The following is a 144179-nucleotide window of genomic DNA, read 5'->3' as shown; positions in this document are numbered from 1 at the left end:
TCCTTGCCAGAGGTATTAGTCTATTCCTGTTCCCTTTGCTGATCAGACTCTTCCCATCTTGGAGCTTTTGCCCTGGCTGCCCCACTGTCGGCAGTGCTCTGCTCCCTAGCCTGGTTGGCTTTTCCTTGCCATTCAGATTGAGCTTAAACGTCATGTTCCTATTCAATGTTGCCTGTCCTCTTCCCATCTCTTTCTAGATCCTCACCCCATTTCTTGTTCCTCATCACACTATATATTTGGAATTCTTTTATTTGGGTCTTTGCTTCTTATCTGTTTCCTCATTAGAATCAAAGCTCCTGGAAGGCAGGGATCTCCCCTCTTATGCTCACTGTTATATTGGAAGACCTGGAACAGGCCCTGTGATACAGGAGGTGCTCAAGGAACTACTTATGGAATGTTACTGAATGATTCTTGATTGCTGAGCTCATATCATGTCTATACCAGTGGGAGAAGATGTGATGGATTTTGTGTAGGCCAAATTGGAGGACTCCACTTGGAGCTGTCTAATGCTCTCTGCCGGGAACTGTCCACCTGGTCTATCAGGCAGACTCCTGGATTCAGCTTGGAATTGCCCTCTCAGAAACTTTCCCTTGCCCTGACTCCCAAAGCAGTACTAAGGTACCTCTTCTTCCTTGCTCTGGGAGCACCTCTTTCCAACCTTTAATTATCCACCTGTCACACAGCATTGTATATTTGTTTGCTTACCTGTATTCCTCCACAGTTAGACTGTGACCTTTTTGCCAGCAGGAATTCTGTGGGGTTTGTCTTTGGACCTGGTGTCTCATATAGAGTTACAATTCAATTCCACAGTTATTTGTGTGGGAATATATAAGTTGGTGAGCGTGTTAATAAACTGGATGTATGAATCTGATATTCAAGAGATAAGTCAGGGTTAGTGATGCAATAATAAAATCAAGTAATTAACAGCCATTTATCCAAAAACAATGTCACTGAAAAACCTTTGAAACTTTGGCCAGTCGTGTGCAGAAGAGCTCAAGTCATCATTATTGTGTCAAGTTAAGTCCATCTGAGCCATTCTCCAATCACATGCTCCTATTCATAAGCCTAGAACAGAAATTCAGAATTGTGTCCTGACCCACTGGAGGTAACTCCAGAGTCATGGTTGCGACATTCTCAGCTCTTGAACAACTCTATTTTCATCTACCCTGAGTTATAGTCACTAGCTCTTGAGAGTCTCAGCCTCATTAATCATAAAAGCGTCTGTGCAGGGGAGGCACCTACCTCATCCTGCCCACGTGTAGATTAATGACGCAGAACATGAGGGTTAGCTCAGACTCGTTCTTTTCACTTTTGATTCATTGATGGGCTTATTCTGTACTTGACTCACTGTGTTATCACAGATTTAAGACCTAAAGACATAATTCATTTGGTAATTTTATGTAATGTCACCCCTGAGATGAAATTTTCATTGTGAAAGAAAATTCGTTGTTTATTCACCAACCATTTTTAAATTGTGTATTGTATCGCAGGCATTGTGCTAGGGTTTGCGGACAAGGATGAGTATGATGCGTCCTTGTCTTTGAGGAGCAGATATTCTGAAGGGCGATGCAAGACAAGAGGGCAGATGCTTTCGGTCTCATTTGGTGAGGGCCACGGTAGGGTAAAGTCTTGGGGGATGAATACAAGCAGGTCAGATAAAGGATAGAGGGCAGGGGGGAATAGCAAGAACAAAAAACAGAAAAGCATGGACTGGGAGTGGCATGAGACCAAACCAGAACCGTCTGGACCCCGTAAGGCACTTGAATTTTAACTGTAGACCAGTGTTTTTCAAAACATATTTGAAGGAATACTTGTTCTGTGTGATGATAATTGCTCTTGCATGGTAAAAGGGTTTCCTGGTTAACCAAGTTTGGGGAACACTGATTTAAAGGACAGTATTAATACTGTTCAGTTGGTTCCTGTTTTTCTCGAGTGCTGTGCACCATCCTGTGACAGGCGAGGGGGACAGAGGGAAACAATACATACGGTCCCCTGCTCGTGGGGCTTGTAGGCCAACGAGGAAGACAGGAATTAAGCAAATGGCTACAAATGATTTCTTAAGTCTATACAAGTAGGAACATCCCAGAAGGGAGTTTGTGTTATAGGATATAAGCTAAGAGGTTAATAAGAAAAAGAATTAACATTCTTTTAGCCCATGCTATCAGCCAGACATTGGGCTTTTTTAAAAAATTAATTTATTTATATTTTGGCTGCATTGGGTCTTAGTTGCTGTGCGCAGGCTTTCTCCAGTTGCATCAAGCGGGGGCTACTCTTTGTTGCGGTGTGCAGACTTCTCCTCGCGGTGGCTTTTCTTGTTGCAGAGCACGGGCTCTAGGTGCATGGGCTCAGTAGTTGTGGATCGTGGGCTCTAGAGCACAGGCTCAGTAGTTGTGGCGCACAGGCTTAGTTGCTCCATGGCATCTGGGATCTTCCCGGACCAGAGCTTGAACCCGTGTCCCCTGCATTGGCAGGCGGATTCTTAACCACTGCGCCGCCAGAGAAGTCCCTCCACTTTCTTAACAAGGAGGACAGTAGTGTTCAATCCTTTCAGACCCAATGTCCCCTTCATAGCAAATATCAATACTTTACTATTCTGAAATGAGATCTATAGATGATATAACCTACCTACATATGTTTAAAAAATATAATGCCCGAACTATATTATATAGAAGAAATTAAAGTTGAGTAAATTCCCATTAAGTATGTAATTCTCCATGCAAATTCTTAGGCATGGCCACATCAGTGGTACAGTGAAGTACACATGCTGACATTTATATGGATAGTCACATTGGATGTGACAGCTGAAAACATAGGCTGATTTGGGTTTTATTATATTGATAACTCAGATACCTCGTGCAGCTTTGCTGATGGTGATATACGTTTCCAAAATGGTGAAGAACTTTTGATAAAGTTCTGAACAAAGCAAATACACATTTCTCTCAATTTTCACAGTAGGTGCATTTTGGAAAATTCAACAAATATTGAAAAATGCAAAAGCCAGTCAAACACAAGATCTTTTGTGTTCGTATGTAAAACAGTGTTTGATTTTAGCTCAGATCATTATTAACAGACTTTTCATCTACATGAATGTCCAGCGGGAAGGTGGAAAGTTCCATGGCACTCAGGGCAACTGTTTGTTGTGTGGGACTTGCCTGCAAACTACAGGACATCTGCCACATCTGGCTGTCCACTCCAGTCATGGTGACAGCCAAGAAACACCTGACAGGTTTCCAAAATGTCCACCAGGGGGTGGCTCCGTCCCCTTTGAGAATCACTGCTGTGACTATAATTGAACTCTACACTAAGAGAAGCTCACTAAATGCTTGTTGGATAGAATGACTAAGAATCTTGCAGATCCTCACAACCATCATTTTGAACTTTAAGTCCCACCATGGAGAGGCTGTAGATATAAATGGAAGATGTAGACAGGAATAGCCAAATGCTTCAATCTTGCAAGCCTATCCCAACTGGTTGGAAGTGGTTGCCTTTAACGCCATCCACAGAATAATTTCTGAGGTGATGTCCAGCTTGTTCAGTCATTCAGGAACTATTTCTCGGGCATCTGTGCTAGGCACTGTTCTAGGAGCTGGTGGTACAGTAATGAATAAAACAGACAGACTCAGACCCTCATGGAGCTAAATTTTTCAGCTCACAGGGAATGGACATTAAAGGTGTCTGCAGTGGGATCAGAAGTCCACTAGCCAAAAATTACCTGAACAAGGAGAGTGATCTGTATCTCTACAAACCTAGGAACTCTCCTGGAATTTTAAAAAATTAAGTGTCTCATATAAGTTCATTTTCATATGCTTCGTTGTCTTCTCCTCGGAAAGAGAAACAGGAAACAAAACAAAACAAACAACTTTTAGTTAATTGAGAATTCTGATTGAGTTTTTGTTAACAGAGTTATTCTATCATTTTACAGGATGCATTAGAATTAATGACCACATATCACTTGACAAGAAATGAGGGCTTGGTCAAATCAGAAACAAGAATTTATCTAAAAGTAACTAAGACACCCGGACCTATCAAAACTTATGAACATCCTGTCTCTATGAAGACCTGGTCACTAACATTCCTGGGCAAACCTTGAGAATAAGGCACATGTCCCAAGCCACTGAGTGAGAAGGCAGACTGTTAGTAAAAGCTGGGCTTTGAATCTGATCTCTTCTGGAGTCCTGGACCTGCCCCTTCTTGCTGTGGCTTTGTGATTTGGGTCTCTGTGTCCTCATCTGCAAAATGAGTGAATACTTACCTCCTTGGGTTATGTGACTAAGGGAAATAACGTTCTCAAGGCACTGAGCATGACACCCGGCGCAGCATTACTCAGGGTGCCTAAATTGTTATTACTTTTCTAGGAGAAGTAGGTTGAGGGCGGTTGGTTGGGTTCCCTCTTTTCTAGGTGAGCACTGTCACTCAGCAGCTGAGGTGGCCTGTTCTTGCATTATTGTCACTCCAGGAGAGAACTTTTCCTTGCAAACTAACTTATGGTTTCACATACTTTATTGGATCTTAAAGATGGAAAGTACATTAAACATCTGTTCCAATCCCCTCATTGCATAGAGGAATAAGCTGAGTTCCAGAGAGGTCTAGTGATCTGGGACTAGAAACAGGGTTTAGGATCCCAAGGACCAGGCCTCCAAGACCTATTAAACCCATAACATGACCCAGGGTTTTCCAATGTATGAATGTAGGACCACCTGTATTAGGATCACATGAGGAGCTTTTCAAAATGCATGTTCCTGCATGCTACACCCCAACTATTTGATCAGAATCTCTAAAGATGGGGCCTGGGAATCTGTATTGAATAGGTCACACTTGGAATCAAGTACCATTCAAGCAGTGATCAGTTACCTTGACTTACATTATTATAAAATATGTCTGTGCCCAGTGCCACCTGGTGAAGACTTGGTCACAGTGGATTTCAAACAGGACCATAAATCAAGGACTCTTGAACTATCTAACAATTTCAGCTATTGTTTCTATTAGTTTCTGCTTCAATTATCCAGTGAGCTTTTTCTATGCCAGGTTGGACCAGTTCTGTGGCTCTTGTGAGGTTTTGTAACTCAGTGTAGCTCTCTGCTCTTAAAAATGCCCAAGAAGTGAATTAATGCATGTAAAGCCTTAGAACCATGCCTGGCTCATAGTAAGTACTCAGTAAACGTTAGTCATTAGTATTATCACTCATCAGAGCAGGGATACCATCTGCAGAGAGGTGACACTGGTTTCTCTGACATGAGCCTAGGTCATATAGGGTCAATGGCCATTTGATTAGCACAGATGTCTGGAGTTAGTCATTATGATAAAGGAAAAGGAAGATACCATCTAAGACTCTGTAAATGTGTAGCACAAATTATACTCCCTTATTGTTTGTTTTTCCTGCAAAGAGAATGTAAGATCACATATTATTCTACTTTTGACAGTTTAAATTGCTGCTTGCACCAGCAAAAACTATTCATACCAGGATGATTGTTCAGTTAGAGGTTTATTTATTCTCCTACAAATAACAGAGACAGACAAAGAACATAAGCTGTTGTATACTTTTTAGGTTGTTGTATATGATTTGTACATCTCCATATTTGAAGTTCTCATACAGTTCTCATGAACGTGGAGAATTTCAGCTACCAAAGAATTCGTAGAATTCATATTACCAAAGAATAAGTAGTATGTAATTGAGAGAATATGAAAATGAGTGAGGAAGTGGTTTCTCTAGCCTGGTGAAAGGGAGATGGTTCTTTTTTCCCTTGAGTTAAGCACCTGTTCAGTGCAAAAGAAAAAGTGGAGCCAAGGATCCATGATGCCAGCATTTGGCAGTAACATCCCCTTTCCTCTTCAGATCTCACAGCAGTTTATGGGCACTAGTTAAGTTACGTCACACTCACACAACTCACACTGAATTTTTATTTACTTTCTTTTTACTAAGGAAAACCAGGGCAGAGAATGTATAAAGTGTTACCTGAAGTTACAAAACTGGGATTTGAACGCAGTACCCAAATCCTCTGGCCCAGAGAGGGAGGGGGCCCAAATGGTGGGCTTGATGGTTGACTCATGGCTTTTGTGGAGTAGGAAGTGATCTCCAGCAACTCTGAGAGGAAAGAGTAAGCTGGGGACTCAGGGACGGTCTGAGGGACCAAGGGTGGGGATCAGAGATCCTGATGTACAGTGAAGGTCTGTGTACCTGGCGTCTCTTACCACCACACTCCTTCTGGCTTAGCTTGTGTGTTCCTGAATGGATGCATTGGGATTGCAATTCATAGCAATCACTCTAGGTTCTTCTTGAGAGGTAGGCTGTGAGCCTTGAGTGGAGTGTGTGTGTGTCGGGCACTTGTCGTAAGGGTGAGAAGGGAGTGGTCTGCTATTGGTGGACAGAGAGGCCAGTCAGTTACCAAGTGAAGGGGCACCAGGAAGAAAATCAAAGGGTAACAGGTTAAGTTACTCCTTCCCATTTACCATCATGACCCTATGTAAAAAGGAAGAAAAAACCAAGCATAGGCTGGGTCTGAGGTCAATCTCAGATGGCCAACTATGCCAGCTACTTCTAAGACATACCAGACCCAGACTTGTCCAGGACCCAAAATAAATCTGTCTGGACCTATCAGAACTTTTGAATTGGGACTAAAGGTAATTTAAAATAATGCACTTTTTTTGTTCATACCCTCTTAAAATGAATTTTTAAAGATTCTGCATGAGTATTTTCACTTAGGTGGAACTAGAATTATAAAATGGGAAGTCCCAGTAAAGATGAGTGCAAATTCAAGTAGGGGGTCTTAGGGGCTCAGAAAGTACCCTATTTCTGAGGTTGAATCAAATACATAAAAATAGCAGAAAACCAATCATTTCTTCAAAGAGCGTTACATACCAAATTGCAGGGGACTTTATTAGCACATCTAAATCTGAAAAAGAAGATTTATTGTATATTTAAAGGCTGTTTCAAGTAGGAAGCAGAAGGAAAAAATTCTAGTTGGTATCAGTTTTTATTCCAAATTGCATCAGTTCATTAAAAACAAATAATTTACAAAGGAACTAGTCTATAACTCTAATAGAAAATTAATACAAATCATAAGTATATAAATATGTTTTTTTCATTAAGTGATATTAATACAGCTGTAAGTAACAGTTAATAAATATGGCTCTATATATATGATGTTTATAGATGAGATTATGCTTACCTTCTTGCTAACACCAATGTTTTGGAAAATGTTAAGATAATACTACCTTTACTAAAAAACATGCAGCAAAAGTAGTCTACCTAACATTCTATCATCATTTCGGTAAGCTACAATGTAATAGTAATTTATGTTCATGATTTCGTGGTATCGAAAGATCCCCCCAATGTCTTTTAGTTATCAAAGAAAGATAAAGTATCATTTGATACAGTTTTTTTAAACTTTGTTATAGTTTTAATGGTGAGTTATTTTATGACCCTTTGAGTCTTGAAAATTTGGGAAATCACATATGGTATAGAAATGAATTCTCTTAATCAGAACATACAATTAACCAGAAAAAATCCATCCTCTGAGCTTGCACTCTAACAGAAAATTTATGAAAAATGAAACGTGGCCAGGGCAAAACATTTCCTCTTTTTATAAACCTTGAACTGCGTATGTCCTTCGCAAATTATACAGGGTCCCTTGGGCCTCAGAACTTTCCACAAGCGTTTAGGTCTCTATGGCGATGCACCGGCTGCTGAAGCAGAACCCAGGTGATAAGGCAGCGGCAGGCATCGGGCGACCACGGGGAGAAGGTCTGGCTGCAGAAAACCACTTAGGGCCTTGAGCCTTTTGGACGGGCCGCCCTGCCTTGCCGGGAATCTGCAGAACCCCCAGACAGGCCAGCCCTAACCCCCCACCTCCCCAGCAGAGCGGGCACCCCACACCACCAGCTGGCAGCTCTGGAGGTGCAGGTGCTTCCGATGGCTGCCTGCGCTGGGGACTGGTGGCTCCCTGGGACCCCACTTCTGTTGATGTTTAAACTTTACCCTTCTGGTGCCCTCAGAGGCCATGGCTCAGGTGGAAGGAGTCCATTTTGCCCAGCCCCCTGGTCTCATGCAGCTGTTCAGCATCCCCATGCAAATTAAACTCCAGGGCAGCTGGAGACGCCAGGGCGGGTAAGTCACCACCAGAATCTCTCAGCTTTCATGGGCGTCTCGCTGAACAAGTGGCTAGAAGAAGAGCGGCCATAAGGAGTTTGGAGGTTGAGTTTGGTCTTCATCCTCTGAGGGTGTCCACTTGTCATGCCTCCCAGGGGACCTTGGAGGCTTCCCCAGCAGCACTGCTATCCAGGGGTTGCATCCTTTCTTGTTGGCTTCCTCATCTAGGCTGCAAGTTTTTGGAGGCTAGGGATATTTTTAAACTCCTCTCTGGCTCCCCAGCAGTAGAACATGGCCCAGCACATAGTTGGTGCTCAACAAATGTCTGTTGGTTAAATGAAATTACTGCCAGCATTTGTCACATTGGTGAAATCTGCTTGGGTCTTGGAGTCACAGCCTAGGTTCAAATCCAACTCCATCACTTAAATAGCTGTATGACTGTGGGCAAGTCACTTAGCCTCTCTCTGCCCCATCCTCTTGTCTGCTGATGGAGATAGTAATGGTCTCTGCATGCCTTAGCATACTCTCTATGTACTACTTTCTATACTATTCCATTTTACATTTTAGCTGTGGTTATTAACCACCAGCCTCTACTATTTAAGGGGGAAGTGAGACAGGTTATCTTGAGGAGCAGGGGAATGCAAAGCAGAGGGGCTGTACTTCTGCCTGCCCCCAGGCGTGGGGCAGTGGGGCATTGAGAAGTGGGCACCAACATGGAGAGAAGAGCAATGACTGAGGGTGTTTGAGGAATGAGATATTAAAACTTGCCAGCTTACTCCTGGGAGGGTACATTTCACAGCTAAGTTCACTCTATCTGGAAACCTGGATGGTTTGTTAGTGGTTCAAGTGGAGCTGGGAGCTGAGAAAGTGGAAACAGTAAAGATCATAATGGTCATCACATTGCCCACTCCCATTGTTCTTTAACTACACTCATGAGTCTTTATGTATTTGGGAGAAAGAATGCAGGAGAGTGAGAGGTAGGGGTTTGGACGGAGGTTGGGGCTGGAGGAGGAAGGAACAAACAGCAGAAAGAGATAGAGGCAAAAACATTTCTCTCCTACAACTGAACTAATGCTTTTGTGAGAAGACAATCAAAGTGAGTCATTGTATGGCAGAAGATCAAATGACAAACATGCAAGGGAACAATTTTTAATGCCCCATTCATAACATAATTAACTAGCTAGCAGAGCAGTTGTGTTCTCCCCAAAGCAATACAGCATCCCATTTTCACTTCTGAAATGCACAGTTGGATCACCCATCTTGCCTCTTGCTGAACTACATGAACCATGTTGACTTTTCTCAACCTCCTTTGCTGTTTCAAAAGAATTTGTTAAATAATTTTGTAATTAAAAAATAGAAGGGTAAAAATAATTACCCAAATCTCTGCAACACAAACAAATTACAGGGAAATATTTATTTAACATACCCAGCGCTTAGAAATTACATACACATGTGAAATGAATGTCAGCTGAATTATCAAGCTTTCATCAACCGCAAAATCCTTCTAAGGAACACTCTGCCCAAGTTACAGTGTTGGAGGTAGAGGCTGCGGGCTTCCACAGGGATCACAGATGAACATGTTCAAGCTCTTTGAAATTGAGTTTGCCTCACGCTAAGCCAGAAGGCACCTGTAGCAACTGCGGTAGTCAGGGCTGGTGGGAAAGTCAGTTCTGTCTGCAGGGGAGCAACAGGAAGGGGTGGGTAATGCCTTGACTATAATAAAATACCTCCAGGTAACACATTGGTTAGAAGTGAAGATTATTGCTGGCAAAGAGGAATGAAAATGCTATTCACTCATCTCACTGGCTGGAGAATAAAATTAGATCACTCTTAAGCACTTTCAGGTCCTTTGATGAAAGGTGCTTGTAAATACCACAATCTTAATTACAGGACTGTTTATGAACTCAGAAAACTGGAAACAACCTAATATTCAACTGTAAGGAAATGGTTAAGGAAATTATGGTATATCCAATTCATAGAATATTATGTAGCCAACAGAAGGGTTACAAAGAATTGCTACCAACTTGGGAAAGTGGTTATTATGTTAACTGAAAAATACAAGCTTAAAAAAATATATATCCAATGTGATCTCATTCTATTTAAAACAATAAGACGAGGGGAATAACCCAGTAAGTGAATAATAATTCTCTCTGAGAGGTAGAACTGTAGGTGATTTTTATTCTCTTCTCTAGACTTACCCATATTTTCAAAGTTTCATAAAATGAGCATACAAAATAAGTTCATTACTGTTACAAATCCTTTGACATTTATTGATGCTTTCTTTATGGCTTAGTTTGTGGTTAGGTCTCAAATATTTCATGTATGTTTGAGAAGAATATGTATTCTGTAGGGGACAATATTCTACCTTTATCATTTAGAAAAACCTTGTTAATTGCTTTGCTCAATTCTATTTCCTTACTGATTTGTCTGGTTGAGCTATCAATTACTGGGGGAGCATGTAAAAATATGTCAGTCTGATAGCGGATTTTGTCTATTTCTTCCTATCGTTCTGTCAGTGAGGCAATGCTATCAGATACATATAAATTAGTATCATTATATCTTCCAGGTGAATTGAACCTTAAATCAATGTCATTACCTTCTTTACTTCTAATAATGCTTTTTAACCTTAACGTTCATATCACCTTTTCATAGACTTTGCCTAACAAATTTCAACCTTTCTGTATATCTGTGTGTTTTATTTATTTTTTAACATCTTTATTGGACTATAATTGCTTTACATTGTTGTGTTAGTTGTTGCTGTATAACAAACAGAATCAGCTATACATATACATATATCCCCATATCTCCTCCCTCTTTAATCTCCTTCTCACTCTCCGTATCCCACCCCTCTAGGTGGTCACAAAGCACCGAGCTGATCTCCCTGTGCTATGCGGCTGCTTCCCACTAGCTATCTATTTTACATTTGGTAGTTATATATGTCAGTGCTACTCTCTCACTTCATCTCAGCTTACCCTTCCCCCTCCCCGTGTCCTCAAGTCCATTCTCTATGTCTGCGTCTTTATTCCTGTCCTGCCCTTAGGTTCTTCAGAACCATTTTTTTTTCCAGATTCCATATATATATATGTTAGCATATGGTATTTGTTTTTCTCTTTCTGACTTCACTCTGTATGACAAACTCTAGGTCCATCCACCTCACTATAAATAACTCAGTTTCGCTTCTTTTTATGGCTGAGTAATATTCCACTGTATATATGTGCCACATCTTCTTTATCCATTCATCTGTCGATGGACACTTAGGTTGCTTCCATGTCCTGGCTATTGGAAATAGTGCTGCAATGAACATTGTGGTACATGACTCTTTTTGAATTATGGTTTTCTCAGGGTATATGCCCAGTAGTGGGATTGCTGAGTCATATGGTAGTTCTATTCTTAGTTTTTTAAGGAACCTCCATACTGTTCTCCATAGTGGCTGCACCAATTCACATTCCCACCAACAGTGTAGGAGGCTTCCCTTTTCTCCACACCCTCTCCAGGATTTATTTTTTGTAGACTTTTTGATGATGGCCTTTCTGACCAGTGTGAGGTGATACCTCATTGTAGTTTTGATTTGCATTTCTCTAATAATTAGTGATGTTGAGCATCCTTTCATGTGTTTGTTGGCAATCTGTATATCTTCTTTGGAGAAATGTTTGTTTAGGTATTCTGCCCATTTTTGGATTGGGTTGTTGTTTTTTTTTGATATTGAGCTGCATGAGCTGCTTGTATATTTTGGAGATCAATCCTTTGTCAGTTGCTTCATTTGCAGATATTTTCTCCCATTCTGAGGGTTGTTTTTTCATCTTGTGTATGATTTCCTTAGCTGTGCAAAAGCTTTGAAGTTTCATTAGGTCCCATTTGTTTATTTTTGTTTTTATTTCCCTTTCTCTAGGAGGTGGGTCAAAAAGGATCTTGTTGTGATTTATGTCATATTCTGCCTATGTTTTCCGCTAATAGTTTGATAGTGTCTGGCCTTACATTTAGGTCTTTAATCCATTTTGAGCTTATTTTTGTGTAGGGTGTTAAGGAGTTTTCTGATTTCATTCTTTTACATGTAGCTGTCCAGTTTTCCCAGCACCACTTATTGAAGAGGCTGTCTTTTCTCCATTGTATATTTTTGCCTCCTTTATCAAAGATAAGGTGACCATATGTGCGTGGGTTTATCTCTGAGATTTCTATCCTGTTCCATTGATCTATATTTCTGTTTTTGTGCCAGTACCATACTGTCTTGATTACTGTAGCTTTGAATTATAGTCTGAAGTCCGGGAGCCTGATTCTTCCAGCTCCGTTTCTCTTTTTCAAGATTTCTTTGGCTATTTGGGGGTCTTTTGTGTCTCACATACAAATTGTGAAATTTTCTGTTCTAGTTCTCTGAAAAATGCCATTGGTAGTTGATAGGGATTGCATTGAATCTGTAGATTGCTTTGGGTAGTATAGCCCTTATCATAAAGTTGATTCTTCCAATCCAAGAGTATGGTATATCTCTTCATCTGTTTGTGTCATCTTTCATTTCTTTCAACAGTGTCTTACAATTTTCTGCATATAGATCTTTTGTCTCCTTAGGTCGGTTTATTCCTAGGTATTTTATTATTTTTGTTGCAGTGGTAAATGAGAGTGTTTCCTTAATTTCTCTTTCAGATTTTTCATCATTAGTGTATAGGAATGCAAGACATTTCTATGCATTAATTTTTTATCCTGCTACTTTACTAAATTCATTGATTAGTCCTAGTAGTTTTCTGGTGGCATCTTTAGGATTCTCTATGTATAGTACCATGTCATCTGCAAACAGTGACAGTTTTACTTCTTCTTTTCCAATTTGGATTCCTTTTATTTCTTTTTCTTCTCTGATTGCTGTGGCTAGAACTTCCAAAACTGTGTTGAATAAGAGTGGTGAGAGTGAGCAACCTTGTCTTGTTCCTGATCTTAGTAGAAATGGTTTCAGTTTTTCACCAGTGAGAATGATGTTGGCTGTGGGTTTGTCATATACGGCCTTTATTATGTTGAGGTAAGTTCCCTCTGTGCCTACTTTCTGGAGGGTTTTTATCACAAATGGTTGTTAAATTTTATTGGAAGCTTTTTCTGCATCTATTGAGATGATCATATGGCTTTTCTCCTTCAGATTGTTAATATGGTTTATCTCATTAATTGATTTGCATATATTGAAGAATCCTTGCATTCCTGGGATAAACCCCACTTGATCATGGTGTATGATCCTTTTAATGTGTTGTTGGATTCTGTTTGCTAGTGATTTTTTGAGGATTTTTGCATCTGTGTTCATCAGTGATATGGGCCTGTAGTTTTCTTTCTTTGTGACATCTTTGTCTGGTTTTGGTATCAGGGTGTTGGTGGCCTCGTAGAATGAGTTTGGGAGTGTTCCTCCCTCTGCTATATTTTGGAAGAGTTTGAGAAGGATAGGTGTTAGCTCTTCTCTAAATGATTGATAGTATTCCCCTGTAAAGCCATCTGGTCCTGGGCTTTTGTTTGTTGGAAGATTTTTTTTTAATTAATTAATTTATTTAATTTTTGGCTGCATTGGGTCTTCGTTTCTGTGTGAGGGCTTTCTCTAGTTGCGGCCAGTGGGGGCCACTCTTCATCGCGGTGCGCGGGCCTCTCACTGTCGCGGCCTCTTTTGTTGCGGAGCACAGGCTCCAGACGCGCAGGCTCAGTAGCTGTGGCTCACGGGCTTAGTTGCTCCGCGGCACGTGGGATCTTCCCAGACCAGGGCTCGAACCCGTGTGCCCTGCATTAGCAGGCAGATTCTCAACCACTGCGCCATCAGGGAAGCCCCTGTTGGAAGATTTTTTAATCACAGTTTCAATTTCAGTTCTTGTGATTGGTCTGTTTTTATTTTCTATTTCTTCCTGGTTCAGTCTCAGAAGATTGTGCTTTTCTAAGAATCTGTCCATTTCTTCCAAGTTGTCCATTTTATTGGCATATAATTGCCTGTAGTAATCTCTTATGATTCTTTGCATTTCTGCAGTGTCAGTTGTTACTTCTCCTTTTTCATTTCTAATTCTGTTGATTTGATTCTTCCCCCCTTTTTTCTTAATGAGTCTGGCTAATGGTTTATCAATTTTGTTTATCTTCTCAAAGACCCAGCTTTTAGTTTTATTGATCTTTGCTATTGTTTCCTTTATTTATTTTTCATTTATTTCTGATCTGATCTTTATGATTTCTTTCCTTCTGCTAACTTTGGGGTTTTTTTGGTTCTTCTGCAGTAGTTATTTACACTATTTTATTCTCCAGGTCACTTCTCCGTTCTTCTGCATCAGTTATTCTGCTATTGATTCCTTTTAGAGAATTTTTAATGTCATTTATTGTGTTGTTCATCATTGTTTGTTTGCTCTTTAGTTCTTCTAGGCCCTTGTTAAACATTTCTTGTATTTTCTCCATTGTATTTCCAAGTTTTTGGATCATCTTTACTATCATTACTCTGAATTCTTCTGCCTATTTCCTCTTCATTTGTTTGGCCTGGTGGGTTTTTACCTTGCTCCTTCATCTGCTATATTTTTCTGTCTTCTCATTTTTTTTAACTTACTGTGTTTGGGGTCTCCTTTTCGCAGGCTGCAGGTTAGTAGTTCCCTTTGTTTTTGGTGTCTGCCCGCAGTGGCTACGGTTGGTTTAGTGGGTTGTGTAGGCTTTCTGGTGGAGGGGACTGGTGCATGTGTTCTGGTGGATAAGGCTGGATATTGTCTTTCTGGTGGGCAGGACCGTGTCTGGTGGTGTGTTTATTATGATTTTAGGCAGGCTCTCTGCTAATGGGTGGAGTTGTGTTCCTGTCTTGCTAGTTGTTTGGCATGCGGTGTCCAGCACTGGAGCCTGCTGGTCATTGAGTGGAGCTGGGTCTTAGCATTGAGACAGAGATCTCTGGGAGAGCTTTCACTGTTTGATATTACGTGGGGCCAGGAGGTCTCTGGTGTTCCAGTGTCCTGAACTCGGCTCTCGCACCTCAGAGGCTCAGGCCTGACACCTGGCAAGAGCACCAAAACCCTGTCAGCCACACGTCCAGGTACGTGGGGAGTTTCTTGCCTTTTGGGAAGTCTGAAGTCTTCTGCCAGCATTCAGTAGGTGTTCTGTAGGCGTTGTTCCACATGTAGATGTATTTTTGATGTATTTATGGAGAGGAAGGTGATCTCCACGTCTTACTCCTCCACCATCTTGAAGATCCTCCCCATCTGTGTGTTTTAGATGTAAAAACATATATTTAAATCCAGTCAGACAGTCTTTGTCTTTTAACTGGATCATTTGATCCATTTAGATTTATTGTAATTACAGGTGTACTTAGATTTATTTTATCATGTTTTTGTGCTTTCTATCTGTCCTGTCTTTTCCATGAGTTTTTCTTTTTCCCCTTCTCCCTTGCTTTCTTTTGGATTGATTTTTTCCCCCTTTCATTCTTTCTCTCTCTACTGGTTTGGAAGTTATATCACCTATTTGTACTCTTTTAGTGGATACTCCAACAATTTTAGCATGCAGACTTGAACTTATCAAAGTGAAATCAATATCTTTATCATCTCCTCAAAAAATATTAGTAATTTAGAACACAGTAACACTGTCACCTCCTATAAGGTACGTGCTCTTATAATGTATTTGTCTTTTCTTTTAATCCCACAAGATGACATCATCACCATCACCATTTTAATTAAAAAAATTTAAATATTTAACTATTGAAGTTTTATTATTGTTATTTTGTAAGGTTTGTATCTTTACTTACCTATTTACTCCTGTAATTGCTCTTCATTTTTGACTAAATCTCAGCTCTTCTACCTGGATTGCTTTCCCTCTGCCTGCAGTAAATATTTGACCTTTTTCTTTAGTGAAGGTCTGTTGATGGCAAACTCAGCCTTGTGTGTGTCTGAAATGCCTTTATTTCATACTTATTCTTGAGAGACTTTTGCAGAGTATAGAGTTCTGTTTTCTCTCAGCATATTGACAATATTCCTGTCTTCTGGCTTCTTTTCTTGTTATAGAGAAGTAAGGTTTCAGCCTAATTGTCATTCCTTTGAAGTTAATCTGTCTTTTTCTCTGGCTGCTTTTAAGAATTTCTCTTGTCTTGGTGTCTGTGCAATATCTCTGTGATGTATATAGGTGTGGGTTTCATTTTATTTTATCCCACTTGGCTTCTGGAATCTGTGGACTGGGTCTTCAGCAATTCTGTAATTTTATTGTTTTTTTAAAAATATTGCTTGGCTTTCTTCTCTTCTTTTTCTGGAATTCTGAACAGACTTTATGTTAGAACCTTTCTATCTATCTTCCACACTTCTTAACCTTTCTTCAATATTTTCCATTAAAGAAATCTCTGTATTATACTTTAGCTAAAGTATATTTAGCAATATACTTTATTTATTTTGCAGGTCCATCTATTTACTAATTATCTTTTCAGATGTATCTAATCCAACTGTTAAATCCATCCATTGATTTTTTTATTGAAGTATAATTGATTTACAATGTTTTAGGTATACAGCAAAGTGATTCACATATATATATATAATATATATTATATGTATATATTCTTTTTCAAATTCTTTTCCATTATAAGTTATTACAAGATATTGAATATAGTTCCCTGTGCTCTACAGTAGGTCCTTGTTGTCCACTGAGCTTTTTATGTCAATTGTTTCATTTTTCATATCTAGAAATTCTATTTGGTTCTTTTTAATATTGGCTTGGTCATGTTTTAGAGTCTTTTGCTCTTTCTGATATCCAATCCCTCCTTTATTTCTTCAAGCATATTGTAGATATATTTTTATATGTTGTCCAATATCTGAAGTATTTTTTTGGATCTGATTCTGTTGCTTTTTCTCACTCCAAGGTCCTTATTGTGTGCTTTATGACTTTAGAATGAGAGTACATACTCCTTGAAACTTTATAGGATTCCTTCGAGACCTAGGTTGAAGGTGATCTCCTCCAGAGAATTTATATCTTTGCTTCTGCCAGCTGCCAGAAGGCACTAACTACTTGAGATAAGATTAAGTGAAATTCTTAGCTTGAGGGTTTCAGATTTCCCAGGTAGTGTGAATTCTGGCTATAAACTCTCTTAAGGAACACCTTAAGGTTATGAAATCTCAGGGGAGATTATAGTTTTCCTCCTGTACTCAGTGTCAGGTTAGAGTAAGGTATTTTCCTTGCAGTCTCCTAGGGAGTTGTGTGTGGGAGGTGGCTACTTCCAATTCAGCCTTACACTGAGTACAAGGTCTTATGGGTCCCAGCTCTCGTGGAGAGCATTACCTCCCACACCTTGGATAGGCCCTGGGCATTGTCTCCTGTCCCTGTGTCTCCCGCCACCCCCAAACTGTGAGACTGAAGCTCAAGGTCACCAAGTTCTTCAAATGTCCTCAAGGTTAAAATTTACTCCAGTCTGCTTTCCCTTCTGGGTTCCTACTTTCACATAGTTTTTGTCCTTTGAGTATTTCAAACTCTTTTTTTAAGTTTTGACCAGAATTTTTATGTTTACAGTTAAAGTGGGTATCTAGTCCATTTTGCTGGAGAAATAGAAGACTATTATTATTACAATAATAAAAATATAGCTGTTTGGGCTTCCCTGGTGGTGCAGTGGTTAAGAATCCGCCTGCCAATGCAGGGGACATGCGTTCGATCCCTGGTCTGGGAAGATCCCACATGCTGCGGAGCAGCTAAGCCCGTGCGCCACAACTACTGAGCCTGCGCTCTAGAGCCCGCCAGCCACAACTACTGAGCCTGCGCACTACAACTACTGAAGTCTGTGCGCCTAGAGCCTGTGCTCTGCAGCAATGAGAAGCCTGCACACCGCAACGAAGAGTAGCCCCCCCTCCCTGCAATTAGAGGAAGCCCACACGCAGCAATGAAGACCCAACACAGCCAAAAATAAAATAAAAATAAATTTTAAAAATATATAGCTGTGTATTCATTTTTAGCAATTCTTTTGTATTATCTTTCCCTCCAAACATGAAATAACTTCTTCACAAGAGGTCTCTGAGGTTGTCAACTTTTCATGAAGCCTTGAAACAAACTGGACAGAAATATTAGAAAGATAAAACATAATCTATTATACTACCAGGTCTGTCTTATTCCTAAATGAGATCAGAATTAAGTTATGTCAGTTATAACTGGGTATGTTAAATCATACAGTTATAACTGGGTATGTTAAATCAATATGTCAGAAATGGCAAAGAGGCCTCATAATAACCCTCTTTGTGGATTTGATGGATATCTGATGATAAACCTCTGGATACTTTACAGTGCAAAACAACTAAAAGCCCAGTTTCAGAACACGAGGGAAATGCTGGGTGTTGGGTATTGGGAACCTACAAAATATCCAAACCTTCCTTTAGGGCTAAAACTCTTAATCAAGCTATCATATTTGTTGAGAAACTATAAAATATACTGGCTTAACTTTCGTTACATTTTTTTTTTTGCCTTCCCATTCTCTGAGGGTGGGATGATAGAAGGTAAAATATCAAAGGAGACTAAAAATCCCCAAACCAGGTCCTTGATTCCCAGAGTAGTATAACGACACTGTTACCATCTCCTGAGAGCAGTGCCTCCCAGACCAGGCTCCTGGAATACCCTGGATTGCCCGACATTCCCTTCGCTCTCTTTGGACTCGAAGATACTGCTAGGGAGAAAGGGAATTGGGGAGAGAAAGGGGGAAGGATGGAAGATAAACTATAAAATATGCTTTTGGAGGAAAACGATTCCCTTGACAGGGTTTTTGCTCACCTTCAGAATTTGGTAAGCTTTTTACACAGCTTGATGGACCCTGAATTTTTACCCTGCATTTGTTTGGCTTAAGATTTCGTTAAGCTTCTTAAAATAGAAGTACCCCCAGGACACAAATGTCTGCTGAACAGGGAATAGCAAATCAGTGACAGTGACCACAGGAAGTTGTGGGACTGTTGCAGTTGGAGAAGACACCCCTGTCCACAGGGGCAGCCTCTACTCGACTTGGCCAGCTGTTCATAGGCAGGAATGTGGACCTTGTGATGTTTTTCAAAAGTAGAAATCAGGGCTTCCCTGGTGGCGCAGTGGTTAAGAATCCACCTGCCAATGCAGGGGACACGGGTTCAAGCCCTGGTCTGGGAAGATCCCACATACTGCAGAGCAACTAAGCCTGTGCGCCACAACTACGGAGCCTGCGCTCTAGAGCCCGTGAGCCACAACTACTGAGCCCGCGTGCTTAGAGCCCGTGCTCTGCATCAAGAGAAGCCACCGCAATGAGAAGCCCGCTCACCGCAACGAACAGTAGCCCCCACTCGCCGCAACTAGACTGCGTGCAGCAATGAAGATCCAGTGCAGCCAAAAATAAATAAATTATTTTTAAAAAAGTAGAAATCAGCATCTTTGTGAGAAATTTCATGATTTTTAAAGTGTTAGCAATGAATCCCACATTAAAAAAAAAAAAAAACCACACACACAGAAAAAGCCAAACAGAACACATCTGTGGGCTGGATACTGTCCATGGGTCACCAGTTGGCAACCTTTGTTTTGGACTTTGATCCCTGGATGCCCCCTTGTGAAAGAATTTATCACCTCCTTTGCTAGAGCAGAACAGAGAGAGGGAGAGAAGAGGCGTAGGGCCACTTGTGTGGAGCTGTATGAGGACAGAGGAGAGGTGGGCGAGGGAGACGCCTGCAGCGAGGCCCTCACTGTTCTGAACGGACTGGGCCCTGTGGTGGATGTGCTGCCTTCTCAACAGCTGGATATGAAAGAACAAGTCAGATCCTACTTCAGGATGCTATTAATTCCAAATGTGAGCTTGCGGAGTCATTCTTTCCATATGGAATTCATAAAAGAATGTAAAAAACATTTTCAGGGGAAATATGCAATTTCCCTGGAAGATAAGTAAGTTTATAACACTATTTACATAAAATGAATGAAAGCTACTTATAGGTAATTCTTTCCTAGTCATTGATTAAACAGATCTCTAAAGACTTAACCCAGGCAACATTCCTTAGTTTTGTTACATGAAAAAAAATTTTTATAACACATCATTTTAGCTTGTTTAGATGGACTTCTAACCATGCTCTGAATATAAGATCTCATTGTGTTGCATCAAGCCTGCTTACAACCCTCAGGTGGGCGGCAAATGGTATAATCCCTCCATCCCCCATGGGTTGGTAAATGTTCGCACTTTTTTTTTTTTTTTTTTGCGGTACCCGGGCCTCTCACTGTTGTGGCCTCTCCCGTTGCGGAGCACAGGCTCTGGATGAGCAGGCTCAGCGGCCATGGCTCACGGGCCCAGCCGCTCCGCGGCATGTGGGATCTTCCCGGACCGGGGCACGAACCCGTGTCCCCTGCATCGGCAGGCGGACTCTCAACCACTGCGCCACCAGGGAAGCCCCCCCACTTTTTTTTTTTTTTAACATTTGTCAAAAAACGCTTTATGACTGAAATATGACAAATGGCACATATTTAAAGTGTGCCATTTGGTAAGTTTTGACATGTGTGTGTACCAGTGAAACCATCACACAATCAAGATAAAAAACATATCCATCACCTACTACCATGAAAGTTTCCTTGTGTCCTTCTGCATCTTCCTCCAACCCCCAGGTAACCGCTAATCTGCTTTCTGTCACTAAAGATAAGTTTGCATTTTCTAGAATTTTGTAGGAATGGAATCATACAGCGTGGCCTCTTTTGTTTGGCTTTTTTCACTCAGCGTAATTATTTTGAGGTTCATCATGAGTACTGTGTTTATCAGTTCTCTTGCTGAGTATTATTCCATTGTGTGAATGTAAGAGTTTATACTTGTTGATAAAAATTTGGGTTGTTTTCAGTTTTGGGCTCCTTACAAATGGGGTACCATGAACGTCAGTGTACAAGTCTTTGTATGATCATACGCTTTCAGTTTGCTTGGTAAATAAATACGTAGGAATGGAACACCTGGGTCATATGGTCCCATATATGTTTAACTTTTTTAGGAAATACCAACTGTTTTCCAAGGTGGTTATACTGTTTCATATGCCCATCAGTAGTGTAGGAGAGTTCCAGTTCCTTCACATCATCTCTAACACTTGGTATTGTCTGTCTTTTTGGTTAAACCCATTCTAGTGGGGGTGAGATGGTATCTCCGTGTGGTTTTAATGTACAAGTTACTAATGAGCATCTTTTTATGTGCTTATTTGCTCTTTATATAACTTCTTTGAAGTGGCTGTTGAAATCGTTAACTGGATTGTGTGGCATTACTGAGTTTGAGAGTTCTTTATGTGTTCTGGATTCAAGTCCTTTATCAGATAAATGATTTCCCAGTATTTTCTTCCAGTCTGGGCTTGATTTTCATTCTTTTAACAGTGTCTTTTGAAGAGCAGAAATTTAAAATTTTGATGAAGTCCAATTTACCAGTTTGTTTTCTTTCAGATTGTGCTTGTGTGTTGTATCTAAGAAATATTTGCCTACACCAAGATCATAAAGGATTTGTTTTACGTTTTCTTCTAGAAATGTTAGAATTTAAACTTAGGCTTTTAAAAACAAATAGTTTATTTGTTTAATTTTTAAATTGAAGTATAATTGACCTACAACACTATGCTAGTTCCAGGTAGGTGTACAACATAGTGATTCAATATTTCTATATTCCACAGAATAATCACCACTGTTCCCAGTTCTTTATGAGCTTACTGAAATATCTCCTTCCCTCTTCCCACAAAGGACAGCCTTTTCTACCTTGGGGAGGAAGAGAAACATAGACTACAATGACAGAGAACCGCCAGATGTGCACAGGAAGCTGCCATCCAGTGCTGCAGAGGACTGAGCCATGCTGCTAGGGTTTGCAATGATAGGCTTCTCTGTCCTAATGTTCTTCTTGCTTGGAATAACCATCCTAAAGCCCTTCATGCTCAGGTAAGAAACAGAGAGAGGAGACCTAGAATTTCCAGTTCAAATCAGGTGCAAGCACAGTGGTAGAGGAGGGGAGGGGAGGCTGGCTTTGGTTTCTCCAGAATCCCTGTTCCTCTCTCAGTGCTGGGAGGCAACTGGGTGTGGAGGAAGAGGTGGTAAGAAAGTGGAAGATACTCCTTTGCCGCTCCCCTCCTCCAATCTCAAAATTCTTTCAACAATGGTCCACATATTAGATATTTCTGTAGGTAGTAAAGTCTTTCTTTAACATGTAGATATCCCAGGGAAGGGGATGAGCATGAGCTTTTGCATGAGCATAACAAAAGTTTTTTGAGTCTGAGTTTTTTGAGTTTGCTAATAGCTACCTGGCACATAGTAGTTGCTCAATAAATATTAGTTTTCTTCCTTTTAAGTAGTTTCCTTAGTAAATACATGTAATAAGTTACAATTTATTAAATATATATGTCAAATATATATTATATTTTATCCTATTTAAACCTATAGCAAGTCCATGATGGAAGTATTATTTTATTACTTAACTTTCATTTTATGAATGGGAAAGCTGAGGCTCAGAAAGGCCAAGTAGAATACCCAAGGTCATATAGCCAGTAAAGAATCTGCCTATTCATTCTGATATAAGACTCTTTGCCTCCTGATACTTAACTGAAGTTTGCTGCAGTGAGGAGGATGGGAGTGTTGATTAGGGTTGTAGAGGAGCTGTTTAATTTTGGAGACAGGCTCACACGACATGGGGTACTTTGGAGGAGGGTGGCACTGGGTAGGGGGTAAGCAAGGTATACCTCCCCTTTGGCTAGCCGAAGAGCAACAGAAGGCCCAGGGGGTAGGGGAAGAGGGAGGCCTAGGAGTTCAGTGAAGAAAAAGGTCATAGAAAAGGAACTGTATGGCCTGCTTTTGTTATTCTGATATCAGATTCATCTCCCACCACTCCTGAGTTACCATTGTTAGGGCAATAATATGGAGGTTATCCTCCACTATAGCACACAGTGCCACCATTGGAAGGATTCCAGGGGAATTGTCTCTCTGATATTAGCAGCAGGAGAATCTGTTCTGCTCCTGATCAACCAGTTTGCTTTTATTCAGTGGACACCAGGAATCTTTTATCTAGTTGTGTTTCCTTCATTGCTTTGGCTGCTAGGAAGCTCAGAGACAAATTTGTGGCCCAGCTTTTATAACTATAGGGGATCTTATGGTCTGGAGGCTACATGTTTGTACCTTACTCTTGCCTTCATTCTAGCTTTCTACCTTCCTTTTCCTGTTACTCCGTTTTCCATCTATATATCTATATCTGCATTACAACATCTACATAAGTTCAATAAATGTGTGAGTGTGTGCATGTGTGTGCAGGTCAGATTTTTTTTTTTAATGTGATATATTTGGGAGATGGTTTAAAGTTACCTTCTGTAAGCTAGTACCAAACTGTTACTCATATTTAAAACTTACTTTTCTAAGCATTTCTGGAAATAGTTTGCTGGAAGTAATTAAGGGAATGTTTAAGAGTGGTGAGTTCTCATCTCTCTTGCCTTGTGATCTTGTGCCACCAGAGAATAGTTTTGCTTCATAAAAGATGAAGGTTTTGCTTCATAACAGTTGAGAGGCTTGGGTAGCTCATACCTATCCCCACTCCCTTATACCCTCATTTCTCAATCAAACGATGGAATTTGTCTATTTGTAGACAAATAGACACACAATACTATTGAAAGAACATGCTGAATGTTTCAGCCTTAAATACATTCCTGGTTCTACCTGAAAGCCTCTGGCCTGGCCCTTGTACATAGGAAAGAATATCCCACTCTCTATATTTGAGCTTCCTGAAATCCTCAAGGAAGGTTCAAATCAAACTCTGTTTGGCACTTGGTTAGGATTTAGAGAGTTTTAAGTTCTAACAGAGAAAGGCAGACAACTCTAAATACTTAAAGATGCCTGGTCTAAATAAGTAGAGAAATTAATTTTGTGAAAATCAGGCCAGTGCTAAACCTGTGAAGGAACCTTATTTTCCATTTTTGCATTTTCACTTGCCCAGTATTTTATTCCTCTAAGGCCATATCTAGTGATTTTTTTTTTATGCCCTGGGCCTTGAGATCATATTAAAATGCAGTGTGTCTCAGTTTGTTATGTTAATAAAGAAAAATGATTACATACAGTCCAAGATCTTAATGAGAGTGCAGTCTGAACCTAGCTAAACAAGGCTTTTCAAACATTCTGGCTTTAGAATTTGCTAATCTAACTTCTTGTGTTTAAGGCGCAGGGAAGTAAACACAAAGACTCACCTAGATGTGAGTGTGAGGATACATGAGGAGGTGGACCTGTGCATTCAATCGGAGCCTTTCCTCTCACTCTCGTTTACTTTATCTTGGACCTGTTCTCTAATTATTTTATACACAAGTGTCCTTTCTCTTCAACACCACCGCAAAGTCTTCATGGGCAGGAATTTTGTCTGCCCCGTCTCACTGCACCTGTGACATTCTGTATATGCAGTGCATGTGTAAATTCTCAAGGAATGTTTAAAATTTAATTCAGTACAACACGTATTGAGCTTCTACTGTGTGAGAGGCATTGTGCTTTATGCTTTGAGGAACATAAAGACGAATAGGATATAGTTCTTGACCTTAAGGAAATTACTAATAGTAAAAACATGGCAAGTTTTCTAATGAGAGATTCCTCATATGATTTGCATTTGCCTCTTTGGAAGTAGAGTGGAACTGTACCTTGTTACCACAACTTTCGGAGGCTATGTTGTCTAAGAGCCCTGTGGTTGGACTTCTTCCAAAGGCACATTTTCACCAGGACAAGCCAGTGGGTGCATCTTGAGATGATGAGGCAGGAGAGAGATTTCTGAGTGTGAATCTTTGTGGTTACGGTATTTAGGATAATATTGCACAAAGTGTGGTTCTCCAAATACCTGCAACTTAAATACTATTAAATATACAGATTCATGGGCCTCAACTTGGATCAACTGAACCCGAATCCCTAGGAGTGAAGTCATAGAACCCACGTTTTAACAAATTCTTCATTCTAAGAAACCCACTCAGGTGATTCTGAAGTTTGAAAACCATTGATCTATAGTGAGAAATATGCAAGGAGGGTCATAATTGAGATGGAACTTGGCACTTTGCTGCTGTTTGTCCCATTGCAAGCTTCTCCATGCTCCCAAATCATTAGATGCCTTCTGTAATCATCCTACATTGCTCTGAAATAGATGCCTTGGGTTACCACATTAGAAATATAGGACTAAATTTTCTAGGGGTGAAAATCATTTATTTTTTTCCAAATTGAAGCACTCAAGAGAGAAGAATCTAACTGCACTATCATCCACACGCACATCTTGGACGACTGGATGGACTGTCTTTCACCTGTGGTGTGGACTGCCAATGTCAGGGCAAGTACCTGTGTCTGCAGGTGTTTGTGAAGCTCACCCATTCAGGTCAGAAAGTGCTCCTACATTATAATGAAGAGGCTGTCCAGATAAATTCCAAGGTAGTGTAAAGTTCATGTAATGAAACAGTTCTAATTACAGCAACTTTTCCATGGCAGACTGTCCCTAGCAAGGTGCAGTAGCCATCTCTAGATAAATCTGTTTTCTTCCAGTGAACATTGTGACAATGACCCAATCAGGATAAATGAACCTAAAAGCATTCTTGGAGGAAAAATGGGGTATATAGAAAAGAGAGGTCATATTGGTGTCTGGAATTTAAAGACTGGGCCAATGAACAGAATTATTCATCATTCTTATTTTGGGCAGTCTTATTTTTGGAGGTCCCATTTCCCATCATATCGAAAACGTTAAAATGTACTTACAGTCCACCTTAAATCAAACAAGTAATTTTTCTTATCAAAGAAATTTAAAGATTATCCTTTAAAGGATACTGAACAGGTTCATATGATTTAAAGGGTACATTTTCACATAACTATAAAAGTTGAGCTGTATGAGATTAGTTGACATTTTACACTTTGTTGTGTTTACTTAAGCACTAATTTCAATCTGATGAGTTTGGTTTTCTGTTTTGGATGCAGTAATCTTTAAGGTCTCAAACAGTTTTGTGGCCCTTGGCACAGTGTCGTGAGTGCTTGGTGGATATGGCGATAAACCTCAATGTCTTTATTCCCACATCCTGTTTAGCGCTCAGAAATGGCCATTTCACTGTTTGCCCTCCTGGCAACCCTTCCCCATGAGCTATGTAATAGGTTTCATCACCTTCTGAGATTAAAACTCCTCATAGCTTCAGTCTGAAGCGATTTCAGAATTAAAGCTTTTGTTTAAGTGCTTGTTTTCAGAGACAGTGCCCTCACCTTTCTTCCTCCTCCATATTCCTAGTGCTTCTATACACCTAAGTGCTACTGCGATAGAAATGATTTGCTCGACAGTGCTCTGAACATAAAGGAATTCTTTGATCACAAAATGGGACCCCCTTTTCATGCTTCCACACTCCAGACAGCCGATCCGAAGATGTCATTCTCATAAAAAATATGACCAAATGGTTATCTTCCACTGTTTATTTTGGCCTTCATGACTGATAGATGGCGCCCTGATAAGTTGGCATGGTGAGATTAACACAATACCTGTCCCTCTTATGTGAAAAATATAGCACTGCACTCAGAGACGAGGTAAGTGCAAAGTTCCTTACATGGCACAGCATCAATTTAAACTGTGGAGTGTTGGGAGGAGCAAAGGAAGGAGCAGAGAAATCTTAAGATGGTGGCCAAAGTCCGGGCCTTCAGATACGTGCAATTTCTGCACTTGAGGACCTAATTATGCCTGCTTGCAAACTGCGTAGAAGCAAGGTATGACATTTCATGTGGGAAAGAAAAATCTCATTAAAAAGTCTCATTAGGGGCTTCCCTGGTGGCGCAGTGGTTGGGAGTCCGCCTGCCGATGCAGGGGACGCGGGTTCGTGCCCCAGTCCGGGAGGATCCTACGTGCCGCGAAGCGGCTGGGTCCGTGAGCCATGGCCGCTGGGCCTGCGCGTCCGGAGCCTGTGCTCCGTGGCGGGAGAGGCCACAGCAGTGAGAGGCCCGCGTACCACAAAAAAAAAAAAAAAAAAAAAAAAGTCTCATTAGGTATTTATTTATTCTATAAATACATATAAATTCACCATCTTTTTTTTACTCCAAATCTCTCCACATCAGCCGGGAAGCATTTTTTGTTTCCACAGGGCAAAATGAGCTCACAGTCATTGTGCTTCATCTAATATCAGCTCTAGCTAGAACTTGTCATTGTGGAAATAAATGAGGAGGGTTTCTAAGCTATTGAGCACTGAACAGCCAGTCTAGTTCTATGCAACATAGTTCACATTAAAACATTTCTCAAGTCTTAGTGAAGAGCAGTTCATTCACTATAGAAGATAATAATCTGATAATTTCAGAAAATGTGGACCTACTGTTTTACCTCACCATCCATGAGAAAGGAGGAAAGCCGCTGCCTAGGAAGTTCACTAAGCTTAGCCTTATTTGTACTTAACCTTGCCGTGTACCATGTGACTTTTCTTTGAGCGACAAGTTTTTCTAATTATGCTTTCCGTAAGCGCATTTTGTTCTTTGTGCACATTCTGGAGGGAGTGAGAGATAGCTAGAAATGTGTTATGAAGTAGGGAGAAGCTGTACTGGATGGAATTTAACATTCATCTCAGGGAATCCGCATCATAGAAAAGTCCCACATGGATAGTCAACAGTTGTCCGTACTTTAATGAATCAACCATGGTTATTAAATACTGTCACAAGACTCTCCGAACAAGTGCTTTCCAGGTTAAGGTGAATATGAGTTGAAAACAGAGTTCGTTTTGAAACCAGTGTTCCTCAAAGTATCTTTACAATTTTACTAAAAAGTTGTACATCATGGACAATAGAAAGAATGACTTTTGAAACAACTTTTATACGTAGATGTAATCAAAACAGAAACTTTGACTCTAAGCCAATTTAATTCTTCTTAGCAAATAAGTGCAAGTCACACATCATTAAATAAAATGAATAATAGAGCACTATTGACTTCACCAGCAGTGAACAATTTTGGTGTTTTCTCCTCTTTCTAGTGTGGAATAGTGGCGAGAACATGTATCTCAGAGTACAATTTTTTTGAATTTGTAGGCCATAATTACAACTTTTCAGATATGTATCCTTGGGCAATTCAGCTGAACTGTTTGAGCCACTCTTATCTATAAAATGGGGATGATCTCTTCTTTCATGAGCTTATTTTTAGAGAAGAAACAAGGAAGAGTATGTAGAACACCTAGCTTAGTTTCTGGTACGTAGCAGAGGTGCTCAAAAATGTTTGTTAGTAGATAACAAAACTTTTGCTAAGTTTCAGTTTTCAGTCAGCCTTATCCCTCTTCTGGGTATATACCCAAAGGAAATGAAATCAGGATCTCCAAGAAATATCTGCATTCCCATGTTCACTGCAGCTCTATTCACAAGAGCCAAGATATGGAAACAACCTAAGTGTCCATCAACAGATGAATAAATTGTGATATATATATATATGTATATATGTGTGTGTGTGTGTATAAATACATGCAATGGAATATTTTTCAGCCTTAAAAAAAGGAGATCCTGCCATTTGCAACAACATGGATGAACCTGGAGGGCATTGTGCTAAGTAAAATAATTCAGACACAGAAAAGAAAAAACTGCATTTCACTTATATGTAGAATCTAAAAAAGTCAAATACATAGAAAGCAGAGAGCAGAATGCTGGTTACCAGGGGTGAGGAGGTGGGGGAAATTGGGGAGATGTTGGTTAAAGGGTACAAACTTTGTTATAAGATGAATAAATCTCGAGATCTAATGTACAGCATGATGACTATAGTTAATAATACTATATTGAATACTGGAAATTTGCTAAGAGAATAGTTTAGGTGCTCTCATCACGCACACACACAAAAGGTAACTATGTGAGGAGATGATACGTTAATTGGCTTGACTGTAGCAATCATTTCACTATGTATATCAAATCATCATATTGTAAACCTTAAGTATACACAATTCTTATTAAAAATAAATTCAAGCGGTCTTGATACCTTTTGTTGGACAGCTGGGTATAGGGGCTGGGGTAGGGAGCTGCAGGAAAGGATTCCTCCCCACCTTCTCTTGGCTAAATATTATATGCATTTAAGGTCCAGAACATGATGTTTAAAAGGTCGTAATAAGTTATTTTGTATGCCAAAGACTTCCCCATAATAAAATATATGTATGCATACACACTTTAAATCATTCTGCAAATTGAGATTCTCTAGATTTCTTAAATTAAGGGCACATATCTATTCCATTTCTTAGTAAGTTTGACACCCATCTAACAATATGCAGTTCTTTGGATTTTTCTTCTAACAAATTCAAAACAGTCTGAAACCTGAAGTGCATGAAAGTGTGAAACCTAAAGTGTTTCAAATACTACAATTTTCCATTTATTTAGTGGCTACTTGGTCCATCTCAGGAAAGAGAGACATTATGCTTGAAGAACAAAGTCAGTTTACAACAATGTTAACTCAAAGTCACTCTAACCATTTGGAAAATAAACAAAATTTTAGCAATTATTTGCTGTGAATTGCTTAGAAGTACTAAATATCAATGCCCATGTGAATTACTGGTCCAAGAAAAGCCCAGACTTACCTTTTGCAAGGTTTATGATAGCTGAATGCAAAACCAGTTTGCTTCTAGCTGAACTTCACTTTTAGGTTCTAGTCATCAACTGACTTGGGAAAAAGTCTGTCCACACATACAAACACATTCATACATGTATGTGTACACATATATTTCTGCTTAAAATACAAGCACATAATTCTTCATGCTTAAAGGAAGTTAATATTTAAACAGGTATTTCTCTAATATTCATCACTTTACTGGGACAGAAAAATTGGCTTTTAAGGCATAATAGTTTCAGGTTTTTAGTCAACTATACTTAGTCATTATTGACAAGAACTCAAATTCAGCTAAATTTTGATTATTAGCAACACTGGTGTGCTGTTAAGTATTAAAAAGAAATGGCAAAATATAATTATCACAGTTTTTTGTTTAACATATAGTACACTAAGGATTGTTTGGACACAAGTCAAAGTAATAGTTTTTTTTAATAAACAGCGTGACGTTACAGACTGCAAAGTTAAAGTAAAGCAGACATTGACAGTTTCTGATGAGCATAAACAGTAAGTGCAGTCACAGGCCAAACTTCTTGCCAGGAACAGCAAGACTGGGGAGAGGTCTTAAATTTAGTGACACTGTATTATTCTATATTCTCAGTACAATAACACATGCACTTGCTGTGTCAAATACTTTTTGGGCCATCATTAAAAGAACATTTAAAAACATTTTCCTCCTAACTAATGCAGTATACCACAGGACTCCAACTCATTGAATGACAAAATATAGTGAAATAGATTTGCTACAATAAATCGGGCTAAAGAGGGTGACGGGAACTCCTTTTTGAAGCTTCCAAAGTCAACAGTTGATGTATCAGTACTCTAATTTTGGTAGTGCCACATTCCCAAGATGTTACGTTCTAAAAGCATACATTCCTTTAGATTTTATTCAATCCAATAAAGTCTGAGGACTGAGTCACACTGAAACCATTAACTGCATTAGAAACTGGTTCCATAGCCAAAAACATTTCTACAAATCAGATGAAGGCCAAGCTGTCCAGTACTCTTAGGAACATAAATCTGATAAGAGGATTTTTCTTATGAAATCAGTGGATAGTGACCACATTTGGAAATTTATACTAGAATTAAGGAGTTTAGCCTTATTAAAGACATTCTGAGAAAATAATAAAACAGTGAAGGTTTTCTGCCTCCTTGCTATCCTAGGATTAACAAAAGAATCACCTAAAAGTATACATGGCTCTTAGCATAACCACAAAATTATTGTAGTGAGAGATTAAATAATGTTTTAGATAGATTCATAAACTTAATTTAATGCTTACAAAATGCATTACCCTCCCCATACTTACCAACATGAGGACTGGAGTCTACTGTTGGTAGTGAAAATCAGCTACCAAACTACACTAATATGTACAGTGGACTGATTTTACTTTTTTCTTCCCTGCTAAAACTCTTAAATGTAGTTGTGTAAAAATTAAGTCGTTAAGATTTTCTTATGGCTCGTAACTATCACTTTATGCTACCTAGCATGGCTGAAATATGAACATATCTAAAACCAAGCAAAAGGAATGGCGCTGCATTGATAAAAAGTGCAAAACCTTACTCAATGGAGTACTTGAAGGAAATAAGCTTGTTTAAAAACTAACATCCCAACTTGGGAAACTCCTAATCAATTTTAAACTCTTCTGAATTTTAGAACCTTGATGTTTACACCTTTTATAAAGGAGGCCTCTTGACTAGGGCTAGCAAGCACTGTGTATACAAATAGAAATGTCTGCAAATATACACACACCAATTTCACTAATAATAAAGAAAACAAAACTAATTTCAAATGCCGAATTCAAGAAGCCAGTACCATGAACCTCCTGGCACTACTGCCTTTTCCTAATGATTGGAGCAAAGATTAAATTTTAACACAAATTTTTTCTTAATGTCTCCAATGCCATTAAAAACAAGGCATGCCAACTCTGACTTTATAAATTTAAAATACAGTGCCCTGCAAATTTCTGTCATATCAGAGCCGGAAGTACTGAATTATTGACTCATCTATTTTTTTTCCTTATTAACCTTCTGAGGTAGAGTTACCCATCCAATTTTATCAGGACCATAGTTATCGTAAGCTAAACACTATATTCTTTTCAGAAAGTGAAAATAACTTTGAAGAGAAAAGAAAAAAGGCTTCCCAGGCCATGGCACATAAGATACATTTACAATTTTTAATGTAATAATTAAAAAATAAAAATGGTTTGTCTTTATATTTTAAAAAACAGCCCAGCTGTATTATTCTCTGTCACCAAGAATTATTGATATTGTCTGAGGATTCTATCAGTGCTAAATTATATAGTTCAGCCTTCACAATCCCATCCTTGATGAAGAGTTAATTCCCTCATGTACGCACAATATACTCTCACAACTTGCAGCCATCTCTTAGTGCCCGATCTGAGCAGGATGGATATGAAGGATGTAATTCATTCAAGCAACTCCTCCCTCCACATTCCCCTCTTCTCAAAAACATCTGAAGTATGAAAGTTGTTTTTGAATGGTAGAAGCACCACAATCCATAACACCACATATGGTCTTTAAACTGAAGTATTTTAGTGATGTCTTGGACATCAAAATCAATTTTTAAGGTGGATTTTGAATGTGTGGGTCCAGCCCAGGTCTGCAGTTTGTGCAGATACAGAAACAAAAGGAACTTATAACATTCAGAAAAAGTTAACTTGCTGATTTTAAAATAATGCTGGAAATTAAATTTCTTCAAAAATTGGCAAGCATGAGCTACTGGTCATGATATGAATTAAATGGATTTACAAATCATTAAGAAACCCAAGTTTATGTACTGTGAAATTTCCATGGTGCCTTTAAAATAGGCTGCTCATAATTTTTTTAATAAATGCCAAATCACTAGATTTTTGATGGAAAAAAAATACAGATGGACTGTGTTTTACCTATTTGAAAATCACCAATCCATTTAAAATAAAATCCAAGAGGGTATATACATTCTAATCAAGTAATTGATTATTTTCCTGATTAATAAGAACTACACTTTACACAAAATACTTTATCAGCAGCTGTTTTCTTCAAAAAACCAATAGTCATAGTTTCACAGTTGAAAAAGTTACACATTAAAATATTTTACAATTCATTGTATATTCACCAGGTTCCCATTTCCTAAAGGGCTTGTAATATAAAGCAGATTAGAAGGGAAAAACCTCAAAGTTGATTACTTTGACACTAAGTTTTACAGAGGACACTAAGAACCACAAAAAGCTTAGGTTCTATCGTAAAATAGTGACCAAATTCCATTCTTCTTTAAAAAACCCAATTAGAAACATCTTTTTAAAAAACCAAATTCCACAACATGAGTAACATTTTAAATTAACAGCATTCTAAAAATCTTCAAAATAAATGATTTTATATAGCTGAGAATGATAAAGTTAAAGCATGATTTTCAAATAGTTGATTATTTCTTGCTAGAATGTGTTTAAATTAGTTTTATTTTCTTTAAACCTGATTTTCTTCTTTTCTCCAAAATAGTCATTGAAGGAAATATTGCTCAAGTGACCAAATGAAATTGTTGAGCCAATACTCAGTTATACCACATTCAATGACAAGGATGGTCAGCCATAGAAACTGACCAACTGGAATTGATCTCTGATACTCAAGTACCTGGAAGTAGCTATATTATCACTGACTTGAAACATATCCTAGTCACCCCATGTAGCATTTAATTCAATTTCTGGTTCCTTGCCTTCTGAGTACTACCTATCCATTTTCCCTTATTTTTAAGGTTGTTTACATAAACTCTGCTTGGATTTGTTTGAAATGTACTTTGCATTTAGCTAGTTCATTTAATGTATATTCTTTATAGAATTTGTCTACATTTCTTCAAACGGAATTAATTTGGTTGTAATAACTTAAAAATAAACGTAAATGATAAAAGTTATGTGGCTTGTATTTTAATGGTGGAGAGGTCCTCGGGGAAGGGGAACTATCTGGACTGATGTGAAAAATGCAAAAATTGTATAAACTTTGTGCAAGGAAGCTCAAAGCTTTTTTGGCACTCAGTAAAACACAGTTCTCTGTTAAAAACTTCAGATTCCACCATCAAAGCTTCAGATTTGTACCATTTCACTGAGTTTTCCTGTAATTAATCCCTGATATAGAAAATACTGGGATGTTAGTATGTATTAACTGAATAAATCTAAAAGACACTAATTGTTAATCATGAAATTTTAATGTTATGAAATCTGTATCTGCAAAAGAATCTATCTGGTCTCCTGCTTAAGACAAAGTTTAAATTCTTCTTAACTATTCTAAGACAGTTTAGGGAAGTAAGTTCCCTAAATAAGTTCCCAAATTTATTTTTCTTGCTGGCAATATTATGTACATGCTTTAGTGAGGTACCTAAATCTCCAGTAATTATGCCCTTTAAGGGTTCTAAAATAGTCAAATATTAAGAGTATTTGTATTAGAGTCCCGTTCACTATTCAAGACTTCTACTATAGGTAACTGATTTCATAAATGAATATTTTTTAAGTGATGCTGTATAAAATGTGCAGTCTTCATAAAGTTGTACTCCAATAATATGCCTAGTCTAGAAAACTGTCAGTAAATTATTGCACTTTTTCTGGTGTGGCACCTGGACATTTGCTAAAGCTATGTCCTAGGGCATTAATCATTCATTTGAAATACTGAGTAAAATATCAGATTGTAGAGTGATAACTAGCCTTAGCCCCTACATCTTGGGTTAATGTTTTTCAAAATGTTTAAGAATGTATCCTGTGCTCAAATGCAATTTAATAAAGTTGGAGAGTGAGTCCTGACAACTCGGAAATGGGACATGATCTTAAAATGGTTTAAGGCCCTAATTTTATTATGGAGATACTGAATAAATAGGCTAAAAAGGTAAAAAGTTCATGGTTTCTATTCCCCCTATTATAAAGTATTATTCATGAACATACCTTGGTAGAGGGGTTAAGCAATCAGGAAGATAGTCTAAATTGTGTTAATTTTGGTAACTAATTTCATATGGTTGAGGCATTCTCAACTATAAAAGAGGATGGAAGATGGGGGATTCAAGTGAAAACAAGAAAATAAAAGGAAAGAGGAGGAACTTTCATCTGTTTTCCTTAAGTAGTTATACACCAGTCATTGGTATAAATGGGATAGTGCCTGAGCCTCACCCACAGATCAAGAGAAACGCTGACCATGCTGCTACAAACAATAAAAAAATTTGGGGTGCAAAACAATGCATGACTATGGGACAGATCATGTAAATAAAGAATATATATTAATGATAGTTTCTATAATATAAATAGCCTTTAATAAAAAAAATAATCTTTTTAATAACATTAATACTCACTTCTATTTTCTGGAAAACATGCATGAAAAATGTATTCAATTCATTGCAAAAGGAGAAAAAAAAATCTAAGGTGAATACTGTACAATTCTGGAGCAAGAATTATTCCTGCTCGTTCTTTCTCTATGATGATTATTTACTTTGTGGGAGCCCAGAATTTCCCTGGGAAATAAGAATCAGATTCTTGTAAATACTGTCCAGAAAAAAAACCCCAAAACACCACCTTATAACAGGTCTCATTTGTGACTGCTTCCCAAACTTTGCAGATAAGACCCCAAATCATCAAAAGGTTTGATTTATTAAAAAGGAAAAGTCTCTGATGAAATCTCAAGAGTCCCTTACACCCCAAGCATTTTTCTTCATCAAACAAGGAGTCAAAAACCCACTTCAAACTATAAATTGAACAGCAATGGAAAAATAAAAATTTTCATTATTTTCCAATCTTAGTGTAATTTAACATCAAACTCCAGTTTACTTGGACCTAATGCAATAATAGATTTTGTTGTGTCCACATTTCAAAACATAAAACATTTGCAAGACAAAAAAAGAACATCATTCTTTTTCCTTCTCCATCATTTCTATATATTTTGGGTTTTTTTTTGTTTTGTTTTGTTTTTTAAAAAAAGATACAAACAATCTTTAAAGTTTACCTTTTTTGGACTTAAGGCATAACATGAAATTGCGCATTATTCTAAAGCTTAATTTTGAAATGAACTATTTTAGTGCTATCGAACCCTGTTTGCGTTTACATTATTTAAATTATATAGTATTTTATTTCTGTTCCTGTTGTAAATTCTAATGCTGTTCATGGATTGTGCAATTCCTATGCAATCAGTCTTTGCCTGTTGACAGTTATTAACAGTGCAGTATAGAATCCAGATACTGAGCTTTCAGTTTCTTAATCATTTCAGTTCAAAGCATGCTGCTTAATTGTGTGGAAGATCCAATCCATTTTTGTTGTCCAGCCACCATGATGTGCATCATTCATTTGTTTCATGAAATATTCCAAAGCCTCCTGCTCAGTTTTATCTAAAGCTAGGGTCTTTCGAATGTATGCAATATCATCAAAAGACTGTAGTTCTGGCATTCCAGAGCCAAGCATCATTGAGAAAAGATTTATGAAGAGATTGGCATGCTGCCGAATAGCTAGATAAGCCTTGTAACACATCTCCTGAAACCTACAAGTAATAAGAACAGTTTGGTTAGTATGGAGTAAAACGTGTTAATACCTTCGGGTCTCTGCTCAAATGTCACAAAGTTAGAGAGGCCTTCTTGGACAAAACTATAAAATACAGCATTCTTCTCCCTACTCCTCTTACCAACACTTTCTGTTCCCTTTACCTGACACCAGAATGTGAACTCTGTGAGTCCATAAGCACTTTGTTTACTGCTCTATCATCAGCCCCTAAAAGAATGCCTGGCACATTAGCAATTTAATAAGGATTTATTAAGTGTATGAACTAAAGTATGTCCATACTAAAGCCTCTAGGGATTAGGTTAGGTTAGGGCCAGGACTGAGTTATAGATAAAAGAGAATTTTATAAAAGGTTTTTAAAAGTACTTTAAGGTTTAAGATAGACTAATGATACCCCATATGGTGGTCAAGAAAAATTATGAATAAACATGGTATTGATGGTTGACTGAATTCCTCAGATTGTATGACTAAAAAGTGTTGTTTGAAGCACTATACATGATTTGTTAATAAAGAGAAGGTGGAATCCAATTTTTAAACGGCAGTGAACAAAAACTTTTAATGTACTATGAAGTTTAAGGATCACTTTCTTTTTAGGCCTTAACTAAATCAATAAATTAAACTGGTTTTTCTTTCCATTTCCTTCACAGCATTACACAATAAATAAATAAAAATAAACACAATAAAATATCCAGTTTATGCTACAATGTTAATAAAACATTTATTTTTAAATTGCTTGAAAAATATCGATTGTTTTGGTAGAGCAGCAAGAATTCTTTATTTTGTGCTTTTGATGTCTTGAACTTACCTCTCAAATTCTCTTGTCTTTGTGCATTCTTGGGCTCCTTTACTAATCACTATTAAGAAATCTTGTGTCAAAACAAATGGCACACGCTCCCGTTTATAACCAAATTTTTTCTTCTTGTGATCCAAAAAGTGTCCAAAATCTATATGAAACAGCTTTCAAAAATAAGAAATTATGTTATAGTTTGACAAATGCAGAAATACAATGTCCTGAATTAGTAAATTTAAGAATGTCGAGGGACTTCCCTGGTGGTCCAGTGGCTAAGACTCCGTGCTCCTAATGCAGGGGACTCGGGTTCGATCCCTGGTCAAGGAACTAGATCCCACATGCCACAACTAAAAGATCCCTCATGCTGCAACTAAAGATCCTGCATGCCACAACTAAAAGATCCCACATGCCGCAACGAAGATCCCGCATGCCACAACTAAGACCCAGTGCAGCCAAATAAATAAGTAAAAAAAAAATATTAAAAAAAAAGAATGTTGACACATTTAAAAGAGGAAGCTATTACTTGTCCATCATCTTTAACCATGATGTTACTATTGTGACGATCTCCAATTCCCAAAATGAAGGTAGCAACACAATATCCAGCACATGAACGTGTAAATAGATCGATGGCTGCATCATATCTACAAAGAAGAAATAAACACCTTTGAGTTAGTATGGAAATACAGAATGATCCAGTCCAAACTGGGAAAAGATGGTCAAAGTTTTTAGTAAAGTCTGTATTAAAACAATGAAAACAATCACTGACATTAGGGGGAGGAAGTAATTATGTTTGAAGATCTGAGGAACTCTGGGATTCTCAAGTGTTCAAAGGTTTCTAAGAAAATTTCTAGATATTCTCTGACCAAAGCGTAATTCTTATTATAGTGAAAAAATACTTATGTCATTAAAATAAATTTTTTCTAATCATTTTAACAATGAATTAGGAGTAAAATTTTTAATTTTAATTAATTTAACCTTAGCTTTTAAAAAAAGAATAAGCACTAAGAAAAACACATTTTAGATTCTTAAGGTGAATGTACAGGATTTCACCAAATTATAAGCAATTCTGATCATTTAAACTCAATAACCTCAAATATTTCAAAGGTTGAACATATCTTTTTCCAATGTAAATACAGTTTTTTTTTTTTCTTTTCTGGTCTAACTCAAAGAAATATACACAACCATTAAAAATCTTGTCTATCAGATACAAACTTCTACTAGCATAGAAAGAAAAGAATAATAAACTCACATTTCTCCCTTGTTCTTGTCTTTGAGCCACTGATGTAGTGTGTGGCTGTTGAACTGCAGGGCACCTTTCAGGCCTCCTTTACACTGAATTTGCATAATAGTGTGAGAATTTCTCACCACCTCAATAAGTCCCACACAGTCACCAATGGACAGACAACCATAAGGTAACATTCTGAAAAAGGAACAAGACTGCAGTTAAATGATGGGATTTTAAAACAGCAAATATTTTATCTTTTTTTTAATGTGAAGATCTAATTGGTTTTATTAGGAGATTGATGAATCGAGCATCATTCCATCTAGCAACTCGAAGGGCGCTCCCTAAAATAGCAAGGCTAATACAGGAATATTCTATTTGCAAATTTTTCATGCATGACCTTTACTCCTTTAACCTAGTTTTACTTTTCTTTTATTACAACATGACAAATATTCCTAGAAAAATCAAATTATCTGCCATCATTTATTATAACCTCCAACTGTGAAAGCATTTAATTGTATATGAGAAAAGCATGAAGAAAATTATTGTGGCTATTCAAAGTTTATAAACATTTATGACTTTAAAAATAATGGGTGAATTTAAAGATGTTTAACTGACATCTAAACAATACCTTAGGGTAGCAGTTCTCAAGTTTTTGGTTTCAGGACTCCTTTAAACTCTTAAAAATTATCAAGGATACCAAAAAGCTTTTATTTATTTGGGTTCTATCTATTGACATTAGACATTAAAATGGAGAAAATTTTAAAATTAAAATATTCATTAATTCATTTAAAGTAATATTTATTACTCATTTATATAAAAAATACTATCTTTTACAAAACAAAAACCCTAAAAACAAAAAAAACTTAGAAGAGTGACATTGTTTCCCATTTTTTCAAATTTCTTTAATGTCTGGCTTAATAGTATGCAGCTGGCTTCTCATGAATGCTTTTGTATCCAATCTAATGCAATGTTTTGACTGAAGCATATGAAGAAAATCTGGCCTCGCACAGATATGTATTTGGAAAAGGGAGTAATAGCCTTTTTCAGATAATTGTACATATTTTTCTTTCCTACTGTTCCAAAACTTGACAAGAGATAGTTTCTTAAGTTGCAATGTGGAATGTGAAACCATAACAGTAAACTTTTCATACTCTGTTACATGAAGACCCATTTGTTTATCTTGCCTCTGAATGGAATTTCTACCCATATATGACTTTATAATATCCTATATTGGTCATTTGGAAGATATTAGTTCACTGAGTTATGGAGATCTTCCAAATGTTGATCTCCTTTTCATTATACCAACTAAAAAAAATCACAATTGTTAACATTATCACTGATCTCATCAGAAAAGTCTTTAATTTTGGGGAAGCTCATAGCAGTAGATACAAGGTTTTCAAAATTCTAATTTTTACTTGAAAGCTTAAATTTGATTTTTGACAACAAATACTGTCAGTTGTTCTCCCTGAAGAGTCTCATATTGTTCATTTTCAAGAAAATGTTTACCAAATATCCATGTCTGAATAATCATAGCTTGTCTGTTAGTTATTCTTTAAGTAAAAATGATGTTCCATGATAAAAGCAGTTAGTTTAGCCCACAACTCAAATAACCCACCAATGATTTTTCCTTGATACAACCATACTTTGGTGTGCAGTCGAAGTGCTTTATGGGTATTTCCCATTCATCACATGTAATATTAAAAAGACATGTAATCAAGGGTAGAGATGTGAGGATTTAAAGAGACAATGGAAAAAAAGCACCTAATACGCCCATTGGCACATAAGTACTGAAGTATGGTTTTTCTTGCTCTCCTGTTCTCATATGCTACTGTCCATTCTTTCCACCTTTCCTGTACTTCCTAAATTCCTAAAAGAGTAACAGTCTAAACTTATTTTTCTTTTCTCACTTAATTCCTTGTAGCTTAATTTCTATCACTCTACTGACTCAACTCTTCTTAAAGCTAACCATGAATCATCAAATCCAAGGCCTTTTTCATAGTTCTTATAACTCCTGAAGCACCTGATACTGTAAACTGTTTGTGAATCTCTCCCCTTTTCTGGGTTCTGTGAATCACTTACTCTGGTCTTCCTACCCTTTTGACCATTTTCCTTGTGGAATCTTTTCTTCTATCTGCTCTGGTAAATAAAGGAATTTCTTAAGGTGGTACTCCTGAGCATTTTCTCTTAATTTTATTACTGTTGAACATGCTCATAGTTTAAAGCGTTACATAGTCCTACAAGCTTATTATTAAAGATATTAAACTTTATAAAAATTTTAAATTTACTTAAGTTAAATTTACTTAATTTTAATTTTACTTAAGTTAAAATTTAAATTTAATTTTTAAATTTATATTTAATATTTATATTAAATATAAATTTAAATTTACTTAAGTTAAAAAACGTAACAACTTTCCAAAGATACAACTTACTTTCCAACGATCTAGCTCATTTAACTTTAGATACTTTTTTGTATAGCTCATTTAACTTTAGATACTTTTTTGTATAGCTACTAATTTACAATTAAATATTGTAATTACCAGAGTTACAGACAAAAGTACTTTTGAAGAGGGTGGACTTTGCCTGAATTTGCAAAGGGACAAGTAAAAGAAGGATAAAATATTAGACACAAAAATGACTAGGAGAAGATGTGGCAGGATAGAAAACTTGGAGATGATGCTGATAACTGGGAAGGTTGGGCAGAAACCAACAAAATGGCAAAAACTTTAAGATTAGTTGCTTTCATAAATTTTGCTGAAAAACTGACTCAAGATTAGAGAATTTATAAAGTTTTAGAATTAGAAAACTTATATAATGAAAGAAACCTTCTTTTAAACTCTTTAACTTCTGAATAAAAAATGGGGCCTTTTGTGTCTCTTGTCTCCTATGTCCTGTTCCTAAATACAGTTGGCCCTCTATAACTGAGGATTCTGGATACTCAGATTCAACCAACTGCAGATGGAAAATATTTGGGGAAAAAAATCCAGAAAGTTCCAAAAAGAAAAACTTGAATTTGCTGTGCCCTGGCAACTATTTACATAGCCTTTACATTGCACTAGGCATTATAAGTAACCTAGAGATGACAAAGTATACAGGAGGATGTGCACAGCTTATATGCAAATACTACGCCATTTTATATAAGGGACTTGAGCATCCGTGGACTCTGGCATTGGTGGTGGTCCTGGAACCAATCTCCTGCAGATACCAAGGAAAGATTGTTAGTGACCAGTTGCAGAGTCTTTATCAGCTTATTGGAAATAGCTCTTCTTACCTAGCTGAATCTCATTAGCTATTCTAAGCCAAGGAAGAAGAGGACAAATAGAAAGTACCACAGTGTAATCAACTAGTGTTAATTATCACTCCATACATTTATTTATAGATATATGCCTCTATATTGTTTATAATTAATATATTTTACAATTAAAATTTACTAATGGTTTACTTTTTCAGGATAACTTTCAGCATACATGTTGTCTTATTGGTTACCTACCGAAGATCAAGACCTTGATTTTGCCATATATTTTCCATAATGCGAATAATCTGAAGTGTTAGCATATCTTGCCGTAAATCTGAAATTCAAAGAATATGTATACCAACACTTAATGCCACAAGCACAAGTTTGAGTATCACTTCATCACAATGTTTTCAAACAGAAAATATACAGAACTATGTTTGCTCTTCAAAATAATCTGTAAGGAAGCAATAATCTTAGTCTTTAACCCATTTCTAAAGTATCTGCATAAACACATCTGTATAACAATGTAGGATAACGTGGCATGTATTTCACAAAAAAATTAAATTAAAATATTTAAATTACTTATTTTTCTGAATCCTTAAACTTGAACATGTTTATATTAAAATATTTGGATTAACAGAATTCAGTGCTGAAAGGTCATTTCCTAATGAAAACCCATCAATGATACATTTGTTTAGTATATAAAAATGTATTCCCCCACAGCCTGTTCTCCAAATAAATTAGGGCCTTCTTTTATGATTCCTCAGCAGACTACACTTTTCCTTTGTACCAGGGTTGTAATTTTGTTTTTGTAGTTATTTGTTTAATGTCTCTTTTCCCTGCTAGACTGTAAACTCTGTAAGAGGGCAGGGATTCTGTGTTGTGTATTCTTACAACTTCAGGGCCTAGCATGTCAAATATTTATGGAGTGAATGGATACACAGCTGAACAAAATGATTTTCAGGCCTTCTGATTCTAAACCTAGTACTTCTTTCCTTTTCAATAATTATAAATACATATTCTAAAGGTTAAGACATTTGCTTAATATTATATATTTTACCACATGCATATTCCTTAAATGGCTTTCAATAATCTTCAGGGTTCATAAATATCCTGTGTATAAAAATATAACTAAATTCATGCATCATAAGTCCATTAATATTCTTCCTTACCATCCCCATTTTTAAAGATGATCTCATTGTTCTGAAAGAGTAATTCTGACATGATGTCTGGGTTCTCCCAATTCAACCACAGTGGCCTTTTTGCAGAGGACATAATTCGACACTCTTCAAGCCTTTAAAATAGTTGAAAAATTTACTAGGCACCTTAGCTTTGTTATTCTTTGTAGCCTCAATTTATTTTAAAATATATATACTATACAGCTTTTTGAAGTGTTATAACAATTTTAAACTTTCTCCTCAGTTTTATTTATGAATTAATTTCTGAGGTAGTATAAAGAAAAAATACATATTAAGCTTAAAAATTTCTTATAAATGGAATATGAATTTTCCACAAATATAGGGACATCTCATTTGTTTTACAGCTATTACATTCCATTTCTTATCCAATGATACCAGAAATTCTGGCCATAAAAAGTTTTAAATTCTATTATTAAAGTAGTAAAAACTCATTCTGAATAAATGCAGGTCTGAACTTAAGAAAATTTTACTACTCTTATTTTGCAGGGTAGGAAAAGGAGAGAGACAAGCATATATTATTGAACACAATGACATTCTGACTTTTTCAAGACGTTCTCCAGAGAAAGTACTTGTTTAAATGTATCAATAAAACTTCCAATAAAGTACCTTACCTGAGATTTCCCAGCTGATGAGCAGGGTTTAGAGGCGACAGAAAGCCCTGTAGAGCATCCATGAAATCTGGTCGCCGCATTTGCTCAACTAAAAATTTCATCTGTACCTGATAAATGAGCATAATCATGGTTAGAAGTTGATTTGATAAAGGTAAAACTAATTGCTAATCTCTTTTATACACTGGAACCTCATTATTGTGTAGTCTTTGAATCCATATCCTGGATTGGCTGCATTCTAATTAGGAGGGTTTCTATAACACAGAGCTGCACAACTCAGACAGAGAGGTGAGAGTGACAGTACTGTGCACTTTCCTGTGACAAAAGCTCTGCATGCTGACCGAGGCAGTGTTCTGGCTCTAGAGCAGGGCTTGGTCAACTATGGCTTGTAAGTCAGTTGCCAGTTTTTGTAAGTCAAATTGCCTTAGAATATAGTCATGCCCATTCACTTAGATATTGGTGCTTTCACACTAGAATAGCAGAGCTGAGTAGTTACAACAAACTGCATGGCCTACCAAGTCTAAAATATTTACTATCTAGCTTTTTAAGAAAAAGTTTGCTGACCTTTGTTCTAGAGGAAAAACTGTGGAGATATCACATTAGCTTAATAACCTTACTTTTAAGCTTTGCAGAAAACACCACACTCTCTGTTCAATAAAAAAGGTCTAGTGAGTCTAAAAGAAATTGTTGGGAAAAGTCTCATTCTATACTCAAGGTTCTAGTACATAAGTGGAAAGAAACATCCTTTTTTAATCCACTGTATCACAGCCAATCTGTGATATGAAAACTTCACTTTAGAAGAAATGCTTATATTTACAAATTTAACTAATATCTAATTTCTTTTTTCTTACCTTAGTTACAATATAATAAATTTTATTATTTCAAAGCAGTCTAATTTCTTCTTGCTCACAATTCCAGCAGCAGAAACAATACAATTATTTTCTAATAACCTGTATTTGAACTTACATACCACAATTTCAATAAAATCAACTCAGTCACATACTGTATGACATTTAGATTAATACAGTAACTTTCTTTTAAAGTTGTTTTTTTCTTCAAGCAACATTAATGAAAATGTTGAAAAAATGTATTCAGTACTACTAATTTACATTGTCTGTCCTTTGGGGACTCACTAATAAACTGGGATTTTCTTTTTTCATTTCACTAGAGGTGAGGAATGATCTCACTTTTTACTGTAGGGTGTGTTGGACTGAATAAAGGATAAGGAGTAGGAAAAGGTCATGAAAACCTTTACATTTCATGTTCCTCAGGTACACTAAGCAAGACTGCAGGTGACTCAAGTGTGTGATATATTTACTGTGTGACTAAGAGTCCATTTTAAACTTAGAAATATAGAAACTAATTTCTTTCCACTCATTTTCAGGGTCATTATTAAAAGAAAAGAAATGACACAGAGTAAGGAAAAATCATTTTTAAGACTTAGGGCTGGGACTTCCCTGGTAGCGCAGTGGTTAAGAATCTGCCTGCCAATGCAAGGGTCACAGGTTCGAGCCCTGGTCCAGAAAGATCCCACATGCCACGGTAAAACTAAGCCCATGTGCCACGACTACTGAGCCTGCGTGCCTAGAACCCATGCTTCGCAACAAGAGAAGCCACAGCAATGAGAAGCCCACACACCACAACGAAGAGTAGCCCCTGCTCGCCACAACTAGAGAAAGCCCGTGCGCAGCAACGAAGACCCAACACAGCCAAAAAAAAGACTTAGGGCTAAACAACAAGGTCCTAATGTATAGCACGGGAACTATATTCAATATCCTGTGATAAACCATAATGGAAAAGAATATAAAAAAAGAATATATATATGTATATAACTGAGTCACTTTGCTATACAGCAGAGATTAGCACAATATTGTAAATCAACTATACTTCAATAAAAAAAATTAAAAAAAAGACTTAGGGCTATATAAAAGGGAAATGAAGGGAAAGAGGAGGGAACTAACATTTACTGGGCACCTCCCATGTTCTAGGGACTATGAGAGGTGCTTTGCATATCTTGTATGATTTAATTCTCACATCAACCCTATGAGGAAAGTATTATTCCCATTTTACAGATGAGGAAAATGAATCTCAAGAGACTAAATAATGTGTCTAACATTACATTGCTTGGATCCAAATCTTAATCTGCCTAATTCTAAGGCCCTGCATATATACTGGGCATATATACTGGGCTCTCATATACTGGGCTCATATATACTGGGCTCTCAAATAACCCTGCCCCACTGCAATGAAGGAGTCTGAAAAACAAACTGAAGAGTCACATACCTTTTGTGTTTCATCCTTCTTCTCTTGTTTGAGAATGTCAGTTAAGTTAATGAGCTTTTCCATAGCCTCAACCTGCCTATTCAGGTGCTTCAAATACATCCCACATGCACGGCAATAGGACTCCAAAAGCAGGCCAAACCTCTGACTAACTGTTTTATTGTGCATCTCAGATCTAAAAGGTCAGTGGGAGAGAGAGAGAGAGAGAGAGAGATTTTAATGAGTATACACATAACCTTTTTTAAGAAACCCATTTTCTAAATTCAAAAAATGTTATAATCATGTAACTAATACTAACTAATACAATCATACTAACGAATGACAGGTTTTAAATCATTTAAAACCTATCATTTAGAAGCAAAACAATTAAGAGTTTCAGGTAGTTCCTGGAAATATAAATTTTAAAAAAACTAGATTTTAGGTTTATTTCAACTACTTTTCATTTACTAATCTTAGCACAAAATACATAAACATGAAAAAAGGAAATTAGGCACAAAAATAATACAATGAATAGAGAGGGAGTGAAGAGCTCAGTGAACACTATTTGACTCTTCTGGCATACATGTCCCTTTTCTGTACTGTGTCTGAATTTAAGTTATTCTTAAATTTATTTTATTTATTTATTTTTGGCTGCATTGGGTCTTTGTTGCTGTGCACAGGCTTTCTCTAGTTGTGGAGAGCGGGGGCTACTCTTCATTGCAGTAGGCATGCTTCTAGTTGAGGTGGCTTCTCTTGTTGCAGAGCACAGGCTCTAGACGCATGGGTTTCAGTAGTTGTGGCACGAGAGCTCAGTAGTTGTGGCACAAGGACTCAGCAGTTGTGGCACGAGGGCTCTCGGGCTCTAGAGCGCAGGCTCAGTAGTTGTGGCACACGGGCTTAGTTGCTGCATGGCATGTGGGATCTTCCCGGAGCAGGGATCGAACTGGTGTCCCCTGCATTGGCAGGTGGATTCTTAATCACTGTGCCACCAGGGAAGTCCCTGAATTTAAGTTATTTTAAACCTAGTTTCTAGATTCCATTTTAAATTTATTTTAACATTTAAAAAATCATGTTAATTACAAATCTGTTTCTAAATTTATAAAAAAGTGCATGGTTTATGACCTCTCACTTTGTGTATTAGATATAGCATATTCTGCAAAATATTTTTTATTCTTAATTAGCTTATTTTCTAGTAAGAAACTTGGGATATTTGTCATTATTGTTCTGAATTCCAAGGCAAGATTTTTTGGGGGTGGGGGGATATCTTAATCCACACATATGGTGAAATCAATTGCAACATTAATCTGGACCTAGCAAATTTTACTTTGCTTAAAATAGAATCAAAATCTTTAAAAATATTTCAGCTCTCATTCTTGTATAAAATTTAGTTTTAATTTTACTGCTTACTTAATGTTAAAGAGAAAAGGCTGAGGGAAGTTCATCACTGGTACAATATACTTTCAGTATGGAAAACTCTTCTAGACAAACAAAAACAACAGTATATAAGTAATACATATTTATACATCAACTGAGAATACAAGTATATATATATATATATATATATATATATATATATATAAAGAATTAAATGGGAAAATAATTTGACTTACTTTAAATGCCAAAAGAAAAAGTGCCCAATCCTTTGATTAGTCAATGCTTTTTTGAGTAAAAACCTCACAAGTAGGTTATCCAAATACTGTTCATATTTTAGGACCTATGTGATTAAAAACAAACAAACAAACAAAAATAAAAACAACTCTACATCAATCAAGGTCAGTTTCTGCATGGTTGGATTTAAAGAAAAATTTTTTAGGAAGAAAACAGATACTACTGGTAATAAAACTGACTTTTAAAAATGCATAAACCCAGCTAATACAGTAGGTGTTGGAAGGTGCATGGATTTAGAATAAAACATTATTTTTCTATTTTACCTGTACTAGCTGAATTAGGTACTGAGAAAGTTTGTCATCTGTTAAATATTTTTCTAAGCATCGAACAGCAAAACCTCGAACCATAGGATCTGGGTAATTGCAGTCCAGAAGCTCCATAGCCTGTTCAGGTTTGATTGGAGGCCAATCTTTTACCAAGCAGTACATCTGTGTATGAGTGAGATAATAGATCATATTTAAAAACCAAAGATAGTTGTGAATGAACCCTCTTAAGACATTGTCTTAATTTCTTATTTTAAAATTAGATAAAAGCCCCCCTTATGAATTCAGTGCTTAAAATGTTTAGTTCTAATTAATTTTATCAGTGGAAGTTATGTAAACAGTATTTTTCTCTACTATACAGATCTTCCTCGACTTACAATGGGCTTATGTCTTGATAAGCCTATCATAAGTTGAAAATATTTCAAGTCAAAAATGCACTTAATACACATAATCTACTGAACATCATAGCTTAGCCTAGACTACTTTAAACATGCTCAGAACACTTACTTTAGTCCACAGCTGGGCAAAATCATTTAACACAAAGCCTATTTTATAATAAAGTGTTGAATATCCCATGCAATTTGTTGAACACTGTACTGAAAGTGAAAAGGAGAATGGCTGTATGGGTACAGAATAGTTGTAAGGATACTGGTTGTTTACCCTCATGATCATCCGGCTGACTGGGAGCTCTGGCTCGCTACTGCTGCCCAGTATCAGGAGAGACTATTTTACCACATATTGCTAGCCTGAGAAAAGATCAAAATTCGAAATTTGAAGTATAGTTTCTACTGAATGCATCTCACTTTCTCACCATTGTAAAGTAATAATATCTTAAGGTGAACCATGGTAAGTCGAGGACCATCTGTATTATCATTATTAATTAATTTAAAACATAGTCTATTTCATTTCTTATACTTATGCAGACTTTCTGAGAAAAAACAATTTGAATGACATACCAAATTTGTGCAACAGTTATTCAGTAATCTCAAACATGCATTTACCTGAGCTACTTCATCTCTAGAATTCCATTTAACAGACAGAAGCAATTTGGGTAGAATTTCAGGGATAGTTACACAATAGTGTCTGTGTGGAAAAGACAAAACAAAACAAAACAAACATTCTTACATGTTATTCAAAAGGCCTAGATGTCTAAATTTGTGACTATGCAATCTTTAAGAAGTTCCAAACACTTTTAAAACTTCTTACCATTACTAGCCTTCTTTAAAATCAAAACAAACCTGTGTTTAACACTATAGCTGCACATATATGTACATAGATACAGTTATAATGGCATGGAAGACTAAAGGAAAACCCAAATGGAGGACAGGTATTTAGGGAAAATTATGAATTTATGTTATAACACTATATAGCCCCTATTATTCATCTACTTATTCGGCATGAACCATGAGAAGAGTTACCACTTCTACTGTGGTCACTGGACAAAATTTATGTTTAAATGAACTTTCTGCAGAAATGCACTGCAACTGCCTTATTTAAATAAACGAGGGTACACTTACCAAGTTGCAGGATAATTTCTTCAGAAGTGAAAATAAGTATTACTTTAAGGAAGTGTAAGAAAAATGGAAGGAACTCCTAAAAATGAAAATATCTAGACCAATTAAATCACAACTAAATTGATCTAAAACTAAGGATTCAGAATTTTAAAAAAGCCTTCAATCTGCAAGGTTATTACCAATGCAGCATGATTTTCTAGAAATACTGATCGATACCCACAGTTCAAAAAAGGATAATGTTTGTAATTAAAAATCATGTAAATTATGCTTTATTTACTCTAATAGGTAATGGCAGAAGCATGGCAAGATCAGCCAAAGTCAGTTCTTTCTTCTGAAATAGAAGGAACAGAGACTCTATCTTAACACTTACCTGTGGCTCCACAGAAAATCTTTCTCTTGCTCAGTGATTTCAGATAGAGGATCTCGTGTACAAATTGCTCGGAGCTGTTCTTTATCATTTTCTCTTAATTCATTGTCTCTAGCTAGTCTGTTACTCTGTAAAATAAAGTAATATCTTATATAATTTTCTTTGCCATACCCCCCCTCGATTCATGAGTGATCTGCAAAAAAAGAAAATTAATTTTCAATAAACTTTACATTGCTTATTAACTGTTAAAAAACAGTTTATTCTCATTGCAAGACTTTATTTTCAGGGATGGGGAGAACAAACTTAAGACAGTTATTTGTGGAACAAATCCAATAATTTACTTGGTTAACATTACCACCAACCAAAGAACAGTTAAGTGCCAAAATCAATCAGGGATAAGGCTAGATTTGGATACTAGGGGGTGGTAGTGAACAATTTACTTCTCTTCCTGATGAGGACCCTTCCTAGTATCCTATTAACTAATCTGCTAATGTTTCTGGAATAAGAGAGAAAATTAAAAAGTAAAATAATAAAATAAAAATATAAATTCTTTCATAATCCTTCCCTGAAAATATCCTTATAATCACTTGCAAGGCTTTCTAATTTTAAAAGTAAAAATAAGGGAAAAAAGGAGAAAAAAAAACCATCCACATTAAAACACTGCACATTGAATGTTTGGAAACGAAAAAGAAAATACCATAACTTTTGGTGTAATTCCAATATTCCAGGTAATGTATTTATTCCCTTTAAATACAAATTTATTAACCACATAATGAATAATTATGAATGCATATTAATGTATCATGCAAAACACACACCCCTTAGGATGAGTTACACATATTCCGATTGGCTAAAAATGAAAGCAGACATCCATGCTACTTGGTTTTTATACATTTAAATATTGTTAATTTATCCAACAGCATAAAGAAATATTACTGGCACATATTCACTCAACAAATCTTTATTAATACATGTACTGTGAACCTTGTCCTGTTCTGTTGGGCTCAGAAAATAGTAAAACACCCTGTATTAACAGAGCCTCTATTACAGTGGGAAATTAAATGAACAAATAAAAATACTGGAGTAGATAGAGATAAGATACTCTGGGTGTTGTGACAGAGAAGGACTGAGTGGCTACTTTAGACTGGGTGTTCAGGAATGGCCTTTGAGAAGGTAATATTAATTTGTGATCCAAATGACAAGAAAGAACCATCCACACTAAGACCAGGGAAAGACTACTGCAGATGAAGGAAACAGTGAAAGTGCCCCAAGGAAAGAATGAGTTTGGTGTGAAGGAGGAATAGGAAGAAGACCAGGGCGTCTGAAGTCCAGTAGATGTGGGAGAGGAGTGACAGGAGGTCATGTTCAGAGAATGTAAAATTTGCAGGTCAGGGTAAAAGGTCTGGATTTTACTTTTAGCAAAGCTATTTCAAGGATGAATACTATTACTTGATTTACCTTTTATAAATATTATTCTGGTTGCTTTGGGGAAAGCAGGAGACCAGTTAGGAGGCTACTGCAATAGTCCAGGTAAGAGAATACTTAACCCTCAACTCATCAGAAAAAGTAGTCATTAAAACTTATCATCTGGGTTCCAATGGACTCTTAGTTCTTTTACTTACTGATTTTTGTTTATATTTTTAATACAAAATAATTTAAAGAAGAATAAAGTGATGGTGAAAAACAATTTTATTAGACATCCTAATAAGAATATAAACACAGTAAAACCAAATTTATAATCCAAAATGGGCAACATACGTTGAATGCAACAAACTTGCTCATCAACTGTCATGTGTGAGCCTGAATATATCCATCTTGTGAATACTGATTCCAGATTTCAAATACATATCTAATAACTTCTAGTTTATCATTACTTCTGGTATTTCTTCTCACATTTGCATTGTCAAAATACTTTTGAAAACTTTGATGACTCATAATTTTATTGAAGAAAGGACAACCATCTTCTTTGCTTCATAACTGCAAAACATTTCTATTTTTTGTACTTACAGATATCAGAATAATCAATCCAAGGATTTAAAAAATTTCTACATCACCTTTTTCCTTCCAGTCATTTTTATACATAACTGCCTGCAGCATTTATCTACTTACTAAGTAAATTCTGATGCACAACATCATAAAAGATGGAAAGAATACTGCAAAAGATGAGGTGTGGGCTGGGTTCTTGCTAAGAAATACTGTGTGATAAAGTCATTCCTGCAGAATGACTAACTGATGTTAGTCATTTTTTGTCCTTGGAGATATACTGTTCACTCATCGTTTCCTGAGTTTGAGAAAAATTCATCTAGGATATTGTCATCTGATATTTCACTTACATGATCAATTTTAACATCATCATTCAAGCCTGGAATAGTGTGGTTCTCAACTGGGGTGATTCTGTCTCCTCTAAGAGGAACCTTTGATACTGTTTGGACACATTTTTGATCATCACAGCTTGTGGCGGTGGTGGTGCTGGCATCTAGAGGGTGGAGGCCAGGGACGCTGCTAAACATCCTGTAATGCACACAACAGGCCCTACAACAAAGGAGTTTTTGGCCCCAAATGTCAGCAATGTCAAGGCTGAGAAACTTTGCTTTAAAGTGCTATTATCTGTCTCTTTGTATTCATACTCTGATTTGCTAATAATTATGAAATATTTTCCTCTGTCAATTTTCTTCTCTTTGGCATTATCAGTGGAAAGGGAAAAATTCTGAATTATTAACAGTATTCAATTAAAGCCTAAAAAACAACAGCAACAAAACACTACAAAGATGGTGTTTGTAGACTTCTTTATACATCTGGAAAGATGATGCAAAACGCTGGGCTATGCAATTAGAAGACTGAAGGATGATGTACTAGTGATGATTTATCTCACTACTGTATCATCCTTCTAGACTATTTTATCCTTTTATATTTTTATATTATTTTAGTCTTTTTTTTAGCATAGTTGGAATTAATGAATAATGATGAAATAGTAAAATGTTTTAAGATATTGGAAAACTAAGATCCTATTATTGTTTCTAAGAGTTATAAAAGTTTTCAATAGATCCAAAGGTAACTGAAAGATAGAGTCAGTTTTATTCTATTATAAAAATAAACAGGGACTTCCCTGGTGGTGCAGTGGTTATGAATCTGCCTGCCAATGCAGGGGACACGGGTTCGAGCCCTGGTCCGGGAGGATCCCACATGCCGTGGAGCAACTAAGCCTGTGTGCCACAACTACTGAGCCCGCATGCCACATCTACTGAAACCCACGTGCCTAGAGCCCGTGCTCCACAAGAGAAGCCACTGCAATGAGAAGCCCACGCACCGCAATGAAGAGTAGCCCCCGCTCACCGCAACTAGAGAAAGCCAGCACGCAGCAACAAAGACCCAACGCAGCCTAAATATAAATAAAATTAAAAAAAACAAAAACAATGGATAAGGGTTCCAATTTCTCCACATCCTCACCAACACTTGTTATTAAAAAAAAAAAAGTTTTTCATTTTTCTTTTTGAAATAAAAAAAATTCTTCTAAGGAAGAAAAAGTCATAAAGTATCAATCCTTACAGAGTTAGAACTGCTCAAAAAGGAAACTCAAAAGCTAAAATTGGCTCCAACAAGCCCTGATGGCAAACTGAGTTCAATGGCTGAATGTATGAATAAAATAGGAAATAAATGAGTTTCCAAGTATGTGACTTGACTCTTGTAATTCAGTTAGTTTAAAGGTATAACTAATTGGATAGGGTTATGGACATTTTATGGAAATGCTCATCAGTATTTTACCCCCAATTTCAAAAGTAAGGAATTCCTGTCTAGTTAGAATGGTTAAGAGTAAAAGACTTAATACTAATTAAACAGTGACACTGGATAACTTATTTAAACTCCTTAAGCCTTTTCCTTACTGGTAAAATACGAATTGTAATAGCACCTACCCTCATAGAGACTGCTTTTAAGATTAAATGAGGTAATACGTGAAAAGTAATTGGTATGGCATTTGGTATATGGTAAGCACTTAATAAATGTTAGGTATATTCAAAGAATTAAACTTACAGAGTAGGGTTTTTCAAGAAAGAGAATCCCTTTTTAACGTCAAAAAAGCTAATTGTTCCTTCCGTAAATGACAGAATTCAGTAATGATTTTAAATTAATTTCTACTTAACAAAATATCTTCTACATAGTTCTGAAAGTACACAAGCAGGAAGATTATTATTACTATTATTATTATTCTGTTTACAAAAGGGATGGGTAAACTCCTTACTGAGAATACAACTAATAAAGTTAAACTAATAAAGTTCCTAAGCATAGGATTCCAGGCTACCCCAGGGTGCTACTATTACTGTTACTGGGGGTGGGCCTATCTCAAGACCCACATTCATTGAATGGTCTATCTATAACCTTTAATTAGGCCAAAGAAAATGGTGATAAATTAGAAAACTGGGGAAAGAGACAGCAAAGAACAAAAATACCTCTTCTCTCAGTACTGACACTTTTGCCCTTGAGAAATAAGGGAGAGTTTATGATCTTATTTATTTTTTTAACATCTTTATTGGAGTAGCATTGCTTTACAATGGTGTGTTAGTTTCTGCTGTATAACAAAGTGAATCAGCTATCCATAAACATATAACCCCATATCTCCTCCCTCTTGTGTCTCCCTCCCACCCTCCCTATCCCAGCCCTCTAGGTGGACACAAAGCACCGAGGAGAGTTTATGATCTTTGAACGCAGTTATACTGCGGTTCAAAAGTTACAGCCAAGATCAGACAAATAGATCAATATTTAAACTCCATTTTATATATATTCTTTTCTAGCATGTCTGGACTATACTGGTATGCTATTTCCTCTGCTCCCTTGCTCAACTAACAACATACTTATACCTTGATTTCAAGTTCAAGGTTATTATCCCAGAGAGGTCTTTCCTGAACCCAAAATACATTAGCCTTTCTCCCCAAAGCCCTATGTTAGTCATTCTTGACACACTATTGTTTCCTTCATGGCACTCACCATGATTTATGATCTTATATTTCTGCTTTTACCAGTTTCAGGCCTATTTTCACCATTAGACTGTATAATCAGTGGAGGTCTCTTTAGGTCACAACTTTATTACCTGGTACCTATCGTATAATAAATATATACATATAGTCAGTATTCAATAAATATTTGTCAAATGAGGCAGGCTAAACTAAGAAATGGCAGAGCTGTAGTAAAAATATTAGCATACAGTATTTTATTTTATTGCAATACTGTTCTAGAGCCTGAAGTATCTATTCGAGTGTGACTAAAACACATGAAACCTTCTCTATACAAAGAGTAACAGTATGTAGCCAAAAGCACTGATTATGACTGATACTTAAGGAAGACTCAGTGATTTGCCTTACCAGTCCTGCATGGGAATAACTAAATCCTGCTTCTCGGGATACAGACCAATTGGCATGCTCTTCAATCACTGACATATCTGGAAACTTTACCACACTGCTGAACCAGTCAAACTCCAACTCTAAACATGGAGTTTCCTAAGAGATGGAATAAAAGTTATTATACATATTACATTTGACTGTCACACACACAAAAAAGAAAAAAAATCTTATTTATGATAATAAAAAGCTTACTTTATTTGGATTTGATCCAGTAACACCAATAGGGTTCAGCAAATCTTCTAGTCCATGAGGTACTGGCCAAAGATTCAAAGCCATTTTTCCAGATACTAGAGTATCTGTGTAATCAAACAAGTTTATATTTCCCCAGGCCAATGGACAATGTTCCTTAACAAAACAGAAAAATGTTCACTACTCTGTAGATTAAATTATAAAATGCATTTCAAAATATTGATACTCTTCTTTCCCAGAAAGGAGAAATCAACAACTGTCTTTTTCCTGGTATCTATAACAAGTCACATTAATTTTTTCAAAGTATAAATAGTTTCTTTCCTTTTTCCCATTTGAAATTACATATATTTTTTAATTATAAATAGGAAATATGAACCAAAGCAAGCAAGACAGATATTTGTATGTAGTCACTCTGCAAGTTTAAAAATTTTATCAGTATGAACTCAGGACATATTCATCATAAAATAAATTCTGGAAGCTCTATCAAGCTATTCTTCTTTAAATAAATATATTATTTTAAAATGTTTATTAATTTTTTAAACAAAGAAAAAATAATATCCATTTCTTGAAAAAGTTCAATCAGCAGTATAATTAGGAGTTTTTAGAGGTGAATGATTGTTCCTTTTGAAATACTTTACCTCTTTAGCACCCTTTCGGCCTTTAACAGAACAAATAGAAAGGCAAAGTCGAGCAGCACGAGGAAGATCAGGAATGTATATATCGTAATTCAGCCATTCATTCCACCTATGAAAAATTAAGAAAAAAATAATTTACCAAAAAAGACTTTATCTAGAGTATATAAATGACCCCTACAAATCATCAAGAAAAAGATAAATCAAATGAAAACCAAGCCAGAGATTGACTGGAACAAAGACTTCACAAGGTCATATTTAAATGGCTAATACACATGAAAAAGTAGCCAATATCAGGACTTCCCTGGTGGTCCAGTGGTAAAGAATCTGCCTTACAATGCAGGGGACGTGGGTTTGAACCCTGGTCAGGGAACTAAGATCCCACATGCCGCAGGGCAACTAAGCCCGCAGCCACAACTACTGAGCTCACGTGCCCTGAAGCCTGCGCGCCACAACTAGAGAAGAGAAAACCCTCACAACACAACTAGAGAGAAGCCTGTGCGCTACAACTAAGACCTGCAGCCAAAAATAAGTAAGTAAATAAATAAATGTTTTAAAAAAAGAAAGTAGTCAATATGTCATTCAAAAATGCAAAATAAAAGATATCACTATAAAAAAGAATGGCTAAAACTATAAAGACTGATGATACTAAGGGGTGGTAAGGAGGTGCAGTAACAGGAAATCTCATACATGCTAGGGGAGGTGTAATTTGTACAACCAATTTGGAAAGCATAATCTATTAAAACTGAACCATGACTCAGTTCCACCTCTAGGTATAAAACCACAGAAATGTATGCATTTTTGCACAGAATGTTAATAGAATTCTTTACAGTATCCCCAAACTTCAAAAAAATTCAAATGACCAACAGTAGAATAAATGGTAGTATATTCATATAATATATATGCCATATATAATGGCACACTATATTTCAACAGAAATGAACACCAGTTATTTACAATATGGATGAAATCTTACAAACATAATATTGAGTGAAAGAAGCTAGACACAAAAGAATATCTACTCCTTCAGTCCATTTATATAAAATTCAGGAACAACCAAAACTAACCAATAGTGTTAGAAATCAAGATAGTAGTTATCTTTGGGGAGGAGAGAAGATTAATGGATTGGGAAGTAGTGTGAGGAGGGGTTTTTGGAATGCTGGTAAATGTTCTAATTCTTGACCAGCACAGTGGCTATATAGGTATTCTCACCTTGTGATAATTCACTGAACTGTGCAATTATGATTTATGCATTTGTGCTATATTTCAGTAAAAATAAAAAACAAATTAGCTTATAGAAGAGGCAAAGAGAAAAGGGAAACTAAGTAAGATAAAATTAGATTTCCTATTATGATTAAAATTATATTTAATTACTTTTATATATGATGTAGTTTCATCCAGAAGAGCCCATTAATTTAAATAAGTCAGTATGTAAATAAAATAAAGGATACGTAAGGAGAAAGTATGTAAATTTTAGAGTAACTAACTACTTCACAAGAGGTAATAAAACTTGACATTCATAATAAGGAAAGCATAAGAAGCTACTACAACAAGTGATGATAAAAATTATTCAAATTTTTATGATAAATTCCCTTCAATTTATTGGATGTTACATGCGAAATTATGTCTATATTTGGTAAACATACTGGTAAAGAGCGAAGTATAATAAGTAGTAGTTTGTTTTTTTTTTTAATTAAAATCATTATAGTAATGGCTAAAAGCTTGGACTCAGAAGTCAGACTACCTGGAGTAAAGTCTTGTTTCTACTATTTTACTATATGTGTAACCCTCACTTTGTGTAACCCTCGCTTTGTCTGTTTTTTCATGTGTGAAATGGGACTAATAATATTACCTACTCTCAGAGAGTTGTTTTGAAGATTAAATGAGATAACATAAGTAAAGCACTTCGAACAGTAACTGGTCCATGTTAAAAGCTCAAGTGCTAGATATTAACTTTGAAAACTTTTCAAATGGCTTCTTTATAATTCTGTTCTGTTTTCTGATTATAAATAAAACAAGACTTAATTAACAAAACAGTATAAGAATTCTACTTTTAATTAGTCAGACTAAGTTATAAAACCATCAGTAAAATAAGTTCTATTTATTCTAGTATCTTTGCTTGAGTGTGGTCAAAGATAAAAAGAAATATGTTGTCCTTTTATACAGAGAAGACATTTAAAATGCGGGAACTTAGCTAGAAGGAAATCGAAAGGGAAAGGAGACAACAAATGCAGGGAAAAGAAATACTGTGAGATTTGATAAGTCCACAGTAATTCAAGAAAAATTAGAAGATGTATCTCAAATGTACCTAGTACTTTTTACTACTCTGAAATTTTTAGAATTGTTCATAATTAGTGAGAAATTTTCTACACACTTTCTAAGAGAACCGTGTCTTATTAATGTAGTTCAGTATTATGTTAACCGAATAAAGCATGCTCCTTTCACACACACACCCCACCCATACCCAATTAGGTTCTTTATTTTGGCAATGGTTTTATATATATATTTCAAATTGATTTTGACATTGGGAGATAACTGGTGACATTTATAAGAAATTTATTTAGTATATAGAAAGAACAGATTTAGAACAATCACTTAATCTCAGTAAGAATTTTAAAGATTCTAATAACTTAATACACTTTTACCTCTGATCTTTTCTGTAAATGCAGAAAAGTTTTAAAATTTTTTGATTTTTGATTTTTTGATTTTTTTTTCATTTTAACATCTTTATTGGAGTATAATTGCTTTACAATGGTATGTTAGTTTCAGCTTCACAACAAAATGAATCAGTTATATATATACATATGTTCCCATATCTCTTCCTGCTTGCGTCTCCCTCCCTCCCACCCTCCCTATCCCACCCTCCCTATCCCACCCCTCCAGGCTGTCACAAAGCACCGAGCTGATCTCCCTGTGCTATGCGGCTGCTTCCCACTAGCTATCTACCTTACGTTTGGTAGTGTATATATGTCCATGCCTCTCTCTCGCTTTGTCACAGTTTACCCTTCCCCATCCCCATATCCTCAAGTCCATTCTCTAGTAAGTCTGTCTTTATTCCTGTTTCACCCCTAGGTTCTTCATGACATTTTTTTTTCTTAAATTCCATATATATGTGTTAGCATACGGTATTTGTCTCTCTCTTTCTGACTTACTTCACTCTGTATGACAGACTCTAGGTCTATCCACCTCATTACAAATAGCTCAATTTCGTTTCTTTTTATGGCTGAGTAATATTCCATTGTATATATGTGCCACATCTTCTTTATCCATTCATCCGATGATGGACACTTAGGTTGTTTCCATCTCCAGGCTATTGTAAATAGAGCTGCAATGAACATTTTGGTACATGACTCTTTTTGAATTATGGTTTTCTCAGGGTATATGCCCAGTAGTGGGATTGCTGGGTCATATGGTAGTTCTATTTGTAGTTTTTTAAGGAACCTCCATACTGTTCTATATAGCGGCTGTACCAACTCACATTCCCACCAGCAGTGCAAGAGTGTTCCCTTTTCTCCACACCCTCTCCAGCATTTATTGTTTCTAGATTTTTTGATGATGGCCATTCTGACTGGTAAAATTTACTTAAATCTTTATACTACTACCACAGGGATTTTACCTTACAGATATTCTTAAAGGAAAGACAATAAAATATAAGTCCTTTATGAATAGCTATTTTAAGATATTAAAATTTTAACAGTTTAATCTTACATTATTAAATAAATTTACCTTTTACTTTTGTAAAGCCTGTTTATTCTTGGTACTTGAAAGAACTAGGATAACTCTCCCCAACTGTATTTTGTGGTCTTTGCTTGGGGCTTGTTGAATTCCTTAGATTGTTGGTTTTATAGTTTTCACCAAATTTGGAACATTTTGGCTATAATTTCCTCAAATATTGTTTTTCTGCTCCTTGCACAACCACCCACCTAACCTGTGACAGATATGCTGTGTGAGTGGGAAATAAACATTTGTTGTTCTAACAAAAAATTCAGAAGATTCTGGTATGGTCTGTTGCCACAGCATAACTTCTAACCCGAATGATGTATTGATACTTTCTGACCTATGATGGTTCAGGCAGGGCAGGGAACTATTTCCCTTCCTCCTGGTAGAGAAGGCTACCATCTCTTTGAACTTTACGTAGGCTCTCTCACCTCTATCAATTTAATTACAACACCATAACTTTTTCTTGACTCTCCTAGAACTCAGTCTGAATTGATTATGAAATTTACTTCTGGAAGATCCACTAGTTAGCTCTATTGCTAGTCTAAAAAATCCATCTTTAACATTTAATTCCAATTTGAGTTCTCTTAAAATATTACTATTAATTTCAAGAATAAACTTTTATCCCCAAATGATTCTATACAGAGAAGCAAAGAAATGGCAGGATGTCAAGCTGTTGAATTATACTACCTTTTATTTCTTCATTTTATCTAGGCAGTAATCATTTAAAAATGTTCCCAATAACATCCCCTCCCACTAAGAAACTGGTTTGTGCCCCAAGATTCTTTATTTGAATGTTATAAATATGTATTCTTGGGAGTACTGTAAAGAAAACTGCCTCAGAGTAGTCCAGCTCTAAAGTTGTTTGCCAACTCTCACTTCTTAATGGAAATGCAAATGGAGATAAAAAAGGAATAAAATGCTAGGTTTATGGATCTAATGTAAGGAATAATCAGCACAAAACTATAACCACATTCTGTTCTCTCCTTGACACAATGAGAAGAGAGGATCAGAAAAACCCTTCCGATAACGTTTTAGGGAGAATCAATAAAGTGATCCTGTGATTGATACTCATTAGACGGAATGTCCTCATGTTCTATATGTAAATGTCTGGTAATTATATATGACTTGTATAAAACTAATGATGTAAACTATACTACTTTTATTTATTATACTGCTAAACACTAATATGACTTTTGGAAATATAAACTCATATATACTTCCTTACCTGGGATTGGAACAAGGTACTCTTTGAGTGTTCACATTATCACATAAGGGTTCTCCTCCATGGTAGATACCTGTTCGAACATAGATCTAAGGAAAATAAAAAGTTATGTGTAGACACATACATATATATATATATATATGTATATATACACACGCACACATACATACTAGACCAGACCAATATTAAACATTATCAAAACAATGTAACTGATATGAATGAGAGAATCAACTAAAGTTTCTGTTCAGATGTAGCTTTTCTTTTCTCTTTTTCTTCACATGTATAGTAAATTAATACTGATGCAGATTCTTCACCAAAATGTACTGCTGCCTTCAGGTGGACTTACACTATTAAAAATCAAGATAGGCCCACAATCCCTTTAGGCCAGGTATGTAATTCAGAGTTTTTCATATTTTAGAAAGATAAATTGGTACATATACTAAATATTACTTAGTACTCTTAGCAGTTAAAGCAGCACTCCATAAGGAAATTAATATTTCTGCAATAAAACATTTGGATATTTACACTAAGTGGGATAAATAAAGACTGTAAAAAACCTCGCTTCAGGTTAGGTCAGGTTTTCCTGCCAAATGAATTCTGTAAAAGTTTGGTTTTAAGAGCTTAGAATTATGGGTATTAGAATTATTAGAATTAGGGATATTAGAATTACAGAAAATGATTATAAGCTGAGGTAGATGTTTTCTAGCCAGCTGAAAACATACTGCAGGTCAACAGATTATTATATACTTCAATAAAAAAGATTTATATAAAATAATTTATATACAATAATAAACATCAACACTTGACCTTACCTTGTCAATGTCTCGAATATTTACATTCACATAGGTTGCACAAAGAATTTTTATCCTAAGTGCACTATTTATAACCCAAAGGGATTTTGTAGATGTTTCTCCATTCATATATGGTGTAGCTGTGGAGATGCGTCTGGAATAAGATGGCATTGTAAAACAGTCCATTGGCAGTTGAGAGTAGAGGCTTTCTTTAGCCATCAGCATCAAATTGGGCATCCTCCCAAGCATTATACAGCTTCTTATATACTGTAAGAGATTAAGGTGGGAGGAGAGAAGGCATTTCTTGTAAGGTTTTTCATTTTAAAGGCAACATGTAAGAGTACTATGAGAATTTACATACTAATCTGCAAAGGTAATTAAAAAAATCAAACATTATAGACACATTTCTTAGCAGTTGCTATATTTATAACATTTTAAAAACTAACATTTGGGAGTTAGGTTTTAGCACAGATAAACCAAACACATCTTGGAATATAAATTGTATAAAAGAAAAGAAAAACAAAGGTCAGCTTTTTAGACTGTAGTTCTACCTTTAACTGGAAGGAAAAAGAAAGAAAAGAAAAAAGGAATTAAAAATAAGGATAAGAAGATACTCATTATGAAAACACTAGATATTAGAATTACAGAAAAGGACTATAAGCTGAGGTAGATGTTTTCTAGCCAACTGAAAACATACTGCAGGTGCTTGTTAAAGGAAAAGCAACATCATTTAGGAAGCCTCTGCCATTCAATCTATTAAGTCATACTGATGTCAAATCCAAGAGCTGCTGCCCACTTGTTCTTCTGTCCCAACATTTCTTGAGAAATATTTGTTTTGTTAAAAAAAAAACAGAACAAAAAAACCCAAAAACCACAAAGAGAGGAGACTAATAAAATTATGGAATATGTTTTAAAAAATATTAAAATGCATTGGTTTGAACTCTGAAATGGTAGTTAGGATAGATTTTCAAGCAACTGTACACATATTACAAAAACCTATTTTCTTACCCATAAGCCCTACTATACTGTAAGCAACCTAAAAGCCAGAACCATGTCTTGCTTGGTATTGTAAATCAGCACTTGACATATGCTTGGTACAAATACAGTTGCTTCTTATAGGTATTTATTTAATGAATAGAAATAGAGAGTAGGGAAGTATTTATAGTACACCTTAATTAACTATAGATCATGGATTTTTTGAAATGTTTATTTTAATTCCTTCTAGTGCCACTGCTTGGGAGGGGATAAAAATCATTAAATACCCCATATTTGGGGATTACTATAACTGCCAACTTTTTTTTTTTTTTTGACAAAGAACACATTTACCTTATTGCTTACACTGCCTATTCAAATGAACACAACAAACCCTTTTTAAAAAAAGTAAGGCACATGAAAAGCCTTTTGGGCAAGTTCCATGTTATTTAAAATTCCTATTGGCTATAAAAGTATTTCCACTATAGAACTGGACCTATCCAGAAAAGCACACGATGCATTTTTTGCATGTAGAATACCTGAAGCATTATTATATCTTACCTCATGGCACAATTAAACAGTCACCAAATCAAATGTTTGTATCTGAATAATGATATATCTATTGTTACAATTGTAAAACATTAATCAGCTTACCCATATATGTAGTCAGGTCCCCAAATATTAATTATATAAAATCTAAAAGAATAGCATCTGTCGTCTCAAATTCATCAGTCTCTCAAATTAAATATAGTGTAAAAAATAAACTTATTAATCTATTTACTAATATTAATTATTTAATTTTGGGAATTCCCTGGCAGTCCAGCGGTTAGGACTTGGCACTTTCACTGCTGGAGCGTGGGTTCAGTCCCTGATGGGGGAACTAAGATCCCGTAAGCTGTGCAGCACAGCCAAAAAAAATTTGTTTTTAATTTTCAAAAACTATGTCCTAAATACAGATACCAGTTCCCAATGTGATTACCTTTTAAATTTAAAAGTAAGATCTTTGAAACTTGTTACTCACCTTATACTGACTCAGAGGATATTTTTCTAGGAAGTATTCGTCACATCCACACACTTTTAAAATATACTTGCCCTGATATTCTAAAACACAGAGTTTTAGTTGTTCAGATGATAGCAACATACTTCGAGTTTTTTTCCTGATTGCTTCAGCAATTACTTGTTCTGGCACACAGTCATGGTTGATTTTCAGAGTATACTTCTGCTTGTCATTATTTGGAGAAACTATTACCCAAATCACCACTATTATTTGCCCTATAATAGGAAAATAATATTAGATGCAGTCACCACATATATTTCATTTTTCAAGAGACAAATTTCCAAAAGTATGCACTAACCATAATGACTTATAATCAACCTTAATTAAATACAGGTAAATATCAGGTAGAATGACCAAATCTTCAAATCTGATAGGGCTGCCAAACCATGCCCAAACCTCATGTTTTAAGGCAAGCACACAAAACTGTGACTACTGTGTGTCTCAATTACCTGAGACCAAGCTAATTTCCATTCTAAACTACATGACATACTTCACAGATACAACCCCTGTGAAGAGTGACTCATGATGGCATCAAAGGTTCAATAGTACCTTAAGTAGAAGAGTTTCTGGGAACTGTGGGAAAGAATCATGGAGACTTAAAGAAAGATGCTGAATCAGAATGAGAGAAAAGATGGGGGAGGAAGGGGAAAAAAATAAATTTTCTATTTTTTTTCCTTTTAAGAAGAATAATTAAGCTTTAAGCTGGGGGACCAAAAAAAAAAATAATGAAAATGAAAAGATTAAAACTATGTTAGAGTCGTGTAGGTATCCAGAGTAAAATTCTTTCAAACTTTCTATATGTTGGAAATATTTCATAAATAGTGGGGAAAAATAAAAAGAGCATTCCATTTTAAAAAGTATACTAAAGTAGAAATGAATTTTTTAAAAATTTCTTTATTTTCTTTATTTATTTTTGGCTGTGTTGGGTCTTTGCTCTGTGCGCAGGCTTTCTCTAGTTGCGGCGAGTGGGGGCCACTCTTCGTTGTGGTGCGTGGGCCTCTCACTGCAGTGGCCCCTCTCATGGAGCACAGACTCCAGGCACACAGGCTTCAGCACTTGCAGCCTGTGGGGCTCAGCAGTTGTGGCCTGTGGGCTCCAGAGCGCAGACTCAGCAGTTGTGGCACGTGGGCCCAGCCACTCTGCAGCATGTGGGATCTTCCCGGACCAGGGCTTGAACCCGTGTCCCCTGCATTGGCAGGCGGATTCTCAACCACTGCACCACCAAGGAAGCCCAGAAATGAACTTTTAATGAAGACCTTATGTTATATAAGCATTAAACTACTTTGAAAAATATGTCTAAAATAGTGATAAGACGTCTTAATTCATTCTACTGAGAGAATATTATATTTAATAGTGTATTAAGTTAACCTATTCTATAACTTTCAATTAAAAACTTCACTTTGTTATTCTGAAGAATACAAATATTTATCTGACACAATGATATTTTTATTTCTAAAACAATTAGTTTATATATTCTCATGTACACTTAATTCTAGAAATTGATATATTGTCAAAAGTCGACTTACATATTAGCATTCACTATGATCAGAGTTAAATACTGCATCTAACATTAAGATTAGGAAATTTACTTTTTCTTTGCATATAGTAAGAATGTGTGACGTTTCCCCAAAATTTCATAAAATATTTCTATTTATACTTATTTTTATTTGTAAAAAGATAATCAGCTATAATTCTGTAACAGTGAATTTCAAACTCAATGCTTTTTTTTTTTTCAGTTTTATTCTGAGATAAACAATTCACCAAGGGATCAGCACCATATGCACACATTCATTCAATCAATCACTACTTACTGCACACAAGTTGTGTACCTGAAAAAAAAGACAACCCTCAGAATGGGAGAAAATATTTGCAAATGAATCAACGGACAAAGGATTAATCTCCAAAATATACAAACAGCTCATGTAGCTCAATATCAAAAAAGCAAACAACCCAATCTAAAAATGGGTGGAAGACCTAAATAGACCTTTCACCAAAGAAGACATACAGATGGCCAAGAGGCACATGAAAAGATGCTCAACATCACTAATTATTAGAGAAATGCAAATCAAAACTACAATGAGGTATCACCTCACACTGGTTAGAATGGGCATCATCAGAAAATCAACAAACAATAAATGCTGGAGAGGGTGCAGAGAAAAGGGAATCCTCTTGCACTGTTGATACAGCTACTATGGAGAACAGTAGGAAGGTTCCTCAAAAAACTAAAGAAAGAATTACCATATGACCCAGCAATCCCACTACTGGACATATACCCAGAGAAAACAATAATTCAAAAAGACACACGTGCCCCAATGTTCACAGCAGCACTATTTACAATAGCCAGGTCATGGAAGCAACCTAAATGTCCATCGACAGACGAATGGATAAAGAAGATGTGGTATATATATACAATGGAATATTACTCAGCCATAAAAAGGAATGAAATTGGGTCATTTGTAGAGACCTGGATGGACCTAGAGACTGTCATACAGGGTGAAGTAAGTCAGAAAGAGAAAAACAAATATTGTATATTAATGCATATATGCAGAATCTAGAAAAATGGTACCGAAGAACCAGTTTCCAAGGCAGAAATAGAGACACAGATGTAGAGAACAAATGTATGGATGCCAAGGGGGGAAAGTGGGGGATGAGGGTGGGATGAACTGGGAGATTGGGATTGACATATATACACTAATATGTATAAAATAGATAACTAATAAGAACCTGCTGTATAGCACAGGGAACTCCACTTCGCTGTACAGCAGGAACTAACACAACATTGTAAAACAACTATACCCCAATAAAAAATAAGTAAATAAATTCAATTATAAAGAAAATACAGCACACAAAGTATTACACATTTCATGAGGACACACACAAATAAAATAATTCAAGATTTAAAAAAAAAAAGTTGTGTACTTGGCACTCAGCTATATGTTGTCAGTAAAGCATTCCCTGCCTTCAAGAAGCTTATCATCTAGCTAGGATAAAAAGACTGTACAGGGATTCCCTGGTGGCGCAGTGGTTGAGAGTCTGCCTGCCCAAGCATGGGACATGGGTTCGTGCCCTGGTCCGGGAGGATCCCACATGCTGCGGAGCAGCTGGCCCCCCCCAAAAAAAAGACTGTACAAAGATATACGCACAGATAAAAGTTTTCACTACAGTGACCAATTATGGTAGATTTACAATTTTCTTACCTTTATCCAATTTATTATATATGTGCTTTGGCAGTTCTGGTGAAGATTCTACATTTGGAGGATAGACATACATTGCTCTACTATGCGGTGAATTGAGATCCCTAAGATCCACAGCTTCTTTACAAACATTGAGAATATTTCTTCGGAAGTCCTGTACTTCTGGATCTTTAACCATATCGAATTCACACACTGGCATGCCAATAGCAAAACCTTAAAAAAATTATATAGAGAATATAACATTCTGTTAAACACACAGTAAGACCATGTTTATTGTAAACAGGGAACTTGGTAGGTATGGAAGATCACAATAAAGAAGTTTCTCTTTGTTAATAAAATTTTTGATGAATACATATAGTAAGAATTGACAAGATCGCAAATACTTTTAATATATAAAATATGATCTGTTTGGCAATTTGGAGCAAAGGTAGCAAACATTATTCATATCAATTATTTTTTAAAAGACAAAACAAAACTGGGATATAACAAATATAAATCATCCCTACAAATGATACTTCTTAAAGAAAACTTTACAGAATAATACCAAGGTGTTAAAAACAGTTCCTCAGCCTAACAGTCAAAAAAACTTTAGATTTGTAATGATTTTTATTTTGAAATCTATTTATTTAAGATTACAAAGGTTATTAACCAGTTCAGACAAAATATTTTACTAATGAGGAAATAGTTAAGCTTCATAGTTATTTGCATATAGAATAGAATGACAAGGCCATTTCAAAATTTTATCATACCAATTTCTCGATTGAGGATCTTTTCTTCACGGTTGCCTACTGGTTCAATTACTTTTAAAAAGGGTTGAAAAAGCCGAAGGTCACAAAGTCGTCTTGTTTCATCAAAAAATTCTTCCCTTTCTGCTTCTTGGGTAACACTTACGAAAATGTAAGAAGATTCATCTTGAAGAAGTTGATGGAGAGGGTATTTTCTCGCTTCTTTAAATAGTTCATGCTTTATAGTTATTAATGTAGCCTCACGGAGGCATTCTAAAGTCACTATCATCCCATTTGGTAGTAAACATTCTACTAGGATTCTTGGGGGCATCAAGTGGATGCCCCACAGTTCACCTGATGATGGTCTTGGAGGCATTGTTCTGATCCTTTACAAGTTTTACATATAAAAGTACTTTAAGGAATTAGATGCGTGGCTGTCCCAAAGCAGAAATCTAAACCAAAGAAAGAAAACATACGTTAAAAGAGAAACAACCATCAAAGAATACATTTATGGTATTACTAAATGCAAAAATTCATTTTCTGTAGTTTGAAATGATTAGGGTAAGTAATTACAATTCATCTTAGATTGTTGCTCCTAATTAGGCTAGAAGAACTGATTCCAAAGCAGAAATTAGAAAAAAAAATCACTTGTATTTAATAAATTCATTCAATAAAAAAAAGTTTTATTTGAATGGACTTTTAAAGTCAGTTCTTAACAAGACAGAGCTGGGGCTATGGAGAGAATAAATAGTAAGTTGCAACTGAAACCAAAATTCCCGTAATATATCATTCTTTTCTATTTTATGGAGCAACAGAATTTGGGCTGGAAAGGCTCTTTTAGATCATGGGTCCATTGTTTTTATTTTACAGATGAGTAAAGTAAAGGCTAGAGACGTCAAATCCTTTTGCTTTTACACCCCTACTTCCACCCTATGGTAACTAGAATTTACATAGCTTAGTCTTTTTTTCTTTCTTAAGAAAGAAAAATCATTGTAATTTCCTTTTTTGTATTGATTATTGTCTAAGTGATATCTTAGACCATATCTAAATTTTTTTTTTGTTTTGGTTTTCTTCGGTACGCGGGCCTCTCACTGTTGTGGCCTCTCCCGTTGCAGAGCATAGGTTCTGGACGCACAGGTTCAGCGGCCATGGCTCAGGGGCCCAGCCGCTCCGTGGCATGTGGGATCCTTCCGGACCGGGGCACGAACTGGTGTCCCCTGCATCGGCAGGCGGACTCCCAACCACTGCGCCACCAGGGAAGCCCTAAGTATTTTAAGTATAATTAAATTTACTTAAGTATAAAGCTTAAGTATAATAAGCTTTTAAGTATAATTTAGTTATATATTCACTATAATGTAAAGTGTCATCAATGCATTTTCCTTGAGATATAATGATGAATTTGCAATGATCCATCCCTTTTATCAAATAACCCAGTCCTAATACTTCTGATTGAAATGAACTGATCTACATATCCAATGACTCTTTTTGTCAGTATAATGTTCCAACACACTGTGTTAAGCACTTATATTATTTGGAAAAATATTAAGTATTATTACAATCTGAAGCCCTCATTTATTTTAGATGTCAACAACCTTAGGGGTTCCTTTGGAAGATACTGTCAAAACCCACAAAACAAAATTTTATTTCTTGCTGTTTATATTTTCTTTTATTCAGTAAGCTAAACTGTAAAGATATAAGAAAAAATAAGGTCTGAGATATTAAGAAAATAAAGAAGAAATAAAAGTTAAGCAAGAGGAATGAATCAAAAAAGAGCCCAGATAACTTACATATTCAATTACTCTATCAGGCACTGTAGACAATAGCTATAAATGACACTTTGTTTATTCACCAAAAATGTATTGATGTTGTCCCCAGGACCATGTTAGGTGCTGGGAATATGATGATAAGTAAGACAGGCATGGCCCTTGCTCTCACAAGACAAAGTCAAGAGTGTGAAGGTTATGTGTATATGGGTGTGGGGTAATAAATTCACAGGTACAAAACAGAAAAAAAATGTTCTCATGAAGTGCCAGGTGCTATAAAAGCACATAGAGTGGTCACCTAACTTAATGGAAGTTGGAGTGGGAAAGTTTTCCATAGGAGGTAACATATAAACTAAATTCTTTAGGGATAAGCTGGAGCTGAACAAACACAGTGAGAAAGAGGTGAGGAGCACGATATATCTAATCCAGAAACCTATCTCTGACTCCTTTATGTCATGCTCGCCAACAGCTAATCCATCAACCAATTCTATTAATTCTATATCCTGAATCTCTTAGTACCTTGGGTCAGGCCACTACTATTTCTTGTCTGGACCACTGCAAAGGCCTAAATGTAAGTCTTACTACATCTACATTTGCCCCCTACAATCCATCTTTCTCCTCATAGCCAGTGCAACCTAGAGACAACAATAGAACCTATTTTGATCAGACATTTCTGCTGTACCCATTCTCAGTTGCAAACAAGTGTTTATGCTTCAGAGTTATAACATATGAAGGAGGTGAGGAGTGGAAATAGGAGAAATTTCAAGCCCTCTCCCTACCTCTGGAAATACAGAAATCAATTGAAAGACAATAAGGAATAAAAAGTTATTTTTTAATACCTGAAAATATTTTCTTCAAATTTATAAAAGGGACTCACTGAAGTTATAGGATTTAAAATATAATTATCCTATTTTCTATACTTTTAAAAGAAAATTCATTGGCTAGCAAAAAGACCAGATGGATCAATCTGAGTGCATAATTATAAACTGACTTAAGCTAAGCTTTTTAAAAACATACAAAAAAATCTGAAGAATGCAAGGGAAAATGCCAAATGACTACTTTTAAATGATGATCTGCCTGCACAAAAAAGTTCAAACAAAAATAAAACCAAACCACAAACCACACTAAAACAGCAGCTGTGTTTATAGTTTTCTTTGTTGAATGGCACTAACTGATCTATGTTACGGAATCATGCGGGCAACTATTTTATATATAATAAATAACAACCCCCAGAGTCCCATATGTTTCCTAAGAATTAGCAAAAGAGAAGTCTAGTACAACAGGAGATCACTGATTCTAATCCTTATTCTACTATAGTATATTTATGGGCAATTAACAACTAGTAAATACTCAAGACATGCCCTTCTCATTAAGAGAATAAATGCAATCACAGCTATAAAACACTTGGCGATCCTGGAAGGCAGGCACTGGTCGACACTCTGGTAGTACTATACAGAAGAGAGAGGAAGCTAACTTTGTCTTCTTCTGCCAGGCCTTATTCTGTTCAAACCACTACCTCAGAGCTCACAAGAACAGAAGTGTAGAAGAGGCAAATGGAGCTAACACTTAGTATTTAGTATGCATCTTGACTTATGCAGGCAATAACCCTTTTGGTGTAGGTAATAACCATTTTACATATGAGAAAACCGAAGATCAGAGAAGTAAAGTTATTCGCCACCAGTAAATGTTAGATACGGATTTTGAATCCAGGTCTAGATGATTTCAAAGTGTACATTATAACCATGCTGCTATTTGGGCTTCAGTTATGGCAGGAATATTCACTGGTGGTAAATAAGAGAATGGGCTCTGAAGTTACACTGGATTCACATTCTGTCTGCCTTAGTTAATAGTTGTATGGCCTTGAGCAGTTTAATTCATCTCATGGCACCTTATATCACTCCCCACCCCTGCCACCCACTGCCCCAATTTGTTATGTTGGGATAATGGCATATACTTCATCAGACTGTGGTATTAGATGAGGTAATATATGAAAAACATGTAAGCAAAGAGACTGGCACACTGTAAGCACTCAAAAATGTTAAATATTATTAATAAACCTGTTAAGTATACCCATATTATCTTTTCAAGCTATTATGAATTATTCAGGACGAGCATCAGTTAGGGATGGGAAAAAGGAGCTTGGGTTCTTTTACAGAGGGAAGCAAGTAAATAAGGAGCTTCAGCTTCATAAAGCAGCGCCAGTGTCAAGTGCTGAAACTTGAAGGTAGCACTGGTATTGCAAGGCTCACAGATGAGTTTAGAATGTGGCTCAGATGCTGGTACTTTTGCAGCTGCTTCTAGTTCCCCAAACCCCTAGTATCCCCATTTAATTGGTACAGCTATTTATGGCTTAGGTGTGAGGAATCCTCCTTTTTGGAGAAATACTTGCTTGTGCCAGGTTCTAGGTTAAATAGTATGAAAACAATGGTAAATAGATGCTTTCTCTTTGGTTGTTTAGTTTACTGGGGAAAGACAAGACACAGGAACAACTTTAACAATGGAAAATTGTTATAAGACAGAATATGAACTTTGGAAAAGTCACAGGAAATCTCCAACTGCCTGAGGAGGCTAGGGAAGGCATCACAGAGGTAAAGTCTGAGTATCACAGATTAGTAGGGATTTTGCAGAGAAGAGGTGGCTTGGACATGGGAGAGCTAGACGAGGAGGGTGTTTTAGATTGCCACAAGAGTATGTGTGCAAAGTCACAGACCATGAAAGAATGCACCTTTTACCAGCAATACAAGCTGTTTTTATTACTTGAGTATGAAGTGCATGAGAATAGGTAGGATATGTGATAAAGAAGGAGGGGTGAGAGGTAGGCAGGGGCCAGAAAGGTGAGCAGACTCCATTTTAAGGAGTTTGAATTTTATGTAGTACACTCTAAGTAAAACGGAGTCTCTGAAGTATTTTGAACACAAGAATGACATGACATTTTTTTCATGATTTTTAAATTCAGATTTCTTTAAAAAATTGTTTTTAAATATAGGATATAACCAAATAAACATTAAACCAAGGTGTAAAAACTTTATCTTCTCAATTTCCCAAATTTGGAGGAAAATCCCTAAAGTTAAGAAATCAGAGTACGTAACGTTTTAAATAAATGGCCTTTACACTACAGAAAAAATTAAATGTTGATAAAGAAGGTGGAATTATCCAAACTTAAGGGCATAACCTATTTACAAAGAAAAACTTATTTGAAAAGCAGTAGAGGGGGATAAATCACTCTAAGATTAATATTTAAAATATGAATCTATGCAATTTGGAGGTCTGAGGTGACAAAAATGTATTTGTTAAAAAGAAAACACTTTAAGAGTCAAGGAACTACTCTATTGGGCTTTGGAGTTCAGAATGCTAGGACTAAATAGTCACATATTGACAAATCACAATTATTCAGAACTGTTAGGAAATAAATTGGTTTTGCTTATCCTAATTTTTTTTAAATTTTATTTATTTATTTATTTTTGGCTGTGTTGGGTCTTCGTTTCTGTGCGTGGACTTTCTGTAGTTGCGGCGAGCGGGGGCCACCCTTCATCGCGGTGCACAGGCCTCTCACTGTCGCGGCCTCTCTTGTTGCAGAGCACAAGCTCCAGACGCGCAGGCTCAGCAGTTGTGGCTCAGGGGCCTAGTTGCTCCGCGGCACGTGGGATCCTCCCAGACCAGGGCTCGAACCCGTGTCCCCTGCATTGGCAGGCAGATTCTCAACCACTGCGCCACCAGAGAAGCCCTATCCTAATTTTTAAATATATCTAATAATGAGTTATTTCAACTGGGGCAGTTTTGTTTTCCTAAAAGAGTATATATAAATATATTTCACAACTTACCCTTTTCTTGATGAATTACAGTCCTCATTATAAAATGAACTACTGTGCTATACGAAAATACAAGATAGCAAAGCTTTTCAGTATTACTGAGGAGTCTGAGGGTATTTCTGACCCTAAAACCAATGATCCCAGGGTGGAGACTGATTTAAAAACGCTCTCATCCCCTGGTTTTCTAGCAGTCAATGGTCACTTCTCAGCTGTGGCCAGACTGCCTTATGAGAGTAGCCTCCTGTTCTTCTGTTATTCATTTCTACTCAGCATCCACATTTGACCATCGTTCTCTAACGGTCTATTAGCTAAAGGCCAACAGACCAAATGATGATATGAGAACCTCTGCTTTATGAGGTTAGAACAAAACATGTAACAGATACCTTGCTGATCAGGGACTTCTGTTTACTTCCTTGTTCTGGTATTAAAATTACTGTTAAAAATTACTGTGCTTGGGCAGGAGGCACTGAAAGTCTTTTTTGTTCTTAGAAGGACTGAACCTGCATTTATGTCTTGGTAGGGGTTGGGTCTGTCTGCATTAGCAGTCCATGCGGGATGGATGATATTGCTCAGCAGGAGTAAACACACCTTTAAGGACAAAATATGCAGCAGAAATGAACAGTAGAAAATAGTCTCAGACTCTCCACTGTCACTTGACTTTTATAGTGAAAGGCTTCTTACTTCAATGGGCAATTCAGTATTTTGAACACTTAGTGTGCACTTTCAGCCCAAAAAGACAATGACATTTTGACAATTTGTTTTTAACTCCTAAATTGAAAGCCTTTCTCCATTTATATTAAAATGTTATTTCCAGATTTCATCATTTAAGGCAAGGGTTGTCAAACTATGGCCCACAGGCCAAATCCAACTCACCACCTGCTTTTGTAAATAAAGTTTAATTGGAACACAGCCAATAAACCATGTTTACGTATTGTCAACGATGCTTTTGCACTACAACAGTAGAGTTGAGCAGGTGCTACAGAGACCATGTGGCCTGCAAAACCTAAGATATTTACTATCTGGCTTTTTACAGAAAAAGTTTGCTACCTCTGAAAAGGTATCAGAATTACTTGATAGCAACTGGAGTATTTTCTAAATGCACAATGGCTAATAAGTCATCCCAACCCTACCTTTACAACCACAACCCTATACTTTCAATCTAAGTACTTTGAAAACAAAAACAAAGACATTAATTTTAAGCCAGTGAAGTTAAAATCTTGAAATGCTGAAGTATCTCATAAGTCACTTAAATATTTTCAGTGTTAGGAGCTCACTAACTGATGTAGAAGTTTTTGTGAAGCACTTCTAAAGTTATTCCTAAAGGTTGTTATTCCTAAACTTCTTTATTCCAACAGTTCTGCCTTCTCTATCTCTGAACATATTGACAGAGATTAGAATTTTCCCTAGGTCTTTTAATCCCAATTCCTTTAACCATAATTCAGGTGAGACAGTTTGTTGTCATCTTCTTTGCCATCACTGGATGTGTTCTTTTGCTAATAATATTCATCTCAAAATGCAGCAACCAAAATCTAGTACAATACTCTAGAGTCAATATCACCAAGGCAGAGTACAGAAAACTATTAGTTGACTGTGGATTATGAGTCTCTATAAACACTGGCTAAGACAGCAGAGACCTTTTCTAACTTGATTACTTTAAAATATACATAAAGCATATCTTATATATTTTTAATTCAGATTTTAATTTCAGAAGTATATTATGTTTAAAATAGTTGTTTCTAAAATATCAATATTACATCTGCATCAGAAAGTCATTAAAAATAAGAAAGCTATTTTTAAGCGTACACTTGCAAACTTAGGGGATATCTATATGGACTCGATTGCAGCTTAATCACCCCAAACAGCCACAATTTGCTAAAATAAGCACCTTGTATTTTCTAGATATATATGTCCCACAAATATAGAAGCTGCATAAATGTTGAATGACCAAAGGTTTTACAAACACCATTTTTTTATTTAACTGATACATTTAGCAAATGTTATCTGATTTCACTGACACATTTACAAATGTGTATCTGTTTAGACATATGTTGACAAGATATTTTCTACCCTCATTCTCAGATAGGTCAACAGGAAAACATTAAAGTAGTTTTGTGGCTAACTCAGTTGCCACCGCTGCATCCCAGCTACATCTATTTGCTCATTAAAACTTTTCTGTTTTTTTAAAAAATTACAAATGAACCTTTAGTTTATTTAGAACAAGAGAACAAAAACTTGCCTCTACACTTACTACAGAAATAACATGATTTAAATCTCAATAATTCCATGGTTTGATTAATCTCTTTAATATTTATTTCCAGAGTTAATTACTTCCTTTCTTAATGTTACCCAGCCTCTTATGTATTTCTATAACTGTACCTTAATACATTATTATTATATTATCTACATCCATGTTTGACTTCCTGATAGACTGTGAACTTTTCCAGGATAGGGTCTTTATTTGGGTCACTATAATCCTACAGCATAAATGAGTAAGTAGGAAAGCTAATTTGTTGAAATTATCCCAGGGAAAATGTAACAAGGCCCTGAACAAAAGAGTGGTAGCAACAGTAATAAGCAAGAAAAGAGATAGACGAAGATACCTTGCAAAGGAAAATCAAAAGCACCGAGAGATCAATTGGATTTAAGGGATAAGAAACCATTTTAAACAAATTTCACTGCAGTGGTTATGCATGGGAAGCAAGTGTCTTTCAGTACAATTATTCTGAGCCCCAGTTAGGGCCTCTAAAATTCTCTTCCTCTAAGAGTCACTGAGCTGTTGTTGGAGTGAGTCCAAACAGACAGCTGTAATATACACGAGCTCTGGAAGGATGCGTATTATCCATTTCTTTCAAAGTGCTGTCCTTCACTAACCTTTACAAGCAGATCATGAGAAAACAGATTTAACTCATTATTTTAGTGATTCAGACAGACCTTAACAACTTCGGGTTGGAAAATCAAGTTCTCATGACCAGGATATAGAAAATTTAAATTCCTTTAGAAGGTGATGCAATTCATTTTCACTATTAAATTTGTAGTGCTATAAAAAAGGTGTTATGAAAATACATTTCAGAGATTTAATGCATTATATAACATAAGCGTTCCCTAACATGAGGTCCATAGATGGGCTTAGGAAGGGTCTTGCTAATGGATTTTTAAAATAATGACAATTAAGGTCTAGGTCAGCAATGTTTATACTGATGGTTTTTTTTAAAAAATAAATTTATTTTTGGCTGTGTTGGGTTTTCGTTGCTGCACGCGGGCTTTCTCTAGTTGCAGAGAGCGGGGGTACTCTTTGTTGCGGTGCATGGGCTTCTCATTGCAGTGGCTTCTCTTGTTGCAGAGCATGGGCTTTAGGCATGTGGGCTTCAGTAGTTGTGGGACGCAGCCTCAGTAATTGTGGCTCTTGGGCTCAGCAGTTGTGGCTCGCAGGCTTTAGAGTTCAGACTCAGTAGTTGTGGTGCACGGACTTAGGTGCTCCGCGGCATGTGGGATCTTCCCGGACCAGGGCTCAAACCCGTGTCCCCTGCATTGGCAGGTGGATTCTTAACCACTGCACCACCAGGGAAGTCCCTCTACTGACAGATTTTTGATTATCAATAAATGTGAACAAATGTGTAGCAGAATCAACTGTGGTAAACAGGGACACTTCCTTAGTGGTCCAACAGTTAAGAATCCACCTTCCAATGCAGGGGACATGGGTTCAATTCCTGGTCGGGGAACTAAGATCCCACATGCCATGGGGCAACTAAGTCTGCACTGCAACTACTGAGCCCGTGCACGCTAGAGCCTGCGCGCCACAACTAGAAGAGAAGCCTGAGCGCTGCAACGAAGAGCCCACGTGCCGCAACTAAGACCCGCCGCAGCCAAGTAAATAAATAAAAAAACGCTTAACTAAAAAAGAGTGGTAAACAAACATAAGTCATTAATAAGGTGAAATACAGATTAATAAATATTTGATCTTAGATTAAATTATAATTTTCATATTTTATATAGCTACATAAAGAAAACATACCAAATCTCAAAATATAGTCACTAATTTTCCCAATTTGAGCTTATAAAAATTCAAATTTTACTGTGTGATAGGATAAATTAAAATTTCTTAAAATTTAAGCTCAAAGGGGCCTAAATATTAATAGAGGTGAAAATTGGAAGGACAGGATTATGAAGTAAATATAGTTAAACAATGTGGAAAATACAGTAAGAGATATTTCATAGTAGCACACAATTTAATAGGACAAATGATTCCACACTGACAAAGTTTTCCAGAAAATATTTTTCTCATCTTTGTGAGGGAGTCAAGACAGATTATCACAGCTTCATGTAAAACAGGCAGCAGGCAGTCAGAAGTAAACTGTAAATCAGGTAACTCTAGAATTCCCATTCACTTAATGAATAATACTTCAAATAAAAAATACATTAATAGTTTGCCTTGTTTTTCTATTTGTAGAAAAGAGTAGTAAATTCCAATTCTTTGATTCCTCTTTATTAATCAGGCCACCTTGTGACTAATAGCAAGCATTGGTAACACAGGTGGACACGGTTAAGGGTGCCTCCTTCTGCCTAAAGAAACGAACAAAGCTAACCATTCCATAAAGAGAATCTAACCAGGTGACTTAAGCTTTAACATCTTAACACCTGTAACAAATGAATAACCAAGGAACCTGAAAATGTTTTAGAAACCTCTACGTTTTTTCAATTATGGTATTATTCAGTATTTAGTAGCATATATGAAAACAGTCTTATTTTAATGGCAGAGCAGAAATGGTCTAACCTGAGGGTTTTGCTTTGGTTCAGATCACTGCTCGCTCCATCACCCTCAGCTCTGCTGACCCTATGAAGAACTCTGCAATTATTAAGACTTCCCCAGGAGAGGAAATTTCAGTCAGTTTCTTTATTTGCACAAAGTGAAAAAAAAAGTTACTACCTCATAGTGATGTTATAAGAATTAAATGAGATAATACATGTAAAAAAATCCTTAGTATAGTGCTTGGAGCATAAAAATTCAATAAAGGTTCCCTCTTCTTATCTATTGGATCAATGCTATCTAGATCCACGTGTCCAGAAAGGGACACAACTTTATTGTTTCAGGCCTATTGTAAGGAGATGAAAGATATTTTTTTAAATGATTAAAAAAATATTTTTGATGCAGAATATTTTATTGATATATTTGATATCTGTACAGATGTCTCTGTCCCCATCTTTGTATTTGTCTCTGTATTCTTACTGAAATATGAAATTCCTAAAGGATGAGGCGGTTTAACTCAGTCCGTACATTCTCAGCAGAGCATAAGCATCAAATGGTCATCTAACATATTTCAATAATGATAAAACACAAGAGACGTAAGACAAAAGCAGCTGGAAATACAGAAATTCTTATTTTAGAATTATGCTATACATAATTTGTAAAATCTACTTCTTTAAGTTTACACATGAGATTCTACTGGTTTTTCTCATTTAAAGAAAAAGGAGGAAAATTGCAATGAATAATAGAAATAAAAATTCAAAGTCATGGTAACAAGTATTTTTGGTTCTTTGGACTGAAAAAAAATAATGACCAGTGAGGGAAAGCAAGAAGTAAAGGGGAATAAAATAGACCATACTACCGACTTTCTCTTCATGTTAAAATAAATGCCTTTTAATTATATCTGGATTGACTGGAAATAAGCAGTGATGATCGATGATCTTTTGGGGCTAAAAACCAACAACATAGCTCATGTACATTTAGTAAGATACTATTTAGTTCACAGAAGCAATACTTAAAGGAAATTTGGTATAATGTAAAGGGTAATTTTTTAATGAGAAAAAAGATACTTTCCTTGAAAAATGGTTACAAAGTAGTATCTTTTATATACAGAGAGAAACAACTCTATATTTAAGTTTAGCAGCTGTATTTACATTTAAGAATCAAGAGTATACTTCAACACAACTGTGAAAACAGAAGCCTAATTATGCACCTGATTGCCTCCATGAAAATTTAACCAATGTGAGATCAATGAAGAGAACAGCCCAGTAAGGAAGCATGGCCTACTACAAAGAAATGCAAAATATGGAGCAGTTCTTGAAATGTTACTCCAATTTCCTGGTAAGCAAAAATTTTAGCTCCCATGGAAGATGAAAAGCAAAGGTCCTGAAAGCTTAATCTCTTAGAAGTCAAAGTTTATAACCAAACTTATTACTGATGATAACCAAAAAATAGGCCTCACAGTCCTTTCTAATTCCCCTTTACAAATGAGACTCATGTCCCATATATTTCAGAAAGAAAGTCTATTTATTACTATTTATTACTTGGAGTTATATAGATGATGCTAACTACACACTGTTCCTTTCTTGATTGATGGGTTCATTTAAAAAAGTATAAAAGGGATCTACTTTCCAACTTAAAGTCAGTATCAAAATTAATTCTCCCCTCTTTTTCTTTCCAAAGTCTGGGGCTTCACAAAACATAACTTCACTCTTTTTTACACTAATGAAGCTAACACCTATCCGGGACTTGGATGTACTCCTTTGAAGAGACAAAAGAGTACATCATCCAGGGCCCATCTAGATAAATTCATTAGAGTTTAAGAATATCTTCAGTAAACATCTTAATTAAATTAAAACATCTAGAAAAAGGTAACACTAGCAATGTGTCTTCTAGCTCACTTGACTTGATTCTTTTAAAGACCTGTAATAAGCTGAAGGCAAGATGTTTCCGTATCAGGAATGAGAACTTCTCTTCCTGAAGTTTACAAATAGCTTTTCCTCTTTTATTTTTGTTTCTTTCTGGTTTAGCATAATGCCCTCATAAGCCTTTCCATGGCTTTGAATATCTCAACAGTCATCTTTCAAGTTCTCCTGCTACTATGGGTGAGGGCAGATGAACTTTTGGAAAACATTTGCTTCACACTGTTCTTTGTCTTTTCTTCTCTTTATCAAGAATGAACAGCTACCTTATTTCCTTATGTCAGAGGATGAAGACATAATTTGGTCACTATTGGGACTTCTAGTCAATTACTATTCCTTCTGGTGGCACCTCTCTAGTGTCTAGATGTATTGAAACTTGTCTGCACCCCACTGATTAACCTTATGGTCTTTCCTGACAATGATGAAAAGATGAGTCCTGCATAACAAGTCTTAAGCTATCATTATAAACAAAGTGAAACTTGTGTCAGCTACAGATTTCTCAGTAAAATGAGTTGCTCTATCCTCCTTGTACAGAACAAGTAGTTAGTATCCATAGAGGAAGGAAAAAAACACCCTAAATACCAACACAGTAAATTTTCAGTCTAGTTTGATCCAATAAAGTTGGAGCTAGCAACTCTGACTAGGGGTACTAGCAGACATAATATATGCACCTAATTGCATCCAGATATATTTCATAGAAAGTCTCTTTACTTTGGTAGTATTATTTTCATTTTTTACCAACTTAACATTCCAAATTTTATAGATTGTACTATCTGTCACAAGGCCAAACTTATCTAGGAGAGAGAATGAGGGGCCAATCATAAAGCTTCATTATGGTCTACAGTTTCCAATGGATTTCTCTACTTCCTGAGTTTTATGCAGTGTCATTAAACTTAAGCTATAGTGTCTGTAATTATTATTACATACTACCACACACAAATAATGAACAAAGCATATATTTATATATCATTGCTGTAACTGGCTGCTGCAAGGACAATATTTTCAAAATTGAATGACAAGGTCTGGAATGTGCTGCAATGATCATGGTGGTGATTCTGGGAATACTCACAGGCTAAGAAGAAAGTACAACTGGACTCCACCAATTTCCTTTATGGCAGGAAAACAGCCTGCTGGTGAGTCAAATAAAAACATTAACTTAAAAATATGGAGTACTTCTTGAATGTGTGTATCAGCCTTACACAGGGACCATGCTAGTCTTCTGCTGTCATTCTAATTTTAGTATATTTTCTGTGGAAACAGGTACTATCCAATGAACTTTTACTAAAAATACTAGAAGGGCCTTACCTTTAGCTTCATTCATCCTAAGGCATAGTCCCCAATGGCTGTATTACAAAATTAAGCATCAGTATAATACAGTGTCATGAAAATATATTTTAGTTTTTAATTTAGATTAGACTGGGGAAATCTGGCCGAAGATGTACTGCATAACCTTGGTTATCATATCAATACATAGGTCCCTGACATTTTTGTCTAGTTATTTATCTGCCCTTGCTATTAACCTTTAGTCCCAATATCACAATCTCACCCTTTTCCTTGAACTGGTTACCTTTCTTAGAGGCCATTATAGTAATCTCTTCAAGTATTCTTTCTTTTATGTCATATCTATTGATATATTACTGGCATTCTATGAATAGATACAAAGCATAGAATGCATAGGGCACTCACATTTTACTTCATTAAATTTCACTTAAGATGATCATATAATGTCTATTTTTAATATGCTTATTTCACATGCCAAATTTATTGGCCAAAACAAGCAGTCCCTAGTTTTACTGAACTTAATCAAATAAACCTATAGACAGCTACTTGAAAATATGTTCCATTTTCTTCAAACTATACTCTAATAAATGTAAGATATTGTATTATTTGTTCAATGAGTGCCACCCAAGTCTATCTACAGGTAACAATACAGTTCAAGAGGGATGCTACAACACTGGATGAAAGACATGAAATACAGTAGAAACTTGATTTAAAAATTTTGCTTTTTCAACGATAAAGACCAAACAGTAATATTATATTCTGATGTAACTCCTTGCCATCTGCTCCATTTTCTGGCAATAACAGAATACTTTAGTATTATACTAGTAATAGTGAAAAACTCCCCTGCAAGCAATTATTGACCATATTTAATAGTGATTTATCATACTTCAGTATTTGATATCTGGTAAAAAGGGCTACTTCACTAAAGCAAAATTTGGAGTAATACAGGATAGCTGTCTGGCAAGCAAAGGAATGCAGATCTCCCAGAAGCGCAATCAGAGAGAGGGTAGCTTAACCGCAGCACAAACATCACCTAGTCAAGATGTGAAGAGAAGCAGTCCTACGACTGATAACAACAACAATGTGTAGTCATGTAAGCATAGGTATTTTTTTAAAAACTCAATTTTTTAGCCAACACAATATGGGTAAGATACTTTAGAATCCATTTAATGATGGAAGAGAAATATTAGTAGATGGGTTTCACTTTGCCTTTTCAAACACTATTCATGTATACTTGATATAGTACAATGTACCAAGTATCTGGGAAATCATGGTTACTATACCTTAACATGAGAGCAATGAGAATGACAAACTGAAATGGGTGTAACTGTGTATAAACAGCAAAATAAGTGATCAGTAAGTAGAATATTTCCATTTTATCCACTGCTGCTTAATATGTCATCAGTTGATCACCTAAGGCATAAAGTTAAACAATAAATTACCTTATAATTCAATAAGTTAAAGTGCTTCTTTAATACGTATCAACTGACAGAAACTTTAAAACTGGTTACTGAATGTAAGTCATTAAATTATTATCCCAACAACTGCTTCACATATTATGATTCATTAGTTAATTTTGCTGAAATTAAAATAAATGCACAGAGGGAGCCATAAGAAAGTTTGAAAAAGGGAACTTAAAGAGCTAAAATTCTAAACCTTCACTAGGGAGTAGTATCTCAAGAAAGAGAACGATTGCAAAGATTAAAGTGAAGAGATACAGGACAGTTCCTAGGTTGAAGAGAGACACTGTGGGGGACATTAACAGAGACTTTTGTGTATGTGCTCAATAATGGTTATTACAGGAATGGACACATTGGAGAATCCTGATGTGGTGAAAATTCAGCATGAGAGCTTTTATTACGGCACATAAAGAGCACGTTTAAATCTCTATTTCTTAAATTGCAAGATTAAGGTTAAACTAAAACTGGAACATAAACTTTTAACTTATCTAGTCAATACTAATAATCTCTATTTTTGATAGTTGCTTTATGGTCTATGTGATTATAATTTGATACTCTCATACCAATTTTCAGTGATATAAGAAAAGAATGCACAGAAGAAAATAAAGTATCTCCACTGTCTCTACTGGAAGTCAGAAATTTACCTTCTGTCACAAAGTCTTTAAAACAATGAAGTATTTTTTTTAAAAAAGATAAAAGTATGTTCTATTTTTATAGCATAATCAACAAAATCATGATAACTAGCTTATTAGTTTTTATTTTTAATAACTTTTACACGTAAAAGTTATTAATATGTTAATCTTAATAATAATTAATTAATATTAATTAAATAATAATTATCATTACTATTAATTAATATTTAATATTAATATTAAATAACATTTAATAACTTTTAAATGTAACTTAACGTTACATTTTTAACGACTTTTACATCTCTAGGAATCAGCTAATTAAAGCCTGTGCTTGGTTCCTTTGTTACAAGTGGCCTTACAATACTAGTGTTCTTACCCATCACTAGTCTACTCACAATAGTATCATTAACACTAAGATCCAAGTAACAGTGCTGTATTTATGACTGCACTTTAGTTTCCACAAAAGCAAAACTCTGAGAAGAGCATGAGTCATTATCCCCAGGGTAAAAAAAAATGTTTCTTTGGTCAGAATATGAAACTTATTACTGAAACTAGTAATTTAGCCTAGAAATTCATTTTCTGAATAAAAGGAACAGAATGTTTCTTTTCTCTATTAGAACACTCCAAAACTAGCACAGCTGTCCATCAGCTTTTACTACTGTCCATCAGCTTTTACAGCTTTTACTACTCTCCATATCTGCTGTGTGGTGACAGAAAAACAACCTTTACTCTAGCTATTTTCAATACTGTTCTTTTGTTCTTCTGTCCTGTCAAGATGTCATTTTCCCAGGACAAAATACAGACACATATACACATGTGTTCACTCACACATTCTCTACTTCTCTCTCGCTATTCAAGTATCTATTACAAAGTCACTACAATACAGTATACATAGAGAACATTCTAAAAGTGTATATTTCTACAATGGTAAATGTCAAAAAGTTCTCAGGTTCATATGTTATATCTCATGTTAAAATACCTTCAAAATTAAAAACTTAAAATTACAAAGGTAAGGAACTATTAATATTATAAATGATTTAAAGTTTTTCCCCAAAGTTTCCTCAAAGTCAAAATAATCTTTCTGTGGTATTTTTCTGGACTCCTTTAATTGTTTCTTTTGTTGGTACCTCTTACTCTGCTTATTACTCAAATGTGGGGATTTTTCATGACATCACCACTCTCTCAATCTCCAAGGTTAGATAGAACCTTTGGAATTCTCAACTCCTCTTGCATGACGTCACTTCCATCCACTAAACTGCCCTCAAATTCATCTTTTTTTTTTTTTGGCCATCTTCTCTATCACTATTAGGCCTTAAAGAGTTCTCACATGGAACAATGACTTGTTTATAATTCAATGAGCATTCATTAAGCAATTGCTTTCTATAAGATGAAATGAAAAGGATTTCTGACAGGTACAGAGGGCACAGCAGGTTAAGTGGGCAGTATAAACTAAGGCAAAAAGCCCTGAAAACATACACTATTTAATTTTTCCCCTTCCCAATTCATTATCCACAGTGTCACTAGAAGTGGCTACCTAAAACACACATCTAATTATACCATTACTCAATTAAAATAATATGATGAATCTCTAGTATCTACAAAACAGCTCAAACTCAAAGCCTCATGAACCATTACAACAATGGTCTGCCTTTACTCTCCCCCTCCTGACCCACACTCCAAACTCTAATCCTATTGGATCAATCTTTTCTCTTCAGTCTTCTTTGCATTTGTAAATAGGGTCCATGATCTTTCTTCAATCTCCATTCCTATTCATTGCCATTTCAATCATTCTTTAAATTCAACCCAAATGCCTTCCCTCTAGTCCCTCACAGTCTCATTAAACTTGACTTTCAATTCCAGATGAACTTTAGAATCATTTTGTTAAGTTCAAAAACAGCTCAAAGCAAAACCTGGTCATATTTTGATTAAGAACACCTGATTTATGCTGAGATAGAACTGACATGTTTACAAAATAATCTTCCTATTCAAGTATGTATTTCCACATCTATTTTTCAATGTTCCTCAGTAGTTATTTTAAAATTGAATTATAATTAACATACGATGAACTGCTTATATCGTAAATGTTGTTTGATGATTTTTAATAGCTTTTTACACCTGTGTAACCACCACACAAGACACAGAACATTTCTATTACCCCAGAATGTCCCCTCATGCTCTTTTCCAGTTAACTTCTCTCTATGCCCCAATCACATTTTGATTTCTGTAATTATAGATTAGTATTTCTGGTTCTTGACTTCATGTAAATCAAATCACACAGTATATACTCTTTTGTACTTGGCTTCTTTTCCTTCATTATTTTTGAGATTTATCCATGTTGTTAATGTATCACTAATCAGTTCCTTTAAATCACCAAGTAGCATTCCAAAATATACTACAACTTGTTTATCTATTCTCCAGTTGTTGGAGCTATTCCCAGTTTTGGCTATGGACGTTCTTACATCAGTTTTTATTGTTTTTGTTTTAGTGTTTTTGTTTGGTGAATACTTAGGAGTGAAATGCTGGGTTCTACAGAGTATAAACTGACTGCTTATCCTTAAAAAGTTCTGCTTGCAAAGCTAGCCCTTGGTTAGTGTCTGGGAATTTGGATGTTGGATACTGGGAGGATTTCCACCCCCTAACTGATAAGAGTGGCTCACTGTACCTGAACTGTTCATTGGAAACAATATGGTTTACTTCTAATGCCTGCTTTCCTTCTGAAATTTGGGTATGTGCTGGGCAGAGGGATCAGCCTCTAAAGCTATACTTGTGCAGCACTGAATCTCTAACAAGCTTTCCTGATTGGCTACATTTCACATGTTGTCACAACTCCTTGCTGGGGAAATTAAATGTACCTTGCGTGACTATACTGGGAGAGGACCCTTGGAAGCTTGCACCTGGTCTCCCCTGGGTTTCTCCCAACGAACCTTTTCCGTTTGCTGATTGAGCTTTGTATCCTTTGCTGTAATAAATCACAGCAATGAGTATGACTACATGCTGAGTCCTGTGAGTCCTCCTAGCAAACCATCAAACCTGGTTTTAGTAAACTGACACATAAGGTAAATGTTATGTTTAACTTTATAAGAAACTGTCTACCAGTTCTCCAAAGTGGTTGATCATTTTGTATTCCCACCAGCAATAAAACAGAGTTCCAGCTGGCCTACATCCTCATAACTATTTAGTGGTATCACTTTTTAATTTTAACTATTCTACTGGGTAGGTAGTGATAGCTCTACAAATTAAAACACTATTGTTTTAATTTGCATTTACTAATGACTAATGATGTTGAAAATCTTTTCATGTGTTATTAGCCATTTGTATATCTTCTGTGAAATGTCTATTTGTGTCTTTTACCCATTTTTATTTAGTAGTTGATTTTTTTTTTTTTTTGCGGTATGCGGGCCTCTCACTGTTGTGGCCTCTCCTGTTGCAGAGCACAGGCTCTGGACGCATAGGCTCAGCAGCCATGGCTCACGGGCCTAGCCGCTCCGCGGCATGTGGGATCTTCCCAGACTGGGCACGAACCCATGTCCCCTGCATCGGCAGGTGGACTCTCAACCACTGAGCCACCAGGGAAGCCCCATATAGTTGATTTTTTTAAATGTTGATTTCAGGTTCTTTATATATTCTGGAAATAAGTTTTTTTTGTCACTTGTAAGTACTAAGAATATTTTTTTCAATTCTGTGGCATGTCTACTCATCCTCCTGTTGTCTTTTGATGAGCAAAAAATGTTAACTTTGATAGTCCTATTTATCTAATTTTCTTTTATGATTAGTGCTTTTCGTATTCTGTTCAAGAAATTTTTGCCTTCTCAGTAGAATTTTAAAAGATTTCTTTATGTAAGTTCTGTTATGGCTTATTAACAGGTAACGGTTACAGATAACAGATAACTGTTTGCAGATAAGTGATCTTGTTAATTTTGTGAATGGGTTCTTCTTTTCCATTATATAATTGATTATTGTTCATATAAAGGAAAACTATGGTTTATTTATATATTAATGCTACAATACTGAAAAGTCATACAGAAAAAGATAGAGAAATATGACTAAAAAGTCAAAGATTTTTTGGCAAAAGTACCATAAACCAAATTGTAAGACCATTGGCAAACTGGGAAGATATATTTGCAACATATATGACAAAGGGCTAATTTTTTTTTTTGTAATTTACAAATAGCTCAGACAGGGGAATAAAAAATGGTAAGTCAAGTAAGGAATATTAAATTTAACTGTCTATAGATAATAAGCAAGCCAATTCTCACAGAACCTCAGAAAGGTTCAGGACCAGGGAGGGGAGGAGTCAAGATGGCAGTGTGGAAAGACGCAGAGTTCACATCTCCCGACAACTAGGGCAGCTGCTGGATGCTGGTGGGTGACCCCGACGCCCAAGGAGATAGGAAGAACCCCCAAGCAAACCACCCCATGCGGCTTGTGGGATCTTGGTTCACAAGCCAGTGGTCAGGCCGAAGCTCCTGCAGTGGGAGCTCTGAGTCTGAACCACTGGACTAACAGAGAACCTCAGACCCCAGGGAATCATCATCTCAGTCATCATCTCAGCACCAAGACCCAGCTCTACCCAACAGCCTACAAACTGCAGTGTTGGAAGCCTCAGGCCAAACAACCAGTAAGACAGGAACACAATCGCACTCATTAAAAAAAGGGAAAAAAAAAATGAGATGGCAAAAAAATATGTCACAGATGAAGGAGCAGGGTAAAAACCTACAAGACCAAATAAATGAAGAGGAAATAGGCAATCTACCTGAAAAATAATTTAGAGTAATGAGAGTAAAGATGATCCAGAATCTCAGAAATAGAATGGAGGCATGGATTGAGAAAATACAAAAAATGTTTAACAAAGATCTAGAAGAACTAAAGAACAAAGAGACAGAGATGAACAGTACAATAACTGAAATGAAAACTACTCTAGAAGGAATCAGTGACATAATTAATGAGGCAGAAGAATGAATAAGTGAGCTGGAAGACAAAATGGTGGAAATAACTGTAAAAGAGCAGAATAAAGAAAAAAGAATGAAAAGAATTGAAGACAATCTCAGAGACCTATGGGACAACACTAAACGCACCAACATTCGAATTACAGGGGTCCCGGAAGCAGAAGAGAAAAAGAAGGGGTCTAAGAAAATATTTGAAGAGATTATAGTGGAAAACTTTTCTAACACAGGAAAGGAAAGAGTCATCCAAGTCCAGGAAGCATAGAGAGTCCCATACAGGATAAACCCTAGGAGAAACACACAAAGACACATATTAACCAAACTAACAAAAATTAAATTCCAAGAAAAAATATTAAAAGCAGCAAGGGAAAAGCAAAAAATAACATACAAAGGAAGCCCCATAAGGTTATCAACTGATTTTTCAGCAGAAACTCTGCAGGCCAGAAGGGAGTGGCAGGATATACTTAAAGTGATGAAAGAGAAAAACCTACAACCAAGATTACTCTACCTAGCAAGGAGCTCATTCAGATTTGAAGGAGAAATCAAAAGCTTTTCAGACAAACAAAAGTGATGAGAAACACAAGAGAAGAAAAAGACCCACAAAAACAAAACAAAAACAATTAAGAAAATGGTAATAGGAACATACATGTCGATAATAACCTTGAATGTAAATGGATTAAATGCCACAACCAAAAGACACAGACTGCGGGAATGGATACAAAAACAAGACCCATATATATGCTGTCTACAAGAGACCCATGTCAGACCTAGGGACGCATACAGACTGAAATGAAGGGGTGGAAAAAGATATTCCATGCAAATGGAAATCAAAAGAGAGCTAGAGTAGCAATAGTCATATCAGATAAAATAGACTTTCAAATAAAGACTGTTACAAAAGATAAGGAAGGACACTACATAATGATCAAGGCATCAATACAAGAAGAAGATATAACAATTACAAATGTTTATGCACCCAACATAGGAGCACCTCAATACATAAGGCAAATGCTAACAAACATGAAAGGGGAAATTGACAGTAACACAATCATAGTAGGGGACTTTAACATCCCACTTACACCAATGGACAGATCATCCAAACAGAAAATAAATAAGGAAACACAAGCTTTAAATGACACAATAGACCAGAGAGATTTAATTGATATTTATAGAACATTCCACCTGAAAGTGGCAGAATACACTTTCTTCTCAAGTGCACATGGAACATTCTCCAGGATAGATCACATCTTGGGTCACAAATCAAGCCTCGGAAAATTTAAGAAAATTGGAATTGTATCAAGCATCTTTTCTGACCACAACGTTATGAGACTGGAAATCAATTACAGGAAAAAAAACTGTAAAAAAGACAAATACATGGAGGTTAAACAGTGTGCTACTAAATAACCAAGAGATCACTGAAGAAATCAAAGAAATTAAAAAATACATAGAAACAAATGACAAGGAAAACACAACGACCTAAAACATGTGATGCAGCAAAAGCAGTTCTAAGAGGGAAGTTTACAGCAATCAATCTCACGTCAAGAAACAAGAAAAATCTCAAACAATTTAACCCTACACCTAAAGCAACTAGAGAAAGAAGAAGAAAACCCAAAGTCAGTAGAAGGAAAAATATCATAAAGATCAGAGCAGAAATAAATGCAATAGTAATGAAGAAACAATAGCAAAGGTCAATAAAACTAAAAGCTGGTTTTTTGAGAAGATAAACAAAACTGGTAAACCCTTATCCAGACTCATCAAGAAAAAAAGGGAGAGGACGCAAATCAAGAAAATTAGAAATAAAAAAGGAGGAATCACAACTGACACCGCAGAAATACAAAGGATTATAAGAAACTACCAAAAACAACTATATGCCAATAAAATGGACAACCACGAAGAAAAGGACAAATCTTGGAAAGTTACAATTTTCCAAGACTGAACCAGGAAGAAGTAGAAAATATAAACAGACCTATCACAAGTAATGAAATTGAAACTGTAATTTAAAATCTTCCCAACAAACAGAAGTCCAGGACCAGATGGCTTCACAGGCAAATTCTACCAACCATTCTGAGAAGAGCTAACACCCATCCTTCTCAAACTCTTCCAAAAAATTGCAGAGGAAGGAACACTCCCAAATTCATTCTATGAAGCCACCATCACCCTGATACCAAAACCAGAAAAAAATATCACAAAAAAGAAAATTATAGACCAATATCACTGATGAACATAGATGCAAAATTCCTAAACAAAATACTAGCAAACAGAATCCAACAGCATATTAAAAGGATCATATAGCATGATCAAGTGGGATTTCTCCCAGGGGTGCAAGGATTCTTCATGATACGCAAATCAATCAATGTGATACACCACATCAACAAATTAAGGAATAGAAACCATATATGATTATCTCAATAGACACAGGAAAAGTTTTTGACAAAATTCAACACCCATTTATGATAAAAACTCTCCAGAAATTGTGCATAGAGGGAACCTACCTCAACATAATAAAGGCCATATATGACAAACCCACCGCAAACATCATACTCAATGGTGAAAAACTGAAAGCATTTCCACTAAAATCAGGAACAAGACAAGGATGTCCACTCTCGCCACTCTTATTCAACATATTTCTGGGAAGTCTTAGACATGGCAATCAGAGAAAAAAAAAATAAAAGGAATACAAATTGGAAAAGAAGAAGTAAAACTGTCCTGTTTGCAGATGACATGATACTATACATAGAAATTCCTAAAGATGCCACCAGAAAACTACTAGATCTAATCAATGAATTTGGTAAGGTTGCAAGATTCAAAATTAATCCCAGGAATCTCTGGCACCTATACCCTAACAACAAAAGATCTCTATACCCTAACAACAAAAGATCAGAAACAGAAATTAAGGAAACAATCCCATTTACCATCACAACAAAAAGAATAAAATACCTAGGAATAAACCAACCTAAGGAGGTGAAAGACTTGTACTCAGAAAACTATAAAACACTGATGAAAGTAAGCAAAGATGATATAAACAGGTGGAGAAATATACCATGTTACTGGATTGGAAGAATCAATACTGTGAAAATGACTATACTACCCAAAGCAATCTACAGATTCAATACAATCCCTATCAAGCTACCAATGACATTCTTCACAGAATTAGAACAAAATATTTCACAATTCGTATGGAAACACAAAAGACCCCGAATAGCCAAAGCAATCTTGAGAAAGAAAAACGGAGCTGGATGAATCAGGCTCCCCAACTTCAAACTATACTACAAAGCTACAGTAATCAAGACAGTATGGTACTGGCACAAAAACAGAAATACAGATCAATGGTACAGGATAGAAAACCCAGAATAAACCCACACACATATGGTGATGTAATTTATGACAAAGGAGGCAAGGACATACAATGGAGAACAGACAGCCTCTTCAATAAGTGGTGCTGGGAAAACTGGACAGCTACATGTAAAAGAATGAAATTAGAAGACTCTCTAACACCATAAACAAAAATCAACTCAAAATGGATTAAAGACCTAAATGTAAGACCAGATACTGTAAAACTCTTAGAGGAAAAACACTCTTTGACATAAACCACAGCAAGATCTTTTTTGACCCACCTCCTAGAGTACTGGAAATAAAACAAAAAGAAACAAATGGGACCTAATTAAACTTCAAAGCTTTGGCACAGCAAAGGAAACCATAAACAAGACGAAAAGACAACCCTCAGAATGGGAGAAAATATTTGCAAATGAAACAATGGACAAAGGATTAATCTCCAAAATATACAAACAGCTCATGGAGCTCAATATAAAAAAAACAAACAATTCAATTAAGAAATGGGCAGAAGACCTAAATAGACATTTCACCGAGGAAGCCATACAGATGGCCAAGAGGCACATGAAAAGATGCTCAACATCACTAATTATTAGAGAACTGCAAATCAAAACTACAATAAGTTATCACCTCACACTGGTCAGAATGGCCATTATCAAAATATCTACAAACAATAAATGCTGGAAAGCATGTGGGGAAAAGGGAACCCTCTTGCACTGCTGGTGGGAATGTAAATTGATATAGCCACTAAGGAGAACAGTGTGGAGGTTCCTTAAAAAACTAAAAATAGAACTACCATACGACCCAGCAATCCCACTCCTGGGCATATATCCCGAGAAAACCATAATTCAAAAGGAGTCATGTACCACAATGTTCACTGCAGCTTTATTTACAATAGCCAGGACATGGAAGCAACCTAAGTGTCCATCGACAGAGGAATGGATAAAGAAGATGTGGCACATATATACAATGGAATATTACTCATCCATGAAAAGAAACAAAACTGAGTTATTTGTAGTGAGGTGGATGGACCCAGAGACTGTCACACAGAGTGAAGTAAGTCAGAAAGAGGAAAACAAGTAATGTATGCTAACACATATATATGGAATTAAAAAAAGAAAAAGGTACTGATGAACCTAGTGGCAGGGCAGGAATAAAGATGTAGACATAGATAATGGACTTGAGGACACGGGGTGGGAGGGGGAAGCTGGAGTGAAATGAGAGTAGCGTTGACATATATACACTACTGAATGTAAAACAGTTAGCTAGTGCAAAGCAGCAGCATAGCACAGAGAGATCAGCTTGGTGCTTTGTGATGACCTAGAAGGATGGGATAAGGAGGGTGGGAGGGAGGCTCAAGAGGGAGGGGATATGTGCATATATGTATGCATATGGCTGATTCACTTTGTTGTACAACAGAAACTAACACAGTACTGTGAGGCAATTATACTCCAATAAAGATCTATTAAAAAAAGAAAGAAAGAAAGGTTCAGGACAAGGAAATACCTGGAACTATTAGAACTTCAGGTCTCCAACTCCTCTTAGTGTAGTCAATGGCTTCCCAATCCTTCGGAAATCAGAAGGCATAGTTTCTGGAAAAACTAAACCCCAAAGTCTTTGGACTTAAATAGACACAGAAATAGCTAAGGGTAAAGTTGTGACTAAAACCAGAGGATTATTTGAAAGTCTAATGAGATTCAAAGCCCCTTTCTTCAGTAAATCTCTAGAACATATAAGTAGCCCCACATAAGAGATGGTAGATTTTTCTCCAGAAAAGAAGCCAAAACTGACTAACATAGAGTAAGATCATGACATTTAAGGATTTCCTACAGCACAGTCCACTAACAGACAAGAGCTCTGCCCTCAAAGTCAGAGCTTTTTATCAGCTTTTAATACTTTTTAAATATGAATGACAGCCAAGGATCTTTATGCTTTTGAGGAAGCCTCCAATATTAAAGACAGAGACCAAAACAAAACAGGAGTGCTGAGAAACAGAGAATGATGGGACAGAAGAAAATGTCAAAGAAACTAATTAAAATATTCTCAGATAAGAGAAGATATTGCATCATTAACCAGAAGAGGAACCAGTAAGAAAAAAAGAATCAGAGAATAAGAGCTGAAAAAAAAATTCAATAAACGTTTAAAGTCAAGGCAATTTTCCAGAAGGCAGAATAAAAAGAAAGAGATGAGTAATAGGGCGGAAAGGTAAAAAACCAGAAAGAGCAATTCAGGAAGTCTAATATCTGACTTGTAGGAATTCCAGAAACAACAATGAAAACAGGAGAGAAAATATCAAAAAAGAAAGGCAAGAAAATGTCCAAGAACTGAAAGATGTAAGTCTGCAGAAAGCAAGGACCTACTGAGTGCATAGCACAATAAAGGAAGAGACCCACACCAAGATACAGTGCCATAAAATTTCAGAACACCAGGCCTGAAGGGAAGATAATAATAACTTCTAAAGACACCCACCCACCCCCCAACCCCCCACACAAGCCAAATAAAAGATCAGGAGCCAGAATGGCACTAGATCATGCAATAGCAAAACGGGAAGCCAGAATATATTACAGCAGCAATACTTTAAACATTCTGAGTAAAAATGATTTTCAATCTAGAATTCTACACTCACCAAAAGTATCCACATAACTACAGGAGTAGACTATGACATATTCAGGTATGTAAAATCTCAAACAATTTACCCCTCAGTTATCCCTTTTCAGGAAGCCACTAGAGAGTATGGTCTTGTAAATGAGAGGGTACACCATGAAGGTATGGGACATGGGAAATCAAGCCTCCAACACAGGAAGCAGGGGTAGGGAATTTCCAGGATAAGAGCAAAGAGAAGTCAAAAGACAACAGCTGTGAAACAGACCTAAAGGGCAGTGAAGATTAAATCAGAAAAATTGAAGGCTCTAGGAAGGTATCTTAGGAAAATAACCAAACTAATTATCCTACAGGTGAAAGTTATTATTACAAAGATGGTTTGAAGCCTCTGGGAAGACAGACTCAGATGCAACCTTAACTAAGCAAAATTTTAAACTGACTTAATTATTTAATTGAAACAGCAACAACAACAAAAGTTGTACAAGAAAAGACATAATCATATGCGCTGTTTGCTTCACTGTTGAACAATACTTTTATGGTCATAATAATGAAAGCACTAAGTATGGTTAATGAAAGCACTAAGTAATAGTTAAATACATCAGGATGACAAGATAAGGTGAAGGAAGGCATTGAGAGTTAAAATCATGTTATAGGAGGAAATCAATGTATGTTAAATATTGGTGGACCAAGAGACAGGAGTATATATACCCCATTATTATAAGGTGGTAAATAGAAAAAGTAGATAAAATAGTTGAAAATGGTTTTTCTGAAGAATGACATGGGACAAGACAGGTTAGGGGGACAGGACAGGAGAAACGAGGGGTAGTAAACTGCTGTTTTTATTAACTTTTCATAGTATTTTAAAAATACATGATTGTATTATTTTTATTTCAGCTTTATTTGAGGTATAACTTAAAATTCAATTCGAGGAGTCTTGGCAAATGTACACAGTTGCGAAAACTACCACCACATTCAAGTTAAAAACACTTCAATTACTCATCACGAAAAGTTTTCTTACTTTACAGTCCATCTCCACTCCTACCCCAGGTCCTCGGTAACTACTAACCTGGTTTCTGTCACAATAGCTTTGCTTATTCTAGAGATTTACATAAATGGAATCATACAGTATGGAATCTTTTGTGTCTAGCTTCTTTCGCTTAGCATGATTATTTTTTTATCATTTATGTTTAGGTCTAGGATCCATTTCAAATAAATTTTGGGGTTTAGTGTTAAGAATTTAAAAAATTCCTCCATATGGATATCTAGTCATCCTAGCACCATTTTTTGAAAAGATTATTCCTTCCTCCTTGAATTACCTTGGTGTCTTTGTAAAAAATCAATTACATTAAGCATGGTTCTATTTCTAGACTCTCATTTTCCCCCCATCCATCTATATGTCAATCCTTATGCCGATACTGTACTATATTGACTACTGTAGCTTTACAGCAAGTCCAAAAAGTCAGGTACTGTTAAGTCCTCAGATTTCATACTTAAAAAAAATATTTTTTGGCTGCTTTATGTCCTTGCACTTCCATATAAATTTTGGAACCAGTTTTCAATTTCTATGAAAGACTGACAAGATTTTGATTCAAACTGCATTGACTCTATAGATCAATTTCATAAGAACTTCCATCCTAACAATATTCAGTCTTCCAATTCAAGAACATGATATAACTCTCAATTAATTTAGATCTTCTTTAATTTCTGTCAGCAAAAATTTGTAGTGCACAGGCTTTGCATATCTTGTTAAATTTATTTCTAAGTAATTACATAATGCTAATGTGGTTCTGTTTTTTAATTTCACTTTTGGATTGTTCGTTACTGGTATATAGGAATATAATTAATCCTTGTTAATTATCTTGTATCCTACAGCCTTGCTAAATTGATGCATTAGTTCTATAATTTTTTTAATGCAGATCCCTTAGAACTTTCTACACACGTGCCAGCTGTGAATAAAACAGTTTTACTTCTTCCTTTCTATTCTGTATTGTCCTTTCGTTTCTTTTTCTTATCGCATCAGCTAGGACCTCTAGCATAATGTTGAATAAAAGTGGTGAGAGCAACATCCTTGCCTTGTTCTTGATCTTAATTGGAAAAACAAAATCATTCACCATGAGGTATGATTTTAGTTGTGTTTTCATAGATATTCTTTATCAAGTTGAAAAAGTTGCCTTCATCCCAGTTTGTGTTTGTGTTTATGTTGAATTTTGTCAAATACTTTTTCTGCATCCACTGAGATGATCATACAATTTTTCAACTTTATCTTATTAGCATTATGTATTACACTGAATTGATTTTTGGAAGTTAAACCAGTCTTTCATTGTTGGGATAAATCCCACATGGCCATGATGTATTATCCTTTTCATATATTGCTAGATTTAATATGCTAATATTTTGTTAAGGATTTCTGTGTCTATGTCCATGAGGAATATTCACTGCTAGTTTTCTTTTCTTGTGATGTCTTTCTTTGGCTTTGGTATCCAGGTAATACTGGCCTCATAAAATGAGTTGTGATGTTCTCCTTACGCCTATATTTTCTGAAAATTTGGGTAGGAATTATATTTTTTCTTTTTTCAGTGTTTGACAGAATTACCAATTACGCCACTGGCCTGAATTTTTTTGTTGTTGGAAGGTTTTTAATTACTAACTGAATTTCCTTATTCTATATAGGTCTATTTAGATTTTCTAGTTCTTCTTGAGTCAGTTTTTGGTCATTTATATTTTTCAGGGAATTTGTCCATTTCACCTAAGTTGTCAAACTGGTTGGTGTAAAGTTGTTCATAATATTCTTTTATTATCTTGTTAAGTATCTATGTATCTGTAATAACATCTTTTATTCCTAATATTGTTAATTTACATCTTTTTTCTTAATTGTTCTAGTTAAAGGTTTATCAATTTTACTGAATTTTCTAAGAATGAGATTTTCATCTCATTGGCTTTCTCTGTTTTCCACTTACCTGAGTTCTGCTCTGATCTTTATTATTTCCTTTCTTCTATTTACTTTGGGCTTAACTTACTATTTCTTTTCTAGCTTTTTTTTTTTTTTTTTTTTTTGCGGTACACGGGCCTCTCACTGCTGTGGCCCCTCCCGCCGCGGAGCAACAGGCTCCAGACACGCAAGCCCAGCAGCCATGGCCCACGGGCGCAGCCGCTCCGCGGCACGCGGGATCCTCCCGGACCAGGGCACGAACCCGTGTCCCCCGCATCGGCAGGTAGACCCCCCAACCACTGCGCCACCAGGGAAGCCCTCTTTTCTAGCTTTTTAAGGCAAGAGCTTAGATAACTGATTTTACACCTTTCTTCTTTTCTAGTATATAAGTATTTAAAGCTATAAGTTAATTTCTTAGCACTGCTTTAGCTACATACCAAATACTTTGATATGCTGTATTTTTATTTTCATTCAGTTTAAAATATTTTCTTCATTCAGTTAAAAATATTTTCTAACTTCTGTGAATTCTTCTTTCACCCATAGCTTACTTAGAAACACATGATTCAATTTCCCCATATTTGGGAATTTTCCTTATTTCTTTCTGTATTGACTTTTAGTTTAATTCCTTTAATTTAATTCATACTGCATAATTTCAACACACTGTAATTTCAATCCTTTCATATTTACCAACAAATTTTATGTTTGTGGGCCATTATATGGCTCATCCTGATGAATGTTTCAAATGCACTTTGAATGTGTTGTTGGGTGTGGTATTCTGTAGATGTCAGTTAGGTAAAATTGGTTGATTGCCTTATTCAAGTCTTCTATGTATCCTGTTTTTCTGCCTACTTAATCTACCAATTGTTGAGAGAAGAGCACTGAAGCCTGCAACTCTAAATGTTTAACTGCCTATTTCTATTTTTGATTCTGGCAGTTTTTTACTTCATGGATTTTGTGTCTCTGTTGTCAAGTGCACATATATTTAGAATTTCATATTATGCTGCTGTGTTCATTTTATAATTTATCTCTAGTATTACTCTTTGTTTTAAAATATATTGGCTGATATTAATACAGTTACTCCAGCATTCTTATACTTATTTTCTACGAAGGGGAATCACCCAACCTCGTTACACTGTCATTACTGGAAGATACATTTATTTTGATGATGAAAATTAAAAACTTAAAAGGGGAATACAGGGCTTCCCTGGTGGGGCAGTGGTTGAATAAAAGAATCCGCCTGCCAAGGCAGGGGACACGGGTTCAAGCCCTGGTCCAGGAAGATCCCACATGTGCGGAGCAACTAAGTCCATGCGCCACAACTACTGAGCCTGTGCTCTAGAGCCTGCGAGCCACAACTACTGAAGCCTGAGCCTAGAGCCCATGCTCCGCAATAAGAGAAGCCACTGCAATGAGAAGCCCACACACCAAAACGAAGAGTAGCCCTCACTCACTGCAACTAGAGAAAGCCAGCGCACAACAATGAAGACCCAACACAGCCAAAAATAAAATAAAAATAAATAAATAAATAAATAAATAAATAAGAGAGGAATACAACGACAGACTCAGAAGATATTTGAAAAAAGAATGTTGATTATAATTGTATACTAATAAAACTAAAAACCTGGATTAAAAAGTATTTTACATAAATATATATTCCTATATCCCCTCCCATGTCGCCCCCTAAAATTAACCACGTTATTAACATTGGCTACACTTTGAGGAGCAGGATATGATGGGCAGTGAGGACAGAAAGTAAAATTTGCAAATAATAATTTGTCTTCTCCTTTCATTATACTTGTTTTCTTTCCCTCATTTAACTGTACCAGTATTGTACACCAACACAAAAAAAGGTGAGAAAATAGCTGATTGTTCCTTATGTTATTCATAACATGAATGGAATGTGAATCTTTCGTTATTGAGCTTGAGCAAAGCTTCTGGCTTGGGACAGCTATTATTTAATACATCAAGGAACAGCTTTCTATTACTATTTTACTAAAGTGTGTGTGTGTGTGTGTGTGTGTGTGTGTGTGTGACAGAGAGAGAAAGAGAGAGAGAGAGAGAAAGAGAGGGAGGGAGGGAGAGAAAAGGAAAGAATATGTGTGTTTATAAGTGTTACAGATTTCCTAACATTAAAACGACGCCTGTATTTCTAGAATAAATGCATTTGATTGTGGGGTGTGAGTGCATGTGTACATGTATGTGTATGTTTTAACAAACTTTGAATCTGTTAGCTAATACTTTATTTAGAATAAATACTTGAAATGAGAATGGTCTGTAATTTTCTTTGTGTGTGTGTGTGTGTGTGTGTGTGGCTCCAGAACAGTTTAACAAATTTTACAATAGCTTTTAACATACTGAATATTTGAAAGAAGAATAATGAGAAGAGACTAGCCTTAATAGACATCAAAGCCTCAGTAACAAAAATAGTATATATAGTATGGGCCTATGTAGACCCAAGGAACAGAAATGAGTTCAGAAATGAACCCAAGTTATTGCTGCAATTTTGTATAGGAAAGAACCCAAAATCTCTAATTAGGGTACTAGGATAAATTACTTAATAAATGGTCCTGGTAGAAGTGACCAGACACTTGGAGGGAAAAAAAAAGTTGAATTTTTACTGCCTTACTTTAAGATATATAAAGAAAACTTTAAAATGTTCCTGAGAAACATAAAGGACTTGAAGAAATGGAAAAAAATACTACATACTTAGTAAAGAAGACTCAAATTCATAAAGATGTCAACTGTCGCTTAAATAATCTGTACACTGAACATGATACCAATAAAGTATCAATATGATTCATATGTATAGATTAACCATGCTGACTATAATGTAAAAAAAATTAAAATAGCAGGAAACCCGGGAAAAATTGGGGGATGGGAAAAATCAGGGGGAGAGAAGGGTCTAGCCCTACCAGACATTAAAACATATAATAAAACTACAATAATTAAAATGGTAAGATACAGCTTATGAAGAGTCAGATTAATAGAATAGAACAGAAGGGACTTCCCTGGTGGTGCACTGGATAAGAATACACCTGCCAATGCAGGGGACCCAGGTTCAATCCCTGGTCCAGGAAGATCCCACATGCCACGAAGCAACTAAGCCTGTGCGCCACAACTACTGAGCCAGCACGCCACAACTACTGAAGCCTGCATGCCTAGAGCCCATGCTCTGCAACAAGAGAAACCACTGCAAGGAGAAGCCTGTGCACCGCAACAAAGATTAGCCCCTGCTTGCCACAACTAGAGAAAGCCCACGTGCAGCAATGAAGACCCAACCCAGCCAAAAATAAATAAAATTAAAAAACAAAGAAGAGAAAATTTAAAAATAGACAAAGAATGTATTATACGATAAAGGTGTCACTTCAAATTAATAGGGAAAAGAATTTGGTACAAGTATCTGGAAACTTGAAAAAAAGTAAGAGTGGGTTCCCAATTTACAACTTACATTAAATAAATTCTACTTAGAATAACAAACATAATGTAAAAATAAAACCATAAAAGTACAAGAAAATATGAGATGATCATTTTTAATATGTGTAAGTTTCTTCTCAGTAAAATAGAGATGCCATAAAAAGAAAAGACTGATAAATGCAACTATATAAGAAACAAAAAATTCCTGTATGTAGGAAAAAAACACCAGAGGCAAAGACAAAAGAAAAAGTAGTAAAAACTATCTGCTATTCATATAACTGACAAAGGGAGAAATCCCTACTGTATAAATAAAACAATATAAAATGGACAAAAGATATGAACTGAGAGTTCATAGAAACACAGTTAATAAACTTATGAAAATTACTCTTTATTCATAATAAAATGTAAACTAAATGATAAAACACTGGAATTTCAAAATTAAAAAAAAACTGCTAGAACATACAGTGAAAAGACATACATTGAAAACAAGGGGTGGGGGGAGGGGGAAGACATGAGATGTCCAATAACCAAATACTTCTTATTTTAGAATAAGAGAAAAATGGAAGAAAGGAAATTAAAGAAATAAAAGAAAAATATTTCTGGGCTGGAGAGACTTACATATTCAGATTAAAAGGGACCACTGAGCAGAATAGGTGTAAAAAAAAAAAACTATACTAGACAATAAAAGATAAAGATAAGAGCCTAAAGGCTTTCAGAGGGGGAAAAATAGGTAATATGGAAAGGAACGATTATCTGACTGACAACTCTTCTCACCAACAACAATAGGAGTGAAAAATTAGGCAGTAATTAGAATCTGTTGGAAAGTGTTTTGATCAGGAATTTTATACCCAGCAAATTATCATAGGTAAAGAAAATATAAAGTATTTCCATGGGTTTTACCTCCCATGAACCAATTCTAAGGCATGTGAGTTATTACTCAAGCCAACCAAAAATGGAGGTCAAGAAAGAGGAAGATATATGCTAGAGATGGCAGAACTGACTCAGAGGCCAAATCACATAAATAAATAAATCTTATTTATTATAAGAAAAAGCAATCCTAGGGAAAGTTTTACATCAATCATAGAAAGTAATAAGCCCAAACCAGAATGAAATCTGTGTGGCCAAAGTAAAAAGTATTCAGAAAAAAGAATACAACAGCTTCTAAGCAGCAGATAAAGGAACTGAGGAGTCACGAAGTATTAATGGCATGCTGAATAATGTACATGCTTATTTTCACAACAGGAAAAAAAAAAACAGGCAATTTGAAACTTTAGGGGAAAAAACAACAAAAATGTATAATAAAATCATGCTCAAAATATGAAGCAAAACAGCACAATTTTCAGCAACTTGTGGAGTGTATAAAAAGAGTAACCATGTGATCTAAATGCTAAGAATATTCTCTGTGTGGTTCATGATGTTGAACATATAAAGAAATCTAATCCTAGCACTCTACATGGTCATGGAGTGAAACATTTTTAAATAATCATATTAATGTAAATACTACTAGCATAAGCTATTAAAATCCTCCTATAGTCAAAACAGAAGAGGATTTAAGTATGGTCATACTGATAGAATAGAATGTAAAAGTTATCATTACTTGACAATATAAGTAACTGTATATATAACGTGCTGTGGAAGAGTGGGACAAAACTTAAAAGGAAAATAGGGTACTAATACCACTGTCTAATGGTGGGATATCAGGAATATTAAAAGTTGATGTGATAGAAAATGGACATTTGAGTATATTAAAAGCAGAAAGTAACGACAAAAACTAAAGAAAGAGAGAATGGAAGGATAGTGAGATGCTGATTAAACAGGTAACAAAATTAACAGTAGCAGGAAATTTTTTAAATGAAATTAAAATGCTCAAATTTACTTTAGTAATCTTCATGTCCAGTGACTATTAAGAAAGGCAATTCTTCAATTTCTCAAATGCTATTATTTACTAATGTATTGTATTTCAGTTTAATTTTGGAGGTTATTATACATTCTTCCTTTCTATAAAATGTTTTGAGACACTGACTGAGGAACTCGGAAATCTTTATAAGATATAACTGTTTTTCAAGTGTTTAGTGTATTTCAAAGTGTGGTACCCTAATTTCCATTTTCTTGATTTCAGTTCCAGAAATATTGGCAGAAAAAGTAAAAAGATGACAGCTGGGTGTAAGGATATTACAAGATGACTCTAATTATCTAAAACGTTTCTTTTAAAAGAACAGTTGCTACTAAATATTTCATTGCTAACATTTGGTTTAAGCCATCGCTAGATGTATTCTATGCCATACTGGATCTGAACTTTGCAGCTGGTCGTTGATTTCCATCAACACATCAAGGCTGAAATCTATAGCAAGGCTAAACACAACTAAACTTTGGAAATTGAACTTTAAAAAATACAACGCAAACCCACTTGAATACTTATCTATGTACTATATATGTGTGTATTTATTTATATAGTTTTTTGTCTTAATTACTGCAGAATAAAATGCTAACTACATAAATGTCAGCTGCATTTAATTAAACAATATTTGTGGACACCCCATTAGGTACTATAATATGGTTTCTGAAAGGGATACAAAGCATCACAAAGCAGAGGATAGGAGATTGGACGTAACACTGAGAGACAATAGCTTAATATCCAGTAATCAGTTCTTGCCCTAGAGGAATAGATATTATTTATAAATTGTGACATATGATGAAAAAGTTTATTAAAACACCTTCTCCCCCAAACATGATAAAAGATCAACTAATACATAAGCAGGAAAAAATGCTTAAAAGGTTGTGTGTGTGTGTGTGTGTGTGTGTGTGTGTGTGTGTGTAATTTTACAGTGACAGTCTGTCTAACTTTCCTGTAAATACTAAAACCAGAAACGCAGCCAAATATCTTGGGGGCAAATCTCAAGTCTATAGTACTAACAAGCTGGGTAACTGGAAGCAAATATTTAACTTTTTAAGACCTCATTTTTCTCACTGAAAAGTGGGACTAATCATTCCTCCCCTGCCTTCTTTACTGGACTGTTATTCACATGACAAACATTTATTAAGCAATTATGTGCCAGGCTTATGCTAGAGATACAAGATAAATAAAATGACATCCCTTTGGGACATCCCTGGTGGCGCAGTGGTTAAGAACCCACCTGCCAATGCACGGGACACGGGTTCGATCCCTGGTCCAGGAAGATCCCACATGCCGTGGAGCAACTTAGCCCGTGTGCAACAACTACTGAGCCTGAGCTCTACAGCCCACAAGCCACAGCTACTGAGGCCATGCACCACAACTACTGAAGCCCACGTGCCCTAGAGCCTGTGCGCTACAACTACTGAGCCCACGTACCGCAACTACTGAAGCCTGCGTGCCTAGAGCCCGTGCTCCGCAGCAAGAAAAGCCACTGCAATGAGAAGCCTGAGCACCACGATGAAGAGTAGCCCCTGCTCGCCGCAACTAGAGAAAGCCCACGCACAGCAATGAAGACCCAATGCATCCAATAAATAAATAAATAAATAAATAAAATGACATCTCTGACCTCAAGAGGCTCATAGTCTATTGAGGAAGACAGATATGTAAATAAATAAGCATAACTTAATATGTGTGTGTTGCAATGAGTAGAGGCTATGGAAGTACAAAGGAGGGAGAGGTCTACTCTGCCTAGGAGTGTTGAGCCCAGGAATACTTTACACAGAAGCTGAAGAGAGTGTGCCAGGTCAACAAGTTATTGGGTAGAAGGAACCATAGCAAAAGGAGCTCTGAGTAGGAGGAACAGCATGAGAACAAGCACAGGAGTCCAGAAAGGGCTAGGTGACTCTGAGGCAGTTCAAAATGGCTAGATTGCAAGATGTTCACCAGGGACAGTGTAGAAAATGTGTACGAAAAGTGGGATGGTGCCAAATTGTGAGAATTACAGTAAATGAATGAGACTGCACTTTATTCTGAGGTCAGCGTTCCTTAAAATCTTGTCTTGGGATCACATGCAGGAGGCTCAAGAGCAGAAATCCTTGTTAAAATGCATGTTCCCAGGACCAGAGCTCCACCTAATCAGAATTTCTAAGCTTTGGGTAATTCATATTTTAACAAGTTCCCCCTGGTGATTCTAATACACCTAAAGGTCAAAAAGCAGCAATGTAGGTCACAAGGAATTACTACGCTTTAAGCAGATCAATTTTGTATTTTAGGGTGATATTTTGGCAGTGTCAATCTCTCCCCTGCTTACTTCCATAAAACTTATTTATTATAGCACATATACGAAATTCTGCTGATTATTTACATGTCTGATAATTCTGGCAGCAGTGTGGAAAGTAAAACAGAGAGGAGTAGAAAAGTGAAGAGACTTGTTGGGATACTTCAATGACACAGGAAAGGACTAAACTAAGGCAGTGACTATGAGAACAGATAAAGATGAAATCAAGAGGCATTTCGAAGAAAAATATCCAAGATTTGGTGATCAGTTGGATTTGATAGGTCAGAGTCCAAGGTTAACAGAAATTTCTAGCTTAGGCAAGTAGTGATGTTATTAACAGAAAAGGATCACATAAAATAGAACCAGGTTCCTTTTTAGAACACTTCCCACACTCTCCTTAACTTAGATGTGGGTTGTATTCATATTTCTTTCAAAGTAAAAGTAACTCATGCTTATTATAGAAGTTCATTCACTTAAATACTGACTGAAGTGTCTATTAAGAACCTGAGACTGTGCTCGAACTACATACTCGAACTACAGTGGTACATGAATGAATGAGGAAAACAAAACAGTGAAAAATGTACCTAAGACAACTATTATTACCATTTTTCGATGTAGTCTCTTACAGATTTTTAATATGCATATTTTTAGTTTACTTCATTGGTTTATATAGTTGTGCTCATATGATTTTGTATCTTGCTTTTTTCACTTCAAAAAATTTCCTCAACTTTTTGTAAATTCTTCATAAACGATAGCCTTCTGACTGCTCATTTCCATGAAAGATATAGCACAGCTTACTTGTATACTTCAGCTGTTTTTAAATTTACATTACTAAGAGACCTTCAAGATGGCAGAGGAGTAAGACCTGGATATCACCTTCCTCCCCACAAATACACCAGAAATACATCTACACATGGAACAACTCCTACAGAACACCTACTGAACGCAGGCAGAAGACCTCAGACTTCTCAAAAGGCAAGAAACTCCCCACGTACCTGGGTAGGGCAAAAGAAAAAAGGAAAAACAGAGACAAAAGAATATGCATGGGACCTGCATTTCTGGGAGGGAGCCATGAAGGAGGAAAAGTATCCACACACTAGGAAGCCCACTAGGAAGCCCCTTCACTGGTGGAGACAGCAGGTGGCATGGGGGGAAGCTCTGGAGTCACGAAGGAGAGGACGGCAACGGGTGCAGAGGGCAAAGCGGAGAGATTCCCTCACAGAGGATCAGTGCCGACCAGCACTCACCAGCCCAAGAGGCTTGTCTGCTCACCCGCCAGGGCGGGTGGGGGCTGGAAGCTGAGGCTCTGGCTTTGGAGGTCAGATCTCAAGGAGAGGACAGGGTTTGGCTGTATGAACATAGCCTGAAGGGGGCTAGTGCGCCACAGCTAGCCAGGAGGGAGTCCGGGAAAGAGTCTGGACCTGCCTAAGAGGCAAGAGACCATTGTTTAGGGGTGCACAAGGAGAGGGGATTCAGAGCACTACCTAAACGAGCTCCACAGATGGGCACGAGCCACGGCTATCAGTGTGGACCCCAGAGACGGGCATGAAATGCTAAGGCTGCTGCTGCTGCCACCAAGAAGCCTGTGTGCGAGCACAGGTCACTATCCACACCTCCCCTCCCGGGAGCCTGTGCGGCCCGCCACTGCCAGGGTCCCGTGATACAGGGACAACTTCCCCGGGAGAACGCATGGCGCGACTCAGGCTGGTGCAACATCATGCCGGCCTCTGCCGCCGCAGGCACACCCCGCGTTCCGTACCCCTCGCTCCCCCAAGCCTGAGTGAGCCATAGCCCCCTAATCAGCTGCTACTTTAACCCCATCCTGTCTGAGTGGGAACAGACACCCTCAGGCGACCTACATGCAGAGGCGGGGCCAAATCCAAAGCTGAACCCCTGGGAGCTGTGCAAACAAAGAAGAGAAAGGGAAATCTCTCCCAGCAGCCTCAGGAACAGCAGATTAAATCTAGACAATCAACTTGATGTACCCTGCATCTGTGGAATACCTGAATAGACAACGAATCATCCCAAAATTGAGGCAGGGGACATTGTGTGATTTTGTCTGCATAGCTTTGCTTTTACCATTTGTTCTATGGTTATGTCTGTCTGTTTTCTTAGTATAGTTTTTAGCACTCGTTATCATTGGTGGATTTGTTTTTTGGTTTGGTTGCTCTCTTCTTTCTTTTTTCTTTTATTACTTTCTAATGTTTTTTATTTTAAATAATTTTTTAACTTCTTATCTTAATAACTTTATTATCTTTTCTTTCTTTTCTTCCTTCCTTCCTTCCTTCCTTCCTTCCTTCTTTCTTTCTTCCTTTTCTTCTGAGCCATGTGGCTGACACACTCTTGGTGCTGCGGCCAGGTGTCAGGCCTCTGCTTATGAGGTGGGAGGGCTGAGTACAGGACATTGGACCAACAGAGACTTCTGGGCTCCACATAATATAAAATGGCAAAAGCTCTCCCAGAGATCTCCATCTCAACGCTAAGAGCCAGCTCCACTTAACGACCAGCAAGCTACAGTGCTGGACACCCTATGCCAAGCAACTACCAAGAAAGGAACACAACCCCACCCATTACCAGAGAGGCTGCCTAAAATCATAACAAGGTCACAGACACCCCAAAACACACCAACGGACGTGGTCCTGCCCACCAGAAAGAAAAGATCCAGCCTCATCCACCGGAACACAGGAAACAGTCCCCTCCACCAGAAAGCCTACACAACCCACTGAAACACACAACCTTAGCCACTGGGGCAGACACAGAAAACAATGGGAATTACGAACCTGAAGGCTGCAAAAAGGAGACCCCAAACACAGTAAGTTAAGCAAAATGAGAAGACAGAGAAACACAGAGCAGATGAAGGAGCAAGGTAAAAAACCACAAGACCAAACAAATGAAGAGGAAATAGACAGTCTACGTGAAAAAGAATTCAGAGTAATGATAGTAAAGATGATCCAAAACCGTGAAAACAGACTGGAGAAAATAGAAGAAACGTTTAACAAGAACCTAGAGGAACTAAACAGCAAACAAACAATGATGAACAACACAAAATATGAAATTAAAAATTCTCTAGGGCTTCCCTGGTGGCGCAATGGTTGAGAGTCCGCCTGCTGATGCAGGGGACACGGGTTCGTGCCCCAGTCCGGGAAGATCCCGCATGCCGCTGAGTGGCTGGGCCCGTGAGCCATGGCTGCTGAGCCTGCACATCCGGAGCCTGTGCTCCGCAACGGGAGAGGCCACAACAGTGAGAGGCCCATGTACCGCAAAAAAAAAAAAAAAAGAAAGAAAGAAAAAAAAATTCTCTAGAAGGAATCAATAGCAGAATACCTGAGGCAGAAGAACGGAAGAGTAACCGGGAAGATAAAATAGTGGAAAATAACTACAGCAAAGCAGAATATAGAAAAAAGAATGAAAAGAATTGAGGACAGTCTCAGAGACCTCTGGGACAACATAAAACGCACCAGCATTCGTATTATAGGGGTCCCAGAAGAAGAAGAGAAAAAGAAACGGACTGAGAAAATATTTGAAGAGATTATCGTTGAAAACTTTCCTAATATGGGAAAGGAAATAGTAAATCAAGTCGAGGAAGTTCAGAGAGTTCCATACAGGATAAATCCAAGGAGAAACACGCCAAGACACATATTAATCAAACTATCAAAAATTAAATACAAAGGGCTTCCCTGGTGGCGCAGTGGTTGAGAGTCCGCCTGCCGATGCAGGGGACGCGGGTTCGTGCCCTGGTCCGGGAGGATCCCACGTGCCGCGGAGCGGCTGGGCCCGTGAGCCATGGCTGCTGAGCCTGCGCGTCTGGAGCCTGTGCTCCGCAACGGGAGGGGCCACAGCAGTGAGAGGCCCGCGTACCGCAAAAAAAAAAAAAAAAAAAAAATTAAATACAAAGAAAAAATATTAAAAGCCACAAGGGAAAAGCAACAAATAACATAAACGGTAATCCCCATTAAGATTAACAGCAGATCTTTCAGCAGAAACTCTGCAAGCCAGAAGGGACTGGCAGGACATATTTAAAGTGATGAAAGTGAAAAACCTACAACCAAGATTACTCTACCCAGCAAGGATCTCATTCAGATTCAACAGAGAAATAAAAACCTTTAGAGACAAGCAAAAGCTAAGAGAACCCAGCACCACCAAACCAGCTTTACAACAAATGCTAAAGGAACTTCTATAGACAGAAAACATAAGAGAAGGAAAAGACCTACAATAACAATCCCCAAACAATTAAGAAAATGGTAATACGATCATACATGTCGACAACTACCTTAAATGTAAATGGATTACATGCTCCAACCAAAAGACACAGATTGGCTGAGTGGATACAAAAACAAGACCCTTACATATGCTGTCTACAAGAGACCCATTTCAGACCTAGAGACACATACAGACTGAAATTGAGGGGATGGAAAAACATATTCCATACAAATGGAAATCAAAAGAAAGCTGGAGTAGCAATTCTATCAAACAAAATACACTTTAAAATAAAGACTACGACGAGAGGCAAAGAAGGACACTACATAATGAGCAAGGGATCAACCCAAGAAAAAGAAATAACAATTGTAAATATTTATGCACCCAACATAGGAGCACCTGAATACATAAGGCAAATACTAATGACCATTAAAAAGGTAGATCGACAGTAACACAATCATAGTAGGGGACACTAACACCCCACCTTCACCAATGGCCAGATCATCCAAAATGAAAATAAATAAGGAAACACAAGCTTTAAATGATACATTAAACAAGATGGACTTAATTGATATTTATAGGACATTCCATCCAAAAACCACAGAATATACTTTCGTAAGTGCTCATGGAATATTCTCCAGGATAGATCATATCTTGGGTCATAAATCAAGCCTTGGTAAATTTAAGAAAATTGAAATTGTATCAAGTATGTTTTCCGAACACAACGCTATGAGACTAGATATCAATTACAGGAAAAAATCAGTAAAAAATACAAACACATGGAGACTAAACAATATACTACTAAATAACCAAGAGATCACTGAACAAAAAGAAGAGAAAATCAAAAAATACCTACAAACAAATGACAATGAAAACATGATGACCAAAACCTATGGGATGCAGCAAAAGCAGTTCTAAGAGGGAAGTTTATAGCAATACAATCCTACCTCAAGAAACAAGAAACATCTCAAATAAACAAGCTAACCTTACACCTAAAGCAATTAGAGAAAGAAGAAAAAAAACCCCCAAAGTTAGCAGAAAGAAAAAAATCAGATCAGAAATAAATGAAAAAGAAATGAAGGAAATGATAGCAAAACTCAATAAAACTAACAGCTGGTTCTTTGAGAAGACTATCAAAATTGATAAACCATTAGCCAGACTCATCAAGAAAAAAAGGGAGAAGACTCAAATCAACAGAATTAGAAATGAAAGAGAAATAACTGACACTACAGAAATACAAAGGATCATGAGAGATTATTACAAGCAACTCTATGCCAATAAAATGGACAACCTGGAGGAAAGGGACAAATTCTTAAAAAAGCACAAACTTCTGAGACTGAACCAGAAAGCAACAGAAAATATAAACAGACCAATCACATGCACTGAAATTGAGACCATGATTAAAAATCTTCCAACAAACAAAAGCCCAGGACCAGATGGCTTCAGGGGGAATTCTACCAAACATTTAGAGAAGAACTAACACCTATCCATCTCAGACTCTTCCAAAATACAGCAGAGGGAGGAACACTCCCAAACTCATTATACGAGGCCACCATCACCCTGATACCAAAATAAGAAGAAAATGTCTCAAAGAAATAAAACTACAGGCCAACATAACTGATGAACACAGATGCAAAAATCCTCAACAAAATACTAGCAAACAGAATCTAAAAGCATACTAAGAGGATCATACACCATGATCAAGTGGAATTCATCCCAGGAATGCAAGGATTCTTCAATATATGCAAATCAATCAATGTGATAAAACATATTAACAAATTGAAGGAGAAAAACCCTATATGATCATCTCAATAGATGCAGAAAAAGCTTTTGACAAAATTCAACACCCATTGATGACAAAAACCCTCCAGAAAGTAGGCACAGAGGGAACTTACCTCACAGAATAAAGGCCATATATGACAAACCAACAGACAATATCATTCGCAATGGTGGAAGACTGAAACCATTTCCTCGAAGATCAAGAACAAGACAAGGTGGTCCACTCTCACAACTATTATTCAACATACTTTTGGAAGTTCTAGCCACAGGAATCAGAGAAGAAAAAGAAATAAAAGGAATCCAAATCGGAAAAGAAGAAGTAAAGCTGTCACTGCAGATGATATGATACTATACATAGAGAATCCTAAAGATGCTACCGGAAAACTACTAGAGCTAATCAATGAATTCGATAAAGTAGCAAGATACAAATCTAATGCACAGAAATTTCTTGCATTCCTATACAGAAACAACGAAAAATCTGAAAGAGAAATTAAGGAAACACTCCCATTTACCCTTGCAAGAAAAAACCTAGGAATAAACCTACTAAGGAGACAAAAGACCTGTAAGCAGAAAACTATAAAACACTGATGAAAGAAGTTAAAGAGGATACAAATAGATGAAGAGATATACCATGTTCTTGGACGGGAAGAATCAACACTGTGAAAATGACTATACTACCCAAGGTAATCTTCAGATTCAATGCAATCTCTATCAAACTACCAATGGCATTTTTCACAGAACTAGAACAAAAAATTTCACAGTTTGTATGGAAACACAAAAGACCCCGAATAGCCAAAGCAATCTTGAGAAAGAAAAGCAGAGCTGGAGGAATCAGTCTCCTGGACTTCAGACTATACAACAAAGCTACAGTAATCAAGACAGTATGGTACTGGCACAAGAACAGAAATATAGATCAATGGAACAGGATAGAAAGCCCAGAGATAAACCCATGCACATATGGTCACCTTATTTTTGATAAAGGAGCCAAGAATATACAATGGAGAACAGACAGCCTCTTCAATAAGTGGTGCTGGCAAAACTGGACAGCTACATGTAAAAGAGTGAAATTAGAACACTCCCTAACACCATATGCAAAAATAAACTGAAAATGGATTAAAGGCCTAAATGTAAGGCCAGACACCATCAAACTCTTAGAGGAAAACATAGGCAGAACACTCTATGACATAAATCACAGCAAGATCCTTTGTGACCCACCTCCTAGAGAAATGGAAATAAAAACAAAAATAAACAAATGGGACCTAATGAAACTTAAAAGCCTTTGCACAGTAAAGGAAACCATAAACAAGACCAATAGACAACCCTCAGAATGGAAGAAAATATTTGCAATTGAAGCAACTGACAAAGGATTAATCTCCAAGATTTACAAGCAGCTCATGCAGCTCAATAACAAAAAACCAAACAACCCAATCCAAAAATGGGCAGAAGACCTAAACAGACATTTCTCCAAAGAAGATATACAGATTGCCAACAAACACATGAAAGAATGCTTAACATCATTAATCATTAGAGAAATGCAAATCAAAACTACAATGAGATATCATCTCACACCAGTCAGAAAAGCCATCATCAAAAAATCTAGAAACAATAAATGCTGGAGAGGGTGTGGAGAAAAGGAAACACTCTTGCACTGTTGGTGGGAATGTAAATTGATACAGCCACTATGGAGAACAGTATGGAGGTTCCTTAAAACACTAAAAATAGAACTACCGTACAACACAGCAATCCCACTCCTGGGCATATACCCTGAGAAAACTATAATTCAAAAAGAGACATGTACCAAAATGTTCATTGCAGCTCTATTTACAATAGCAAGGACATGGAAGCAACCTAAGTGTCCATCATCGTATGAATGGATAAAGATGATGTGGCATATATATACAATGGAATATTACTCAGCCATAAAAAAAAACGAAATTGAGATATTTGTAGTGAGGTGGATGGACCTAGAGTCTGTCATACAGAGTGAAGTAAGTCAGAAAGAGAAAAACAAATACCGTATGCTAACACATATATATGGAATCTAAGAAAAAAAAAGGGTCATGAAGAACCTAGGGGTGAGATGGGAATAAAGACACAGACCTACTAGAGAATGGACTTGAGGATATGGGGAGGGGGAAGGGTAAGCTGTGACAAAGTGAGAGAGTGGCATGGACATATATACACTACCAAACGTAAAATAGATAGCTAGTGGGAAGCAGCCACATAGCACAGGGAGATCAGCTGGGTGCTTTGTGACCACCTAGAGGGGTGGGATAGGGAGGGTGGGAGGGAGACACAAGAGGGAGGAGATATGGGGATATATGTAAAGGTAACTCACTCTGTTATAAAGCAGAAACTCACGCACCATTGTAAAGCAATTATACTCCAATGAAGTTTTTTTAAAAAAATAAAATTTATATTATTATTTTAATGACACAAATTTAATTAAGAGATCAAAAGGGATGTTAATTTTAATGGCAAGAAAAAAAAATCGCTGACTTGCTTTCCAGAAGGGTTGAATCAATTTCGACTGCCAATAAAAATACAGAAGCAAGGACATTTCACAGCACCTCAACCAGGAACAACGTGAGAAAAAATTTCTTGCTAATTCAGAAAGTAAAAATATATCACTGTATCTTTTAGTTTCACTTCTTTACCTTTCTGGGAAAAACATTTTCCCATATGTTTTTATTTTTTCTTTAGTTTTTTCAAGTTCTTTGCTCATTCATTTACATAGATCACGGTGTTTTTAGAAGTATTTGTATGAACACCTTAAAACTTAAACATCTCTATATTACATTTTTGCAAATTTATAATCCTGGTTTGCACATCTTTCAGTTTCTTCACTTGTATTGGGAAGTGGAGTAGGAGGGGAGGTGGGAGAAATAGACAGAATAAATGTCAATGTTTTATTTGAGAGTCAAATGTAATGAACTTTCCCCTGGCAATTCTTTTATGTTTGAAAGTTATTTCCCCATCCAGATAAATATATTTCTTAAATGAGATTAGCATAAGAATATTTACTCTATTCCACTTCACTCTTCAATTTATCCAGAATTTATTTTGGTACATAAGATGAGCTAAATATCAAATTGATTTTGTTTTTGTAACTATTTAATGCTCTCAAAAACATTTATTGACTGTCTTCCTTTCTCTAATGATTTTTGAACTCCTTTTTTATATTTAGAATGTCTGTTTCTGGGATCTCTATTTCCTTTTACCGACTTTCCTATGAATGCTTTTACCAGTATCCAACTCCTTGATTTACTATAATTTTATAGTATGTTCTGATATCTGATGGGGCTACAGGGTTAGCTCTCTAACACTGTTCTTATTTTTCACTTAAAAGTTATCCCATTTTATCTGTTTAGTCTCTTGGACAAAATCAAGAATTATCTTGTTAATTTCTCAAACACATTTTTTAAAAGTTAGGACTATGTTAAATCTGTAAGTTAACTTGAGAAAAACTGGTATTTGTAATAGTTGGACTTCTCTCATAGGAACATGACATTGTCCTCATTACACCTGTACTCTGTCCATATCCTAATAGTTTTTAGGTTTCTTCACATGGGTTCACACACTTCTTATGAACATAATTTAACCTTTTTCTGTACACTGTTAAAAATGATTTCTTTTCTATTATATTTGCTAAACAATTATTGCTAACATGAAGGAGAACCACTGATTTTAAACTATTTGTCTTAAATCTAGTTACTCTATATTCTTATTAATTCTAGTAATTTCTCAGTTGGTTTTCCTATGAATGCAATTATGTAACACTGAAAATGGGACTGTGCAGCTTCTTTTTCAGTATTTATTCCTCTTCTCTCTAATTCATGTCTTATTTTATTGGTCAGAACTTCCAGAACAATGCTATGTAGTAATATAGTGATAATGGTTTCCAATTTTTTAAAAACGGTTACTTTTTCACCATTAACCATTATTTTAGCTTTCAGTTTGATATACTTTTTAAGAAAATTCTCTTTGTTCCTGATTTTGAGACAAAAGGCAATTATTAATTTCTTTTCCATATTTACTGATATGATCTTTATTTCCCTTATTGGATTTATTGATCTATGCATTATAAAATTTCATATTAAGCCATCTTTGTATTCTTAGAATAGTTCCTACTTGGTAATCATAAAATAGACTTAATATACTGTTGAATTACTCTTACTCCTATTTTATTTAGAGTTGCTATTTTATTTGAATTCTACATTCTTATTTGAGTTCTACATTCTTAAAGTTTGTTTGCATAAGCTCATTTCTGGAACACAGTACCCTGGAAACATCTCTTTCAGTCACTAGCCATCCAGTATCAACTTTTCAGGCTTATAAAACGTAAGTGGCTCATTCAGTGTCACGTAGTTAGCAGGCAGGTTAGATATTCTGGTTCTGATCTAGAATTATAAGCAAATGACCTGTTTCACTGCATCAAACCTTTCCTCCCCCACCACATGGCAGCTCAGCTCTTTCCAGGGACCTAGGGGAAGTTCTCTTTCCCTACACAAATCAGATAGGAATTCAAAAAGTATTTGTACAAAGGGAATCAATATTACATAAGGAGGTGAGAATAACATGTAGATTTGTCACCTTATTTACATTTTCTATCCTTCAGTCTTTCCAGTTCTTTAGGTGAAAGAGCAGAAACCCATTCAGAGTTTTCATAAAATAAATTTTGCCTAGTATAATTGTATTTCCTTTAGCACATCCATATACATATAAAAGAACAGAAAGGAGAAAGGAAAGAAACATAAATAACAGTAAGTCTAGTGGTCACATTAGGACCAAATGTGAGATAGTTGTTATTTCTAATATTCTATTTTCTGGATTTTTCTAATATGACTTAAGATTAATCCATCTGGGGAATAAAGCAGATGTTTCAAAAGTGCCTTCAAAATCTGGGCTTAGAAAATGTGATCACCATATATATATTTGTATTTTTAAAAAAATATGTAGCTGAATGATTAAACTTATTTGCCCATTTATTCAATAAACCTTGTACTTGGTTACATGCTAGACTCTGGGTATATAGTGGCAAACAATACATACATAGTCTGCAGATTTACAGAGTCAACATTTTCCTTGAAAAGAATCTCTTAAATCCCCCATAAATTACAATGTACATTTTTTTACCACCTTGTATAGAAATATATTTTGTGTAAAGATATAATATATATACAGCAATCTAGAACACAATAAATTTATATATGGAATATATAAAATATATGTTGTATTTAAAATGGTGTGGATTTATGCAGGTGCAGGCATGTACCAGAGAGAACGCACATGCATAAATTCTTGTGGGCACAACTGCAAGGCCACCTTGGAAATCACCACAATTGCTCAACCAATCTAAAACAGCAGTTTTTCTTCCAACACTGGAACAAATTGCTGTTTCTTTAGTTCAGCACTAGAGAATTGGTACTGGAGGCCATGTTGTATGAACATTACATATGTCTGAATAACAGAATCATACTCAACACAGTGAGTTCAGACCTACACACTGAGACCTGTTGAGGTGACAGCAAATTCACATCTTTAATCTCACATCTACTTTAAAGCAAACGCTCAGTAGTGGGATGTGACTGCAATATTTATGATTACTTTTGCCATATTTTTACTTTTGGCTGAGTATATGTAACTGAATTCTTGTAAATTAAATGTGACGGGACTCCACTGTACTGAATACATGTGGAACTTCAATTTCCTAATCTGAGATGGAGAGGTGATGCGTATTGAAGTGTTACTGTGAAGATTAAGGGATATAACATATACAAAGTCCGTAACCTTCCCCTTTCCCAGATTCGTGAGATTTAAAGTTTGGTTTTGAGGTAACTCAAAAAATATATATATATATACACACATACATATACACACACACGCACACACACACTAACAGGTACACTTAGAAAATCGAGCAAATTTTCTCCCACATTCTGTCAATAAATTCTTTGTCAGTTCAAGGGCAGTCCACTGTTGTGTTGTTTTGTTTTCATTATGAATATCATCCCCCCACCCAAAAGATACAAAATTCTACAGTTTTACATGCATAAGAAATGTTTGGGGGCTTCCCTGGTGGCGCAGTGGTTGAGAATCCACCTGCCAATGCAGGGGACACGGGTTCAATCCCTGGTCCGGGAATATCCCACATGCTGTGCAGCAATTAAGTCCGTGTGCCATAACTACTGAGCCTGCACTCTAGAGTCTGCAAGCCACAACCACTGAGCCCGTGCGCCACATCTACTGAAGCCCACGTGCCCTAGAGCCTGTGCTCCGCAACAAGAGAAGCCACTGCAATGAGAAGCCCGCGCACCTCAACGAAGAGTAGCCCCCGTTCTCCGCAACTAGAGAAAGCCTGCGGGTAGCAACGAAGACTCAATGCAGCCAAAAATTAAAATAATTAATTAATTAGTTAAAAAAAATGTTTCGCCATAGTTCAAAAAGAGACATGTACCACAATGTTCACTGCAGTACTATTTACAATAGCCAGGACATGAAACCAACCTAAATGTCCAATGACAGATGAATGAATAAAGAAGATGTGGCACATATATACAATGGAATATTACTCAGCCATAAAAAGAAACGAAATTGAGTTATTTGTAGTGAGGTGGATGGACCCAGAGTCTGTCATACAGAGTGAAGTAAGTCAGAAAGAGAAAAACAAATACCATATGCTAACACACAGCAGCAGCATAGCACAGGGAGATCATCTGGGTGCTTTGCGATGACCTAGAGACGTGAGATAGGGAGGGTGGGAGGGAGGCTCAAAAGGGAAGGGATATGCGGATATATGTATGCATATGGTTGATTCACTTTGTTGTACAACAGAAGCTAACACATTTTTGTGATGCAATTATACTCCAATGAAGATCTATTTAAAAAAATGTTGGGGAGTATGATAACAATTATTGAAAAGAAAGTAAAAATGAATAATGTTGAACAATTATGCCAAAAATTAGATATTTTCTAAAGCAATCTCCATATAAATTAATTACAATAATATATGTATTTAAAAGAGTGTGGGGGAGAGGAGCTTCAAGATGGCAGAAAAGTAAGACAGGGAGATCACCTTCCTCCCCACAAATACATCAGAAATACATCTACATGTGGAACAATTCCTGCAGAACACCTACTGAACACTGGCAGAAGTCCTCAGACCTCCCAAAAGGCAAGAAACTCCCCACGTACCTGGCTGTGTGGAGGACAGCCTCTTGGTGCTCCAGCCAGGCGCCAGGGCTGTGCCACTGAGGTGGGAGAGCCAAATTCAGGACACTGGTCCAAAAGAGACCTCCCAGGTCCACATAATATCAAATGGCAAAAATCTCCCAGAGATCTCCATCTCAACGCCAAGACCCAGCTCCATTCAATGACAGCAAGCTACAGTGCTGGACATCCTATGCCAAACAAGTAGCAAAACAGGAACACAACTCCATCCATTGGCACAGAGGCTGCCTAAGATCATAATAAGGCCAGAGACACCCCAAAACACACTACCAGACGTGGACCGCCCCACCAGAAAGACAAGATCCAGCCTCATCCACCAGAACACAGGCACTAGGCCCCTCCACCAGGAAGACTACACAACCCACTGAACCAATCTTAGCCACTGGGGACAGACACCAAAAACAACAGAAACTACAAACCTGCAGCCTGCGAAGAGGAGACCCCAAACACAGCAAGTTAAGCAAAATGAGAAGACAGAGAAAAACACAGCAGATGAAGGAGCAAGGCAAAAACCCACCAGACCTAACAAATAAAGAGGAAATAGGCAGTCTACCTGAAAAAGAATTCAAAATGAGAGTAAAAATGATCCAAAACCTTGGAAATAGAATGGAGAAAGTACAAGCAATGCTTAACAAGGACCTAGAGGAACTAAAGAGCAAAAAAACAGTGATGAACAACACAATAAATGAAATTAAAAATTCTCTAGAAGGGATCAATAGCAGAATAACTGAGGCAGAAAAACGGCTAAGTGACTGGAAGATAAAATAGTGGAAATAACTGCTGCAGAGCAGAATTAAGAAAAAGAATGAAAAGAATTGAGGAGTCTCAGAGACCTCTGGGACAACATTAAATGCACCAACATTCGAATTATAGGGGTTCCAGAAGAAGAAGAGAAAAAGAAAGGGACTCAGAAAATATTTGAAGAAATTATAGTTGAAAACTTCCCTAATATGGGAAAGGAAATCGTTAATCAAGTCCAGGAAGCACAGAGAGTCCCATACAGGATAAATCCAAGGAGAAACATGCCAAGATACATATTAATCAAACTGTCAAAAATTAAATACAAACAAAACATGTTAAAAGTAGCAAGGGAAAAACAACAAATAACACACAAGGGAATCCCCATAAGGTTAACAGCTGATCTTTAAGCAGAAACTCTGCAAGCCAGAAGGGACTGGCAGGACATATTTAAAGTGACGAAGGAGAAAAACCGACAACCAAGATTACTCTACCCAGTAATGATCTCATTCAGATTTGATAGAGAAATTAACATCTTTACAGCCAAGCAAAAGCTAAGAGAATTCAGCACCACCAAACCAGCTTTACAACACATGCTAAAGGAACTCCTCTAGGCAGCAAACATGAGAAGGAAAAGACCTACAATAATAAACCCAAAACAATTAAGAAAATGGTAATAGGAACATACATATTGATAATTACCTTAAATGGAAATGGATAAATGCTCCATCCAAAACACACAGACTGGCTGAATGGATACAAAAACAAGACCCATATATATGCTGTCTACAAGAGACCCACTTCAGACCTAGGGACACATACAGACTGAAAGTGAGGGAATGGAAAAAGATACTCCATGCAAATGGAAATCAAAAGAAAGCTGGAGTAGCAATTCTCATATCAGACAAAATAGACTTTAAAATAAAGACTACTACAAGAGACAAAGAAGGACACTACATAATGAGCAAGGGATCAATCCAAGAAGAAGATATAACAATTGTAAATATTTATGCACCCAACATAGGAGCACCTGAATACATAAGGCAAATACTAACAGCCATAAAGGGGAAATCGACAGTAACACAATCATAGTAGGGGACTTTAACCCCCCACTTTTACCAATGGACAGATCATAAAAAATGAAAATAAGGAAACACAAGCTTTAATTTAAATGACACATTAAACAAGATGGACTTAATTGATATTTATAGGACATTCCATCCAAAAACAACATAATACACATTCTTCTCAAGTGCTTATGGAACATTCTCCAGGATAGATCATATCTTAGGTCACAAATTAAGCCTTGGTAAATTTAAGAAAATTGAAATTGTATCAAGTATCTTTTCCGACCACAACGCTATGAGACTAGATATCAATTACAGGAAAAAATCTGTAAGAAATACAAACACATGAAGACTAAACAACACACTACTTAATAACCAAGAGATCACTGAAGAAATCAAAGAGGAAATCAAAAAATACCTAGAAACAAATGACAATGAAAACACAACGACCCAACCTATGGGATGCAAAAAAAGCAGTTCTAAGACGGAAGTTATATAGCAATACAATCCTACCTTAAGAAACAGGAAACATCTCAAATAAACAAGCTAACCTTACACCTAAAGCAATTAGAGAAAGAAGAAAAAAAAACCCCGAAAGTTAGCAGAAGGGAAGAAAACATAAAGATCAGATCAGAAATAAATGAAAAAGAAATGAAGGAAATGAAAGCAAAGGTCAATAAAACTAAAAGCTGGTCCTTTGAGAAGATAAACAAAATTGATAAACCATTAGCCAGACTTATCAAGGAAAGAAGGGCGAAGACTCAATCAATAGAATTAGAAATGAAAAAGGGAAAAGTAACAACTGACACTGAAGAAATACAAAGGCTTATGAGAGATTATTACAAGCAAGTATATGCCAATAAAAGGGACAACCTGGAAGAAATGGAAAATTCTTAAAAAAGCACAACCTTCTGAGACTGAACCAGGAAGAAATAGAAAATATGAACCAACCCATCACAAGCACTGAAATTGAAACTGTGATTAAAAATCTTCCAACAAACAAAAGCCCAGGACCAGATGGCTTCACAGGCAAATTCTATCAAACATTTAGAGAAGAGCTAACACCTATCCTTCTCAAACTCTTCCAAAATATAGCAGAGGGAGTAACACTCTGAAACTCATTCTACGAGGCCACAATCACCGTGACACCAAAACCAGACAAGGATGTCACAAAGAAAGAAAACTACAGGCCAATACCACTGTTGAACATAGATGCAAAGATCCTCAACAAAATACCAGCAAACAGACTCCAACAGCACATTAAAAGGATCATACACTATGATCAAGTGGGGTTTATCCCAGGAATGCAAGGATTCTTCAATATACGCAAATCAATCAACGTGATACACCATATTAACAAACTGAAGGAGAAAAACCATATGATCATCTCAATGGATGCAGAGAAAGCTTTTGACAAATTCAACACCCATTTATGATAAAAACCCTCGATAAAGTAGGCATAGAGGGAACTTTCCTCAACATAATAAAAGCCATATATGACACACCCACAGCCAACATCGTCCTCAATGGTGAAAAACTGAAAGCATTTCCACTGAGATCAGGAACAAGACAAAGTTGCCCACTCTCATCACTCTTATTCAACATAGTTTTGGAAGTTTTAGCCACAGCAGTCAGAGAAGAAAAGGAAATAAAAGGAATCCAAATCGGAAAAGAAGTAAAGCTGTCACTGTTTGCAGATGACATGATACTATACATAGAGAATCCTAAAGATGCTACCAGAAAACTACTAGAGCTAATCAATGAATTTGGTAAAGTAGCAGGATACAAAATTAATGCACAGAAATCTCTTGCATTCCTATACACTAATGATGAAAAATCTGAAAGTGAAATCAAGAAAACACTCCCATTTACCATTGCAACAAAAAATAAAATATCTAGGAATAAACCTACCTAAGGAGACAAAAGACATTTATGCAGAAAATTATAAGACACTGATGAAAGAATTTAAACATGACACAAATAGAGAGATATACCATGTTCTTGGATTGGAAGAATCAACATTGTGAAAATGACTCTACTACCCAAAGCAATCTACAGACTCAATGCAGTCCCTATCAAATTACGAATGGCATTTTTCACAGAAGTAGAATACAAAATTTCACAATTTGAATGGAAACACAAAACACCCCGAATAGTCAAAGCAATATTGAGAAAGAAAAACGGAGCTGGAGGAATCAGGCTCCCTAACTTCAAACTATACTACAAAGCTAAAGTAATCAAGACAGTATGGTACTGGCACAAAAACAGAACCATAGAACAATGGAACAGGATAGAAAGCCCAGAGATAAACCCATGCACATATGGTCACCTTATCTTTATAAAAGAGGCAAGAGTATACAGTGGAGAAAAGACAGCCTCTTAAATAAGTGGTGCTGGGAAAACTGGACAGTTACATGTAAAAGAATGAAATTAGAACACTCCCTAACACCATACACAAAAATAAATTCCGAATGGATTAAAAGACTTAAATGTAAGGCCAGACACCATCAAACTCTTAGAGGAAAACATAGGCAGAACACTCTATGCCATAAATCACAGCAAGATCCTTTTTGACCCACCTCCTAGAGAAATGGAAATAAAACCAAAAAAAACCAAATGGGACTTAATGAAACTTCAAAGCTTTTGCACAGCTAAGGAAACCATAAACAAGACCAACAGACAAACCTCAGCATGGGAGAAAATATTTGCAAATGAAGCAACTGACAAAGGATTAATCTTCAAAACATACAAGCAACTCATGCAGCTCAATATCAAAAAAACAAACAACCCAATCCAAAAATGGGCAGAAGACCGAAATGGACATTTCTCCAAAGAACATATACAGATTGCCAACAAACGCATGAAAGAATGCTCAACATCATTAATCATTATAGAAATGCAAATGAAAACTACAATGAGATATCTTCCCACACCGGTCAGAATGGCCATCATCAAAAAATCTACAAACAATAAATGCTGGAGAGGGTGTGGAGAAAAGGGAACCCTCTTGCACTGTTGGTGGGAACGTAAATTGATACAGCCACTATGGAGAACAGTATAAAGGTTTCTTAAAAAACTAAAAATAGAAGTACCATACGACCCAGCAATCCCACTACTGGGCATATACCCTGAGAAAACCATAATTCAAAAAGAGTTATGTACCACAGTGTTCATTGCAGCTCTATTTACAATAGCCAGGACATGGAAGCAACCTAAGTGTCCATCAACAGATGAATGAATAAAGAAGATGTGGCACATGTATACAATGGAATATTTCTCAGCCATAAAAAGGAACGAAACTGAGTTATTTGTAGTGAGGTGGATGGACCTAGAGACTGTCATACAGAGTGAAGTAAATCAGAAACAGAAAAACAAATACCATACGTTAACACATATATATGGAATCTAAAAAAAAGAAAAGAAACGAAAATGTCAGAAGAACCTAGGGGCAAGACGGAAATAAAGATGCAGACCAACAAGGGAATGGACTTGAGGATACAGGGAGGGGGAAGTGTAAGCTAGGACTAATTGAGAGAGTGGCATGGACATATACACATTACCAAACGTAAAATAGATAGCTAATGGGAAGCAGCCGCATAGCACAGGGAGATCAGGTCGGTGCTTTGTGACCACCTGGAGGGGTGGGATAGGGAGGGTGGGAGGGAGGGAGATGCAAGAGGGAAGAGATATGGGGACATATGTATATGTATAACTGATTCAATTTGTTTTAAAGCAGAAACTAACACACCATTGTAAAGCAATTATACTCCAATAAAGATGTTAAAAAAAACAGAAAAAAAGTGTGTGGGTTTTATTGTTATTATTAACCTGGTACATGAGAGAAATAGACTATGGGATCATCAACTTGAGAAAAATAAGTTACGTTGTATGACCATCAAGGGCAGTCTGGTGAAAACTGTTAAAAAGTAAGAGGTAAGAAAACATAAATTCACATACAGTTAGCAAAAACTTAAATATGAACTAATAGTCTCATTTATATAAGGTGCCAACCACAGTACTGAAACCAGGTACAGTAAGTCCCCTATATACAAACAAGTTCTGTTCCGAGAGTAAGTCCAACAAAGTCAGCCTAGGTACCCAACTAACACAATCAGCTATATAGTATTGTACTGTATTAGGTTTATAATACTTTTCACACAAATAATATGTAAAAAACAAACAAAAAATGAAGAAAACATTTTTAATCTTACAGTACAGTACCTTGAAAAGTACAGTATAGTACCAGCTACATCACCGCTGCATTTACACTTGCTTCCAGACATCCTGGGCTTGAAATAAAGATACCGTACTGCTGTACTCTATACAGTACCGTACAGTAAAGTACACAAAAGCACAACCACACGCACGTGACAATGTATGCCAGTCACGTGAACTAACTTATGTGACTGGACGTGCGAATGCACGTTCTCACATCTGAAAGTTTGCAACTTGAAGGTTCGTGTGTAGGGGACTTACTGTAGATGATGCCATAGAAACTTGCATCAATGATGCCAGGTAGCATCATTAGTGATTAAGGCAAAGACTTAAGAGACTGAACTGATGAAAATATTCAGCATACATGGCTGATTTCCTTATTTTCACGTAACTTGTAAGGTTTACACAATGCCCAGTCAGTGTAAACTAGATAACAAACAGAATGATACACAAAAGAGTTAAATCTGTATTCATTAAGACTTCATAGCAGGTATAATAGAGAAGTGAAATAAAAGCAGCTTTAAAACATAACATGAGAATTCTACAAAAGCCATGTAACATAGCAACTATGTGACAATATGACACAATTACCACTTAGTGCATAAAGAAAGACAGGGAAAGGAAATACCCAGTAGCATGAAACAAGTACTGCTTCAATGGCAGAGTGCTATTAAGACAGCTGCTGGAGGCAAACAGAAGTCCAAGACCAGAGGGCTTCACAGAGGAATTCTACCAAACATATAAAGGAGAGCTAACACCCATCCTTCTCAGACTATTCCAAAAAATTGAAAAGGACAGAAAACCCTCAAATTAATTCTATAAGGCCACCATTACCCTGATACTAAAATCAGACAAAGACACTACAAAAAAAGAAAATTACAGACCAATATCTCTGAATGAATATAGATGCAAAAATCCTTGACAAAATATTAGCAAACAATTCATCAATATATAAAAAGGATCATATACCATGATCAAGTGGGATTTATTCCAGGGATGCAAAGATGATTCAGTATCTGCAAATCAATGTGAAACACCACATTAACAAAAGGAAGGATAAAAACTACATGATCATCTCAATAGATGCAGAAAAAGCATTTGACAAAATTTGACATCCATTCATGATAAAAACCCTCAGTAAAGTTGGTATAGAGGGAACATATCTCAACATAATAAAGGCCATTTATGACAAACCCACAGCTAATATCATACTCAATGGTGAAATGCTGAAAGTTTTTCCTCTAAAACCAGGAACAAGACAAGGATGCCCACTCTTGCCACTTCTATTTAACACAGTAATGGAAATCCTAGCCACAGAAATCAGACAAGAGAAAGAAATAAAAGGCATCCAAATTAGAAGGGAAGAAGTAAAACTGTCACTATTCGCAGGTGATGTGATACTGTATATAGAAAACCCTAGTCTCCACACCCAAACTATTAGAACTAATAAATGAATTCAGGAAAGCTGCAGGATACAAGATTAGTTTACAGGAATCTGCTGCTTTTTTTATACACTAATAATGAACTACCAGAAACAGAAAGTAAGAAAACAATCCCATTTAAAATCACATCAAAAAGAATAAAATACCTAGGAATACACTTAACCAAGGATGTGAAAGACCTATACTCTGAAAACTCTAAAACACTGATGAAGAACATTTAAGATGACACAAAGAAATGGAAAGATATCTTGTATTCATGGACTAGAAGAATTAATATTGTTAAAATGTCCATACTATCCAAAGCAATCTACAGATTTAAGGCAATCCCTACCAAAATACCCATGACATCTTCCACAGAACTAGAACAAACAATCCTAAAATTTATATGGAAATACAAAAGACCTCAAATAGCCAAACAATCTTGAGAAAAAAGAATAAAGCTGGAGGTATCACATTCCCTGACTTCAGACTACACTACAAAGCTACAGATATCAAAACACTATGGCACTGGCACAAAAACAGATCTTTAGACAGAATAGAGAGCCCAGAAATAAACTCTTGTGCCTATGGTCAATTATTAATCTACAACAAAGGAGGCAAGAATATACAATGGAGAAAAGACAGTCTCTTCAATAAGCGGTGCTGGGAAAACTGGACAGTTGCATGTAAAAGACTGGAATTAGAACATCTTCTCATACCATATACAAAAATAGACTCAAAATAAATTGAAGACCTAAGAAACTCCTAGAAGAAAAAATAAGCAGAACACTTTCTGACATAAATCTTAGCAATGTCTTTTTGGCTCTGTCTCCTAAGGCAAAGGAAACAAAAGCAAAAATAAACAAATGAGACCTAATTAAACTTAAAAGCTTTTACACAGCAAACGAAACCATCAAGAAAACGAAAAGACAACCTAAAGAATGGGAGAAAATATCAGCAAATGATATGACTGATATGGAGTAATATCCAAAATATATAAAGAGATCACACAACTAAACACCAAAAAAACAAACAACCCAATTAAAAAGTGTGCATTAGACTAAATAGACACTTTCCCAAAGAAGACATACAGACAGCCAACAGGCACACAAAAAGATACTCAAGCTTGCTAATCACCAGAGAAATGTGAATTAAAACCACAATGAGATACCACCTCACTACTGGCAGAATGGCTATCATCAAAAAGACCATAAATAACAAAAGTTGGTGAGGATGTGGAGTAAAGGGAACCCTTGTACACTGTTGGTGGGAATGTTAACTGGTGCTGCCACTGTGGAAAACAGTATGGAGGTTCCTCAAAAAACTAAAAATAGAACTACCATATGATCCAACAATTCCACTCCTAGATATACAGCCAAAGAAAACAAAAACACTAGTTCAAAAAGATACAAGCACCCTAACGTTCATAGCAGCATTATTTACAATTGCCAAGATATGGAAGCAACCTAAGTGTCCACCAACAGATAAACAGATAAAGAAGATGTGGTATATATGTATACAATGGAATATTACTCAGCTATTAAAAAGAATGAAATTTTGCCATCTGCAACAAAACTGATGAACCTCAAGAGTATTATGCTTAGTAAAATAAATCAGACAGAGAAAGACAAATACTGTATGTAATCACTTACATGTGGAATCTAAAAATTAAATGAGTGAATATAACAGAAAAAAAAACAACACTCACAAATATTGAGAACAAACCAGTGGTTACCAGCGGGGAGAGGGAAGTGGAGGGAAAATATAGAGGTGGGAGATTAAGAGGTACAAATTAATAAGTATAAAATAAATAGGCTACAAGGATATGTTGCACAGCATACGGGAGAAAGCCAATATATATATATTTTTTTACATCTTTATTGGAGTATAATTGCTTTACAATGGTGTGTTAGTTTCTGCTTTATAACAAAGTGAATCAGTTATACATATACATATGTTCCCATATCTCTTCCCTCTTGAGTCTCCCTCCCTCCCACCCTCCCTATCCCACCCCTCTAGGTAGTCACAAAGCACCAAGCTGATCTCCCTGTGCTATGTGGCTGCTTCCCACTAGCTATCTATTTTACGTTTGGTAGTGTATATATGTCCATGCCACTCTCTCACTTTGTCACAGCTTACCCTTCCCCCTCCCCAAATCTTCAACTCCATTCTCTAGTAGGTCTGTGTCTTTATTCCTGTCTTACCTCTAGGTTCTTCATGACATTTTTTTTCTTAAATTCTATATATATATGTGTTAGCATACGGTATTTGTCTTTCTGTTTCTGATTTACTTCACTCTGTATGACAGACTCTAGGCCCATCCACCTCATTACAAATAGCTCAATTTCATTTCTTTTTATGGCTGAGTAATATTCCATTGTATACATATGCCACATCTTCTTTATCCATTCATCTGATGGTGGACACTTAGGTTGTTTCCACCTCCAGGCTATTGTAAATAGAGCTGCAATGAACATTTTGGTACATGACTCTTTTTGAATTATGGTTTTCTCAGGGTATATGCCCAGTAGTGGGATTGCTGGGTCATATGGTAGTTCTATTTGTAGATTTTTAAGGAACCTCCATACTGTTCTCCATAGTGGCTGAACCAATTCACATTCCCACCAGCAGTGCAAGAGTGTTCCCTTTTCTCCACATCCTCTCCAGCATTTATTGTTTCTAGATCTTTTGATGATGGCCATTCTGACTGGTGTGAGATGATACCTCATTGTAGTTTTGATTTGCATTTCTCTAATGATTAATGATGTTGAGCATTCTTTCATGTGTTTGTTGGCAGTCCGTATATCTTCTTTGGAGAAATGTCTATTTATGTCTTCTGCCCATATATGGATTGGGTTGTTTGTTTTTTTGTTATTGAGCTACATGAGCTGCTTATAAAATTTGGAGATTAATCCTTTGTCAGTTGCTTCATTTGCAAATATTTTCTCCCATTCTAAGGGTTGTCTTTTGGTCTTGTCTATGGTTTCCTTTGCTGTGCAAAAGCTTTGGAGTTTCATTAGGTCCCATTTGTTTATTTTTGTTTTTATTTCCATTTCTCTAGGAGGTGGGTCACAAAGGATCTTGCTGTGACTTATGTCATAGAGTGTTCTGCCTATGTTTTCCTCTAAGGGTTTGATAGTTTCTGGCCTTACATTTAGGTCTTTAATCCATTTTGAGCTTATTTTTGTGTATGGTGTTAGGGAGTGATCTAATCTCATACTTTTACATGTACCTGCCCAGTTTTCCCAGCACCACTTATTGAAGAGGCTGTCCTTTCTCCACTGTACATTCCTGCCACCTTTATCAAAGATAACGTGACCATATGTGCGTGGGTTTATCTCTGGGCCTCCTAACCTGTTCCATTGATCTGTATTTCTGTTTTCGTGACACTACCATACTGTCTTGATTACTTTAGCTTTCTAGTATAGTCTGAAGTCAGGGAGCCTGATTACTCCATCTCCGTTTTTCATTCTCATGATTGCTTTGACTATTCAGGGTCTTTTGTGTTTCCATACAAATTGTGAAATTTCTTGCTCTAGTTCTGTGAAAAATGCCAGTGGTAGTTTGATAGGGATTACATTGAATCTGAAGATTCCTTTGGGTAGTAGAGTCATTTTCACAATGTTGATTCTTCCAATCCAAAAACATGGTATATCTCTCCATCTATTTGTATCACCTTTAATTTCTTTCATCAGTGTCTTATAATTTTCTGCATACAGGTCTTTTGTCTCCTTAGGTAGGTTTATTCCTAGGTATTTTATTCTTTTCATTGCAGTGGTAAATGGGAGTGTTTCCTTAATTTCTCCTTCAGATTTTTCATCATCAGTGTATAGGAATGTGAGAGATTTCTGTGCATTTATTTTGTTTCCTGCTGCTTTAACAAATTCAATGATTAGCTCTAGCAGTTTTCTGGTAGCATCTTTAGGATTCTCTGTGCATCATGTCATCTGCAAACAGTGACAGTTTTACTTCTTCTTTTCCAATTTGGATTCCTTTTATTTCTTTATCTTCTCTGATTGATGTGGCTAAAACTTCCAAAACTATGTTGAATAATAGTGGTGAGTGTGCGCACCTTTGTCTTGTTCCTGATCTTAGAAGAAATGGTTTCAGTTTTTCACCATTGAGAACGATGATGTGGGTTTGTCATATATGGCCTTTATTATGTTGAGGTAAGTTCTCTCTATGCCTACTTTCTCGAGAGTTTTTATCATAAATGGGTGTTGAATTTTGTCAACAGCATTTTCTGCAACAATTGAGATGATCATATGGTTTTTCTCCTTCAATTTGTTAATATGGTTTATCACACTGATTAATTTGAGTATATTGAAGTATCCTTGCATTCCTGGGATAAATCCCACTTGATCATGATGTATGATCCTTGTAATGTGCTGTTGAATTCTGTTTGCTAATGTTTTACTGAGGATTTTTGCATCTATGTTCATCAGTAATATTGGCCTGTAGATTTCTTTCTTTGTGACATCCTTGTCTGGTTTTGGTATCAGGGTGATGGTGGCCTCGTATAATGAGTTTGGGAGTGTTCCTCCCTCTGCTATATTTTGGAAGAGTTTGAGAAGGATAGGTGTTAGTCTTCTCTAAATGTTGGATAGAATTTGCCTGTGAACCCATCTGGTCCTGGGCTTTTGTTTGTTGGAAGATTTTTAATGACAGTTTCAATTTCAGTGCTTGTGACTGGTCTGTTCATATTTTCTATTTCTTCCAGATTCAGTCTTGGCAGGTTGTACATTTCTAATAATTTGTCCATTTCTTCCAGATTGTCCATTTTATTGGCATAGAGTTGCTTGTAGTAATCTCTCACGATCTTTTGTATTTCTGCAGTCTCATTGTTACTTCTCCTTTTTCATTTCTAATTCTATTGATTTGAGTCTTCTCCCTTTTTTTCTTGATAAGTCTGGCTAATGGTTTATCAACTTTGTTTATCTTCTCAAAGAACCAGTTTTTAGTTTTATTGATCTTTGCTATCATTTCCTTCATTTCTTTTTCATTTATTTCTGATCTGATTTTTATGATTTCTTTCATTCTGCTAACTTTGGGGGTTTTGTCTTCTTTCTTAAATTGCTTTAGGTGCAAGGTTAGGTTGTTTATTCGAGATGTTTCCTCTTTCTTAAGGTAGGATTGTATTGCTATGGAATTCCCTCTTAGAACTGCTTTTGCTGCACCCCATAGGTTTCGGGTTGTCGTGTCTCCATTGTCATTTGTTTCTAGGCATTTTTTGATTTCCTCTTTGATTTCTTCAGTGATCACTTCATTATTAAGTAGTGTATTGTTCAGCCTCCAGGTGTTTGTATTTTTTACAGATCTTTTCCTGTAATTGATATCTAGTCTCATAGCGTTGTGGTCGGAAAAGATACTTGATACAATTTCAATTTTCTTAAATTTAGCAAGGCTTGATTTGTGACCCAAAATATGATCTATCCTGGAGAATGTTCCAAGAGCACTTGAGAAAAATATGTATTCTGTTATTTTTGGATGGAATGTCCTATAAATATCAATTAAGTCCATCTTGTTTAATGTATCATTTAAAGCTTGTGTTTCCTTATTTATTTTCATTTTGGATGATCTGGCCATTGGTGATAGTGGGGTGTTAAAGTCCCCTACTATGAATGTGTTACTGTCGATTTCTCCTTTTATGGCTGTTAGTATTTGCCTTATGTATTCAGGTGCTCCTATGTTGGGTGCATAAATATTTACAATTGTTGTATCTTCTTCTTGGATTGATCCCTTGATCATTATGTAGTGTCCTTCTTTGTCTCTTGTAATAGTCTTTATTTTAAAGTCTATTTTGTCTGATATAAGAATTGCTACTCCAGCTTTCTTCTGGTTTCCATTTGCATGGAATATCTTTTTCTGTCCCCTTACTTTCAGTCTGTATGTGTCTCTAGGTCTGAAGTGGGTCTCCTGTAGACAGCATATAAATGGGTCTTGTTTTTGTATCCATTCAGCCAATCTGTGTCTTTTGATGGGAGCATTTAGTCCATTTACATTTAAGGTAATTATCGATATGTATATTCCTCTTCCCATTTTCTTAATTGTTTTGGGTTCGTCATTGTAGGTGTTTTCCTTCTCTTGTGTTTCTTGCCTAGAGAAGTTCCTTTCGCATTTGTTTTAAAGCTGGTTTGGTGGTGCTGAACTCTCTCAGCTTTTGCTTGTCTGTAAAGGTTTTAATTTCTCCATCAAATCTGAATGAGATCCTTGCTGGGTAGTGTAATCTTGGTTGCAGGTTTTTGTCCTTCATCACTTTAAATATGTCCTGCCAGTCCCTTCTGGCTTGCAGAGTTTCTGCTGAAAGATCAGCTGTTAAACTTATGGGGATTCCCTTGTGTGTTATTTGTTGTTTTTCCCTTGCTGCTTTTAATATGTTTTCTTTGTATTTAATTTTTGACAGTTTGATTAATATGTGTTTTGGCGTATTTCTCCTTGGCTCTATCCTGTATGGGAGTCTCTGTGCTTCCTCGACTTGATTAACTATTTCCTTTCCCATATTAGGGAAGTTTTCAACTATAATCTCTTCAAATATTTTCTCAGTCCCTTTCTTTTTCTCTTCTTCTTCTGGAACCCCTATAATTCGAATGTTGGTGTGTTTAATGTTGTCCCAGAGGTCTCTGAGACTGTCCTCAGTTCTTTTCATTCTTTTTTCTCCTCTACAGTAGTTATTTCCACTATTTTATCTTCCAGGTCACTTATCCGTTCTTCTGCCTCAGTGATTCTGCTATTGATCCCATCTAGAGTATTTTTAATTTCATTTATTTTGTTGTTCATCATTGCTTGTTTCATCTTTAGTTCTTCTAGGTCCTTGTTAAATGTTTCTTGCATTTTCTCTCTTCTATTTCCAAGATTTTGGATCATCTTTACTATTATTATTCTGAATGCTTTTTCAGGTAAACTGCCTATTTCCTCTTCATTTGTTAGGTCTGGTGGGTTTTTATCTTGCTCCTTCATCTGCTGTGTGTTTTTCTGTCTTCTCATTTTTCTTATCTTACTGTGTTTGGGGGTCTCCTTTTTGTAGGCTCCAGGTTTGTAGTTCCCGTTGTTTTTGGTGTCTGTCCCCAGTGGCTAAAGCTGGTTCAGTGGGTTGTGTAGGCTTCCTGGTGGAGGGGACTAGTGCCTGTGTTCTGGTGGATGAGGCTGGATCTTGTCTTTCTGGGGGGCAGGTCCACGTCTGGTGGTGTGTTTTGGGGTGTCTGTGGACTTATTATGATTTTTTAGGCAGCCTCTCTGCTAATGGGTGGGGTTATGTTCGTGTCTTGCTAGTTGTTTGGCATAGGGTGTCCAGCACTGTAGCTTGCTGGTCGTTGAGTGAAGCTGGGTGCTGGTGTTGAGATGGAGATCTCTGGGAGATTTTTGCCATTTGATATTATGTGGAGCTGGCAGTGGCACTGGTCTCTTGTGGACCAGTGTCCTGAAGTTGGCTCTCCCACCTCAGAGGCAAAGCTGCTGGCTGCAGCACCAAGCGCCTTTCATCCACACAGCTCAGAATAAAAGGGAGAAAAAGTAGAAAGAAAGAAAAGAAAGAAAGAAAGAAAGAGGAAGGAAGAAGGGAGAGAGGGAGGTAGTGAGGGAGGGAGGAAGGAAGGAAGGAAGGAAAGAAAGAAAAAGAAAAGATAAAATAAAATAAAGTAAGACAAAATAAAATAGAGATATTAAAATAAAAAATAATTACGAAAAAAAATTTTTAAGGAAAAAAATAAAATAAAAAACGGACGGATAGAACCCTAGGACAAATGGTGGAAGCAAAGCTATATAGAAAAAATCTCACACAGAAGCATACACATACACATTCACAAAAAGAGGAAAAAGGGAAAAAATAATAAATCTTGCTCTCAAAATCCACCTCCTCAAATTGGGATGATTCGTTGTCTATTCATGTATTCCACAGATTCAGGGTACATCAAGTTTATTGTGGAGCTTTAATCCGCTGCTTCTGAGGCTGCTGCGAGAGATTTCCCTTTCTCTTCTTTGTTCACACAGCTCCTTGGGGTCAGCTTTGGATTTGGCCCCGCCTCTGCGTGTAGGTCGCCGGAGGGCGTCTTTTCTTCGCTCAGACAGGACGGGGTTAAAGGAGCAGCTGCTTCGGGGGCTCTGGCTCACTCAGGCCGGGGGGAGGGAGGGGTACGGAGTGCAGGGCGAGTTTGCGGCAGCAGAGGCCAGCAGGACGTTACACCAGCCTGAGGCACGCCGTGCGTTCTTCCGGGGAAGTTGTCCCTGTATCACGGGACCCTGGCAGTGGCACGCTGCACAGGCTCCCCGGAAGGGGGTGTGGATAGTGACCTGTGCTCGCACACAGGCTTCTTGGTGGCGGCAGCAGCAGCCTTAGCGTCTCATGCCCGTCTCTGGGGTCCGCGCTCTTAGCCGCGGCTCACGCCTGTCTCTGGAGCTCCTTTAAGCAGCGCTCTTAATCCCCTCTCCTCGCGCACCAGGAAACAAAGAGGGAAGAAAAAGTCTCTTGCCTCTTCGGCAGGTCCAGACTTTTCCCCGGACTCCCTCCCGGCTAGCCGTGGTGCACTAACCCCCTGCAGGCTGCGTTCAAGCCGCCAACCCCAGTCGTCTCCCTGCGCTCCGACTGAAGCCCGAGCCTCAGCTCCCAGCCCCGCCCGCCCCAGCGGGTGAGCAGACAAGCCTCTCGGGCTGGTGAATGCCGGTCGGCACCGATCCTCTGTGCGGGAATCTCTCCGCTTTGCCTCCGCACCCCTGTTGCTGTGCTCTCCTCTGTGGCTCCGAAGCTTTTCCCCTCTGCCACCCGCAGTCTCCGCCCACGAAAGGACTTCCTAGTGTGTGGAAACCTTTTCTCCTTCACAGCTCCCTCCCACTGGTGTAAGTCCCGTCCCTATCCTTTTGTCTCTGTTTATTCTTTTTTCTTTTGCCCTACCCAGGTATGTGGGGACTTCTTGCATTTTGGGAGGTCTGAGGTCTTCTGCCAGCGTTCAGTAGGTGTTCTGTAGGAGTTGTTCCACTGTAGATGTATTTCTGGTGTATCTGTGGGGAGGAAGGTGATCTCCGCGTCTTACTCTTCCGCCATCTTCCCCGGTGATCTCCACCAATATTTTATTATAACTTTAAATGGGGTATAGTCTAGAAAAATACTGAATCACTATGTTGTATACCTGAAACTAATTTAATATCATAAATAAACCATACTTCAACAAAAAAGAAAAAGGACATCTGAGGATTCTGAGATTCCAGGAGTGGACAGGGAAAAACAATCCATAGGAAGCTCAGACTAGGTGTGAAAAATGTACGTCCATTTACTTAATTCCTTTCTGTCCACTAAACCTTCATTCCGATCATGCTAAATCCCTATATGCTAACTTCTCTTAGGACTAGGTATGAAATAGAATTCAAATTCCCAGAGTGAGAATGAAACTTTAAAAAGTTGTAATAGAACAAAAAGCAAGCAGTAATGTCAAGAACCTTGTTAGAAAGGAACCTTACCGTTCACTCTCCAGAGAAAGGATTCATTAGTAAATCATCAAAATGTACAGGGTTCAATTCACTACAAAATGTTAAAGCCCCCAAATAAATCGATGAATATGACATGGTTAGTGCTCTCAAGTAGCATACAGATATTTATTAAGTGCTTACTATGTACTAGGCACTGTTCTAAATGCTTTCATGTATTCGCCATTTAACCTTCATTATAATATTATGATGTAGGTATTGCTATTATCCCTTTTCTACAAATGAGGAAATACGTATTAACCCAGAGAATATTTAACCCAGACAGGTTAAATAATTTGCCCTCAATTACAAAACTAGAAATTTTGACAGTCTTGCTTCAGAGCACATGCTCTTAGTCATTGTGACATATATTTAGGAAAAGAAAATTAAAGAAGCCTACATACACTGACCATATTTTGTGTATTTTCTAAGACTGTTCTGACTTCAAATATTCTGTACTGTTGTCAGATTACTTGCTCCCATTTTGGCTGGGGAAAAAAATTATTTGCAGGAGGAATGTACATAACAAATTTATATATCTGATATTTAGACTCAACAAAACACCATCACATGATACATTTAGCTGTGCTTCAGTCGTTGTTCATTACTACATCATTTAGCTGTATATTAGTAGTGTCTGTGAACAACACATGGCTGTAAAAAGAGCCATTTCACTGCATAGAAATAGTCAAAATTATTCACAGTGATTTTGAGGAAATCTTAAGTCCTACAATATCACTAAGAAATTTGAAAGTTGGTCACTTCTAGTGAAAACAAACTACCAGTCTCCGAACCATAAAATCACTAATATTATAAATTGCTTTGGATTTTACTACCATTGTAATTATCAAGACTAGTACAGAAACTGCTTTAATAAAGTCATGTTCAACTTTTACAACTGGTATATACTTAGAGAAAAAGAGTACGAATATCACTTTCATAAATACTTTAAGATGCTGCCTATCAAGGTCTCAACTGCAAATAATAGCCATTAGATTTTAAGGAAATCTTCATAGGAAAAATAACTTTAAAATGATGTTACTGCTAATACTTCAATAAGTATAAAAATGACAGTGTGAAAATACAATTTTTCCTTTCTTTGTGGTCATATATGATTTGATTTCAGATCGACTTTATAGTTGTGCCTAATTTCAATCTTTTTCCTGACAATTTTTCCCATTAATGCTGCTTTACTTTTGATCACATGCCCCATAAATTTATATTCCAGAAAGGCAGCTTATTTAGCAGAAAACTCCAAGGTTTTTGTACTTGTCAAGAAGTTAACCTCCTAAGGAAAAACCAAAAACACACACACAATTCACTTGCTTTTAGGCTAAAGGCAGTCAATTGTTTCAAAATGCAATAGTACTTTCAGGTCTAGACCTGCAGTAAGTCCATCAGAAAAGTACTTGGAAAAGCATGATCTGTCAAAGAAAAGCCACAGAAATCTGCTTAGCTTGTTGAAAAATGAGTACATACTCAAAATAACTCTAAATAATATCTCATTACCTGAACAGTTTGCTGGTTAAAAACTATTCAAAAGTTGAAGGTAATTTGAACATTCATAGAAACAACAAATCAGTAGCATACACACCATTGCTTTCTGACAAGGACAATTATTTTTGTCATCTTTTCATATATCTGTATATATCTGCAAAATAGAGGATACATCTAGAAAAAAGAGGGTTACTATGCCTCTGGAATTATGTTTCTAAGATTAGAACATATTTTCTGAAAACCATCTAGTGGGATGGGTTACCAAAGGAAAGTATGGAACATATTTTCCTAGAAGTCTTTAACTAAAGTAAAGATGGTTGCCAATGGCTATTATGGGTGCTGTGACAGGTTTTCTGGCCTTCATAACCCTGGCAACTGGTGTGCAATGGATGATCTACTCTCAATGCCTGTCAGTCGCTTACTGGCAATGCCTTTGCCAGTAACCAAAATGGCCATGCCTGTACAACTTTGATCCTTCAAAGTCACTGAAGGTTTCAGAAAGAAAGAAAGAAAATCTTTCCAGTCCATTCTTTTCTGATGGCAGCTTTTCTCTGTCACAGAATTTCACAAAGGGCCTTCAAATATGTGCACATTTATAACAAGGCAGAAAAAAAGATTTTTGCTTCCGAAGATACAACAAACTGAGATAGGACCATCTTCCCTCTAGGGAGTGGCTTAACTTACTCTTCCCTGAAATCAGAAATAGGCTTTAGGACTTCCCTGGTGGTGCAGTGGTTAAGAATCTGCCTGCCAATGCAGGGGACATGGGTTCAATCCCTGGTCCGGGAAGATCCCACATGCCACGGAGCAGCTAAGCCCGTGCACCACATCTACTGAGCCTGTGCTCTAGAGCCCGCGATCGCAACTACTGAAGCCCATGCGCCTAGGGCCTGTGCTCCACAACAAAAGAAGCCACTGCAATGAGAAGCCCATGCACTACAACGAAGAGTAGCCCCTGCTCGCCGCAACTAGAGAAAGCCCATGTGCAGCAACAAAGACCCAACACAGCCAAAAAAATAAATTAAAAAATTAAAATAAAAAAAAAGAAAGAGACTTTAAAATGCTAGGAATCTCATAGCATTTTGGAACTGTAAAGAACCTTAGAAATTTTGCAGGTAAAGAAAAGTGCTAAAAGGTAAAGATCTAACGCCAAAGAGCTAGTTAATAGTTCAATATAGAACCTAGATTTTCAGACTCTTGACCCAATGTTCTTTTAGGACACGGCTTCTCCTAATCTATCAATCTTTGTTAAAAATGTCTACAAACATCAGTAGAAATATGCACTAGTTAACAACTTATAGAAATGTGTTTCCTATCTACTTCAAATCTATATTCAGTAAATGATCAACTAAGACTGACACAACAATTTATATACTTTTCAGATAGTTTAAAATATATAGCTACTAATTGATAGAAAGATATGAAAAGTGTTTTGATTCCCAATTATGATTCTACTGCAAAAATATCACTTACTGATCACCTACTTTTGGGTACTATGCTACGTGCTGAGGATATAAGAATGAACACAAACATGGTCTCCTCCTGTTAAAAATTTATGCTTAAAATTATCTTCATAATATTGCTTTAAATCTCTACAGTACTTTATAAGATGTATCTCTCCACTGAATCTTACTAACTCTTGGTGAGTATGGCAAGAGAGTTATGATCAGAACAGAATGATTCTATCCTAATGTAGCTTTTTTCACATCACAACACTGACTTATTTGGCTTCCACTACACAAATATTTAAAATCTGAAGTGTAGCAGATAAGTATGGCCTGTAAAAATTCTTACTTTTTTTTTTCTTTTTAAATCCCACACTTATTTCAAATGGCAATGCTGGCCCTGATACAGAGACTCCTTTGTAACAATTCCAATTATATACTAAAAGTTACTAAAACTTAACCTCTTATAAATGAGTGCAATTTAGATAAACTGTCAAGCTAACTAGCAAAATGATACAGAAGAAATGAGTGTTTAATTGTCAGACCAAATATGAAATATGTTATTCTTGTACTAGGTATAAATTTAAAATAATGATTAATATGTACACATTTTCCCATGAATAATTTTATGCAATTTGGATCATTTAAATTATGTCATTAATTATATGAATTATTAGCAAGCAACATATTATAATTCCTATTGTATCATTGCAGAAAGAGAGGCAAAGATGTGATACAGTCTGCCTCCTCTCCCCCTTACACAAATACAAAGTAGCAGTTTGGGATTGGAATTTAGTTTTTCAGCCATCCAGACCACAGCACCATAATCCATACTAAAAACAGTTTCACTGTAAGAAATACTAAACTTGAAGAAAAAACTCTAAACCACCACTTTTACTATAAATTTATAAACTTTTTGTTGAAGCATTTTAACTTTAAACTCCCCAAACTGTATAGTTGAGGAGAGGGAGAGAGAACATCTAAAAATTCCTTAACCAGCATCAACTGATTCATGTTAATAAAGGAGTAAATGTGAATAATATAAATGTCTATAAAACGTTATCAGTATATCTAAGGTTGAATAACCTTTCTGAATGATGGAAATCTCCAGCCTTTAAATCGAATCCTCAGACTCCACTGTGTGTTCCCTCATGCTTCTTTTTTTACACCCTTAAGACTTCAGTTTCTCCTACCCGCTATTTTTAATTTTTATTACAGTACTTTCTCTAAAAAGATAATAAAGTTCACTTTAAACATAAACTTAAGGGAGAACTCAGACAAGTCAATTTGCTTTATACAAAAATAAGACTTGTATCCAGAAACTTCAGCAGAGATACTATTACATTGTATGTAAGGTAACCCTATTACCAAATAAATGAAGGTTAAAATAACCATATAAAATTAAGATACATGGTTCCCAAATAGAGAAAGATATCAATAACTTCAGTCTGCTGATATCTGTAACCACTTCTGATATTGAGAACAATATTCTGAAATTGGTCCTGACCAGAGGTATACTCCCTGTATCTCCTAGAAATTACTAAATAAATGTTCCTGAATTTTAAGGTCTGGCAAACAGAGGTTTCACCAAAATCTCTGGGTCTTCTTTTGTAAATCATCCTTAGTTTTAATCTGTCCATTCTTTTGGAATGGTCAAATCTGATTTTACTTATCTTTGGAGATGGCATAAGGTCATCAGTTTAGATTCTTCCTTCCTCCATATTATGTATTATGGATGTATAGATAGCTTGACACTTGCTATCCTGTCATGGTTCAAACTTCTAGGTATAATTCTTTCCCAAGCAGGTTGACTAACACCTGGATGTTTTGACAGTGGAATAAGGTTCTAAGAAAATGAAACTAAAAGCCACGTGGTTTTTGGTCCCTAGTCATATCTGTAGAGCTAGCAGTCAGCAAAGTGGAAAACAGGATTTATTACATAAACTGTCTTTTTTCTTATCTCAGATAAGTCCAATCATGAGATCTAACACCTTTTAAGGGGAAAGGAAATGAACATGTTTTAAACATCTGATCCAGGACAAAAACTTTCTTGGATCTATATTATCTCATTTAATTCAACAACAACAACAACAAGTCTGTTGAGTAGTAATTACTCCCATTATACACATTAGGAAATCTGTCCAAAGTAATCCTGCCAGTAAGTATAGAAGCCAGGTTTTGATCCAAGCAGGTTCAGATTTTCCAAAGTCAATATTTTTAGTACTCATAGGATTTTAAGGCAAGATCACTGAGTACCATGTAGAACATTCAGTACAATTCCTCTATGTTACAGATGAGGAAACTGAGGCCCCAAAAGATTGAGACTTGCCCAAGGTCACACACTTGTGGTGAGGCTGGGATTTGAATTCATATCTCCTGATTTCCAGCACAGTTCTGTGTATAATTATTTGTGTGTGTGTATGTGTGTGTGTGTGTGTTTGAGGTTGAGTATCACTCTTGATATAATTTATATGTAATTTAGAACATCTCAACTGTCTCCAAATAAAATTCATATGTGTGGCAGGTGCAGGGATGTACATATTTAGTGACCAAAAATAATAAATGTGTTTGGCAAGAATAAAAGCTTAATTGGCATTTATAAATTATTACATGTTGTAAAGAAGTCTGTTGTCAATATATTTATTTATTCAGTGAATAACTGCCTATTATGTACTGGCTACTGTGCTTGGCAATGAGAATACAACTGTATATAAGATAGAGACCCTATCCTTCTCATGATTTACATCTTGGTGGAGGATACCAACAAATAAATTGGCAATTACCAGTGCAGTGAGTCAATGCTATGACAGAGGAGTACAAGATATTATGGGAACAGGAAGCAAGGGCACCTAACCCAGACTAGACTTTTCAAAGGAGTTGATATGAAAGAAGAGTAGTAGTCAGCCAGTTAAGGAAAGGGTATGAAATATGCAAATGTTTCAGGAAAAGCAAACAGCATTTGCACATGAAGCAGGAAAAGGCCAAGTGAGCTGTAGGAGGAGGAGGAAGAGATGAACCTAGAGAGAGAAGCAAGAAACAAATCATATAGGTCTTCGAAAGCAAGGGCTTTACAATCGTGTCTATTAGAATTACCTGGGGAACTTAAAAACAAATAAACAGATGTCTGGGGTCCCTTTCAGACCAATTAAATCAGAAACTCTAGGAATGAGACCCCGGCACTGATATTTTTAAAAAGCTAACTAGATGATTCTAATATGTGGCCAGGATCAAAAACCACTGTTTAAGCTATATGGGGAATTAAACATATACATTTATTACTGCAAATAAGGGAAAAGGTGATCTTAGTATCTCTGGGCCCTAGTTTCTTAACCTATTAAAAAGCAGGCTGGAGCAGGTTAGAGGTAGCATGATAAAATGAAAGAAGTCACAAAGCATTAGTTTTGTCAATGAGTTGTCACCTGACACCTGTCTGACCTTAGATTAAAATGTCATTTCTCAGAGACAGTAATACTGCCTTCTCTACAGGGCTGTTGTGTAGCTCAAGATAAATATATTTAATAAAATAGTTCAATAACTATGCTAATAAAATATAAACCATAGTTTTCCAAGATTTATGCTTCTAAAGTTGCACAATTTTAAAGATTATAAATATTTTCACCAGAGATAAAATCCTTTATGATGCTTAAGAAACACATTTCATTTAAAGAATCACCCCTACCTTGAAGTTCAAGATATTTAAATAATAGAGAACTGATCCTTTTAATACTATTTTAGTTTCTAAAGAGATCAAACGGGATTAAGTTAGCCCTTTGCAAATAAAGAGATCAACAGAGCAAAATGCCCTTTAAATGGTAATAGCTAATGTTAAAAATTCTTTATTCAGTAAAGGGCACTAATAAGGAAAGTTATACACAAAGTAAACTGTTTTAGGAAATGTATGATCTACCTTATCATATATGTATTTAATTTATAAATTTACTTTTTTTTTTTAAGGGAATACTTATTTGGGATGGAGGGGATCTTCCCCTGACAGGAAGGAAGCTCTGCCTCAAGAAGGGCTGTTCCATCCAGAGCCAGGCAAAGCCACTGCTCTTTTATAGTCTCACTTTCACATATATCTTGCCCATGAGAATATACACTTTCACGTGGTAATTTTGGGGTTTAAGTACAGCATTTGTATTTAGTGTTATCTCTTTAACGCTCTACCCAATTTACTTAAAATTGAAAAAAAAAACTTTAGACATATAAAAACACTGTTCTGCATTTATATGTGGTTCATTTTTAACTCTTCAACTGAAACTGATAGGAATGCCTTTCAAACTTTATATTCATAGTCAATGATAAACTATTAATATTCATTTACCTTCATTTCATGATGCTATTACTATTACGATGTGCTATCACTTCTTTCAATGACCTATTTTGTGATTTTAATAGGAAAGCACTCTATTTTACAATGATGAAAAACCCACAAGAAACTTTTGAAAAAAGTTATGGATGAAATTTAATTTTATCCAAAAACGTGAAATGAGAAAACTTAGAAAACAGAACAAAACACCAACACACACACACACACACACACACACACACACACACACACACACACACACACAGGGCCCTCTTCAGATAATTTTGGCTGATGACACTGCAGAACAGTTAATCTGATAATTAAAATTTTCCAGGACATGTGATGTTTAGATAGAGATCTATGCTGTCAACCAGAATTCAATGCTTCAGTTAAAAAATGTTAAAACTTGAATACACAGACATATTAACAAATTCTTACACTGCAATTGCTTCTGGAGTCCATTAATAAAGACGTGTTCTGATTTATACAAATTAAATTAGCAACATGGTATCTTAAGTATTTTGCAGGTCTTTCCTTAACAACACGCAATCCAGCAAATAAACAAATTTTGTACGGTGCAATGTAAGCAAATACCCAGAGAACCCATCTTCTGAGCAGGAAAACATGCGATCAGTACTGCCCACAGTAGTTCAAATGTGGCCGCAGTTAACTACCGACGACTTGAGTTACCAGGAGTTCACCTACCCAAGTTTTCTAGGGGTTCTCCCAGGCCTCACAAACTACGATTCAAAACATCATCTCGCAAACCCATGTCCTGCATGTGCACAAAGGCGCAGTGCTGGAATGAGGAAGCTTCACCAAACAAAATCACAACTCTACTTCACTAAAGAATATGTAGGCTGTTTTTACAGAGCCCCCTCTTGTTGCGCTCCCCTTACCCTTTATATAACTACGTAAACAGCTCCCCAATTACTGACATCCAAGAAAAGAGCTTTCGATTCCTAAGTCTGGTAACTAGCCACCATCACCACTATTCCTTTTGCATCCTAAAATAAACCCCTCAAACCGCGATCAAAACACACTGGCCGAACGTCTGGTGTTGACACAACCCAATCCTGGGCGCTACCCTACCTTTCCGAGCCACTTAGGAGCTATGAAGCAGGCACCACATAATAGAATTAGTAAAGGCACAAATCACGAGACAACGTCTCAGGTCTATGAATGAAAGATCCAATACGTTTGACTGTCTCGGTTAAGACGAAAACAACAACTTCGAGAGGAAGGGTGGGAGGGGAACAGCAGGGTGGGGGGAGGTTTTCCTTCCAAGCCCCAGCCGGGCGATTTAAACCCAGTATGAGGCAAACGCAGGGTCGCCGGGCTGGCGGGGCCGGAGTCCTCGGGCGTGACAGTCCCTCAGGAACAGCTCGCGGCTCGGCGCCGGAATCCCTCACGCCGCGGTGCTCGCGGGCCGGGTGGATGTGCAAGGGCGAGGGGGACCGAGCCACCGCGGCCGGGGCGGCGGCCCTGGGAGCACTTCCTCAGTCCTAGCCGCCCCATCCCCAAAAATGGGAGAGGAAGGAAACGAGGAGCGAGGCTGCGGCCAGAGGGAGAAAAGAGGGAGCGGCGAACCCTCGCCTCTGCATCTGGGTGAGGCCAGCAGCAGGCGGGGGAGAGGGAGCGGCGATCGCAGGCGAACTCCGATGCGGGCCGACGCTGAGAGAAACGACCGGCAGGCAGCCCCCGCCCAAGACGAGCACCCACCCGGCCCCATCCCGACCGCGCCCGCTCCCGGCCAGTCCGCGTTCTACTCACGCTTGGGGCTCCTCGAGGCTCCGCGGCTCTAACCGCATTGGGTCCCAGCCCCGCGGGCGGCGGCGGCGGCGGCGGCGCCGAGGGAGAGGTAAGCGGGCGGCACAGCCCCCGCCTCCCGGCCCCTCTCCCCCGCCGCTCCGGAGCTGCCCGGCCGGGCCCGAGCCCTGCCTCGCCGGCGGCCCCAGCCCCAGCGGCCCGGCGGCAGCAGCCCGAGACCTCAGCGGCCGCAGCGGCGGCACCGGAACTGCCGCTTTCTCCTTCTCGTTGCCTCTCCTCGCTAGCCCCAGCCACACGCCCCCGCCCCCGTCTCCTTTCTCTGTCACCCCTGTTTTTTTCCTTTTGTTTCCAGAATAAACTTTATTGGTCTCTTTTTCCGCTCACATCGTGTAAACAAACAACGAACTCTTCCCCACCCCCTCGACTCCCCCCTCCTCGGGCAGAGGAGGGTAAGAGCGGAGGAGGGGCCGAGCCTACTATGCCCCGGAAGCAGATGAGCAAATGAAGGGAAGTGAAACTGCGGAGACCAGGAGTGGGAAGTGGGTAAATCGGGTAACAGTGTGCTAGTGCGCTTGCGCTTTGGTGTTGTTCCTGAAGGTGGGGTGGCGTTATGGGTGCTTTTCTGGCGCGCTGGTATTTAATGCTGTTGTCTTTTGCAGTAGTGAGGCTGTTTCGTCATCCTGTGGCGGCGTATGTGTCGTACATCTGTTTCTACGAGCGAGAGATACAGAGAGGAGTAGTGGGAGGAAGCGTGTCCATTCACTTTTACGCCCGTAGAGGAAATGAGATTTCCTCAAGTTTAGGGGCGAGGGAAGGGGATGTGGTGGCTAACCGCCTCTGTCAGTGGCTAACCAGAATTGGATATCAATACTAGAAACAAGGCCTTTTACAAAACGTTGCTACGCGTCCTTCTGCCAACGTAAGGTTAAGTTATAGCCCATCCGGAAAGAGGAATGCACTGCCACATCCCACCGCAATTCTTTGACTCACTCGGG

General features: G+C 36.7%; 1 protein-coding gene and 1 pseudogene across 1 annotated transcript; both read right to left on the bottom strand.

Moving 5' to 3' along the window:
* Positions 1 to 27569: 27569 nt before the first annotated feature.
* On the bottom strand, positions 27570 to 143349 carry PIK3CA (phosphatidylinositol-4,5-bisphosphate 3-kinase catalytic subunit alpha). Its single transcript, XM_060150031.1, has 21 exons — positions 143188 to 143349; positions 67094 to 67521; positions 66348 to 66557; positions 63115 to 63365; positions 61143 to 61388; positions 60334 to 60419; positions 55395 to 55500; positions 54760 to 54912; positions 54529 to 54663; positions 49178 to 49302; positions 48295 to 48376; positions 47294 to 47458; positions 46973 to 47076; positions 45387 to 45558; positions 43107 to 43213; positions 42469 to 42590; positions 41552 to 41630; positions 38089 to 38259; positions 37363 to 37480; positions 36855 to 37006; positions 27570 to 36032 (listed from the first exon to the last, which is right to left on the bottom strand). Exons 2-21 carry the CDS (start codon positions 67443 to 67445, stop codon positions 35762 to 35764), a joined length of 3207 nt encoding a protein of 1068 aa, XP_060006014.1. The 5' UTR covers positions 67446 to 67521; positions 143188 to 143349; the 3' UTR covers positions 27570 to 35761.
* LOC132521468 (U6 spliceosomal RNA) lies at positions 80463 to 80561 on the bottom strand (annotated as a pseudogene).
* Positions 143350 to 144179: the final 830 nt, after the last annotated feature.

This window comes from Lagenorhynchus albirostris, chromosome 5, assembly GCF_949774975.1.
Source record: "Lagenorhynchus albirostris chromosome 5, mLagAlb1.1, whole genome shotgun sequence".
Taxonomy (NCBI): Eukaryota; Metazoa; Chordata; class Mammalia; order Artiodactyla; family Delphinidae; genus Lagenorhynchus; species Lagenorhynchus albirostris.
Note: the sequence above shows the minus strand (reverse complement) of the source record. Positions and strands in the feature narration are given on the sequence as shown.

Coding starts and splice junctions, on each gene's coding strand:
- PIK3CA (XM_060150031.1), bottom strand. CDS start 67,445: ATGCCTCCAAGACCATCATCAGGTGAACTGTGGGGCATCCACTTGATG. Junction 63,366..66,347: donor ATATAATAAATTGGATAAAG/GTAAGAAAATTG, acceptor TTCCTATTATAG/GGCAAATAATAGTGGTGATT. Junction 54,913..55,394: donor GCCGAAAGGGTGCTAAAGAG/GTAAAGTATTTC, acceptor TGTTTTGTTAAG/GAACATTGTCCATTGGCCTG.